The sequence below is a fragment of the Hirsutella rhossiliensis genome (genome assembly GCF_020360975.1).
Source record: "Hirsutella rhossiliensis strain HR02 chromosome Unknown scaffold00003, whole genome shotgun sequence".
NCBI lineage: Eukaryota > Fungi > Ascomycota > Sordariomycetes > Hypocreales > Ophiocordycipitaceae > Hirsutella > Hirsutella rhossiliensis.
The window spans coordinates 5,290,864-5,392,806 of NW_025408669.1; the positions used below are offsets into that span (position 1 = coordinate 5,290,864).

Consider the following 101,943-nt stretch of genomic DNA (forward strand, 5'->3'; position numbering starts at 1 on the left):
CTACTATAGTCGCTTAATAACTTATAAAATAAAGCAGTTACTTATTATAACTATAAGCTATTAATTATAAAGACCTAGAGGTATATACCTTAGGGCTATAATAATTACCTTAAGTCCTACTATATAGGTATTTTACTTATTATTAAAGCTAAGGGTAATAAAGTAGCTAGCTAGTACTTTATTTATGCTATTATAAGAAGTATCTTAAATAATACCTCTTAACTTAACCTTACCTTTTCTTTATAAGCTAGATATCGTAATAGTAATATCCTTTATTATAGAGTAAGTAAAGGTATATATATAGGTACTATCTATAGGATAATATTAATAAGCTATATAGAGCTCTCTTATATATAGCTAACCTATATATATATATATAGGATCCGGCCCTCTATATATAACTATATAGCTTAGGCTATAGCCTAAGCCTATAACCTATAATAGTTAAAGACTTTTATATAATACCCTTCCTTAAGCGTAGCGCGGCGCTACTTAATTAACGGCTTTTATACTATTAAGCCTATACTACTAGCTTTACCCTACCCTTTCCCGTTAATTATACTAGCCCTACTAGCCTTATTATCCCTACGCTTATTAGCTTAGGCGGCTAGAACTAAGCTTTATACTTATTAGCTAGCTAGCCGTTTAAATAAGAACGCGACCTATTATATACGCCCTTAAGTAATCGGTAGCTAGCTTAGACCTACGTAAGCCTTAGGTTGCCTATCCCCTTAGCCTTAGGCAGCCTCCTCTACTTAAGGGTATATAAGGCGGTATCCCCCCCTTCCTCCTTCCCTTCCTTCTCTTCTTTCTTTAATTATAGTAGTAGTAGTAATAAGTAAGTTCTGCTTTACCTAAGGCATTAGTTCGTTCTTAGCTATATAGGCCGCTCTATTAATATATATTTATAGTAATAGCTATAGTAATAATAATAGCCCTAATAATAATAACTTTAACTAATAAGTTCCTTACCTTATAGAGCGGAAGGCTATAATCTATAATACTAACTTCTATAATAGATATATCTACCTCCCTCTCCTTTACCTCCTTTTTCTTAAAGCGTATAGAGTCGTTTATCGACGCTATACTAAGCACGGCCGATAATAGCTCCGCTATTACCGCTACTCCTACCTATACCCTTACGACCGCGCCTACTACCGCCGCCTCTACTTTTACTACGCTAGCCGCCCTTACGTCGCCCTTTTAAGTAATAACGTTATCCCCGCCGCCGCCTATAACGCCCGGCCCCTCTACCCCTACCTCCGCTTTTACTACCCCCGTAAGTCCGCTACCTAGCGAGTATAATAGCTATTTTCCGCTAACTTCTTAAAGTATAAGCGCTAAGTATAGGCTAGAGCCGCCCGCGCCGCCCTTTATATATAGTATATATTATAAGAGCTCCCCTATACTAACTAAATTAGGCGCTATTATAGTAGTAGTTATTATTAATATACGCGTACTAGCTATACCTATAAGGCGGCGCCTCCTATCTTACTTACTATAGCGTTAGCTTAAAAGGCTAGCGCGTATAGGTAGGTATAAAGGGCTACTAAGAAGCGCCTTACCGCCGCCGCCGCCGCTTACTATAATCTCCGCGCCCTTAAGCGCTAGGGCCTCGTTCTTAAGTAAGTTCCTCTCCTTTAGCTTCTTTACTTCCGCTATTAACTCTCTTAGTACTAAGGATACTACCTCCGTCGCCTTATTAGCGGTCCCCTTAGCTATGCCCGCCGCCGCCCCTACCGCTACTACTAGCCGGGCCCCCCCCGCCCTTAGAGCCCTTAGAGCCGCCGCTACCGCCGAATAGCTTATAGGCCTAGAGGGCCGCCTAAGCGCCCTAAAGAGCGCCGCCGCCGCTAATAAGGTAGAGGAAGATAATAAGGAAGAGGATAATAATAACAATAAAAATAAAGAGTAGGTCTAAGTAGTCTAAGGGCTTTACTTTAAAATAAATACTATTTTTATCTCCGTTTATATTATTATACTTACTTAGTCGTAACTACTTACTTTACTTTACTTACTTTATAGTCTTAGCCTAGGCTACTATTAGTAGTTTATTAGTTTATTATTCTTATTTACTATCTTAAATAAGGCCTTAAACTTATTAAGGGCTATAGCTCCTATAAACTTATATATAGGTTCCTATATAAGGTTAAGATACCCGCGCTACTTAACGAGGACCTCTTAGTATTTCCCTTTATTAACCCTTTTTTAGCGCGCGGCCTATATCTCTTCGACCTTAAACTTATTCTCTCCCTTTACCTTAATTATAAGCGGTTAAGCGTCTACTACTTTTTATTTAAGTAGCGGGTTAAAGGAGGCTTTATAAAGGAGGTCTATATTAATCTTATTATAAACCCCTATTAAGAGACTATTAAGCTCTATAACTTATAGGCTAATAACCCTTTATACTATAAACTTTATATATAGCTAGTTAAGCTTTTTCTTTAGCTATATTAACCTATAGTTATAGAGGTCTAGCTATTCCTTATCTCTTACTATAAACCTATCTATTAAAGCCCTAGTTTTATTAGCGTGCCGCTCTTAATCTTATACTATAGCGGCTATTACGAATTAGTAATAATCTATAGTCTCTTATAGCTTTTATATAAACGTAGAGGCGCGGCCCTCTAGTAATAAATTACTATACTACTCCGCTACTATATCTATAATAAAAGGAACTAGTAAGGGTAGTTTAAAGCTATATATTATAAAGAAAGGGGTTATCTTAATAAAGGTATATAGCTTACTATTTAATATAAGTTAGGCTATAGGGAGCTACCGGTCTTAGTCTACTTAGTTATAGGCTATAATAGCCTATAAGTAAGCCTATACCTCTTAGTTAACCCTTTTAAGCCCTTTATTAATCTATAGGTAATATACTATACTAAGTAGCTATATAATCTAAAGTAGCTAGTATAAGTACTATTAAAAGCGGCTAGTTTAATTCGATCCTCTATCGCTTATAATAAAGGCTAGCTAGCTATATAAGCGGGCTTAATATTATAGGAAGCGCTCTATATATATAAGGAACGGTGTTCCTACTATAAATAAAGCAGCTATAATATACTCTCCCGATTATATAAGCTAATAAGTAGTATATTAATTATAGATAAAATCCTATCCTATAAAGTAATAATCGCTCGTTATTTTATATATTATTATATATTAAACGGGTTGCTAGTTATCGTATAATCGGGAATCGAAGGAATAGAGCTAGCTTAGAATGCTAGCTAAGACCTCTTAAGAATACCGGTATAACTAACCTCCTTTAAATACGAATATTAGTAGAACTAAGATACTTCTAGATTTACTCGAGGTATCACGGAATTCCTTAGTCTTAGGGCTATATAGCAGCTTAAATCTAGTCCCGAAAGGTTCTTCCGTTTAGCTATAAGTATCTATATAAGATAGTATGTCCGCTAGTAGATAGAGATAGAATTATTAACTTTAATACCTCTTCTATATACTAATATACTACTAATAAATTCCGTTGAAAATCCTACCTTATACTCCTTCTTCCCCTTTATTACGTAGTCTTACGCGATTCCTTAATTTCCTAAAACTCCGCTTTTGCTTATATACCTTAAGAGGTTATAAGCCCGGCTTACTCCTTTTAAGCCGGGAAATTAACTTATACCTTTAAAATTCCTTATCGAAATACCCGATTAAAATTCCTTTCGAAAATCCCCCTAACGACTTCTTTTACCTTCCTATGCTCTTAAACTCCTATCTAGACTTCTCGATCCCTATAAACGAAATAATACCGAATTTATATAAAATAAGTAGATAAAAAGAATCTAAATTCTCTAGACTTAAGGGAAATTTAAATTATACTTCTTAGACTATAAGGATAAGAGCTATCCTTACTAAGGAAAAGCTTATCGCTACCTTAAAGTAAGAAAATTATATAAAGACTATAGAAGCTTTATCTTAGATTTTTCTTTAAGTTAAAGATAGCCCTTTAATATAAATTAAGCATTTAATAAATACTAAAGCTACTTAGGATAAGCTTATAAAGCTATATAATCCGTTAAATTTCTCGTCGAATTATTTACTTATAAAGCAGCTCTTTAATCTTAGTCCCTTAGGCTTTAATTTAGAGAAATACCTTTATAAGGTAAAGGAAATCTATAAGGATTTAAAATCCTATAATATAGTAATTCTAGAAGTTATTCTTATAATATAGATTCTTAATTACCTTAATAAGGAATTTAGAAGCTATATTATAAATATTACGTAGAGCCTTAGGTATAATTCTATAGCGTTTACCCTTAAAACCCTAATAGCTAGTCTTTTAGACGAAGCTAGAAGAATAAAGGATATAAACGAATCTTTAGAGAAAGCCTTCTTAATATAAAGGAAGCCTTAGAAGTCCTATAGAGATTCTATAAATACTCCTTATTATAAGGAATATAAAAAACTAAGGCACTTTATAGTAAATTACTATAAATTATACCTAAATAAGGCTCCTACTTATTAGGTTTTAAATAAAGGAAAAAAAGATAATAAGACTTAAATTTCTAAGAAAAGAAAATCTTCTTCTTTTTCTTCTTTTCTTTTAGGAAAAATCCCTTTAATAGTATTTCTACTACTAATAAAAGAAAGAAGGCTTAAATTACTAAGCTAGAGTCCGATTTAAACGATAATAATAAGGTCTTAAATATAGCTTTATAAGTATATATAAACCTAGATATTAACCTTATAGACCTCTCTAGGGCTCCGACCCCTATATAAACGTCTAAGGATTTAAAGGTAATTTTAACCTCTATAAATACCCCTATAGTAAAAGCTAATAAAGACTCTCTTTTAGGACCTCTAGAAGCTGATTCTTAGAGTAAAGGAATTAGTCTTAAAGGTAAGAGAAGGAGGATTTCTAGTTATAAGAATAAAAGGATCTTTAATTTTATTTATAATACTAGAGCTACTAAGTATATAGTATCGAATAAGAATTTCCTTATTAACTATAAAGAAATTAAGTCTAAAGTTTACTAGGGAAAAGCTTCCTTTATATTAGTAAAAGGAAAGGGGGACTTAGTATTTAAGTTCTTATATAGTAAGAAAAGGTATATCCTTTAAGACTGCTTTTATATACTTAAATTAAGGGTAAATATACTATCTTAATCTTATTTTAATAATACCTATGCTTTAATAAGAGGAAATAAAGTCCTTTATTAAATAATAAGGCTAAGTTCCTTACTAAAGGATTTCTTAGAAATAAATTATATTATATTCTTATAGAACCTTTATTAGAAAGCTAATTAATCCTTATTATATCTTTAAAGGCAAGGGATATAGATTTTTATACTTAGTACTTATACTTAGGGTATATAAATAATAGGGCTATTTTAGAAATATTAAAAAGATATAATAAGGATATAAAAATGCCTTTAAAAGAGGAAAATAAAATAAGATAGTATAAAATATATATTAAAGCTAAAGCAACGAATAAGGTTAATAAATAACCTTTATATAAGTCTTATTCTTATTTAGAAAAAATAGTATTAGATATTTAAGGGCTAATTAAAGTGCTTACTTATAATAAATATTACTATTATATTTCTTTCCTAGACGTAGGAACCTAATATCTAGAAATATACCTTCTTCGAAAAAAGGGAGAAGCTCTAGATAGGTTCCTAGAATTTAAAAATAGGGTAGAAAATAACCCTAAAAGTATAAGGATTAGAGAAGTATTTTCTAATAATACTAAAGAATTTATATATAAAATAAAGCTCTATTATAAAAAAGAAGGAATTACCTTTAATTTTAGTCCTCCTTAGACGCCGGAATCTAATAGTAGAATAAAAAGAATAAATCGTACTATATTAGAAAAAGTACGAGCTCTTTTATTTACTACTAAGCTTCCTAAATACCTATAAGGAGAAGCTATTTTAATAGCTACCTATTTATATAATAGATTACCGTATTTTACGATAGGATTTAAAAGTCTTATAAAAAAGAGGGATAATATAATACTACCCTTTAAGACCTTAAATAAAATTAAGACCTTTAGAAGCCTTATATATTATAAGAATAAAGACCTTAAAGATAAGCTAGATAATAAAGCTTTTAAGGGAATAATAGTAGGCTATTTAGAAAATGTATATAAAATCTAGGATTTTTCTAAGAAAATAATTACTATTTCTAGAGATATTACTATACTAGAAAATAAATTTATAGAAAATCTAAAAAGCTCTAATAATAATAATACCTTTGATTTTAATTCTATTCTAAATAAAGATAAGCTAGAAAGCTATATCCCTATAGAGGAAGCTACTAAAGAACTTAGAGATAAAAGTCCCTCGCCCTCTATAAAAGAAGAGTCTTTAAATAACGATCCTATTCCTACTATTAGTAAAATAATAATAGAATTACCTAAGAAGCTAGAAGGGTTCGATTCTAACTATATCGAATACCCTAACGTTAATTTATTTCTAAACTATAATTATAAAGAGTTAATTCTAGTAAGTATAGAAAATTAAGATCTAAAAATTCTAAAGACCTATAAATAGGCAATTAATAGCCCTAAAGTAGTATTTTAGAAAGAAGCTATAATTAAGGAAATAATATAGCTAATTAAATATAAAACTTAGGAATTTTCCTACCTCCTAAGGATAGGAGCCTATAGGAGGCCGCTAGGTCTATACTATTAAGAAGGATAGTTAAAATAATATAATAAAATATAAATCCTGTTTCGTAATATAGGATTTAAGTAGATCTATAGCTTAGATTTCCTAGATACCTTCTTAACTATAGCTAGACCTAAATCTATTAGAATTCTACTTATTTTAGCTATTATCTATAAATTTAAAGCTTTATAAATAGATATTATAAATGCCTTTATATATACCGATATAGATAGCGAAGTATATATCGATCTTCTTATAAGCTACGAAGAATACGCTTTAAAAGAATATTATTTAAAATATAGATTAGCTTATAAAGCTAAAGGAATTAAATTAACTAAATTCCTAGACCTATATAAAACCGGTTAAATTAAAGCAAAGCTAAAGAAAGCATTATATAACCTAAAATAAAGTCCTAAGCTCTAGTATAATTATTTAAAAATTATACTAAATAATCTCGGATTTCTTCCTCTTTTAATAGATAAAGGAGTATTTATAAATAAGGACTATAGTATAGCCTTAGCAATTTATATCGACGACTTTCTTATAGTAGGGCCCTCTAAATCTATAATAGAAGAAAGATTATTTAAAGAATTATCTAAATTCCTAGATTTTACTATCTTAAGAGATATAAAAAAACTTCTTAGGTTTAAATATTATAATAAACCGAGAAAATAAAGAGCTATATATATCCTAAGAAAATAATACCTTAAATAAATTAAAAGAATTTAATAAAGAAGGTTTAGGAACTTTAAATTTACCCGCTATAGTAGGCTTTAAGCTTATAAAAGCAAAGGAATTATATTTTAAGGGAAATATATTGCAATTTTAAAAAGAAATAGGATCTCTATTATACTTAGCCTTATTTACTAAGCTAGATATCTTATATTCTATAATTTCCTATACTAAATTCGCGGCTAAGCCCGACTAAATATATTTTAAGGCTTTAAATATAATATAGAAATATTTAAATAAATTCCTAGCCTAAAGATTAAATATAATTATAATATCCCTTTTACCTATCTATATATAAAGGGTTTTACCGACTCTAGCTAAGCGTTAGATTTAACGGCCGGAAAATCCTTTTCCGGTTATTATTTTTATATATATAATAATAAAATAAGCTAGGCTTACTCTAAGTAGAAAGCTATTACCCTTTCTACCTACGAAGTAGAGTATATTAGCCTTAGGGAGGTAAATAAAGAAGCTATTTATTTAAATATACTTTTTAAATATATTACTAAGGATCTATCTATTAAGATTCCTAATACTATACCTCCTATTTTAATAGATAATACTACTGCTATTAAATTAGTAGAAAATCTAGAATTTTATAAAAGGTCTAAGTATATAAGATTAGCTTATTATTATACTAGAACTAGTATAAGAGAAGGGAAAATTAAGTTTTTTATATTAAATTAAAAGATAATATAGCTAATATTTTTATAAAGGAATTAAGACCTAGATTACTCTATAAATTTAAAGACGGTCTATCCTTAGTATAAGTTCCTAAGCAATTAAAAGGGGTTTTTAGATATTTCTTATACTTTTTATATCTTTCCCCTACTAGGTTTTTCCTTTTTAGGTTTCCTAGAGAAATATTTACTAGGTTTTTATCTATTAAGATTTTCCTAGTAATAATAGGTTTTACCTTATATAAGGATATCCTATAAATAATTATTATAACTATAGATTTCTCCTACTATAAGTTTTTCTATTAGTATATACCTAAGGATTTTTTTCCTTAAGAAAGAATAGGTTTTTATATATCCTATTAAAGTATAAAAATAGTTTTCCTAAATTAGGTTTTTACCCTATATATATACTATTATAAAAAAATTTAGTAAAGAGTATATAAATCTACTTTTTAAGGGAGGCTATAAGGAACGGTATTCCTACTATAAATAAAGCAGCTATAATATACTCTCCCGATTATATAAGCTAATAAGTAGTATATTAATTATAGATAAAATCCTATCCTATAGAGTAAGAATCGCTCGTTATTTTATATATTATTATATATTAAACGGTGTTATAACTATAGCTACTAGGCCGCTAACGGTCGACCGCGTTAAGCACGTAACACGGTCTAACGGATAAATAGTCGGCACGACCATCTAATAGATATAGGATCGAGGGGATCGCAGAGATCTAAGTAATCTAGGATTAATAGGATTACTACGCTCTATGCGATCTAACGTTAGGGATTATAGCTAGGCCTATAATCTAAGGATAGTCTCTATAGGTATATATAGCTACCTACTTTTACTCCTTTAAATAAATAGCTCGATAGCTTTTAATATAATTATTACGATCTCTATTACGATCTTATCTCTAATTCCGATTACTTAATTACCTAGTTACGGTCTATAGTTTACGACCTCCGACTTATTACTAACGTAATATACTTATTATTGCTTAGACCACGCCCTATTATATCTACTAATATAAACCCCTCGATAGGTTTATCCCTTAAGAATAACACCGGTCGTTATAAACGGGTTGCTAGTTATTGTATAATCGGGAATCGAAGGAATAGAGCTAGCTTAGAATACTAGCTAAAACCTCTTAAGAATACTAGCACGACTAACCTCCTTTAAATACGAATATTAGTAGAACTAAGATACTTCTAGATTTACTCGAGGTATCACGGAATTCCTTAGTCTTAGGGCTATATAGCAGCTTAAATCTAGTCCCGAAAGGTTTTTCCGTTTAGCTATAATTATCTATATAAGATAGTATATCTACTAGTAGATAGAGATAGAATTATTAACTTTAATACCTCTTCTATATACTAATATACTACTAATAAATTCCGTTAAAAATCCTACCTTATACTCCTTCTTCCCTTCTATTATATAGTCTTACGTAATTCCTTAATTTCCTAAAATTCCGCTTTTACTTATATACCTTAATACTTATAAAATAAAGGAATAAGCTTAATATAAGTACTTATCTTATACGCTTAATACCTACTTAATATATATATATTAGGTAGCAATAAAACTATAGGTAGGTATTATATAATAGCCTTAAGGTTATAGGCTATTATAAATACCCTTTTAGGTATCTTTTTAAAAGGAAAGGAGGAAAGAAAAGAGTATAAGCGTAGGTGCTAAGTAGTAAGCTATATAAGTAATTAAGAGACTATTTTATATACGCTAGTAGCGGCTATATATAACTATTTCTTTGCTTTTTAGGGTTAAAGGTACTATATATAGGTATTAGCTATAGCTAGACCCTACGTTTAATAGTATTATAGTTTAACGCTATTTATAACCTTATTTCTTTATATATTTAATCTTAAATCCTCCTTTAGTTATAATAATAAAACGCTCTTTATAACTACCGATTACTTAAGATAGAATAATATAGCTATATATTCTATACTAAAATTTTCGCCTCTACTACCTATAGCTAAAGTATTACCTAGCACCCGCTCTAGCCGCGCTATAGTTAATAGGGTTAGCTATAGCCTATACTAACTTTAACTAGCGTACTAGGGTCTATCTAAGCTATTATTACTTAGTACGATATTAAAAGAATAAGATTTATATCTTATTCGGCGTCGATAATATAGGTAGATCGCCTTATTATATAATTATATATCTTAATATCGACTATAAATCTAGGTTTATATTAAGTGCTAGCTAAAGTAGACCTCTAAAATATTTTAGAGGTAAGCGTTAAAAATAAGAGGATACTATTATATTAAAAGGATCCTACCTCTTAATCGTTAAATTATATTACTAGCCCTTATTCTTTACTCTTTATTTTATTATAATTATATACTTCTCGCTTACCTTATAACTATTATTATTACTTTACTTACCTTCTTACTTTTTCTACTTTTTCCTAGCTATAAGATAGTGCTTAAATAGCTGATTTCTTTACCTACCTTTATATATACTTTAGTTCCTAGCGCTACCGCTTACTTATATCTTTATCTCTTACCTCTATCTTTATCTTATTTATCTCTTAAATCTTTAGTCTTTATTCCTTAAGGCTCTTCGCGTAATCTATAAGGGGTTGCCTTACCTATACTTATAGGCTTATAGTAAGCGGTAACTAATATAGTAGGCGGTAGCCTATCGTAGTAGCTAGTAACTAATATAGTAAGCGGTAACTAATATAGTAGGCGGTAACTAATATAGTAGGCGGTAACTAATATAATAGGCGGTAACTTATTAAAGTAGGCGGTAACTATAGTAGGAGGCTTATATATAAGTTAACCCTTTATAGTTATATAAAGAGCCTTAAGAAATAAAGATAAAGGTTAAAATAAAAAACTAAAAGGTAAGTTATAGCGTTAGAAACTAAAGTATATAAGAATATAAGTAAAGAAAGGGGCTATTATTTAAAGAGATAGCTAGTTTCCTCTAAAGCTAGTCTCCTTTAATAGCTATTAAAAAAATAAGAACGTAGCTAAAGCGGTATAAAGCTATAGGTAATAAAAGAGGAAGGGAATATAAGGAAGGTATATAAGTAAGATTTCTAGAGAAAAGTAGCCGCTCTTTACCTTATTACCGATCTAGGCACTCGGCCTATAGCCTCGCGGTCGGCTTAGGCGGCTAAGCGGGAAGAGCGAGAAAGGAAGTAGATAGGATATAGCTACCTAGCTAGGGCGAGCGCTTTATCGACGGCCGGTTATAGATAGATAGATATACTAATAAGAGAAGGAGGTATTAGTAATTAACGAGGTTAGTATATATAAGGCGCGAACGCTATACGCGGCTAATAAGCGGCTCTACTAGCTATAGGGGTCGCCTTAAGACTTTAGTAGGGTCCTAGTAGCGATCCTCTACGGCGACTTCTATTAGTTCCGGCCGGTATAAGTACGGTCGATCGTGCTACTAAGCGTAGCTATACTATAGGGCGAAGATAGGGCGTTCGCGGCCGAGTAGCGGCGGTAGCACGATAAGGCGTACGCGCTATAGAGGAGGTTTACGATAATTATTATACTAGATAAGTAGATACGGGCCGCCGGCGACCTAGAGCTACGGCGGCTGCTCGGCGGATCCGCGGGAGGGGGCAGGACCTATTAGACCTAGACCTACTAAACTTAAGGTGCTATAGGGAGGGTAGGCGGATTTCGTAGGAGATAGGCCTAACGGTAGTAACGCCGCTAATAAGAACCGCTAGAAACTTTACTTAAAGGCGGCGCGCGACTTCCTCTCTAAGAATAAGTAAAAGGAGGGCGCGCCGATAAAAGAGAAGGCGGTACTAGTACTAAGCTATAACGATAATAGCGCGACCTTAATACCGGCCGTCCTTATCTTTATGCTTAGTATACTAGTTATTATAAACTAAAATATATATTAAGGGCTAAAGCTAGTAAATAGGGCTAGGTATATAGTAGTAGATATAAAGATAGTAAAGTTAGATTACTAGCTAGATAACTAAAGTTACTTACTTTCCTTATAAAGTATTATATTAAGTTAAAATATAAACTTATTACTTATTTTACTATATTTAATACTTATAATTTAGTTTAGTTTAAGCTATTATAAATAATATTAATACTTTTAGCCCCTCCTTTTAGTATAGAAAGAGAGCGGGTATAAAAGTAAGTTAATACTAGTACTTAAAATAAAGAAACTATATATAGAGCCTACTATAAGCGGCTTACTTTAAACGAGGCTAGTATTATTACGCTAAGGAACCTAATAATATCCTTATATAGCGATTAGGACTTTTATAACTATATTAAATAATTATTTTTATAAATTTATAGATTAAGCTTTAAGGTAAATAGTATTATATCTCTATACCTATTAGTATATAGAGACTTCTTATTTTAGGGTTATCTTTAAAGGGGAGTCGAGGTAGGTTATATATATACTATAAAAGAGTAGAGGAGGAACTAAAGGACCTTTAGTATCTAAAGTAATATAAATAGCGGCTAGACTTATATAGGTATTACCTCGGCGCCGCTTTAAATATAAAGTCCTTATTATATCTTATATAATACTATATAGTAGCCGATAATTAAGATAAAGGAGAGGCTAGTATTTTATAATTAAGTTAAAATAAAAAAAACTAAAAGGAGATACTGCGTTTTATCTTATAGCTAAAGGTACTTATATATAGCTATAAAAGGTATTATATAATAACTAGTTAGATAATAGTTATTATAATTATTTTACTTTTATATTACGTATATAAATCTAACTTAATAAGCGCTATACCGATATTATTTTATAATCTATAGCTTTAAAAAAGAATATAAAGGTTTATAGTATTATTAAGTAATAAATATTATTCGCTATACTTTAGCTTAGTATAATAATATACTTATAGGTATCTATAAGACCGCCTTAGAAACGTATTATTATTATTATTAAGATTATACTAGTAACCTATCTAGAGGTATCTAGAACTTCGACGTTAAATAAAAGGGAAAAACTAAAGTACTTAGAGGAAAACCCTCCCCTCTTTTATAGCTAGTCCGCCCTTATACTAGGTTACGGTTATAGTATATAGGAATCTTACGCTAGCTATCTTAGGTATCGTTATAGTTAGTCGGAATTATATTAGCCCCGCTATAAAATAACCTTAGAAAGTAACTCCTTTATATACGCGGGGTATATAGCGTTAATTAGTAGTATAAGCGTTTTTAGTTAACGGTTAATAGTTAATTATATAATTATCTCTAACCTTATCCTATAATAATATCTTCCTAGGCTCTACTTTATTTTTTCCGCCGTAAGGCTTAGCGGGCTATTTTTATTAATACCGGCCTTTAGCCGGGCTAGTAGTTAGGTTATCGCACCGGCTTCGCGCCGTACTTATTAAGTTACTAGTATCGGCCCTAGGTTTTTATTTTCCTGGTTAGGGGGCCCGGACCGGGGTTAGGGGGAGGTCCTAATAAATTTATCGCTAGGTCTAGGTAGGTAAGGTCCGGGCCGGCCTACTTATAGCGGGGCTAGACTACTAGTATATTTATAAGCGCTTTTAAAAGCGCTAATTAGCTAATTAATAAGTAGGTTAGCGTAGTCTACTAGTCCGACTAAAAATTAATTATGCCCTTAGCCGGATTTAAACCGACTCTAGCGTTATAGCTAGTAAGCTTCTTAGGTATATAACTACTATACTACGAGGGTCTTAGAAACGTATTATTAAAACGCTTATAGATCTCCGCTTATAAGAGGTTACCTTATTCCTTTCTTAGCTTAGTAAGTAGGTTATCTTCTTTATATATAAACCTAGCTCTTATATTAAAAGTCCGCCTTACTTAACCGCTAGTCGCTTTAGTAGTTATAGTATAGCGCGTATTACTTATAAGAATACTTCCTTAGCTATATAATATATAAAATAGCTATTTAAATTATAGCTAGAATATACCTATACTATCTACTATAACCTACTTAAATATAACGTTCTATATAAAATATTATAGCGGATATCTTAATATTTCTATCTTTAAATAAGTTATACGACGCTAGTAAACTAAGTATACTATATACTAATATATATTTAACCTTTTATATTAGTAGGAAACGGGATACGTTGCTACTATAGCGCTAGGGCTTTATAGTAGTAGAATTATACCTAACCTTCTAACGTTTACGCGAAGATTACTTAGTAAGGTCGTTAGCGTTATAGGCTACGCTATCCTCCTAGCCGCCCCTTTCGCCGCTATTCGCCGCGGTAGGATAATACTTTATATTAATATATACGCCGCTAAAATAGTTATTATAATTATCGGAAGTATCTATTTAATATTACTAGGCCTTATTACTAATCTTATAATAACCTTAGGCTAGGTTACTATTACTTTAATTCGCGCTCTTAAAGCAGTATAATCCCTAAGCCTTTAATAGTAAGTTAATTAAATACTAGGACTTAGTTTCCGTACTATAGTTCTTATAAGCGCTAGCTTTAAGGTCTTATCTTACTAAAATCCTTAGGGATTACTATTTTAAGGCGTAATCCTTATATATTTTAGAAACGTTACTAAGTTATATAAGAATACTACTTATAGGTAGATAGTCTAGTTAATTTAAAATACTCTTAGTAGGGCTCTATAACGCTTTATCTACTTAGGGTAAGCTATATATAAGCGGTATTAAGGCTAGTATAAGCGAAGGCGCTATAGGGCTACTTAGGACCGATATTAATATTAATAGTCTAGTACTTATCGTAGCCTTTCTACTAGCTTAATTAACTATTAATAAACCTAGCTAGTAGGATTCCTTAGCCTTACTAGCTCTATTAAATACTATACTAAGGCATTTTAGCCTATTCGTTAACCCCTTAACTTATAGGTAATAAGGTATATAAGAACTTACCTATACTATTAGGGCTACTAGTTTATACTTTAGCTATAGATATAATAATAGTATTAGCTAACGAAAGTATATTAAGAGACCGCGAGTTATCTATATCTTAACTATTATAACTATCGCCCTTACCCTTAACTTAGTTATCTATATTATTAGCCTTAGATTCTATATTAAATAGAATTATTATCGGCGTATTTAAATATTACTTATAGATAGTAGGTATATAGTTTAAGCCTACCTTTACCTTAAGGGATAAAGCTTATTATAAGGTTATAAAAGTAAATAGATACTACTACTACGTTAATAGCTATAGTAGCCTTAGCTATAGCTGCTTTATCTACTTACCGCCCCTTAGGAGAGGAACTTAAAAGGCTTAGCTATTAAGAGTAATAGTAAAAGTTATTATTAAAGTAAGCGAATCTTTCGTAGGAGTAAGTAACGCTATTTACCTATAAATAGTTAGAGAACTTTACTAAGAAGTATTATTAAGAGTATAAGTACTAGATGCCTTAAATATATAAGCGAGCCGTGCTTACTACTCTAGCTAACGCTCCCCTTACCTTAGCTTAAATATACTCCCTAAGCTTTAGGTGCTCTTAGGCTTTTATATTATTCCGTTAGTCCGTCCGTCTAAAATAATATATAGGGCTAGACCTATATAAGCTAGCCTCTTATTTCTCCTATTACTCTCTACTAATTATATAGCTATTAGACTATACTAGACGCGGCTAAAAGGATACTATAAAATCCTCCTTATAACCCTATTATAGACCTACTTACGCTATTAGCGGCCTATTATACTTAGTAGCTCTAAGTTAGCCTTAAGCTTTATACGTTAGTCCTTAATTAGTATTAGTACTCTTATTCTATTATTATATTATATAGCCTAGATTAAAGGATAAGGCTTAGCACTTAGTTATAGGCGTCCTTATAGCGCCCTTTCTTAGCTTATATTTAGCGTAGTAATATTAGCCGCGTTGCTTCTACGTAACCCTTTATTAACGACTAAAATTAATAAAAAGGAGCTTAGTTATACCTTATATAGTATATTAAAAAGAGTCTAGCTAAGGGAACGCCGGGCTATATCCCTTATATTAATAGACTATACGCTAGCCTTTCCTCCTTATATTATATTAGTCTATAGCGCGAAAGGGTAATTTAGGTCGTTAGGGATAGCGCCGGTCTAGCTATATTAATTAATAGACCTGCCCCTTATACTACGCGTTAGCGCTATTAGTAACTATATATTTTCGTAACTAACTAAGGGGCATATAGGCTTCCTTTACCTACTAAATAGGGGCTAGCTTTTAGAGGGGCAGCCGTAATAGCGAGAGATAAGATAGTCCGAGGTTAGGTTAAGGATAAAATATATAGCTAAACGGATAATAATACCTAGATATAATAGCTTTATTTAAGTTAAAGAAAGTATATTATATAACGATAAAGATATATATACTTAGTAGTAGTAGTAGCGGCGGCGGTATTTTTAAAAGAAAGGGGCGTAGACGCGTTTAGCGGTAGAGGGTAAAGCGAAGAGGTCTATATAGAGGTCGGCGGTAGACTAGCGGTATAGCCGAGATAAAGACAGCGTATATAAGGAAGGCGGGCGGAGGCGGAGGGTAGGGTATAGTAGTAAGTAATAGCCGAGTATATTATAGAAGGAGAGAGAAGTTAAGAGTATATATCGACGAGCGAGGGTAGGTATTAAGATATTTATATTCCTACTATATTAAGCGTTATAACTAAGATTATAGGGCATAGGCGGGGTTAGGGCGGCGGGGGCCCGATACCTAATTAGGGAGGGGCTATTTCCGGAGGTAGAAGTAGCGTATTAGAGATTACTTAATATAGCACCTCTTAAAACTATATAAGGTAGGCTAGAATTACTTTACTTTATATTTAACGGAGCGTTATAAGCTCTTAGCTTACTAACTTAGCTATATTAAGTTCGCTATAATTAATATAGAGCTTTATAAGGAGGTTAGCTAGTCTATTTATATTAATACGCGTAAATAGTAAGAGATACCTTTATAAGTATAAGGATAAGCTTATATAAAAATAGTTAAATTAAGTATAGATATCCCTTATTATAGCGCTATTAATATAAAGCTTTACTTTTATATAAAGTAGCTATAGCTTAAGCTCTATAAAGGAGCTATTAAACTTACTAAAGTATAATAGTACTATTCTTAGTTATATAAAGCCCTACTATTATAAGAGGCTCTTAATTACTTAAGCGAACTAAGTATTATATTTACTTTAATTTTATAACTATAAGAGTATAGATATATTATATATATATATACTAGTATAGGCGGTTTAACTAAACTAAGTAATTAAAAGTTAGCTTTAAAGGTAGCTAAAAAAAATAGCTATTTTATATATAGGGATATAAAGAGGATAAAATAAAAGGTATATTATACTATTATAGAGTAGGTAGAGGTAAGTGTCATGGAGTAGACCTAAGAGGGCACAGGCTGTGGTCGCGCCACTACCCCCCTCTGCCACGTACGGCGTGTTGCACGTACGCGATAAAAGGTAACGAATTGACTAAGCTGCCTAGCTTGTCAATTGACCACACTTATCAACTGTCTAGGCAACGCCTAGACTCTTACACATGGTTTCTTCCCGCGCTCTCTTCCGTCACTCCCTTAGTTGATAGGCCATTACCCCCAGGTGCCGCACCACCTGTTAGCCTAGGTTGAGATCCCCCGCTGCCTGCGCCATGCACACGCCTCTAGGCTGCGGCGCCCGTATGCATGCGCGCCTGTCTGGCCTCACGCACGGGGACTCGAACCTACGACCAGTAGGTAGCTTAGTCAACATGTCATGGAGTAGACCTAAGAGGGCATAGGCTGTGGTCGCGCCACTACCCCCCTCTGCCACGTACGGCGTGTTGCACGTACGCGATAAAAGGTAACGAATTGACTAAGCTGCCTAGCTTGTTAATTGACCACACTTATTAACTGTCTAGGCAACGCCTAGACTCTTATAGTAAGGGCTTAAGTATAGTTTATTAAAAGAAGGTTAATAATCTATAAGGGGGGAAAAAAAGAGAAGTATAGGCCTAGCCTATATAAGTATAAAGGCCGCTTATATATAGACTTAGCTTAGACCTTAGTTTAAGCCTATATAAGGTAAAAGCCCTTATAATAATTAAGGTAATATAATAATTACTCCCTTACTATAATTACTACCTTATAAGAATTAAATAACTTTGCTTTACTTATTTAACCCCTTACTTTTAATTTTACCTTAATATATTTTATATATACTTCTTATATCTCTCTTTATAAGAAAACTATCCTTTTAATTAATCTTAATTACTAGCTTAACTACTATATTATAAAGGTATTTTCTTCTTAATATATTATTATATTAACAGGGCTATTATAATTATATACTATAATACTATTATAAACTTTAAATATAACTAAAATAGTAAGTAGTTTTTATAACTATAAATAGCTTTGTTTTAAGTCTTACTTATACTAATAATACCTATATTATAATAATAGTATAATAAGTAAGTATTACTATCTTTATAATTCTTATAAAGAGAGATATAGGAAGTATATATAAAATATATAAAGGTAAAATTAAAAGTAAGGGGTCGGATAAGTAGGGCAGAGATATTTAAATCTTATAGGGGCAGTAATTATAGTAAGGGAGTAATTATTATATTGCCTTAATTATCCTTCTTTCCTCTATCTAACGCCCCTCTTTATACCCGTCTAGTATCTTAATTAATAAAGAAGATCCTACTTAAAGAAGCTACTAATATCCTCTTAACTACTAAGCTTTTTGCCGGTTTTTCCCCTCCTTTCTAGCCGTTGCCAGCATATCCATCTTATCTCTCGCTACCTCTATAGGAAGCTATCGCTACTTCTACTTCCCCTTATGCCCCTACCCTCCTTTCTATACCTCTTTTTAGCTCCTTCTTCCTTCTTCTATACCGGGTGTTTTTAGCTTCCTCTATCCCTCGTGCTAAGAGATATCTCCGAGAACTACGAAATTAAGCCACGCTTCGCGATAATAATAGTCTATAACGCCTAAAAGGGTATATTACGACCTAATAAGGGTCTTAGTAAAGGCTATAAACTAATATATAGCTATTAAAGGTTAAGCTTACGTCTATATATACTAATAAGCGCGCCCCTTATCCCTATTAGCGGAGACGATATTATCGCTATATCTAGAGGCACCGAATATAGTAGTTAACTTAAGGGATGCTAAGGAAGTTACTTAATAGATCTAGATAACCGTAAGCTACCGGATTAATAGGGAAACCTATTCCCCCCTATACTTCGTATATATATATATAGTTATACCTACGGACTCCCTCTTTTAGGCAGGATAGCGCAATCTACACCCTCTTTCTTTCTTTAATGCAGAGACCTAATAACTAGCAATATTCTCATCGTCGTCCCAAAGCTTCGCTCGAGCCAAAATTAAATATACATGGGCGCGCTCTCGAGGTAGAAATCATGTATGTACGTTGGACTCTTAAAAAGAAAGGCATCCATGTTTCCACGCGCGCTCATCTCCCCGTTCGCTAGATTATTGTCTACCAGGCTGTGCTACCTCGAAACCTAAAAACCAAGTCCAACCGCTCTGACTGGACCGCCTTGCCTTGCCTTGTACCCATTGCTTTCTGCAAGGCATTCCCAGTGATCTCCCAAACGCCGCCGTCCCGCTCGAAATTCTACCCCCTGTCCTCGCCCGTCTGGCAAAACAGGTCCCGGGCATACCTGTCGGCGCGGGCCAGCTTCGCGGAGTCCTCGAAGGAACACTGCCCGACCTGCTGACGGAAATCCATCGTCAACTGCACCGCACCCTCCTCGAGGGCGTCGTCTCTTATTTGCTGCCCATCCCAAGACAGCACGGGCAAGCTGCCGAGCAGTTGCTGCTCTCCCTCTCCCGGGAGCGTCTCCAGCATGTCCACCTGGGATCCGACATCAAACACCGCGCTGGCCTCGTCACGAACCATGTCCTTATCCTTTTCTCGCGTGCCAGCCTGCCCTTGATACTCCTCGGGTCTTTCAGGCAGGTCCGTGTGTGCGCCGGCAATGGCATCCGCAGTCTGCCGGCTGGGGTAGAGCGTCAAATAGCCCCGCAGGCGCGACAGCTGCAGCGCGTACTCCATCCAGGCTGAGTACTGCTTGCCCACCTCTTTCGAGGCCAGCATGGCGGGCGAGGCGGACATGGCATGCTGTCTGTCCAGCACCTGCGACACGTACCCGTGCAGCTCGACCCACTTGTCGCCCATTACCAGAACTGCATCGCTCGTCGGCGCCTGCCAAAGAAAAGCCGTCCCTGCGGCGGATTCGGCTTCACCAGCTCGCAACGGCGGGGGTGGCGTAAACGGCCGCGTGCTGCCCAAGATGGTGGTGGGGACCGAGAGGCTCATGGCCATCATGGTGGAGTGGCGACTCTCGCCAAATGCCGCTCGGGAATGCCGCTGAAAGAGGAGAGAGTACTTGACGTCTGCATCACGTTAGGAAGAGTGCGTCGTCGAGAGGACATGGGCAAGACGTACAATGGAAAAAATGGGGGCTGACCTCCATGTGCGGTGACAAGACCAGGACATGGGAGTGGAGAGGGTCCGACGGCCAAAACGACTCGAGGAAGCGAGCCGAGCTCTCCTCTTCCGTCAGCTTCTGCCGCGGGATGCGCCGGCGTAAGGAGAGCATTGAAGGCATCAGCTTTTCGCCCGGGTACGGCGGCGGCCAGTTGTAGCCGGCCAAGAACCTTTCCAGGGGCGCCTCGACGGTCGAGGGCAGCTCGACGACCAGGTGAGGGACCGAGTGGCCGCCAAGGTCGGCGCGTGCTATGGACCGCAGCAGCCTCTTGAGATTTCCAGTGCCGGTTCGGGGGCTGTGGACGACAATGTCGAAGCGAACCTTGTTCCATGCTGGGCCAGGGTCAGGACCATCCTTGCAAGCTGCATTGTGCGGGAGTTAACTTACCGGCCAGGGCCGACGCGTCCAGCTTGGTGATCCAGGCCAGGCGGGACTGGGGCCTTTCTGGCAGCTCAATGAGCGCTGACTGCGTCTTCTTGGCCTGGTCGCGCACAGCGCGGCGGAGATACATGTCCTCGGCGTCTGTGGCGTCAATGAGGATGGCTTGCGGGTGGGCGACGCGGTGGAAGACGGCTGTCGAGTGCGCGGGTTAGAGGTGCTGCGTTGTATGGGGATGGGATCGGAGCTCACCCATGGCTCGCTCGACGGCCAGCGTCATGCGCCGGTCGGTCGAGGCGGCGGCCTTGTTGGGTCGGGCATCTAGAGCGACGGTCAGCAACTGCAAGCTGCCCCGAGACTGTCTGCATACCGTGCATTGTCAGAGGACAGGTCGAGTCTATGCCGTTTATTTTCAGCAGTTCCTTCAGGGGAATGTCGTCCCTGCCCACAAGCACAAAGTGAACCTGGTTCTGGCGCGCCGAGGCCATCTGGCAAGCCATGGGCAGCAGGGTGGCTGCGCTCTGCAGGCTCGCGGCCGCAAACAAGACGTTGCGGTTGTTGGCCGAGCCGGGGCTCACAGCAATGACGGGTCGGAGGGATTCAGCCAGCTCGGGTTGCGTGATGGGCCCATTGTAGTCTCTGGCGCGGCTCGTGTCCGTCTTTGCGTAGGGATAAGGGGCGGAGAGAGCTTTGGGCGGCCTGCGGGACGGCGGGCGCGGGTCTTGCTGAGCGCCGTCGGGCCTCGGGTTGGACAGACCGGGGATGTAGCGGCCATAGCTGTCGTCGGAGGCGCGGTCGAGGCTCGTGGCATGGAACAGGAGGAGGACCAGGGCGGCGGTGGCGAGGAGGTAGGCGACGATGCGCAAGACCCAGGCCGGACGAGGGGGGCGGGCGGCGTTCCAGGGAGCGGATGCGCGCTTGGTGCCCAGTTTGTGGTCGTCGTCCTTTTTGGCCATTTCCTCGTCGTTCCGCCATAGCTGCGGCATGGGCCAGGCCTTGGAGGACATGGCGAGATGGAGGCAAGCAGCGAAGAGGGTGAGGCCTCGGGGCCGTTACATTTCGCCTCGACACCGTGGACGTGGAGAGCGGGCGATGTCTTGGGTGGCCGAGGGAGGTAGGTGGTGGCGTTGACGTGGACCGAGCTGGAGCAAGCATTTCCAGTGGAGGAGCTTGCTTCCAGCGCTCGCCGGGGCCCCCCTGGGGAAAAAGAAAGTCGGTACTAAGTTAGTTAGTCGCTGCTCCGTGCCTGGCCCGCAGGTGCCGCCGGTACGGAGTACGGATACTAATTAATACTACTTGCACGGTACGCCGCAGGTACAACAGCCGCCGGGGACCCTGAGAGGGCGACAGACAAGATGGTGGGGCACGAGCACGACGGCAGCCCAAAATTTCGTGTCGCCTTTTTCGCACCATCATGTCTAAACTTCACCCGGTATAAGTCATAAGTCGCTGCGTCTGCCACCGACTCCAGTCCACCAGGCCATAATAACCCAGGCCGCCAACATCTCTGCCAAGCTACTCGCCGAAAGAGTCTAAACAGAAAAAGAAAGAAGAAGAAAAGACGACGGGGAAAAGGCATGGGCAAGTCGAGGCGCAACCGAGGCGGCTCAGCCCACCGCCGAGATCCCATGGCCAAGCAAGTCAAGCCGCCCTCGGACCCGGAGCTCGCGGCCCTGCGCGAGGCCAAGATCCTGCCCATCGTCCACCAGCTGCGCGACGCAGACCCCAAGTCGCGCTCCGCCGCCGCCGCCGCCATCGCAAACATCGTCCAGGATCCGCGCTGCCGCAAGCTGCTGCTCCGCGAGCACCTCGTCCACACCATCCTCACCCAGACCCTGACCGATGCCGCCCTCGAGAGCCGCGCTGCCGGCTGGGGCGTTCTTCAGCTCCTGGCCCACGAGGAGGATGCCGATTTCGCCCTTCATCTCTTTAGGCAGGATGTCCTGACGCCCATGCAGTATGCCGCCAAAACTGTTCGTCCTCGCTCCCTCTCATCCAAAGGAAAAGCCGAGCTTGAAGCCAGTCCCAAAGCTGACCGATCACATCCCAGATGGTGGAAAAAATCCAATCCCAGCAACCGGCCTTCTCCACCCTGCCCAAGGCCGAGCAGGGCTTCGTCGCCAGCATCGCCGCCTCCCTCGTCTCCCTCCTGACCGCCCTCGCCGAGGCGGGCGACGACATCTTCGACGCCGTCGCCGCAAACCCTGTCCTCTCGCGCCTCCTCCTCGTCCTCGTGGCCCACACGCCGCAGGCCGACGCCGACGCCGTTGTTGACCTTCGCACCGACGCCCTCGCCTGCCTCATGATGCTCTGCGAGGACAACGCGCCCCTCGCCAGCAGCTTTGCCTCACCCGAGGGCAGCCTGTGCTTCCAGGCCATGATGGCCCTCAAGGACCACGTCACCGGCGACGGCATCCTCGCCTGCGCCACCTTGCACAACCTCTTCGCGTCGCTGGCCGCCTCCAAAGACGCCCCGGCGCTTCTCGACGCAGACGACTCGGTGCTGATCCCAACCCTTGCAAAGGCCCTTTCCGCAACCCCAACACAAGCCACGCTCGACGGCGCTGGCTGGTCCAGTCCCCTGGAGCAGCAACAACTCGCCCTGGAAACGCTCGCCTCCATCGGCACGAGTTTGACGGAGTCGTCGGTTGGCGACGCTGCTGCTTCACCGCAGAAGCAGCAGCACTTTGAAACCATCAGGGACGACGAAGACATGGGCGACGCCGACGTGCCCGGCTCAGATGATGAAGATGGCGAGAGCGGGCAAGAAAGGGAGGAGGATGGGGAGAACGACGACGACGAGATGGGCGAGGACGAGATGATGGCCGACATGGAAATGGTCACCGGCGCCGATGGCGACGGCGGCGCAGACGCAGACGACCTGCCCGTCCTCAGAGCCCTTCTCCAAACAGCCCTACCGCAACTCATCCGCCTCGCCAGCCACGACCCCGGCAACAACGACGACGTCAGCGCCCAGCTGCGAGGCCACGCGCTCTCGGCCCTCAACAACATAGCCTGGTCCGTCTCGCTCTTCGACTTCTCCGACGACCGCAACGCCGGCATCCAGCGCGCGTGGCGGCCCGTCGCCTGCTCCCTGTGGCAGCAGGTCGTCTCGCCCATCCTCGCCACCGACACGGCCGACGTCGGCCTCGCCGCCCAGGTCACAGGGCTCGCCTGGGCCGTGTCTCGCGGCCTGGCCGGGCGCGTATCCCTCGGGCCCGGCGAGCATCGCAAGTTCATCGCTCTCTACCAGGCGACCAAGGGCCTGGAGCCGCAACAAGGCGCCGCCGCCGCCGACGACGACGACCCCTTCCAAAGCCTGGGCGTCAAGTGCGTCGGCGTCCTCGGCCAACTGGCCCTCGACCCGGCGCCTCTCGACGTCAACCGCGAAATCGGCACCTTTCTCCTCACCCTCCTCGCCGCCCTGCCCGCCACCCCGCCCGCCCCCGCCGTCGAGGCCCTCAACCAACTCTTCGACGTCTACGCCGACGAGGCGCACGCCTGCGACGCCGCAGTCTTTTGGAAGGACGGCTTCCTCGCCCACCTCGAGGCCGCCCTGCCCAAGGTCCGCGCCATGGTCAAGGCCATTGACAAGAAGTCGGCCGCCGAGCTCAAGGCCAGGGCCGACGAGGCCATCGTCAACCTCGATCGCTTCCTTGCCTACAAGAGGAAGCATCAGCCGTGAGGGGGAGGGTAGTTCGTGGCCGGAAACTTGCATCTGCACTCATGACGCAGATGATCAGTGATCCCAAGTCGCCAAAATTGTCGTCTCTTCCTTCCAATCTTTCCCCATTCATAAAGAAAGGGGAATGGCAAACGGGGGAGTAAATTGGCTGACCACCGTAGGCACGGCTGGCGTGCAAAGGTTCGTGCCGGAAAGGAATTTCAATGTTTGCAAAAACAAAGGGAGGCCAAACAAAGCAGCTGTCCCATGAAGAAAAAGCAGGCCTGAGGGCTTGAGCTTGATTCGGCCAGCATAGAACCAATCTCTGCCCATCGGGGCGAATGAATGTACTTGGTGCAATGTGACGACCTCATCAGCACCTCTCAAACACGCGATAGAGTCCCTTCAGATCAGCCACTTCCAAAACCCCCCCTTCCATGAGCGACTTGGTCGCCACCAGCCGCGCCTTAAAGGCGGGGAACAGAACATGCTCGACCGCCCATCGCACATGCTGCCTCCTCGCCCTCACGTCCGCCGGCATCGCCTCCTGCCCCTCGCCCGCTTCAGACGCCGCGGGCAGCTGCTCGGGGACGTAGTAAGTCGCCAGCTCTCGGAGGAAGGTTCGGAAACACCCCTTTTCCTCTGTCCACGTCACGTTCGGGCCCAGGCGGAGCAGAAACCGGGGCAACTTGCCCATGGGCGGCGTGTAGCCCTTGACCATGAGGGGGATGGAGAGGAGCTCGCCAGCGGGGGAGATCTCGAGGGAAAAGTACTCCTGCAGCATCTCCCGTCGCTCGATGAGCTGGTCCGCCACCTTGTTTACAACGGCCTCGACGTCGAAGTCCTCGTCTGTCGCCCCCAGCATCGTCTTCTCCGCCTCGGCCGCCATTGTCAGCAGCTGCCTAAGCGCAAGCGGCGGACTGAAGCGGATGGCACCAAAGTTCCCAAAGTCTGTCAACCCCAGCTGGTAAAAGTACTCGAAGCAGGCGTGTCCGTAGTCGACCAGATACAGCTTGATTCCGCCTTGGATCGCCGCCAGCCGCCGGCGCTCATCTACAACGCCGACAAAGCTGTGTGACGCGAATATCTCCGTGAGCTCGTTGTGTATGTCGACGCGAACCTCGCTTCTCAGCTCCTTGACGCTCCTCAGACGGCAATGGACTGGCTCGCGGTCACTGGCCTCGTACTCGACGTTTTCTGGAACCGCCAGCGGCTCGTCATCGCGGCTGCTGGAACCCTCGCTGGCATCTGCAAGGGTAAACATGCTCGTGATCTTACGCACGGACGTGTCTGTCCTTACGAGCTCGTTGGAGTTCCTGCGCCGCTTTCCCGTGACCGCGAGCCGGGGCGCGGCGTCGTCCGACGTGGAGTCATCCACGGGCTTGGCGCCGGGGAGTAGTGTCTGGGTCTTGAACGTGCGGCTGGTATCGACAGCCGCCAGCTCTACTTGGATCTGCGTGCACACAGCTTGTATGATTTCATCCTCGTTGAGAAAGTGCACTTCCCTCTTGGTCGGGTGGACATTGACGTCGACGCGAGCCGGATCAATCTCGAGGTTGAGGTAGACAAACGGGTGGCCGCCCTTGGGCAGAAAGTTGACGTAAATCTGCTCGACGGCCTTTTTGATATGGGTCGACTCGACGGAGCGGTGGTTGATGAAGAGCAAAAGCGTCGTCTTCTTGATGTGATAGTTTGCGTTTGTGACGAGGCCGTGAGCTCTGAAGCCCCAGCGGTCCCCCCGCGTGGAGAATTCAATGAGCTCATTGGCGACGTTGCTGCCGTAGATCTGGCGGATCCTGTCAATAGCAGTGGCGTGCGCTTGCACAGACAGGCTGCTGCTCGAGTCGCCGGCCTTTTTGCAGGTGAAGCCGACGCGGGTGCAGTGGACGGCGTAGCGGCCGACGAGGTCGACGATTTTGTTGAACTCTTCGGCGTGCGAGCGAAAGGCCCTGCGGCGTGTCGGCACATTGAAGAACAGGTCCTCGACGGTGATTTGCGTGCCGGGCCGACCAGCGACTCCTTTGGGCTCCGCGGGCTGTCCCGGCTTGGGCGGGGCGAGCTTGCCGTCGAGGTAATGGGCGCGCCATGCCAGAGGCGAGTCCTTTGTCTTTGTGGTGACGGCCAGGTGGGCTATGTGGCTGATGCTGGCCAGGGCCTCTCCCCGGAAGCCATAGGTGCCGATGGAGGCGAGGTCCTCGAATGCCGCAATCTTGGACGTGGTGTGGCGCTCGCACAGGATGGCGAGATCGTCTTTCTTGAGCGCGGCTCCATGGTCAGCGGTATCGGGGGTGACGGAAGCTTGCAAACATGTTCTCTCACCTGTATGCCACTGCCGTTGTCGGTGATTTGCAGGAGCTTCAGGCCGCCGTCCTTGACCAGGATATCCAAGGCCGTCGACCCGGCGTCCACGGCGTTTTCAATGAGCTCCTTGAGGGCGTGAACCGGGGCCACGATGATTTCGCCGGCCGCAATTTTGTTGACCACGTCTGTATCCAAGGCCTGCGCAGGCGTTGAGGAGGGAGGGTGAGCTCTTGCGACCAAAAAGGGAGGATTTGGCTACCTTTATTCGACGCGGCGGCCGGGGCTCGTCAGGCTCGTCTTGCGCCTTTCTCTTGACGCCGCCGGGGCCGTCAATATCCATGTCTTCGGCCATTGCGCCTCCTTGGCTGACGTTCAACTCAACGGCAGATGATTGGTGCTTCCCAGGCAGAAGACGGGCGCCGCGGACATTGGCGCCAGGAGGACCTCTGTAAGCTGCAGATGGGTCTTGCGCTAGCTGAGGGCGGTCAGACGCCGACTGTCACGATAGCCTGAGGCAAAGAAGAGTCCAGGAGCTGGTCATCAGTCGTCGGGAGTTGTTTGCGTGGCATCGTGAGAAAGGTGGGGAGCAGGGCAACGTTCCTGCAAGTACCAAGCCCACCTACAGCTGCAAAAGAGGTACCATGCCGGTACGGAACACCACAGTCAGCGGATGGTGCGGAGAGATCACCCGCACTGTGGAGCACACGCGAAGTCGTCACGTTCTCACGTGATCTTTCCCATCGCTGCAGGTCCCCGTGCCTAGCCGCAAGCAACTTTTTTCCCTCGGGGACGCCGGGCTTCTGGCCCACTCGGCCCAGCGCCCGCCGAGAATACCACCTCCGTGCTCCGCCCATCGGAGGTCTTCCCCGATTGCCCGATCCCAGCCCGCGCCCCCCCCCCCGGTGTCTATGCAAGCCGGGGTGACGAGATGCCACCCCCCTCCTCCATTCACCGCAGACACACGCAAAAACACACGCACACCTTCAACATATTCATATATATATACTTCTAAGCAGACAGCAACAACTCTCGAGTTATACAAGCACTGGTCCGCCACCGACCATCCCGCTCCGCTCTCAGGCCAGCACCTTCAGGGCCCGCGGGCTGCTCATACGTACACATCGCAACGTCCTTGTATGAATTAGAGTTCCCCGGTTTAGGTTTTCGGAATCCGTCCACCTGGAATCCTCACCGCCCAGCTCGACCGCCCTATCGCCACTCAGTACCCGCTATACAAGGCCTGCTGCTTTGCTGCACATACATACATACATACATACATACATACATACATACATACATACATACGTACGTACATGCAGTACAGCATTGTACATACATACATGTTACCCGACGAACGGCAAGGGGGTTCAATGAACCATGCCTTCTTACAACCGCGAAAGTTGCCGGCCGCCGACATCCCATCCTCCAGCAAGCCCTTCCTACCATAACAAAGCCCTGCCTCCCCTCGCCCGCCGCTCATTGGGTTTGCACCCAGTCCATGTACATGCAGTACAACTTTCAATGCCCGAGGTCGGCCTCCGAGCTCTCTGCAAGGGCATTTCCCCAAGGTATCAGCGACGAAATAAGTAGAAAAAAGAGAGAAACAGGACAAGACACCTCCGCTATGCTTCAAAATCAAACAAGGAAGAAACCACAGGGCAAGACTCGACTTGGCGTTGCAAAGCTTCGGTGCAGATTTTGCAGCGTCACAGTGCGACTTGACTCGACTTCATTACAGCCTCCCCTTGCCGCCCCAGGAATCGGCATTTGGCAGCTTGGCGGGAACGACCAACTCCCCCGTGCTATTCCTCTTCCGCTGCTCCAGTGTTTCGTTGTTGCCCCTGTCGTTCAACACCACTTTGTGTCGTTTTGCGTATCCGGTCACGTCCGTCCTCATTACTGAAGCGTTAACCGGCCCCGACGGCGCCTATCCCGTAGTCCGCCGCCGTACTGCTCGGCCAAATTAGTGACTGTAGTCTTTCAACCTCGGACCATTTCGTCCACTCGAGAAAGCACGTCTACTTCGTCTCATGCTCTGAAAAGACACATAGAAACGCCCCAGCTTCGCCAACTGTACTCCGGCTCAGGACACGGAGAATTAGACAACATTATTACTCATCGCAAAGTAGTTGAATGGCATCATGTCCTTGACTTCGGAAGGGTCGGTCATGACGCTCCTCCCTCGCAGCCCATGATGCCAAGGAAGAGAGAGACGGCGCTTTTAATGCGGCTTCCCCCCGTCATCTTCAGGCTTATCGATTAAGCCTCCGATATCGACGCGCCCTGATCGTTCGTCTCGTTGCCATCCGTATCCTCCCATTACCGCCGGTGGGCGTTGCTCGGAATGTGCTCTGATGGGGGGAAGCTGAAATCTCTGCTGGCCCGGCCGACCGGAAAACGAAGGCAGTTGTCCGCCAGAGGCAGCAGGTCCATAGGGTGGCTGTTCCGTCGGCCCAGAGTAGCGGCTGGTGCCCGCCGAGGCACCGTAGGGGGAAACGGGAGAGGCGATGCCGGGGCTGACCGCGGGCGACGCTTGGCTCGCCAGGTTCTGCAGGCTCAGAGGCGATCGCAGATTCAGAGGGCTCTCGCTGACTCTGTGTCGGACGGGATCGAACGCCGGGCCGACACCCGCGCGGGGCCCGAGGCCTTCCGGTGGCCCTGGTGTCCCGTGATAGGGAACGGCGGCAGGAACTCGTGTCGGCGCGGACGACGGAAGCGGGTAACGAGGCGGTATGCTCAGCAACATGACGACGAAGAAGAACGATCCCTCCTTTCCCAGCCCTATGCGGAGAGGATAATGCCTCGCATATCCATCAGGCCCGACAAATGCCAGCTGCTCCTGAATATTCAAATGGAACCTCGTAATGTCCTCCTTGCCGAATCCCATCCCCTGAAAGGCCGGCCCGAGGCCCAGGATAGGCGGCAAGTAGTTTGGTTCTCTTCGTTTCTGCTCGCCCAAAAGCCGGTTCTGCATGCCAAAGATCTTTTCCGCCTCCGTGCCGGCCGCTACATCGCTCAGTTTCCTACTCGTCACGCTCACGGCGCTAATAGCATCCAGAAACGTCGGCGATGCCTTGGCAAAGTCCATTCCCATCGTCAGGTAAGCCACCGGCTCCGGGTAGCCAGCAGGCAGCGGTGGCGGGCTGTAGATGCTCCCATCAGGGGCTCTCTCGACATAGTGTCTCGGCGGGAGCGTCGCGCTCGTCGGCGTCTCGAGTTGCCGATAGGATTGTTGCCTCTGAATCATCTCGTCGGATCCTTGCGCCACGGGGCCTCCGGGGGCATATGTACTCAGCGGCCTTCGCAACGAGAGATCTGGATAGTGCGGGGCCCGTAGCGGATCGTATCGGGCGTCCCTGTCGTCTCGAAGTCGGGGTCTACCACGCTTCTTGTGTTGAACGTCAACGCAAGCGTCTTCCTTGCCGTTGCTGAGACATCTCGAGCACGGTCGTTGTGCTGTCGCCAGTTGGTCAGCACTGATCGGCAACATATCTTGGGTCGTACAAGCTGCCAACTTCAGTAGTCTTGACAGGCTCCACCCCGTGGCATCGGGCGAACAGAAACCAAATAGAAGACATACCATCGCATCTGGAGCATACACCCCCGTTAGCATCTGCATCGACCAGTCTGGACAGGGGGAGACCAGGAAAGTTGCCTACCGAAGATGGGCCCGCTTGCAAGGCACGCAGGCAGAGGCAACATGGCCTTTGGTTTTCCTCTGAGACTTGGGCGGAGAAAAGGACTGGTTTTCAGTTGCCGGCGTTCGGCTCGTCATCGGGTACGGCCCTTCGGAGTTGTGTCCAGACGTAGCGGTATGCGGCCGCTGGTAAGCCGGTTGCGAAGCTCCGCGAGGTTGATGGGGCGTATACAAGGGCGTCAGCGGCATCGCCTCCTCGGGGCCCGGAAAGCCGTGCGGTGCGCGCAGCGGCTCGTGCGGGTAGGATCTCGGGGGCGGCAGGTGTTGGGGCGGCGGCGGCGGGCCATGCTGCTGCTGCAGCTGTAGAGGCCTCTCTCGGTAGGCATTGTGCGTGACGGCGCTGCTGCTCGAGTAAAGAGTCGGTGCCTCGCCCCGTTGGGTTGCCTCTCGGGATAGTCTGGGCGGGACGTTCGACGGCCCTGACATGGGCGGAGAAGGATATGCCCGGATGCGAGCCGATGCCGCAGACTCTGCTATTTTGCTCTCCCAGCCCGGGTCTGACGCGCCGCTGGCCGGGTGCGCTATACCTGGGCGCTGGCCGAGAGGAAACGAACGAGTGTCGAGAGGGCGGCTTACAGACAGCATGGATAGGACTTTGCCTCGAGTTTGTTAAAGAGCCTGGGCTTCTTCCCCGGCCGGATCGTGGCCGTGCTGCCGCTTTCGTTCCCTTAGGAAAGGCGAGGCCCGTGCAAAGCCAGGACCGACAGAAAGACGAGGCGTCCAAGACTGTTAGCCGTCGTCCTAACGATCTTGTCGAGCTATCTATCGTCAATCACGCAAAAGAAAGCCGCTTTTTCCTTTGCACGAAACGACCAAGTCGGTCCGCAAATGGACGATGATGGGCAAACACGCGAGCAGACTCCCCGACAGAAAGAAGGGAAGAGAGAGATAAAGTCAGAGTGCACCGGTCTGACCGAGGATGACGATGTTGATGTTGGTTTTGATCTCCTTTGGTGATGATCGCGGGGCTCGAAAGGCATGCAGAGCCCGATGGCGGCGGATGATTCGAAGAAGGGGGGGGGGGGACGATCGAGCGGTAGAAGGCAATGGTTAAGAGACAGGAGCCAGCAAAGATGTAAGAGTCGGGGGCAGCTGGCGTGAAACAGAGCGCTGCACAGTGATACTACCACCGAGAGATCTTACAACTGTCGTGATACGTACGGCATGGGGACTTGTCGGTGTGGTTGCTTGAGATTGTTGGGATGGGATGGAAAGAGGCGGCTGGCCGAAACTGCTGAACCAGGGAGCCGCCACGGGGGCTGACGAGGAGAGTTGGATGGATCGAAGCGAAGGGCTTTTTCCCGTCCGAGACTGATTTAGAGAGGTAAACGAAGGGCCGAGGGAGTGGTAGAGAGAGCAACCAGCACAGGCAAGAGTCGAGGCGGCGGCTCGGGGGGGAGCTAGAGGCTGATCGGCGGCTCGAGCTCGGTTTTTGTGCAACTCGCTGGGCTGCTCGAGGTGCAAGCCGAGCAAGGGTCGTTGGGGGTTGGCGGCCGGGCTTCGGGGGGGTGTGGGAGGGATCCTGGTCCGAGTCTGTAGAGCGGATGCTAGCCAAGAGACGAGCGTTATGCCGTGGGGATGCAGTGCGGGTCCCCCATCTGACAATTCTCCGCGTGTCTCGAACGAGGCAAAGAGGTTTGCTCTTTTGGGGGGGGGAGATTTGGGGTCTGTACTGGGCAATAATAAGACACGCGAGGCGGGTATGGATTTTGGGGGGGAGGGGGGGGTGGATGCGAGGGGATGCGAGGGCGTGGGCACAGGGGTCCCCGTCAAAAAACGCAGGAAAAGAGGCACATCAGACAAGAGAGACCAGGGAGAGGAGGGGGGGGGTGTCTGGCCACGCACGGGAGCCGTCAGGGTGTCACTTCGGCAATCGGAGCCCATCTACAGTACATACATACACATAGCTGGCAAATCTGCAAGAAGGGACGGACGAGAGTCAGGACGAGGCACAAGAGACGAACAGGGGGGCGGGACGGGCGAGAGGGGTTCCCTTTGTTTTATCCGGCCCGTGTTTCAGGGATAATGAGTGAGAGAGAGAGAGGCCAGAAAAGACGAGACAGCCAGTAAGAGAGCTAGATGAGAAGAGATGCAGCAGACTTGGATGAAGCTGGAGAAAGACGCGACGAGAAACAAGGCAGAGAAAGGCAAGGCGAAGGAGAGAAGAAGTGAAGAGGCACACACAGAGAGAGAGACGGGGGGTGTTGAGCGGAAGACAAGGGCCAGCGATTCATGTCATGATAGCAGTCCCGTACATTCATAGACACTTGACCGTGGTATGGCTGTATGTAGATGTTCAAAAAGAGACGGCCTACAGGACGGTACTTGGATCGACTGGGGCCCGAAGCCGCAGTGATGAAGAAGCAGGAAGGGAACCCTGGTCCTAGAGAAAGAGAGAGGAATGATTCTTCTGGAAGCGGCCGTGATTGGAGGTGACGGGGGAGGGGGGGGCAGACACACCCGGGCTGTCGGGCTCCGGGGACCAGTATTGCTGTTGGTTCTGGACAAACGGAGCTCCAGTCGGCCGGGCGGCAGCGTGGGCGGGCGGGCACGCAATACATACGCACATCCATGGACATATAGGAGCACATGTACATGCGAGTGTGTACGAGCGAGAGAGCGTCGGCCGTACTCCGTCCAGGTACGGACACTGCAGGGCAGGGATGGCTCAGAAGGCGCTCGGGCTGGACATGGCATTGCCAGCAGGCTGGATGCGAAAAGGGGGGACGGCCCAAGGCTGAAAGCCAGGGCTATCCAGGGAATCTCCAGACTTGGGCAAGATGAAGCTCCACCGAGACGACGACGACAGGGCATTGCGTTTTGTCACGACCCCATCCACTCAATGCCGGATCCAAACAGCCATGCGCTCGCATAGGATTGATATCAGATGGGACCGACGCCATGTCTGTCCATGCGAGCATCCCCAGACGCCTCCATTTCCGTCCTTGGTGTGGGGGGGGAGGGGGATAATTAAGTGTAACAAGAAGTGACGAGGTAAGATTGGGAATGCGCACGCCAGAGACAAGCCGGAGAAGAAAAGAAAAAGGAGCTCGCAACGACTCGAGACGACGACAGACGCTGACGGAGGGCGGTGGTGCTGGAGCTGCCCGCGGCAAGGCAAGCAAAGTGTGGTGGGATGGGGCCGATGTCAGTCGACGCACCGGCACAACAGGAAACAGGATTGCATGCCGGCTTGCTGGAGCACGCTGGAAAGGAAACAGGGGACCAGGGGGCGTGTTCGATGACACATGGTGGGTGGAGTCGTCGTCTGGCAGGCTTCTTGATTCCTGCCTGCTTGGTCGTCATTAAACATGCTCAGCCGACGGCCATGCTGCCAGCTTGTTAGCACCAAGGCCCTGCCCTCGTCAGCGCATCATGCTTGGAATCGTGGGGTGCCAATGTCAGTCTAGGGGGCCGATGACTCGAGCATCAGTAGGAAGCGGAGTTTCCCGAGCCGCTGCAGTTTGAGGCTCGAGCCGGTACGACCCCCCATCTGACTGCCCAATCTATCCTTTACGTGTGTGTAGAGACCGAGGACGAGGGAAATGCCCGAGCTCGGCGAAAGACTTCATCTCGGAGACAGCCATTGCCTGTTTCATGCGCCGACGGGCTTGGCGGCCTCGACACTCGTCTCTTCCCACTTGGGGTTTCGGTTGGGCCCTGTTTTTGGGAGGCAATCACGGTGCGTGTGAAGAGCAGAGAAGAAGAAAAAAATGACGAGAAAATGGAGAAAGGCCCATCCCCGCATAATACGACGTCGAGTTAAAACGCCGCTTGAGCCCATGCGGGAGACACGGCAAAGGACTTCCAGCGACGTGGGCGCGGCCCGTTTGGGCAAAGGGGGGAGGCAAACACATGATGGTCGTGGAGCTTTACCGCAACTGGGGTCTGGACTGTCGTCCTCTTTGCGCGCCGCGCGCTGAGGGAGAGTGTGCGGGCGCTGGCGGTTCGCTGCCCTCTGATTAGCTGCCGTGGCCGTCGACAGCTCAGAATCAGCCGCGGCAGCGTCCGTATGACATGACAGATTGCGTCCAACCACGAGCGACGGGCGGCCTCGCTCGCAGCAGGGCGAGCCCAGTTTCCGGAGACGAGCTGGGACCGGAGAGCGGGAGGAGCGGACGGGGGAGGGAGGAGTGGACGGGGGATGGAGGGGGGGCTGAAGGGACGGAGACGGTCGCAAAAGGACAAGAGGTCAAGGCTGTGAAGGGCTGTCGGGGGGGGGAATATGAAGCCTCGCGTCCCCAGCACACCGACCGATAGTTCCTGCGCGGATGACGTGGAGCGGCGTGCACTGTCCCGCACGGTGTGAATGCGTACCAGTGCCTGCTCCTCTCACTCAAGATAACAGGGGAGACAAGTCGAGGTACTCGGGGCTGCGTGTGCGCCCCAACCCGCCGTCGAAGAGATACGGCTTCCATCCCAACTCTTCATCCCATCATCTCCCTCTCCATGCCGTCGCATGCCAACCAGACATCCAAGCACCGCGCTGCGCCCGACGGGAAGAGAGGGGGAAACGAAGGGGGCCCAGGGTTGGCGCCACCCCCGACGGCGGGTAGCCAAGATCCACAAGCATGTTAAAGATCCGGCGCATCACTCCGAGGAGCAGCCTTCTCATCAATATCTGCATCAGCACCCATCAAGCTTCTATTGCCCATCAGCCCCCTTTTTCCTGTCAGAGACCAGCCGTCGGCCATGCGGCCCGTTTCATCGGCGACTCATCAACGGCAGCGACCGACGGTTCAGCTCCATGGGCAGGCAGAGAAAATGCATCGTGCCCCGAAGCCAAGCTGACCTTTGACATTTACAGCACATATATGCAGTCGCAGCGGCCGACGCCATTTCCCCTGCCACTGGCCGTCGCATCGACAGGCGTGTCCCTGGGGAGACGGGCGTAGCCTCACATGGATGACTGCCCGCACACGAGACGTGCATCCAGCACGGCCAGGGCAAGACTGGACCGGACTCTCCCTCCCGTCTGCTTGGACGGGTGCATGGAGCTGCATGCGTCTGTCCATGTCTGTAACAGACGTCGTCTCTCGGATGCGGCTTCATTAGCTCCTAGGCCGGGAAACAGGGGGCGGGGGCGCCATCTCTCGCTACCAAGGCCGACAAAAACTCCGCGGGAGGAAATGGGTAGAGAAGCAAGATTTCGAGGGGAGACATGTGGCGGCATGCATGACTCCTGCCTGACGCGAACATCCTTCCATGCGCGTAGGCTGCGACGTCTCGGTATAATCCAAACGACATGCATGGGATGCAATGGCATACATACAGTACATACATTGACTCTCTCCACGTGTGCGAATGATACAACAAGATGGTCTGCATCATGTCATGGCGGCGAGGTCCGCTACAGATGAGTGGTGGTTGAGAAATCCCCCGCAGCAGGGGGGGGCAACCAGGAAGAGAGATGGTTCCTGGGCAGATCAAGACGATGCGACCCGACATGGTTGCTTCACGGGCCGGAGCCTTATGCCATGTCAAGGTTAATCGACTGCAGCAGCAGCAGCGCCGCGGCAACGTGTGATGCCCTATCTACTGTACTGTGACGCCCTCTTGCACGAGAGTCAGGCTCTTGCCTAGGCGTGCGGGAGAGCCGAGGGGCAATTTCGCGTGTGGGTGCTTCTGCGTCATCGTGTCTCGCGTCCCTTCAAGCTTGCCTTTGTTTCCCACGCTTTGCAGGGTACGGAGTAGCATGACACGGCCGAAACAGCAGCAGACTGACAGAGTGAGCCTTTCGGTTCACCAGCTGCAAGGGCCGAATGCAACGGGCAGCCGGCCATGACTAATTTACGAGCACCGGGAGCGTGCGTGCCTTCCACTCTGGGGCTCTGGGGAGTTTTGTTCAACCACGAATACTGTACATACATACTTGCTGTGGCCTCAGGCAGCATCCTCAGGCGGCATCCTCAGGCAGTATCCCCCAAACCCACTCCACTCGTGCGTGACACCTCGCAACCAGAGACGATCGAGTCGACCGACGGATCCATCGCCGCGCCCCGCCCGAGGACGAATGAATCGGCACGTCGTGTGGCTTTGCCGAGCTGAAATCCTCCGACCCGCACATGGCCGTGTTCCGCCGCGCTTCCGCTTCCGCTTCCTCGACAAAGCCGGTTTCGTGGAAATGAGCACAGCGCACCCTTCTTCGGCCACTCTCCCCTTTTGGAGGAGACGAAGCGAAGCAGTTGGCATGCACGTACCCCCATCGCTTAGCTCGCCGTCCGACTTGATGGCAAATCCGTCCTTTGGGGCCCGTCAAGGGCTTCGACATGACCGCACATAGAGCGTGCCGCGCCGATCCGGCAATCTACCCGGCCGGGGGGCTCGATGCTGTTGTTGAGCGAGCCTCGTCAGCTTGGATGACGCTGCTCATGATGGCGAGGCTTTTTGTAAGCTAATTCCAGGCGCCGCCTCGACAACAGAATGACCGGTACGGCGCTTGCTGTCTCTACAGTCTTGTGCCTGTCCTACAAGCGACACTCACCCACGAGAGCATAATCACCATGTCCATGCATACCCGCTTCTCCGGCTATTTCCAGCTGGCCCATCTGTGACGCGCATCCCGAACCATCCAGGCCGTGCTGTCTTGGAGAAGCTGGCCAAGTCTGCGGACACCGATGAGGACGGTATTACAGAGCTCACGCCATTCGAGCCGTTCAACGGTAATTCCCGACGGTTCTTGTACACTCCATGACCAACAAGGCATCCTTCCCATGGCCTGGCTCTTCGACATGGCATGCGACCTCCCGTCGGCAGATCGAGGCCAGACCGCAAGATGCCTCGACGATGCGGTACATCTCATTGGTCGACGACGGCTGCACGCATTTCATCGTCGAATGCCGTACATACCCAGAGTTTGTGCGTTCCCGGCCGCCCAATTGCCGTCAGGGCCTATCTAGAGGCAACTGCGACTGTCGGCAAGGAGGCATGATATCAGCAAGGCCATTGCCCCATTGATCTGGCCAGCTCCGCCAACGTTTGGCTGGGCGGGAACGTGCATACCACCGCAGCTGCAGGGTATTTCAAGTGAGAGGGCAGCCAAAGCTCGGCAATGGCTTCCATTGACCCGTCTCACCAAGAGGTCATCGAATCTCAAGTTACAGTCCATGACACTCCGTGTGCATCAATGTATATACTTGACGCATGCAACCTGTGTTGCCAACCTACCTGCTCAGTCGGAGACTTGCAACTTGGCCGAGGCACCACGGTACTCGTCTACTGTACGGTTAAAGCCCCTTTGATCACTGATCAAGGCCTGTATTTCTGCCGAGCGCATGGGTCGCGCATCATGTCAACTGCTGAGACGGCCCGCCCCTCACTCAGCTCGCAGTGCGCCGCCAAGGTTGCCGCCTCGCTCGTCGCAGCGTTGTCTGACGAGAAAAAATCAAACCAAGCTTGACTATACAGGGGCCTTGAATGACCCTCCCGCATGTGCCTGCGGCTACGAAGCATTCCTCTGCCCCGGGACGACAGTTCGCCGGGAACTCAAAGTCGTGGGTTCTCGTGCATCGGAACGCGATGCTAAGATGCCGGCACGTCGGTGTTTAGGCCCGGTCCACACACATTACGAGGGGCGAGACGGGCCGGTTTAAGACGAGGATGATGCCGCGCGCCTGGGCCAAAGCAAAAAGGTCGGCCATGGCCTGAACCATTGTGTCGAGTGGGAGGACTCGAGGGGAAACGGGGCACCTCGGGGCCCGTGCCGCCAACTTCAACCGGAAAGTCTGGCACACTGGCACCTGCGCATCCCCTTTCTGACGACCCGCTTCTGTCATGTCACCCGCATGGGAGCTGCGAGACAAGGCGTGAGCCCCGGCGCTGGGAACCGAGGCCCCTGTCCCGTGTCCCGGGGCCATGACGCTTGCTGGCGAGCGCAGCGTATCGACTCCAAAAGCCCAAGGAGGCCCGAGATCCCCCCCCCATCCTGCAATCTATCTGGGGTGCCAAGCGCTGGGAGCCTGTTTTGCTGGCTGGCGTCTGAGTGGCCAGTGGCGCAAAGGGCGACCTGCAAATCGACGGTCCGAGGCAAGCCCTATGTCGCCCAACCTGCAATTTGCCGCATTGGGTAGGTCGAACAGGCAATCCTGGGCAGGGGCAGATAGGCAGGTGAGAGTGGACACGGCGGGCGGGACAAGGGCAAAGGTTGAAGGGGCACAGGAACGGAGACGGATCAGTGCGGCATCCCACGCTCACTTCCGAGGACGGCAGAAAATTCATTGGTGAGGGAAATTTCCGGGAAAGCATGAGAGGGTAACACACGGGCAGGCAAGGCAAGTCGAGGACGATGACGATGACGACGTCGACGAGACGAGCGACGGCCAAGCATGGCCATGTCTCACTCAAGTGCATGTACATGGAGCATGTGCACTTTTGGATGGCGTCCAGGCTGTCTCGGCTGCTTGTAGGGGGAATTCCGGGCCAGCCGCTCACCGTGGGACGACGACGTGGTCCGTCCCGGGCGACGGTCCCTGTCGTCGAAATGCTCCGTCGAGTCGCGATGGATGCAACCATATATGGCTCGAGCGAACTGCTGGGAGGAGGACATGGTGGCCTGGTCCGCCAAGAACACGACTCGCTCGCATGCTTGCTCTTGCATCCGAACCATCTCCCCTAGCAGGACCAGAGAGTACCTCGACCCGGCCCTGTGTACTTGGCCCAAACGATGTAGTACCATGGCTGTGTACAGGTACGCAACGAGGCAGACGCCATGCAGGATAGACTCGCCGTCACATACATGATGCACGTTCTGTCGCATTCTGACAGACGAGTACAGTACATTCAACGACGGAGATTTTGGCTGCTTGTTCTTGTCCTTGACCCCTTGCTTTCTGCAAAGGTGTGTCACATTGCCGAGAGGTGGTCGAGGGCGGCGGGCCAGCCGCCCGATGATTTCTCGGGGCAACGCACCTTGTTGCGTGAGGCGATCTCGGCCACGGTGATCTGGATGCAAGAATGACCCCGGACAAGGCATGAGGAATCAAAGGGCCCTGCGGGAGCTGGCATGGCCCAGCAGCGAGGAAGCATGAATCGGAGGGATGACGCCAAGAGCATCGCCCCCATGCCGGGCAGTACGAGGTACGTATAATAGACCAGACAGCCTTATATGTACTCGAGGAAGTTCGGGACGAAATCCGGTGAGGCAGGGGATTGGGCCGAGAGTGAGAGGGCGTGGGAAAAGGGCTCACTATATGTCTCTGGGCATATACGTACATGCGCACATGTATGTATCCGCACACTTTTGTCTATGGTATAAGGTATGGCATACATAGTGATGGTTCGGACATTGACTGGAACCACGAGTCCGGATATGTGTGTGTCGTTATTTTCCGGGATGCTGTGACGGGCTTTATAGCATGGCATGGCACTGCTGATGTATTGTCGTCGTCGATGCATCCAGGCCGGATCTCTGCGTACAGTAGGTGCAGATCGGTCTTGTTCCCGTTGCATCGGGATCTCGTCTGCTTGTTTCCTTGCCGGACCTCGAGGGTTGAAAAACATGGAAAATCCTTTGCCTTGTTCGCTCCCTCTCTTCAGAGCCGACGGTCCCATGTCTTTGGGTCGTACCCGTAACTGCCATGCACCAGCGACTTCATCCAGTGGCGACGGTGTAAACATGGGACCTGGAGCCCCCGCGGGGATGCGCGCTTGTCACATTGCAAGGTTCCAAGGTGGTTGCTAGTGGCGAGGTGGTAGCTCGCAGCGTCGACGTCGAGAATCTAAGCCCTATCTATCTGCAACAAGACGCAACTCTGCCGTCTCTGATTTCTCTGGGAAGCAAAAGCGGCAATGGCGTGATCTGCGCCTAAGCCCTGCCGAGAGATGGTGGGATTGGGGAAGCCAAAAATAAGCAAGTGATTTTTTTATTTTATTTTATTCATATTATACTTGAAGGGGGGGGCGCTGGGTTGCCTTACTCGCTCCCCGTTCTTGCTCAGCTCAGGGGGGAGGGGGAGGGGGGGTTCAGAGGAAACGCGCCATCTAGCATTGACGCCGTCGTTATTGCCTACTGTCTGTACCTACGAACCTGGATGGCGTGGTATGCGGGAAGTATATTCGTACCTGTGCGAGTCCCTACCGTATGTCGAGCAGAGCATCTCGGCTGGAATAGCCCGAGGAGATGGATGGATGGATGGATTGATGGATGGATGCAGGCCTGCTTCCTAGATCTATAGACGTCTTCGAGATGCCTTAGGGGCCTCGAGATATAATAGCAGACGCGGAGCCTCGAGATATAATCATGGCGCGGGACCTCGAGCAGACGAGGGAGGACGTGCAGGTACCGGCACACGACGAGCGGAGCCGTGCCTTACGTAAGGCGGCTGTTCAGCATGTACGTACATACATACATATACATCCAGCACAGCCAGCCGGCAGTTCTCTCTATCCTGTACATACTGTACATACTAATATATATACTAATATACATACAGTTGTATCTCGTCAGCATCTCTCTTTTTCCTTGGGCGGGCGAGTGGATACGGATACTCCGAGGTACTCTCTCCTCCGCGTCATTACCGTCACCCCAAGGGCGTGCAGAGAAAGAACGAGAGAAAAAAAAAAGTCCGTCGGGCCTCCGCCCCACTCCGGCCGCCGACGCCCGGGATCCAATCCCGCTTTTGTGTTTTCTCGAAACCCCCCCCCCCTTCTCCCCTTCCCCGCCGAGCCTTTTCGCCGTCCGTTTCGCTCTCTGCCTCGCCCTCCTCTGCCGCTCGTCCTCTGGCCTCTTTGGATTTTCTAAAAAGGAAGGATGCTTCTCGCATGTCAGCGCGGCAAGGGAGTGACATCTGTGCGACTCGGGCGCGGACTGTAATGGACGGATACTCCCGTGGAGACTTTTTTTTTCCCAACGACGGACACTCTTCGGATGCCCCGTTTGGGGGCGTGTGTAATACCTCGTCGTCCGCTTCCGTCGTTGGTCGGTACTTTTCGCCGCTGTCGAACGAACGAACTGGCTTGGGTGACCCCCCACGTCTTTCGGACGCGGACAATGCAGTCAAAATCTGATAATCGGCTCACGCCGGCAGGCAGATAGGCGGCGCGGCGGCGACGACGACGACGACGATGACGCCGCCGCCGCCGCCCCGGTGTAATTTTCTTCAGGGCTATGACTCGCCGAGGCACAAACCCCCGACGGACATGTGCCGGCAGCCACCTATACCGTCCTATTCCTTGCGGCGGGAGCCCAGTTCGCTCCCTCGCTCCCCCTCCTCCATTCCTCGGCACCTCATGGCAAAGGTGGGAGAGCGATGCCGCCGGGCATCCCAAGAAATGCACCACCACCGCCGCCCATCCAGCATGCACATGTACATATTATATCCATGCCAAGCTGAACTTTGCCGGGCCCCTCCCCTCTTCCCAACGGGCTTGCAGTCCCCGGCCAACGCCACCGGGTCGCGTGGCTTGGGTTGGTGTCCGAGTCCGAAAGGAGCACGCACACAGACAGACAGACACGGACAGACACAGGCAGACACACACGTACACACACGTACACACACACACACACACACACACACACACACACACACACACACACACACACACGGCTCTGCACCGTCGGAACCAGAGCCCGACGAGACGAATTGTGATCCGTGGGGGGGAAGGGGTTTTTTTTTTATTATATAGAAAAAAAATATCGTCCGTCTGCATCTGCCGCCGGCTCGACCGACATACATACAGTACAGTAATTACAGTACGTACATACAGAACAAACAAACAAGCCGCTGCCAGCAAAAGAGAGGGAAAAAGAGGGCCCGACCGACTGGGTAACCCACTCACCCACCCCACCTTGGAGATGCAACAAACAACTGCCGACGTCTCCCTCGCTCGACTCTCTCTCCTCCCATCCATCCATCCATCCATCCATCCATCCATCCCCCTTCCTCCCCATCATGTCTCCTCGGGTGTAAACCCAACAACGCGTACGTACCATGCTTGCTTGCACACATTACGGTACCATCTTACCTACATACATACATGTCGCCTCCCGTCTCTCGAGACACAGATTGGAAACCCCCCTCCCTCCCTTCAACTCCTCCTCCTCCTCCCGCGTGGCACACAAGCCCTTCCCGTGCTCGCTAATCGCCCGAGTCAACCCGCCTCGCTTGCGTGCATGATCCCCCGACATCCTCGGGCCACAAACAAGACCAAGCACACAAGCTGACAACCACCAGCACCAGCACCAGCACCAGCACCAGCACCAGCACATGGCTGCCGCCGCCCGCCCACGCCCTTTAGACTCTCGACGCTTCCATGCGCAACCATCCCCTCCCGCCACGCGGTCCCAGGGTCAACGTAGATGGGCGCCCGTTTCGTCTGGTGTCGTATGCCGTGCAAGTCTCGCGCCATCCCCAGCCCCTGCCCCCATTTGCGTCGGGCGCAAAGGTCGCGTGCCCTGTAGAACGCCCGCCTCTCCTGTGTCCCGCCCGGGAGCACCACCACGTAATTGTCAGCTCATTGCCCCAGTCCTGTCGCCAGTCCTGTCGCCAGTCCTGTTTCCAGTCTCGCGCCCATGCGTCGGGCCCAGCCATGCATGTCTTGCCTCTTCCAGCCCTCGACTTGACGCCTCGGCGCTGTGGCGCAGCCGTTCGAGTTGGCAATGGCCCTCATCCGCCCTGTACCTTGGCCGGCATCGTCGTGCGAGCCATGCGAGGGGGCTGCTGGCGCTTCGAATCACAGTCGGCTCTCGATGCCAGCCAAGGGGCTGTCACCTGCCCAGTGCGAGTCGGGCCAGACCAACCGGATCGCTTCCCAGATATGGCTGTCGAGCATCATGCGTCAGTTACACCGTCTCAACCACGACTGGCGTCCATCTGTATCACGTCTGACGCGACACCACCACACCAGACTGAGCACGTGCTTACCTAACGTGAGCAATCTCAAGCCCTTCCTTGACTTCCTGTGGCAGGTCCCTGACATCCTTTCGGTTCTGTGCCGGCAAAAGGACCGTCTTGACGCCTGCCCGAAGGGCGCCAATCAGTTTCTCCTTGATACCTCCGACGGCAGTGACTCGCCCGCGGAGGGATATCTCGCCCTGTCTCACGCGTTAGGCCGCCCATAATTATGGAATGCATGAATAGGACTGAGCAAAGGTGAAGGAAAGAAAAAAACAAGGGGGAAGTTACCGTCATGGCCATTGTAGGCGGCACCGGCTTGCCCGAGAAGAGGGAAATCAAGGCGATTGCCTGACCGATGCCACTGCTTGGGCCATCCTTAGGGATGGCTCCCGATGGACAGTGGACGTGGATGCTCCGGTTCTTCATGATGTCCGTGGCCGGCTCAGGGGCCAGCCCCAGCTCAAACGCGTGCGCCTTGACCCACGACAAGGCCACCTCGACGCTCTCCTTGAGCACGTCGCCCAGCTTGCCGGTGAGCTGCACCCTGCCGCTCCCGGGCATGTCCGCAACCTCGATGAAGAGGATGCTGCCGTTGCCTCCGGAGCTGTACGCCACCAGGCCCGTCACGATGCCGGGCCGGCTCGTCTTCTCGGCAATTTCCTCCTCAAACTTCTCGATGCCCAGGATGTTCTCGACATCCTCCACCGTCAGCTTTGGCCGGTATTCGCCCAGGCGACCACCGTCCTTGGCCTCAGCGAATTCAACGGCCTTCGCTCGACAGACGGACCCAATCTCACGTTCCAGGTTGCGAACCCCCGACTCACGGGTGTACGACTCGATGATTTTCGACACGACGTCCTGGTTAAATGCAACGTGGTCCTCGGCTAAGCCGTTGACGCGAATCTGCTTTGGTATCAAATGTTGCATTGCAATATGGCGCTTCTCCAGCGTCGTGTAGCCGGGGAGATAGATCATCTCCATGCGATCCAGCAGCGGCGGCGGAATCGTGTCTAGGCTGTTGGCCGTGGCGATGAAGAGGATCTTGGAGAGGTCAATGGGCATCCCAACGTAGTGGTCTTGGAACGAGTGGTTTTGCTCCGGGTCCAAGACTTCGAGCATGGCAGCCGACGGGTCGCCGTGGACGCTGGCAATCCCAATCTTGTCTATCTCGTCCAGCAAGAAAACAGGGTTCGCCACGCCCACCTTGCGCAAGCCCTGCACCACCAGGCCAGGCATCGCGGCCACGTACGTTCTCCGATGACCGCGAATCTCGGCCTCGTCTCTGACGCCGCCGAGGGATATGCGATGAAACTTACGACCCAAGGCGGTGGCGACCGATTTGGCCAGGCTTGTCTTTCCTACGCCTGGAGGTCCGACGAGGAGCATGATGGGAGACTTGTCGACCATGCGCCGTGACTTGAGGATCTGCAGTTTGGCGCCGTCGGCATCTGGCTCAATTGGCGGATTCGCTACCGGGTCCAGATGGGGCGGGAGGCCATCATCAGCCTCGGGCACGGGGGCCTCCGCTTCCGCCTTTCGAATCTGCTCATCGACCTCGTCGTTGATGGACTGCTTGAGCCTCAGGACGGCCAGGTACTCGATGAGCCGTTTCTTGACCTTGTCCAGGCCGTAGTGATCATCATCCAGCTGCTTGCGCGCACGAGTCAGGGTTTCAGGACCAAGTCGGTCGTCGGTCACGGCAGCCCAAGGAATCTCGGACAGAGTCTCGAGCCAGTTTCGCGTGACCTGATACTCCTGGTTCATGGGCATCATCTTTTGTAGACGTCGCAGCTCTCGGTCGACGGCCTTGGCCACATCGGGCGGCAGCTTTGCGGCCTGGAGCCTTTTCTTGAGCTCGTCGAGCTCGCTTGCCTCTTGGTCGTCACCTTGGTCGTTGCCCGAGGGCATCTGCCCCGTGGGAGGGACGAAGCTCATGCCCGGCATCGGGATGATTGAGTTTTGCTTCTTGGACTGGTTTTCGTTGAGGCGGTCGAGAATCTGGACCGGCACCGAGGTGAAAGTGGTGATTTTGAAGTTGTTCTTGATGCCGCCTAGTTGGCGCTCCAGCAGCTCGACCACCTTTGTAATCCTGACCTTGACGTCGAGTGCGGCCAAGACTCCCAGTTTCTCCTCGTGCGATGTCTCCACCAAGTTTGCCATAAAATCGGCCAGTAGACCGGCCTCGTTGATTTCCCTTCTGACGATGAGCAGTTCGAGGCGCTTGGTGAGGGTCGGGGAGAGGACGGGGCTGCCTCGTGTCCGGGGCAGCAGAGACGAGATCCTCAGTATGGTGACGAGCTCTCGTGACCGCAGCTTGAGCAGGCCAAAGAGATCCTGCAGCTGCTTATCGGTAACGTCAACTACGGGGCAGGCCCAGTTAGCATTTGCATGTTTTGGGAGAAGCGGAAGGGTTGGCTCATGGCGACGTACTTGCATCGGCAAAGTAGGTGACGGTGGCTTCGAAGAAGGGTCGTTCACGCGTAATGCTGTCGACCCTGACGCGAGACGTGCCCTCGACCCGAAGAGCAAACTCGCCGGAGCCGCGTCCGTCGATGCCGACGACCTTTGCGGCCACGCCAAAGCCAAACAGGTCGTCCCTGCCGGCCACTGCCGGGTTGACATCAGCGACCTGGGAGCTGTCCGGCTCCTCGCCATTGTTGACGAGGAGCTGGCCGGTGGGGCCGACCAAGGGGGACGAGATGGGGACGCAGGCGATGGGGACGCCGTCGATGCGGCCGTCGGGGCCCTTTGCGGCAGCTCGTTCGTAAACGTGGGCAAGGAGGGCCGGGATGTCGGGGCGGCCGGAGCTGACGGTGATGCGCTGCACGAGGCCGGGGAGGAGGACAGCTCCTCTGGCGAGGGGGATGAGCGGGAGGGTCGCGGTCTGTGGCCTGCCCATGGCTGGAGCTATCGATGCCGAGACGGTCAAGGAAGGGGAGAGACGGAGTCGCAGATTGACGCCGGCGTTGACGAGCGGCGCAGAGGAGAAGACGGCATACGGTCCGAGCAATCGAGAAGGCGTGCAGCGCTCGACGGTTCGGCTGGGCTGGGATGGATGGCTCAGGCGATGAAACGCCGTCGGTGATGGGTGTCAGATGTCAGATGTGTTTGGTTGGATGGAGGGCGGACGGGGGGCCCTGGGCAGAGCTGGCTGTTGCTGCTGGCCTGCCGAGGCTAACAAGGACAATATCAGTGGGTCGGTCAGTTGTCATCGCCGCCTTGGTTGCGAGGCGAGGTACTGCAGTACACCTTCACCTGTCACTATGTTTGCCAATCGGAGTGCCGTTTGCCATGGCAGAAGGGTTGAAAGTCACAGACGGTATCGATGCCTCGCTTCCAGTTGCAATATCCAGACAGACGCTGGCCAGTTTTTCAAAGAACGAGAGACGGTCAAGAGCGAGAAGTGAGAGCGAGAAGTGAGAGCGAGAGACAAGCCGCGCGCCGTTTATCGGCGTACCAAGTATTAGGTACGTACCTGGTATCGCCCCGGTTCCCTCACTGTATCCAGGGAAGCTTGATGCTGACTCATCGTGGAAGACGGATATGCCCCTTACCTGCGGTACTGCTCAGGTTAAGTTAGCGCGCATACGGATATGCAGGTATGCACCGAGGTACGTACAGTACATACCTTAGCTCGGGATACCAATTAAAGTCCCAGGCGCGCGCAAACGCGTCTCTGCATCGTGCATCGTGCAAAACCGCGCTGCCCAACAACCCACAATGTGTTCGTGAACCCCCTTATCCCTCTGTGCGCTTGGCAAGACTGACCCTGTGTCCTGTCTCACTTCCCTTGATGCAGCAGCCTATGCCGGATACACAAAGACGTCCTTTGGCGCGCAGGGTGGCGACGACTCGGGCGGCTTCTTCGCCGGCGGTTCCCAGCAGGGCAGCCAGGGCGGTGGCGGAGGAAAGGTGCGTTGCCCCAGGCGATTGCTCTCTTCTCGTGCTGACTCCCCGTCTAGTCCTACCAAGACGAGTCGCTGCGGCCCGTCACGATAAAACAGGTCCTCGAGGCCGAAGAGGCCTTTTCCGGCGCAGACTTCAAAATCGACGGCTCCCCCGTCACGCAAATCACCTTTGTCGGCCAGGTCCGCAGCGTAAACCCCCAGTCGACAAACATCACCTTCAAAATAGACGATGGCACCGGCCAGATCGAGGTCAAGAAGTGGATCGACGCCGACAAGCACGACGAGGCCGACCCGGGCTTCGACGTCGACTCGCACGTCCGCGTCTGGGGCCGCCTCAAGTCCTTCTCCAACAAGCGCCACGTCGGCGCCCATGTCATCCGGCCCGTCACCGACTACAACGAAGTCAACTACCACCTGCTCGAGGCCACCTACGTCCACCTCTTTTTCACCCGTGGGGCCCCCGCCGGCGCCGCCAACGCTGACGGCATGTTCGTCGATGGCGGCGCCGCCCACGGCCACGACGCGGCCGCCCAGATGCCCAGCAAGCTGTCCGGCTGCTCCGCCGCCGCCAAAAAGATGTTCAACTTTATGAACGACACCCCCGGTGGCAACGAGGGCATCCACCTCAATGTCATCACCAGCTCCGTCGGCATGACGGTGCGCGATGCCCTGACGGCGGCCGACGAGCTGCTGGGGCAGGGCCTGATATACACGACTGTCGACGACGAGACTTGGGCCATTCTCGAGTACTGAGGGGTGCACGGTAGGGCTTGAGTCTGCAGCATTTTACGGCTAACACGGGGGGTGGGGGGGGCTGGCATGGACGGCGCGCAAGGATCTTCTGTACAATGCATGGTTATTTGGCCCGGAATCACGGTGGCAAGGTCACAATGTTTTGAGAGCAATATCGCCGAAGGGCCTGCTCATGAGTAAATGGAACGTTTTATTTCCTTATCCAGACGGCATGCCCAAGGAGGACCTCAGCAGGAGATACGTGTCTTGACGATATGCGCAACTCCAAGACACTGGTGCAGCAACAAGCTCTGACAAGCTTCGTGCAGAACAATCTGTTCCCGGCCAGCCTCCAACAAACGCCATCGCGGTTGCTGCGCCTTTACCTGAGTCTAGGGCCCCCGATATCGACCACGTCAGGCTTTGACGCCTTCGTTGGACGACTCGGTCACGACGGCCTGGAGCGGGCCGGGCTGCGGCTCGCGGACCATGCAGTACAGGATGACGGGCGCGGGCCCGCGCTTGAGCTCGATGCGCGTCTTGAGCTCGAAACCAAAGCCGGCGTAGAAGCCGTTGTTCTCGCTCGCCGACGACTCGAGGTACATGGGGCGATTCTCAGCATCGGCCTGCTCGCGACATCAGCCAATGGACCAACTCAGATAACGGAGAGGAAAAGGAGGGGAAGGAGGCATGCCTTGTCTGCCATGGCGCGGATGAGGGCAGAGGCGTACCCCTTGCCCCTGGCACTGGGCTTGGTCCCGATGTAGCCCAGGTAGTATGTGTCGTTGTTGCGGGCGCCCATGGTCTCTTGACGCGTTTTGTGCAGGGCAGGGGCAAGTTCGTCGAAGAAGCGCTTGCGAGCCTCGGCCGGGAGCTGGTACAAGAGGCGCCAGGTGCCGCTACGGAGCGTGGGCCACCAGCCATCCATGAATTTGCCGGGAGGTGTCCTGCTCCAACCGACAAAGGGGAGCATTTTGTGTGTTTAGCTTCCGGGATCCAGGGCCAGGCCAGGGTCGCCCCTACGCTCACGGGATTCGAGATATCCAGGGCGGTTGGGGAGAGGAGCATCGACTCACCACAGGGCTACGGCATCATGGTCCGGGCCAATGGTCGTGACGAGGCCCGCGAGCCTGTACGCCGCAAACGTGCACGTCATGATGCGCAGGTGAAGCTTCCACGTCTGCTCGGTCGAGGAGGAGGAGGAGTCGCCGGCCCGGGCGAGATAGACACTCAGCGGGTCCTCGGCAAAGGCGTAGGCCAGAGAGAAGCTTGCCTCGCGGCGCTCGTCCATACCGACTTCACGGACGGACGCGGACCAGGCCGCGGGAACCAGGGAGCGACGGTCATCGGCCTCCATCATGGCTGACGGTGATGATGGAAATGGGTCGTGGTGGGCTTGGGCTGGGGGCTACTATGCGGCATCCGTGAGCTGCTGTGCGGGCTGCAGTACCAGCTCGTGTCGCCGTGTTGAAGCAATCGAAGCGTTTGCGGGAGACAATCGGGCCCCATGCGTGCCAAAGACTCTCGTCTCTTGTCAATCTTTCACGTTGGGGGAGAGAGGGCGGAGAGGGCGTGTTGGTTCGGCGCCGAGGCAACTCATGGAGCAGCGGGGGCAACGAGCATCCGTTTCACGAACTAGGCCACGGAAGGTCTTTGGGGTAGGACGGCTCAGTAATCACGGGCGGGCGAGAGGGTTGCGGCTGAAGCCAAGAGCGGTGATGGGCCGCCGTAGCCAAAGGGCTGAGCTGAGGTGAGCTGAATCTGTGCCCCGGATGCCGCAGCGACACACACGCACACGCATGGATCCCTCCATACATGCACACACACCCTCCCTCGGCTCCAATGGATGTCGGCGTAGTGGCGATAAGGCTCGACGAGGCGATCCAGTCAGCACCCAGAGCCGCCCTCGATCTACGGGTGTTTCCTTCTGCCGTTCATGCACCCATCTACGGATTCATCTGCACTAGCAGTCACGGACCGCTTACACGGCGTCGTGGTGATGTCAATGGGTGGACAGGGGGGGTCAGGTGGTTTGTCTGCGCATTAGCATCTCCATCAAGTGTTGGAGGCAGCCGAGACCGGATCGGGCCGTTCTGGGCCTCTCTGCGTCCAATCCTCGGATGCCCCGCCTTGCTGCCCCCGGCCCGGCGCAGGAGCCGAAGGCGCTCCCGGAGGGCCGTGCAAGACACAGATTATCTTGGCCAGAGGGCAGCGCCTGTGCATCATGACCTCTCAACCTGGTACACCGCGGGCGTCGGCTATTCGGATGCAGTCCCGTGCTTGGCATGGTCACGCGACTGGCTGGCTCGCAACTGACTGGCTGGCTCGCAACTGAGACACGGCGGAGCTGTAAGGTTATGTACCGTACCAAGTAATTATCATTCAGATCGTCCACCTAGTTACGAGCCACGGCAGTCTGGCCCAGCAAGCCAAGCAGCCAAGGCATGGATGGGGCGTCATGACAAGCATGCGTGACATGGTACAGGCTCAACCTCTCGCTCCATGCCAGACCAGGTCAACCCTCTCCAACCCCACGCCCCCGTGCCCTGCGCCTCTCCGTCTTGAGCGGCATTGTTACATGCGCCGAATCTCCTGCTCGTCGGTGTAGCCTTTGAGGTCCGAGTCGAGGTTTTCCCACCACTCAAACAACAGGCTGTCGGCGAGAAGCTTGAACCAGGGCGTCAGGATCAGGGACGGGTCCTGGAGCATCTGCTTGACCTTGTCGGGGGTGACGTATTGCGTGTTCTGGACCTCGTTTTCGTTGATGTCGAGGTCGACCTTGGCCTTTATGAAGAGGACGTAGTCGACTGCGGTTCCCCAACGTCAGATGCGGACGGTGCAACAACGTCGTTCATCACTCACTCTCATGCTCCCCCCACTTCGCATCGCTGGCCGACTTGTAGTGGATGCGCGTCAGGAAGCGGAACTTTTCCAGCGGCACCTGCTCCTTCTTGATGCCCAGCTCGTGGTTGAGCTTGCGCTGGGCGGCGCGCTTGGCCCCCTCGACCGAGTCGGCCAGCTTGGAGCCCGTCTCGCCCGACACGGCCAGCGGGTGCGAGCAGCAGCTGTTTGTCCAGGCGTCGGGAAAGGTGATTTTGCTCGAGGCGCGCTGCTGGAGGAGCAGCTCGTTGTTCTCGTTGAAGAGGAAGACGGAAAAGGCGCGGTGGAGGAGCCCCTTGTCGATGTTGGTCATGAGGTGGCCTGCTCAGGGGGTCAGCGGGCGCTTGCACCGCAAACAGGTCGGGGGCGTGTCGGGCGCACATATTTTCTTGCTCGCCTTGCCGATGGGCATGTCGTTTTCGTCGAGCACGATGCACATCTCGTCCATCAGCCGGATCTGCTCCTCGTCGTGGCCCGACAGCGCGTCCGAGGTCGAGTCGATGTCGGGGAACAGACGAAGCATGGCGTCGGCCGTGATGGGCTGCGCCTCCGAGACGCCCGTCGCCGTCGTTGTCGTCGTCGTGGTAGTCGACATGATGGTGGGCAGAAGCCGCAAAGGCCAAGGTGGTTGTCGAATCTGTGCGGGGGAGGGTGTTGCTGCGATCTAGCACAGAGAGAGAGAGGGTGGTGGGGGCGACAGCAAACCATCTACATGTATGACTACTAGCAACGTCTCGTCTACGCGCCTCCATATCTGGACAGGGCGTACATGTCATCAAGTCAAGTTGGCAGCGGTCCATCAGGCCATGACCTCGGCTTCTCTTACGTCAGAATCCAATGAATGCCATGACCGAGGTCCTGTCGTGCGATTCCACGTCGCGGCCCCATGTAATTACTCCGTATTGGCAAGCTTTATAGGGGGAATTGGCCGTTGCCTGATTGGCCGCTTCTCCAAAGACTCTGGCCGCACATTATTGGCCGGCTTCAACAGACAAGATGGTGCCGCTGGCTGACTCAGCGGACGCGTCTGCGTACCTACCGATGCTACCGTAGGTAATTACTCCGTACTTCACTGCGAGCTCAGCCACTTCCCGTCAGCGCCACTCTTGCAAGGTACCTCCTGTCCGGGGCTGGGGAGCTTGGTGATGGCACTGCCTGCTGCCAACTAACATCACCGCCCTCGCTGCCCTCGTGCCTTTTGCGCGCGTCCCTCGACCGAGCCGAGCCCTTTCCCTCCTGCGATTCGTCAAGGAGACGCCCGCGAACCGAACCCAAGGCACTCGGTCCGCCCAGCTCCACCGCCCAGCGCCAGCGAGGTCGCCGCGGCCGACCCTCCCGCAGCCATGCCCCCCCCCAAGATCGAGTCCAAGGAGATCGAGACGTACTGGAACATCTTCGCCGATCGCACTGGCGGCTCCCAGTTCCTGACCGGCGAGCAGGCCGCGCCGGTGCTCAAGAACAGCGGCCTGCGCGACGACCAGCTGGAGCGCGTGTGGGACCTGGCCGACGTGGACAACGATGGCAACCTGGACTTTGAGGAGTTTTGCGTCGCCATGCGCCTCATCTTTGACGTCTTGAACGGAGTATGCCTCGACGCATGATATGCCTCTTCTGCCTGCGCCCCAAGCTTATTGGATAATCTGTCCAGGAATACGCCGACGTGCCCAAGACGCTGCCAGACTGGCTGGTCCCCGAGTCCAAGGCCCATCTGGTGCAGGCCACCCGGGCCATCACGGGCAAGCAGCCGCAGTTTGAGCACGTCGACGACGACTCGGACGACCAGGGCCTCAGAGACGGCTTCGATTGGTACATGGCGCCGCATGACAAGGCCAAGTACGAGCAAATCTATCAGGAGAACCGGGACATGCGGGGCGAGGTGTCATGTTGGTCTTCCCATCGTCGTCCCCCATGGAGGGGGGGTGCGCACACGCTGACCCGGCCCAGTCAATGCTCTCGGGGACTTGTACGAGTCGCTCGACGTCCCCGACACCGACCTTCGCTCGGCGTGGAACCTGGTCAACCCGTCGGCCGGATCTACAATCAACAAGGACGCTTGCCTGGCATTTCTTCACATCCTCAATAACAGACACGAGGGCGTCCGCATCCCGCGCACGGTACCCGCATCCCTACGGTCGAGCTTCGAGCGAAACCAGATAGACTATCAACTCGACAACCAACAAACGGGCGCGGGCTCGCGCTGGGCCGCCAAGGCCGACGACTCCACCCTCACAGGCCGCAAGACCAAGTTTGGCGATCAGTACCTCACGCGACTCGGCCGGAGCGGCTTCAAGGCGACGGGCACCGATTTCTCGACGGAGAAGACGGAGGACTGGGAGGAGGTGCGGCTGAAGCGCCAGCTGGCCGACCTGGAGGGCAAGATTCAAAAGGTGGAAGACATGGCCGAGCGGCGCAAAGGCGGCAAGCGGGACTCCAAGCCTGCCCTCGTCAAGAAGGAGCTCGACCAGCTGCTAGACTTTAAGCGCGGACAGCTGAGAGAGCTGGAGGAGGGCTCGGGCCGCAGCGCCGCCGGAGGGAGTCTGAAGAGCATATCCGACGACCTGCAGACGGTCCGCGAGCAGGTCGAGGGGCTGGAGAATCATCTGAAAACAAGAGGGCTGGTGCTGAGCGACCTGCAGAGGCAAATTGACGCCGAAAAGGCAGGGTGAAGGCAGACGGAGTGGCACGGGGTAGGGACCAGGTGAGAAGTTCAGTTCCAGCGGGTATCTCCATGGTGTGACTTTCTTGCCCACCAATACTCTTGGGCGCGATGTAGGAAGCAGGCAAATGTAGGCTGTATGTACAACCCAGATCAAGCTCGTCGATATGTACGATCGATTCTCCTTGCGCAGCCATTGTCCCCAACTCGCATCAGAACATGGTGCCGTCGGCGTACTTGGACGTCCTCTCCATGCCCAAGGTGCGGCCTTTGACGGCCCATACGAAGAAGGAGGGGATAGGGATGGGCCCGAGCCGACCGGCTCCGCGGCCGCGGCCTATGGAGCAGATGAAGACGTCGATAGGCGGGCCTTTGACGACGGCTTGGTTCTTGCCTTGCAGCACCAGGTCAATGTTCTTGGCAACTCCGGCCGCCTGGTGCAGGAGAAGCAGATGGTGGTCAGCCTGGGCGGAGATGGAGATGGAGAGTGGGCCGACGAACCTGGGCATCGGTGATGAGGAAGCCGGCGCGCGGCTTGGAGACGACGTCGCCCACGGCCCACATGTCGGGCGCGGCGCGGACACGCATGTAGTCGTCGACATGGACGTAGCCCCTGTCCGTCAGCAGGTCCTTGGGCAAGAAACCGGAGTTGGGGGTGAGGCCGGTGGTGGGGAGGTAGAGGTCGGTGAGCATCTCGGAGCCGTCGGACAGGGAGACCTTGGTCTTGCCGCCACCAGGGCCGGCGTCGTCGACAGCGCCCTTGGCATTGTTGCGGACGTCGACGCCGATGCGCCGCAGCTCGCGCTCGACGGCGCCGGCCGAGGGGTCGCCGCCGACGAGCTGGGCGCCGGCGTTGAGCAGGACGACCGTCTTGGCGGGGAAGGCGTCCTTGATCTCGGCGGCGACCTCGACGCCCGTGGGGCCGCCGCCGGCGACGACGACGTGCTCGGCAGCGCGGATGCGGGCGGCGGTGCCGTGCAGGCTGGCCAGGCAGTCCTCGTAGGAGCCGGCGGCCTTCCAGGGCATGTGGGCGTCGGCGGCGTCGGCGCCGGTGGCCACGACGAGGTAGTCGTACGCCACGGTCCTTTTCTGATCGGCTTGGCTACCGTCGCCGTCGCCGCCGCCGGCTGCTTCTGCTGCTGCCACCGAGATGCGGACCGTCTTGCTCGCCGAGTCGACGCCCGTGGCGGCGCCGAGGACGAACTCGACGCTGCCGGACGGGTACTGGCTCAGGCCGGGCTCGATGGGCTGCAGCAGGTCCGCGTCCTTGACGAGGCCGGGGATGACGGCGCGCACCGAGGCCAGATTCCAGTAGAAATGGCTGTTCTGGGCGAGGGCCGGCGTGTGTAAGTCGGGAGGAGCCGTCGCGGGGCATGATGAGACGATGCCGGGGGTGGAGGACCAAGTATTGCGGGGGGGGCGTTGCATCAGCTCACCTTGGAGACCAGGATGACTCGGAGGTCGTCCTCGCGGGGCCGCGTGTGCTTGAGCAGGCGATGGGCAACGGCCAGGCCGCCCAGCGAGCCGCCGAGGATAACGACCGTCTTGGCCATGCGGTGCTTTCTTTTCTGTCTTTTCTGCTCTCCCTTATGTGAAGCTCTTGAGCAGTTTCTGAACGGTGGCTCGACGTGCGCAGGTTTACTCAATGGGGACGGGCGGCTGAAGGGTCTCGGCCGCAGAGGATGAAAAGGGAGGTTTGTCAAACAAGGGAGACGAGGTCGATGACGATGGCCGAGACCCGCCAAGGTACCTCGCCAGCTGCGGCTTATCTCGCCGCTCACCGACATCGCGGATCGAGCTACGGATGCACCTCATGCTTCCATCTTCCCCTCCTTCTCTTCTTTGATTGCTGGTTTTTACCATCTTGGCCAAGCCATGCCGTAAACACGCCGTCACCTCGCACTGAATCGACCTCGGTCAGCACGCACGCCAGCGTCGCGCTCCCGGCAAGACTACCATTAAATACTCTGTTTGTACTTTCATGCTATACAGCAGGTGTATGCCAGCGCAACTATCGGCCCATGATGCGTTTCCAACAAGCTTCGTTCATCCTTTCTCCAGCTTGAAAGTCCGAGGGCTTCAACGGCAGCTTCCTTCTTACAGCGCCTTAGAGGCATCGTCTCCGCAAGCTCGTCAGAGTCGGTCCCAGGTACTCCATACCTCATCCGGTCCACACCGACGGCGCTAGGCGACGGTACTCGCTACCTCCGCGGGCAGATGAATCGATCATTCTAGCACGCCGTGCTGCCCCGCCATTGCCGAGAAATCGCATGACGTGAGGAGATACCTCGGGCTACAGTGCACTTGCCGCCGCAGCCAGCTGTACCTCCCGTCCCCTCGCCTTTTCCCCCTCCCCCGCTCTCTCAACGACAAAGCACAGACGGCACCACCAGTGACGACGGCAAGCTCCCTCTCAACAACTTCTCTTCATAGACCCTCTCCTCTGTCTCCTCCATCTGCTTCATCCCCTTCCCTTCATCCCTCTCTCCAAACCTTCCCCCTCCCACATTCGCCCGCCATGCCTCTGAGCCCAGAATTCGAAAAGGCCGTCGTCGACTCCAAGAAGCTCACCGGCAAGCCCAGCAACGACGAGCTGCTCGACCTCTACGGTACAGGCTCACTTCTCCCCTCTCTTTCCCACATCTCCCCCGCCGTGTCTCCTCCGTAGCTAACCTGTTCTTCCTCCGTCGCCAGCCCTTTACAAGATTGCCAATGGCGAGGACATTGCCAAGGCCCCCGCGCCCGGCATGTTCGACATGAAGGTAAGCACTATCCCATCCCCCCCTACGGAACCTCGGCCGTGACAGACTCGACGTCCTAACCGCCTTACAGGGCAAGGCCAAGAAGAACGCGTGGCAGAAGCTCCTCGACGAGGGTGTTACCCCAGACCAGGCCCAGGTCAAATATGTCGCCCTCGTCGAGGATCTGAAGACGAAGCACGGCTACGACGCGGACAAGGTGCCCGAGGCTGTCGGCAGCTCTTGAAGATGGATAGACGGCTAAGAAAGCATCATAAGCGGCCAGGGTGATTAGGGTGACGAGAAGAAGGAGAGCATGGCCATGTCTGTACATGGGAACTATGGCATGCCAAGAGGTTGCAACATCTGTATTGTTCACGTGTGTGCGGCTGCACCGCTGTACGTGGTAATGGTGGTTGTCTCGCGAAAACTGTCTGCTAGATCACCGGCTTTGTTACCATCCAAAGACACCGTATCGGCTACTTTTTGCCTTGTTTACGTGCACCATGGAGTTTCTCGAGTTTTCCGGTGTTTCCCAGGATTACATGCGAGTCCTATGCCTGGGTTAGCTAAAGGCCCATGGTCTGTCCATTCATGTCCAAACAAGCCTCATCTTTCCTACCCCAGATGACGCAGTACCCACTCCCCATTCGGCCGAGGCAACGTTCTCGACGCCTGGGCCGCGAGCTGTCCATCAACCTTAACGGTTTCTCCTCACCGCCTCCGGCCCTCGAGGCGCGGGAGCGGCCGAGAGCATTCCAGTCATCTTCCGCACGACTGTCCGAGATATCAACTGGATGAATACCATCCGGCAGGACCATACGAACAAAGAACTCGACCCGACGGCGCGAAACAATGGAAATATGTTGCAGGGCGATTCCGAGTTGCTATTATGTTGACCGTAGCCACTAGAGAAAATACGTACATGCGATGCCGGACTCGAGGACATTGGTCCAATATCCAACCCCGACATCACGTCGAATGTAAAAAGACAAATACAAGGTTGGGGATATGACGTGTAAGGGCGGATAATGTACTCGGTACGGCTCCGAAACATTGCGAATCCCGTCGCCTCCAGCAAGCACCAAACCTAACTGCCATGGCCGTCTCTTCGGCAACCGAAGCGGCCCGTCGCAAAGGGGGAATCAGCTTGAAAGGAAAAAAGCGGAGAAATCAAGGACAAAATTAAAGAGAAAAGGTAAGCTGCAGGCTCAACAGCAAGCAACTCGGAACAAGGCAACACCAAGCCCGTGTGCTCTGTCGTGAAAAACTCGTCGTAAACTCGTGGTGCGCTTGTGCTTGTTGGTCGTTGTGGACTTGACGCACTCAAGCGCCCCCATTCGTCATCGGAGCTTGTATATAGTCGCCCCAGGCCATATCGACTCACATGACGGCAACGACGCCGGCGAGCACGAGCAGCAGGGAGCTGACACCCGAGGTGGCGGCCCCGCTGACCGTGATATTGGAAGGAGGTGGCACCCGAGAGGGGACGTAGGCGGGCTGAGTGGGCCCGACGTTGGCGGCGGTGCTGTTGACAAGAACCCGGACGGCGCCGGTGGAGAAGTCGGCCGATTTCTGCGCCGCATACGTGGTCGAGTCGGCTTGAGAGGTAACAAGAGACGTTGTCGAGGTCGTGGTGGCGGGCGTGCTCGAGGCGGGGGGAGGAGAGGAAGAAGAGGACGTCGAAGGAGGAGCTGCTGTCGTCGAGGTAGAGGATGGCTTAGCCAGTTGCAGGCGGCCCTTGACGCCAAATTTGGCGGCACAATCCTCGAGGCCCATGCCATCGGGGCAGCACCAGTTGTTCTTGTCGGGGTCGTTGGTGCAGAAGAAGCCCTTTTGGCACGAGTCTGGTTACCAAAGAGAGTCAGCAACAAGGCGCGCCAGTGAGCAGGGCAGGACGTACTGCCAGAGCCGTCCATGCAGCAGGACTCGCCGGCGGCGGGTCTGAAGCAGTGCGTCTCGTTGGCCTTGTTGGAGGAGCACTGGTCGTAGTCGGCTCCGCAGACCTCGGCGCAGGTGTTGCCGGGAAGTGTGCAGACCTTGGGATTACACTGGTAGCCGATGGTGTCGCGGCGAGCGAGGCCCATACCGGGGGCCTCCGCCATGTAGAAGGATCCGAAAGAGGCGCTGGCGGCGCAGGCCAGGACGGCCATTGCGGCGATGGCGTGGAGATGCATCTCTTTGCTTGGTTGCGGGATCGGGTCGGTCGGTCGAGGATTAAACGTGCTCGAAGGCGTGTTGGAGAGTTGCGAGGTGCAGTGAATGCGAGGAGAGACGAGGGCAAAGGAGTGGAACGAGTATGTAGAATACTCTGAGCGAGAGGAGGCGACCAAGAGGCCAACAGGCGGCAACAGTTGTTGGAGGGAAAGGAGGAAAAACGAGAGCGGTGGTGTCGGTCTGGGCGGCAATGAAGGCGCGCCAAGTCCTTTTAATTTCCGGCTTGCGAGAGCATCCTGAGCTGGGACGATTCCCCACACCACCTTCCTTCTTGGAGTCTCACTTTCCCCTGCTCTCGACCAGTGTATCCCGGTACGTACTTATCTCATTGTACAGAGTACAGAGTACCCACGGGCCATTAAATTAGATGAGACTCACTAAGAACAGCCGCGGCAAGTCCCGCCCGGCGTGTTGGCTGGCTGGCGTCCTGCGAAATGTGCAATTCCTCGCGCGCCTTTGTTATCCACGCATGCCACGGCCCCCATCCAGGCACCCACCTGCACATTCTTGCGCACACTGAGGCTTTGCTGCTGCAGCTCTTTGTCTACAGCGATTAGTCGGGCCTGTAATGTGGAAGCGGCCTGGTTGGTCAGTTCGTCGATCAGCAGGGCGGGGACCCCACCTCGCAAAATGAGGGCACCCCGATCCTCCTACCAGGCGGCGGCCCCGAGTGACTAGACTAGCCCTAGGTAGTTGCGGTCAGCTCACATATAATAAGATAAAGATACCAGAAAGTCACTAAGCGTCTATCCGTATAGTCGGCTGAGTTACTACGGCTTACAGTACATGGGGCGGGGCAAGGTCGGCTTGTCCACGCACGGAGTATCTCGCCCAGGTGACGACATCCTACAGGCGGGTCCCCACGCGGCAAAACGCAGGTACACGCCCCTGTGCGCCCGCTAATCTTACTGCAGAGGGGACTTTGAGGCGGCAAGCCTCAGAGAGCATGCACAACCCACCTGATCTGATGTATCGAGTACCTGGGTGCTTGCAGTTCCTGTCCGCCCCCAACCGCAGCAGCTCAAGATGGTCCTCAATCGCATCCCCGTGATGCATGGCATGCCGCGATCGATTACATTTGCATCATGAAGAGGCATGCGCGCGTGAGAGGCATGAAATGGTAGCGCAATGCAGCGGCCAACGCGCTTTGTCCTATGCCGCGTCCTCTCTTGCACCAAAGCGAAGGGCCCGTCGTACCTGATACAGTAAGGTACCGTTCCTCGCACCTGGACGGGTACGCGCAGGTACCAGGGCATTCTGCGGCGAGAGCGTGAAACGACGCGGGCAAAGAGTACCGGCTCTGTTGTACCACCGCGCTCCATTTCGATCAGCGCTTCTTTTTTTTTCCTTTTTTTTCTTCTCACTTGCGTCGACCTCTGGGCTTCTTCATTGCGATCATCCTCCTATTCATGACCGTCCTATTCGTCTCGTCTTCTCCTCTTCCACTCTCTACCGTACTGCAACAGGCACTCTCTGCTCTCCCTCCTTTGCTTGGCCAAGCCGGGCGTCATTTCCCAACTGCATGCAACACCAACGACTCCCCCGCGAATCAAGCAGCACGATTAAAGGAGATGAAACGGGGCCCCCGGCAACCAGCCAGCCAACCGACGTCTCAACGGCCAGTCCCCCTCCATGTACGTCTCCGAACCAACCAGAGTGCTTAGCCAAAGAGCCAATCTTTCTCCGGGGCTCGCTTCGGGCGACAGATCAAGATGGTTTGGCCCATCTCGCCCAACAGAATGCAAAAGCCTACCAGCCAGGCACGCGCGACGCTCGTTATTCTCGGCGACAAGCCAGTCTCCGTTGTTATAGGCGCGCGCCTACAGTAGACCTGCGTCCACAGCCCTCGCTCGTCTCCGGCTGCTCTCGAACCAGGCAGCCCCTCACCCATCCATCGACCACCCCTCCCTATCCTATCGCCCCCTTGTCTCCTTCCTTCAGCCTCCAGGGAGGGTGCGCCTGTTTCGTCTCGCCATGCTTTCTTTTGCGAATTTCCCAGAGGCCGCAGTTGCCACGCGAATCCGTAGCGTCGCCAGCAATCGACGCCCGAAGGATGAGCAAGAGAGAGATTGCATGCTACCAAGTACCGTATGTTCAACATGAAATGATGACCCAAAAGGCATTGTTCCGTGGTGACGTTGCCTGGCGCGAACAATGCAACGAATGTCTCGGTCGGCAAGACAATGGCTTGATTGTGCTTGCTCGACAGCAATGACCTGCAAGACAAAACGCAATTCCCATGGCTTGCGAAAAGTATGCCGCAGCCAACGGTGCCACTGGCCATGAACGTTGCCTCGCTTGTTTATCTGGATACGAATATACCGTACGCTTCAAACAGCGTGGAAGCGTCTTTGGCGGCGACGTGCAACTCCAGCCTTTCATCGTATCCGCAACGAGGGATGTACTGCCAGTCTGTCGCATGCCCTTGATTTTCCAATGGCTCCCTGCGCCGGCTCTGGTTGACTTATTTTTGGATGACTGTCTCTTCCCTCCCTTGGTCATCACATGCTCCATCGTCTGCCCTCGCCTCAGGCCGCGCCAGCAAGCTCATCCCCGAGTGCAGCGGCCTGCGGTGATCAGGGTAGCCGACGGCCGAGGCCTTCCAGACACAAAGTCAGTCATCGTCAAACAAACCTGCCCCCTTGGATCCTATCCGCATGAGTGGAAAGGATTACGACCCTGTCTGTCGCTCGTCATCCAGTCTCCCCAGATGGCATGCTGCCATATCGAACCACCGACCCGGGAAATATACAGTCTGAAAAGACGCCCTCTCTCCCTGCCGAAGCAGCCGTTTGTACCAGCTGTTTGTCGCCTCAGGTAACGTACACCTACCTGCCCCGAGTTCTCGAATATTTGTACAAGTCGCCGTGCAGCTCTCCCGAGTCGTCACTCACTCGCCCTCGTCGCCGCCCATCTTGGCGATCCACTTGTTCATATGCGAGTACTTGTCCTCAAATGTTCTCTGCAGCTTCTCCCCGGCCGCCCACATGGGGTCTCCCTTTGCCCAGTAGGTGAAGCAGTTGTCGAAGATCTGGCGCATGTCGGCCACGAACTCATCCTCGTGGGTGTAGTCGCGCCGGTCCATCTTGGCCTTGATGGTGTTGAGGTCCATGGGCCGCTTGACCTTGTCCAGGTAGTCGGGCACGCCGTCTTCCACTGGATCGACGGGCTCCTTGAATGGCCCTACCAGCCGAGTCCAGAAGCCTGGGCGCAGCATATTAATTGGTGCTGACGCAGGGACAAGGACGGGCTGCGCGCTTACCTGGCCCCGAGAGCATCCTATTCAAGAGGTCCGCACAAAACTCCATCTTCTGGGCCGTGGTAAAGTTTCGGCTTTCCAGATAGGCGGCGCTGGATCGTCGCTTCTGCGGCTTGGGGAGCGGCGTGCGGCTCGGTTTGCGGCCAAGTGTCGGATCCTGGGACCCAACGGCCACGCCAGGGGTGCCGCTCGGCCGTCGGCTCTTCTTGATGTTGTTGAGGGCGTCATCATCGCTGGCGTCGTCAAGGTAGTGGACGTTCTTGCGCGGCGGCAGGGTCGATGCCGGCGCGATGGAAGGAGACTCGGCGGGCGGGTGGGCGACCGGGGACATGTCAAAGGAGCTCATAGTGACGACAAGCTCGCTCAAGACCTCTTGTGGCAGGGACTTTGCGAACTCGGCCCTGGCGTCGGACGATCGCATGTACTCGGCGGCCCACGACAACAGCAGCAGGCGGATGGAGGAGCCCTCGGGGGTGTCACGCCAGACCTGGATGAGGAGCGGGGTGGCGGGGATCCTCTCGGTGAGGCGGCGGCAGTCGGTCATGGCCTCGAGCGTCTTGTCGCAGAGGCCGCCGATGCCGAGCTTGTGGCCGAGATTCCAGAGGCTGACGAGAGACTCGTACGAGGGCACGCGGGCCTCGTCGACGAGCAGGACGCCCGTGTAGAGAAAGTTTTGGGCCAGGCCAAAGACGTCTGCGGTGAAGTCGGGCAGCCTGACCATGTTCTCGATGGTGTCGTCGGCGCCCTTTTCGGCGAAGTGGCTGCGGTAGTGGTCTGAGCGGTGGCACAGGAAATCCTTTTGGAGGCCAAAGGGCTGTTCGTCGGGCCCGACCAAGATGATGACGAAGATGGGATGGGGCTGCCTGTTGGACGTGTCAGCCTCGGAAAGCGGCTTGATGGGGATGGCGGGCGTATATCTCACAGCCACGAGAAGCTGGGCTTTTCAGCCACCGTCGTCGTCGGTGCCGCAGGCGTTGGTGCATCCGCGATACCGTTGGCGGGTGCGTGGGCAGCCATTGTGCTCATGTCTGCTGATCCGTCAGCCTTGGCCCTCCCGAAAGACCTGAGATTCCTCTCCCCTGCCCTTTCTCCCCTGGAGTCTTTATATGGAGAAGGGCGGCAGTGAACACAGCGGTATGGAAACAGCCGTGATGAGAGCATCGTTGGCCTGCTCCGGCAGACAAGTCGTACAGGGCACGACAGTGACGAGGAAAACGACAGTACGAGCCATGGTAAGACCACGCATGATGGGAGGCAACGGAGTGCAGCAGGAAGTCGGGCTTACTCGAACCATGTGTCTTGAAGCTCTTATCCCGCCCTCCCCCCTTCAGGCTCTTGCTCACTGCCTCGGCCCGCCTGATGGATGACGAGAAGCCGGAGTCGATGTTTGCCCCGCTGACTTGGAACAACAAGACAGGATTCACTGCGAGAAGCACAGGCGCGATGGCCCGGGTGCGCCAGAAGCAGAGAGCTGAGCTTCGTCGTTGCGGTTGGCAGACAGCAGGTGCTCGGTGAGTGAGAGGGTCAAGGCTCTGACTCCTGATTACGTGATGCGCGGCCGCAGACGCCCGAGCATCAACCTCGGAATATCTGGCCTCGGTTCATCGCCGCAACCAAGTTGGCGAGTGCTCTTGTGGTAAATCTTGAATACCCTCACCATGCCAGTAGGATGGATCATGATGTGGAAAACGCCTCGCCGAAAGCCGTCAGTCCAGGCACTTGAGCTATATATTGTGTACAGTACATATTATGCGAAGTATATACCTTACTATACCTGGGCAAGCCTTCGCCTCCTCTCTGAGCGAGCTACCCTAGAGGCACGTGTCTGCTCCGGCCGACGTCTGGCAATGCCCTCTTTACCGCCCGGAGCCTCGACGGAATCTACAGTGCGGTTTTCCATCGGCAGTAGATGAGAGGCACCGACTTGCTTGGCCCCCTTGACGACTCCTGACGATGGCTCGCGCTACAACATGGCAGGCACGGGGCCGTCCATCCCTGGACCCAGTAACGGAGCTGCTCTCTGCTATTTCCTCCTCCAATCAGATCAGCCATCACACGCTGCCTCGACGCACGCCGCCTCTCCTCCCTACCGGCCGTAACCGCATCGCCAACGGCTTACCAGAACTCGGCCGGAGCCCAGCCCGACCAAGAGAGGACGGTGGTACGTAAAGGGCCATGCAACGTCTGGCCCACTGCTGTGCGCCTTCTCCTGTTCACCTCGCCCCCTTTTACCTTGCCGTGCAACGTGTGCCCGACAAAAGGCTCAGGCCCCCCCTCCTCTGTGACCTGACGACAGCCGACCTGTTCCTGAGACAATGCGGCGGGGTTCAGCGACCCGGGGGTGCGCAGGAGTCGGCGGAGAGAAGAGGGTATAGGTGGGTACGCAAAGGACGTGGCGGCACAGACAGGCGTAATATATATATATATGTATATATATACATATATATATGCAAAGTACTGTATATACATAGCATATTACAAAACATGCATCCGGCCTCCGCGCGGACAGCGTCGAACCACCTACCCCACGGGGCAAGGCCGCAACCATGACGTGCCGAGGCCGGGTAGCGGGCGCTGCAACTGGCCTTCGTCGGCCGAGCCGGTAGGCGGTAAGGATCATGAGATGGCATGGTGACGGCGCATGCCGAGCAGGGGTACGGGCTGCATTCTATATACTGTAGGGATGGGCGTGTGTTTGTACGTCTCTCCATATGTACGTGTGGCCCGATGATGCCTCGCTCGGTCTAGGGGCATCAGCTGTTTTGGGGGGGCATTGCTTGGTCGAATGATTCCGACGAGGCGAAAAAGCAAAGTGTCCCGACGAGAAGAGTGGCCAGAACAAGAAGGACGACAACATGTTGGACTATTTGCGGATGATACATGAGGCAGTCGGTTGGGCTCGATGACGATGTCTCTTACCGACTTTGCTACTTCATATATCCACTCGGTACACAGACACACACACAGAGAGAGGGAGACGCTCAAACACATATCGCATGGACTCACACGCAAAGGCAGGCAATGAAGCATCCATCGCACGCGCACGCGGCTGGCGGACGCATTCCGGCCCCCCTTCGCGGGCCTACAAACGGTGCCTAGGCGAGGCACGGCAAAGGCGACCAAGAGAGACAGGAATGGCTCTGAAAGCGGCAGATGCATGCCGTAGCTTGCACATTGGCACCGATACAGGGAGAGGGCGGTGCAGCAAGCAGGCAGCGTTGACGTGCGTCCGACGCACATCACCGCTAAGCTTTCCGTTTGGTCTTGTTGTTTTCACGGCGACGTCGTCTTAGCTTTCTTGCTTTCCTTCTGCTGCCCGGCGTTGCCCTGCCGAGCGAGTCCTGGCTTGTCTTTGCTTTTCCTTCCCCCCTCCAGCCGCCCCGGGGGTGATGGAGTGAGCGGCTCCAAGAAGCCAAGCTCGTGATGACGATGACGATGACGACAATGCCCCAACGATGGGGGCTGACTTGCGTGACTCGCCAGACAGCCTTTTGCTCAGGAGGACAAGCAAGACATTGATGGAGAAGTAAGTTAGTCTCTTATTCCTTCGTGTCAGCGCTGGTGCTAGCCACGTCTCTTAGTACTGCGCATACAATCGAGCACGAGGTTGCCGAGAGTTCGTCCACGTTTTGTCAGTGCGAGGTTGTTTTCAAGCATGTATCATCAGCAAGGCAAAAGGCTAGCTCACTCGAGGCAGCAGCAGCAGCCCGAGGATCCGTCTCCCAGCAGACCTGGGGCTTTGTCATAGTCTCCACGAGTAATACTCAGCAAGTGTATACAGACCGGCACACACAAACTCGCAGGCTGCATGGCAACGGCCCGGGGCTGCTTCCCCCGTCAAACGCCGCGGGGATTGAGCAAGTTGGCCTCGAACCTTCTTTCTCTCCCTCCCCAACTTACGTACCCCCCGGGATCGGAGCCGGGCCGCGCGTCAGGATTGCGGGCTGGGGAATAAGGAACAGAAAGGAGGGGTTGGATGAAGGGGCCGGAAGGGGGCGGGTGGGGGCACATACATGACAAGAGGGAGGAAGGGGGGGATTCGCCAAGCTTCACGACATCTCCGCGGTTCAGTATCACAGCTTATTATACCCAAGGAGGAGGGAGACGGAGAGCAGCATGGGTGTGTACATTGGCATGGAATGGCGATGCAGAGAGGGCCAGAGATACGTAATACACAGAGTTCATCTTGCCCAACCGACGAATCCCGACTCCCGCCCGAGCCTCGGACTTTTACTACCAACACACCCCTGGCCGTCGGCATCTAGAAGCCTCAGTGATCGACCCGGCTTCTCTTCCTTCCTTTTCCATTCACGTGAAGAGGCGTCCGAGATGGCCGGTTCCCCCGTCCCGACCCCTTTACAAGCCCGAGCCCCCCAACTAGCCGAGAAACATGGTAAAAATGTGCCCTAAATGGGGGGACACGGGGCACCCGGGGCAGAAGGCGGGGGAGGGTTGGCTTTGGCAGTTGTCCTCACGACCGCAAGAGACAATCGAAATCTATCTTTGTCATGCCCATGAACGCACAGCGGAGGCACTTGTTTCCCATCCCCTACTAGCATAGACAACAAGCGGTCTCTCCCCTGGCTCCCAGCAACAGGGAAGCTAGGGGGCTGCACACACCCTCTCCTCATCCCTCCGCCGGAGCCCGGTGCTCAAGCCATGGGGGACCTTGCTTTTCCAAGAACACCACCACACGACAACGCACTGATAAAAATAAAGAGCTGGGAGGAAAGAAGGAAGTGAAGGGAGAAAGAATAACAACAGACACCGCGCCGGTGTGCCAAGTAAGCCAGCTACTGTAACCCCGTCACTCGCTCGCCATCTCGCTGCCCCGAGAGGGGTCTCCCGAGGCGATGCAGGGACATGCTCATCTGCACACGTCGGCAAAGCTTGGTGTCCTGCGGGATAGGGTAGGTCTTCAGGCTCGCTCCGCAAGGGGGACCACGCCTTGCACTCGAGCCGGTCCGCAACTCTCCGTGATGTTTTTGCGATAAATGTGAAAAGGGGGGCAGCGAGCGAGGAAACAAGGCGTCGGCTGGGGAGAGAAAGATAAGAGGCAACCGTGCCGAGGGATACGCACGTACGGAATACGGAGCTTGTGGTCGGGCAAAGACGCCCGGCATGCTTCGTGAGACCCGAGCCACCCGAACGGGACATGCATCACCCTGGTGCCCCTGATCTTCCCGCTCCCCGACCCGCCCTGGCTGCTCTGCAGCAAGGAGTACAGGTGTCCTGCGCATGAAGACTGGCAATCATGGCTTTGAAAAGAGCAAAACAAACTTCGTTACGGAGCAGAGAGCATCAAGAGCCGGCGATAGCCAGCTCCAGCCGCCGTCGGTGCTCACACGCGGACCCTCAAACGGTGCATCGCGATTGGTACTGAATACGCAACGCTTCGCAACCAGTCAAGAGCTTGTACTGTAAGGCTGGCTCCAGAGACTGGTCAAATAGGCGTGTCTCTACGAAAACGTGGAGCAGATCTGAGCATGAAGAGGAGGACCCGGCGAGGGAAGAAAAAAGATGGAGACAAAAACAACAGAAAAAAGCCCTCGTCCTCACAGCAAATGCTTGCATGTATCTTTTCCCCACAGGTACTTGAGGCCGCCAGACTGGAGCGTCAGAGGGAAAAGTGGCAGAAGAAAGGGGAGTGCGAGTCTCATCTGTGGAGCCTGCTAGACACCCACCCCCCCCTTTTCCAGGGCCAGACATGTCAATGATGCCATCAGAGAAAATTCAGGCCCCCTTCCAGAAGCATTGCCAGCCAAGCAGTCGACCGGGGGGCATGGTGAAGCTTCCCACTGGGGCCGGAATTGACCGGCCTGGAGCCAAGGCCGCTGGGATGATTCAAACCGACGTTCCGCCGAGCCCTCGTCCGAGAGTTGCTGGGGCACCCTGATCCTGAATCGTGAGCTTTCTGCTCACCGCCGGCGGCTCCAGAGTGTACTTTGCTACCTTGTGCGTATCCATCTGCACGCATTCACCCGCCAAAGGTTAACCAGGCGTTGCCAGTCTCTCCGCCTGCGCCTCGGCCATTTGAAGCTTCGTCCATTGTTGCCGGGCGTGTGGTTTGCACTTTTGCCACTGCCTTCGCCATCGGCCGACTGTAGAGTACATGGGCCATTGAAGTTTTTTTCTTCTTCTCTTCGCTGAGCCTGGGCCCTTGGCTGGCGACGGGGCCATTGTTTGACCCCGATTTGGCGGAGGCTCGGTGGGCCGCCGTCTCCATTTTTTGCCCGCCACGCATCATCTCGGCGCTTCACCGGCGCCTAGGCTGTGTCCTGGTCGGGGCCCTCGTCCGGGTCCTCGTCATTACCCTCGTCGCTTCGGCCTACTTCTTGGCCAAGCAAAATGTCCTCGCTGCCTTGCCACTGGGGGGGTGGGGCAGGCAGGGCCGCCTCGTCCTCGTCCGCCCACCCATAGTCCTCGTCATCGGCCTCGTCCTCGCTGTCTGGAACCTCCAGCTCTGTCTGCCCCAGCTTTCTCTTCCGCAGTACCAGATCCGCGGGTCCGGCCGCAAGACTGCCGGCGGCATCATAATCGATCTCCGCCGCACCACTCTTCCACCCCGCCGAGTCAGCAATAGTCGACTATATGGGGCGGGGGGATCCCACATACGGGTTCAACGTTAAATGCAGCTATGCGTTCCACGACGTCATTGGCCGCCTTGCCGTCAAGCTTTTGCAGGCCTGCCATAAAGACGCTGCCCAATTGCTTGCCCTGCCAGGCCCAGTCTCTGAACAGCACCAGCCGGGTTGCGACGCCTTGCTCCCACACCAAGGCGTTGACAGCGGCAACGAGCGTGGCGCCTTGTTCAGACTGCATCCTCGTGGCACACTGCGACAGAATCATGACGGCGCAGTTTCGCGTCGCAGCCAGTTTCTGTAACGCGTTGATGACAAACTGCAAGCCCTGTACTCGTTTGGCAGACGCAGTCAGGCCTGAGGGGGTAGGCGTGAGCAGAGGACTCGGTCAGAGGCAGGGACAAGGGTTGAGGATACCTTTGCCAGCCTTGGGAGCCGTTTTCCCATCTTGGGACTTGGGAAAGGCAGAATTGAGCAGCGAAGATACGGAGCTGACGACTACCAGAGACACTCCGGGCCCTATCGATTTCGGGGTTGGCCGTGAAATCAGGGCCATGAGATGAGGCAAGGTCAAGCAAGAAAAGTGCGTAAACTTGCGCCAATCGATGGCGGAGCCAGGATGCGAGAGGTGCTGGTCCCTAGACCTTTTTGCAGACTCGACGACGCTGATAAGGCGTTGCTTGTCCACCCTTTGGAAGCAGTCTGGCGAGGTATCGCTTAGCACAGGAAGCCTGACGGGGCAAACGGAAACAGACCTACCCAGACGACGTCATGGCCCTGGCATATGGCATGGGCGGTCGTCTGAATCCTGCAAAACCGCGCGTCAGACGTGCGCCTGAGTGCCGGTGAGGAGCGGGTGAGGCATACGCCAAGGCGGTTTTGCCTGTACCAGGCGGCCCCCAGAGCTCGGTGACCTGGCCGCGTTTGACGCCGCCGCGATGGCTGGAGCCGGCGGAGACGATGCTGGCCGATGCACCGAGAGCCTTGTCGAGCGTCTCTAGCCCGGTCGACAGGGCGAGGGCGGGCTCATGCTTGAGTTCGTCCAAGGCTTGCGAGGCAGCAATTGTCGGCAGGCGATCTGCCGCGGTCAGCGGTTTCCTACGAGAGAGAAGACTGGTACTCACGGGTATCCGGGATATCAAAGCTCGATATGTCTTGGCCATGGATGGAGTGGTAGTCCATGGTCGAGCTGCACTGCTGTCGCATAGCCAGCAGCCGTGGACGCCGCGACAACCACGCGGAATCACGTGAGGTCTCGTCTGTATCGATGCCGGGCGAAAGAGCCCTGCTTACCTAAGTTTCTTTGCGGAACACACCGCCCGCCCGTGCACCAATCGTGCTGCCCGACAGTGCCCCGTACTGGTGCTAGCGTGGCCCTGGATTACAGGCCCCTCAGGCAACGGACACGCCGTGCCTTACAATGTCGCCCTGATGGATGGACCATGATGGACATTGGAACCCCGTCAATCCAAATCCTCGTGGACCGTCAAGGGAAGCGGCCTCCTCCCTGGCAGTCATGACCACACCGAGGTATTTACTCTATTGTATGTATGTATTTGCGGATACGGAGAACCATGGCGGAGCCAGCGTCGCGGAGACCCGAGGCCGGAGACGGGCCTTTGCTGCGTCTCCTCGAGGGTCCTTTGTCGCGTGTCGTCAGGGACGGGGACTCCCGCGAGCTTGCAGGACTCGTTTACGCAGGCAATGGTCGCCAAGGGGTCACTCCCGTTGTCCGACATGTGCCCAGCAAAACAACAACAACAAACGACGATCAAAGCCGACGCATTTGCCCATGTCCGCCGGGGGCAATTCATTCCAGCGGGCGCCACTCCTCTCGTCCCTGGTCCCGCGTCTCAAACAGCCGAACAATCGATGCGATGCATGTCCTCGTACATTCCATGCACGCACGGATGCGCGTCGAGAAGCCGGGCGCGAGACGGACGGCCATAACAAAGGCCTTTTTGTTCAGCGGCCTGGCCGAGGCGGACGGACGTCTCACGACCAACGAGGAAGAAGCTTGTCTGTCTCGGTCTCAGTCCTCTCCTGCCCTGTCACACACCACTCCTGGGACTCCCGGGAACAGGTCTTGGCATCGTGGCAAGCCGCAGCGGCACGTGGCGGGCGGGCGGCCTCTGCTCGGTCGGCCCGGGGTTGGGGGCCGACCAAGCGGGACTTACGGAGTTAGCCCCGAGCTGTACAGAGGTACCGAGGGCAGAGACTCGACAATCGGGCATCCCATGGCCGTCGCACGAGACGAGTGCACCTAAGATTAAACGGTGCTATTATTGCTGCTATTCTGAGGCGGGTACAGCATATAGGCACCGAGCATCCGTCCATACAAGGCGTGGCACATCCAGCAAAGCCTTTATTCTTCGTCCTGGCCTGCAGCATCATGGTGGTGCAAGGCCGTTGATGGCAAAGCCATGGCCCCGGGACCATCTTTGCCAGTCACGCGTGGTCAGTACAGTACGGCAAGGCCACGTTTACTCTGTGTCTGGTGTAGATGCCGATGCATTCCAGTCCGAAGCCATACAGTACACGTCGTTGCTCCTCAGCCTCACGATGCAACGCACAGCTACCTTGGAAGCAGGGCCAAGCACATACAGCCTGGCGGGCTTAGCCGGGCAAATCAGTCTACTTCAGTCTCATTGTTAATTTGAATTTTCCATGTGCAGCAGCTCGACGTCCGAACGCCATTGTCTCCTCCTTCCGGGGGGTCTCGACCCGGCTGAGCGCCTCTCCCATGACTGATCAGACAGCGGCAGTGCTATGTCCAGCCTGAGATCCGGCGTCATGTCGCGGCTTGCCACGATCACGCCAGCATCGAGGTCACATCTCGAGTTCCTGTACGTACACTACATACATGTACATGGGGCGCACAAAGCCGTAGCATCTGCCGGGACGGAGCCATCGGGAGAAGAGCACAGTCGCCAAAGCCGTTGACGCCTAGACCCCAATGGCTCTCGCTCGTTGGAATTGACGCTGAAGCTGGTTTCGACGCCGGGCCAAAATGCCGAGCAAGATCCCGGAATCACTGCCACGGGAATAACCTCAAACCTGCTCCGACGGAGCACGTCCACACGCCGGAGGTATGTACGTATCATGATTCCAATGAAGCTCAGATCGGGCAAAGTCATGTTGCATGTAGTCATAGCCAGGCGGAAGAAGCCCCCCGAGCGAACAGCAACACGAAGACGACGGAAAGAAGTAAAAAAGAGGCGCTTGCGAGCCTGTCGGCTGCTGCTCCCTCGATGACGACTGACAAGCTGGCGGGGAGGACCGGCTCAGGCCTGCATGGGCCGCCTGCTTGGGCCGCCTGCTTGGCCTTTGATGGTGACGAGCAGCTCGAGGGGCGGCGATCTGGCAGCAAGGCCATCGCCAGCGAGGCTTGGCGAGGCTTGACGGAAACGAAGCCGAGGCGGCCGTCTGGCGCCGTCTGCTACCCATGGGGGCCCCCTTTTCTCCCCACACTCGCTCACACGCACGCACACACACTTTTCTCTCCCTCCCGGAAGAAGCATGGCATGTTGCAAGGGTGAATCTCCCCCCCCACCCTTTCCCCCCCTTGTCCCGGAGATCCTCCCTCAGATGGGTGAGACAACACGGCCCATGGACACACGCGGATGTGCCCCGGGGCGAACCAAGAACCTTTGGCTCTCTGGAGACTGGAAGCCAAAGTCCGGGGAAGGGGGCTTCTCCGCCAATTGCCACGAGCCAGCGTCGACCCATCATCAACGCACGCCCGCACGGAGGAAGCAAAGCAAAAACGGCAGGTCGGGGCACTTGGTATGTATGTACGTATTTAGTCTTGGGCATGATGCCTTTTCATTGGAGTAGCGGGTTGCCCCGGAACTTTGGTGCTGGGTACGGAGTATGTACGGAGTATACGCGCAAAGCGTTCATCGACGGCCGCCCTTTGCTACGCTCCCGCACGTACGAGTGTCAATGCATGCCCACTGGCCAGGGAGTCACCCGACGTGCTGAGAAAAGAGAAAGGAGGCAGAAGAGGGGGAGGGGAGAGGCGTCTGTACATACTGTACGTTGTGATGGGACTGATGCCGCGGCGCCATCCACCAGTACCCAAGCCAAGCAAGCATCTGGAAGCAAGCATCCTGGCGGGACGCCGTGTCTCGCGGATGCCACTGCCAGGTTGAAAAAGAAAGCAAAGGAAAAGCGCCAGGGGTCAAAGACAGGGAGAGCGGAGACGGGCCGTGAGCTGACAGGGCTCTTCCTTACCGAGACACGGTGAGGCTCCCTCACCCTTGCTGCCACAGCACCAAGTCCGGCAGCGTCGAATGGCGAGCCGGTGCAGCGGCGGCGACATGTTGGTGCGACTTTTCTTTTTGTTCTGCATCCCGTGTGCCCTGGCTAGATGTTTCGAGATTATGCTGCTGGTCAATGTCTGTGCCAATTGTTCGCCCCCTCGCCGCGGCTTTGTCAATCGACTTGTTTCGCTTTACGTATTCGTAGTTTGATTCCCGCAGGCAGACACGTGTAAGCAGGGCCTGCCTGGGGCCTGGACTGGGCCTGAGCCGGCGCATGGATGGATGGATGTACGTATGTACAGTACATACACAGGTATCTACCCGTCTCCATCTGCCGCCTTGCACTGTAGGTAGGCAAGGCATGCGCATTCCATTTTGCCATTGATGGGATGCTGAGCCGGTGCCGTCGAATGCCCACAAGCGGCCTAGAGCGAAGACGGCGGCGGGTGCGCCGGCAAACGAAAAACCGGCCGAGGCCCGGACACATACATGGCCGGGTCCGGGACTTGTCGGTCTCTTCTTCTCTTTGGGCCTGTGGCAGACGACAGACGACGCACAAACACAAACACACACACACGCACACATCTGTGCGCACCCAAGCCACGATGGACTGCACTTTCCCACCTATTGTATTGCGTGTTGCAAACTGTCATGACTCGTGTTTGGCGCCCTCTGGATAGGCGATGCGATTGGGACGAACCGGGAAAGGGAACCTCGCCCTCCCTCTTTCCAGCCCCCTTTCTCCTTGTACCCGTTCTCCTTGTACCCGTTCTCCTTGTACCCGTTCTCCCGACGAGCGACACGGAAGGCGAGTGCAAAGTACCGGTACAAAAGCAGGGCGGAAACGGAGAGAGTAGCAAACTGGCAAGTATCTCGGACATGTCAAACACGGCGGAACCAAGAGCAGCAAATTTGCACCACGAGCCAACTCGCGCCGGGGAAGCCTTTCCCTGTGCCGAGCGAGCACGCACGCACGCACAGGGGGGGGGGAGGGGCTTCCAGGCAGCGACCTGCGTGCTCAAGAGACACCTGACGCCGGTGGATGGACAGACGGGTGGTTTACTGGCCGGTATCTGGGGAATTCCACCCCATTTGCTGGCGCTCCCCCCACAGACGGCGCAGCATGGCAGCATGGCAGCATGGATCCCTCGGACCGGGAGAGCCGCGGTGCGGAGGAGCTGCTGCAAACGTGCGGCGTCGGCGACTGGCAGCGTTTACCGGGCCCAGTAGGTGGCGACGGTACGGATGCCTAGGCCGACGCAGCTAAGCCACGATGAAATGTACTGTACATACTCCGTACTCCGTACTCCATACATAATGACAGTAACGCTTGCTTTGCTGTTGCGTGGAGCCCCGAGGAGCAAACACATGGAATAAGGGGCTAATTACTCCGTACGCTGCATTTGTTTTTCCTTCTTTCGAGCGCTCGTCTCTCATTTCTGTCTCCGTACTGTAACTCAACGTACAGACTAACACGCCTTGACAAAAAGCATGCTGCGAGCCTGGCCCCGATAGCCGCCGTGTTTCCTTTTCCCTTTGTTTTTCTGCTCGCTACGCGTCGGCTGTTACAGGCCCCGGACGTGCGCGCGCGGCTTTTGCCAGCCTGTCCACGAACGAGTAAGGGCGACTAAGGGCGAGCAAGGGCGCCATCACACTATGTACTGTCCCGGCCGCCGACCGCAGCCCGTCGGTTTACCCACCGGTGACGCCTCCCTGTTGTTTCGTCACAAGCAATTCTTGACCGCCTTTATCCGCTCCCCCGCCCTTTGTTGTCGTTGGAGACGGGCGAATGGGTGGTGGTGGGCGGTGTTCTAGAAGAGCAAGCCCCTTTCCCCGAGGAATGCTATGGAACGGCAGCGCTCCACTGCCGGGGGTTGTTGACAGGGGAAAACGAGACCGCCAGGGAGAGCCATGAAAAAAGACGAAATAATAAGAGGAACAGCAGAGAGGAACAGCAGAGAGGAACAGCAGAGAGGAACAGCAGAGAAAAATAGAAGCTCCGAGGCCAACGTCACCTGAAATGCCCTTGGCTCGACCCCCACATCTTTTCTTGCCCATGCAAGCAAGGCAGCAAGGCCGTGTCCCGTGCAGGCACAGTCAACAAGCACTCGACATCAATGGATTGCCGAGGCAGGTGCTCGAGAACCAGGAGATCATCAACCAGCGGCCGTCTGCACGGCCTTGGCCAAGCCCGTCGCGTATTTATGCGCACCAAAAAGATGCCTAGGTGCCCCCCCCCCAAGCCACGGACCCCGGCAGGGAGACCAAGGGCACCAAAGTACCTGTGCCGGCGCAGTACCTGCCTGGAGGCGTGCGCCTTCTGTCCACACCCCTCCCCTAGCCAGGCAGGTCGGCTGCGACCCGGAGCGGGGCTCTCTCTCTCCAGGCTCTGCGTGTGTCGCTCCCGCCCAGCCCAGCGCGCCCGCATGCCGCCTTGTCCCCGCCCGCCCCCCCTCACCCCCAGGCTTCCTCCAGGCTCTTCTCCTCCACCCTCCCCGCCTGCTGGACGTGCCCTGCGCTGCGGCACCACCCCCTCCGCCGCCCCCCCCCCCCCAAGTGGCCTGAGGCTGCTTGCTCGAGGTACCTGCTTCGCTCACCGTCCCCATCCGCGCTACCCTACTAGTCCTGCTCTCCCCACACCGTACCTGAAAGTACCTCTTGTGCCCGACCACCCCGGCCAAGCCCGCCCTTTTTAAAACCCATCCGTTTCCCCCCCCCTCCAGAGGCCCCTCCTTAGAGAGGAGCGAAGAGAGGAAAAAAATTCCCGTCCTTTTCACAACCAAAACACACCTCCTGCATCACGGCCTCTGCTGCCATCCGCCACTCTCTCCGACCCTGCTGCCCTTGGCTCTCCAGTGGTGCAAGATAGCATACGCTGCCCGAGACGTCAGCCAGCCTCAGACCGCAGACCGAAAGCAACTAGTCCCCCGCCGCCTCCGATCACATGCAACGAGCACACTCGGCGGTGGATTTTTCCAACCTGCTGAACCCGACCGCCCTGGGCGACGACAGGTCCCTCCACGGCGCCGAAATGGCCAGCGCTACCGTCACCGTCATCAAGCCCAACGGGCCTCTGCCCGGCGCCCAGGCCGCCGCAGAGCAGTCGACGGAGCTCCCTCGCCCCTACAAGTGCCCGCTGTGCGACAAGGCCTTCCATCGCCTCGAGCACCAGACGCGCCACATTCGCACGCACACGGGCGAGAAGCCCCATGCCTGCCAGTTCCCCGGCTGCAGCAAGAAGTTCTCGCGCTCCGACGAGCTCACCCGCCACTCGCGCATCCACAACAACCCCAACTCGAGGCGCGGCAACAAGGCCCAGCACCACCACCACCACCATCACCACCAGCAGCTGCACCACCACCAGGGCCTGCCTCTGCACATGCACCCCGAGGCCCTGATGGCTCCTCCGCCCGCCCCCAAGGCCATCCGCTCGGCTCCCACCTCGGCCCTGGGCTCGCCCAACGTGTCCCCGCCGCACTCGTACGCCTCCTTCGCCCATCACCCGCCCCCGACGGTGCACCCCTACGGCCGCGCCGGCGACATCTCCATGCTGGCCAAGGCCGCCTCCCAGGCCGAGCGGGAAACGCTCGCCGCTCCCCCGCACCACCACGGCCCCTCCCGGCACCACCCCTACCTCGCCCACGGCGTCCACCTCGCCACCCGCAGCCACCCGCCAGGCTTGTCGTCGTATCACATGTCGCGCTCCCACTCCAACGAGGACCCCAACGACGACCACTACAACGGCTCGCTCCGGCACGCAAAGCGCTCGAGGCCCAACTCGCCCAACTCGACTGCCCCCTCGTCGCCCACCTTTTCCCACGACTCGCTGTCGCCGACGCCAGACCACACGCCCATTGCCACGCCGGCGCACTCGCCGCGCCTCCGCCCCTTTTCCGGCTACGAGCTGCCCAGTCTGCGCAACCTCTCCCTGCACCCCAACACGACGCCCGCCCTGGCTCCCCTTGAACCGCACCCCGAGACCCCGCAGTTCCCGCCCACGCTGGGAGGCAACCCCCCCCGCAGCACGGGCATGTCCCTGACGGACATCCTCAGCCGCCCCGACGGCAGCCAGCGCAAGCTGCCCGTGCCCCAAGTCCCCAAGGTGGCGGTTCACGACCTGCTCTCGGACCACGCCTTCAGCAACAGCGGGCGGAGCTCTGCCACAGGCAGCCTTGCCGGAGGAGATCTCACGGACCGCGTTTAGGAAGCGACTGGGCTCGACGCATCCGACGACATGACGACATTGGGTTATAGAGGTATAGAAAGAATTGGCGTTTTATGGATGATTGCGGACCGGGTCGCGTCCCCCCTGGTCCACATCCAGGGCGCGGGTTGACCCGGGCGGGTACTGCGAAAGGCGTACGAGACACACAAAAATAGACATCACCACTTATTCCCGACGACTTGCGGTTATTTTCATTTTATTTCCTGACGAGTGAGGGGTACGGGGGAAACGTGATCCTGTGGGATTTCCTTCCCATGGGCTTTTGGGGGCCGTCTCACCTCGAGAGGCCCGTAGAGCAAGACGAAAAAGTAGTTAGAGACGAAGCTGAAAATACAAAAAGGGAGAGACGAGGGGGGGATGATCTGATAGATGCTCTGCCACGGTTACCTCGCGTGCTTGCTGCGTGAGTGCTGCGTGAAATGTGACTAGGAATGAGCAACTCGCAAGCCTGGACAGAAGAAGGGTATGACGCGGGCCTCGGCAGTGTCCGGCGGGAAAGCTTGGCATGGAGGCGTTGGGATGCCGTGTAACGTGTGCCTGCGAACCGTTTTGTGTGGGGTGTGAGTGCTCGTAGGGCTCGGCAGCGCGGAAGACGAGGAGGATGAGACGTCGACTCTGAGACGAGACGAGAGACGAGGCTTTTGCCCCCCCCCCCCCTCCGTCCTCCTGGTTCCGTGCATATATACATGCGTACAGGCCTGGGTAGGTAGGTAGGCAGGCAGAGAAAGGGTGGCGTAGACGACGGTGTTTGCGGAAGTGGCCCGGCTGCAGACGCGAGCGTGGCACAGACTAGGATCGACTCCATCCGCCGGACATGGGGGACGCGGCCAAGCGGAGCGTCGAGGCCCTCGTTTTTGACTCAGCCTCGAATGGTCTATACGAGGCTGTATATGCACACGACCATGCGGGAGGTGCAAACGCCAGCCCTGTGGCGGGCCAGTTCCCCGGGGTAGGGCGTGGGCCATGCTTGACACCTGGGACGCAGCAGCTGGCGGCCGTGACGAAGCCAGCCGGGGGGGAGGGAGTTCTGACGCGGGGCCTTCGCTGATGGGACTGGCGCCGTTGGTTACGCGCTTGCGTGGTGCAGGGACGGCGAGGTTAGAGCCGCGCGCGCACAGCTGGGCCAGAGTGCAGGTAATTATTAGAAGACCCCCCCCCTTCGAGCGAGCAGCAGCCGGCATGGCCGGGACGAGCGAGCCCAGGGGAAAGGAAGCGCCGGGGGGGGTGGTTGCGGCGCCCCGTGGGCAAAGGGGTTCTCGTGAAGCTGGGGCTGGCACTTTGGCCTCTCCGGTCCTCTGTCCCATTGACGCACACACATGTTTGCCCAAGTGGTTCAGTAAGTCGGAAAATCCAAGTGATGATGACACGGGGCAGGGAAGGACACCCCGGCGGACGGAGACGGCCGCCACAAAACCCCCCCGAGCGGCGGTTGTCCAACGTTGTGTCAAACCTTTTCCATGCTCTCTGGGTGCGTCTCGCGGGGCTTGGAATGCTTCTGTGGGGGTGTGCGTGTGTGGGTGGATGCAGATGGGGGTTTAAGCGCGCATTCCGGGGGGCCGACGCGCGCGCACCGGTGGTCGAAGCTTGCTGACTGCTACTCCGGAGTACAGTAGGTTGTCGATTGCAGCGTCGGAGCGAAGCATGCGAGAGGAGGTTGCGCTCGAATCCATGGCCCCGGCACCCATCGGAGAGCGAGATGCCGGTGAGCAAAGGAGAAAAGGCAGCGAGAGGGAGGCCTGGGAATCCTACGCTGAGGATTTACAACAAGTGCCATCATCATCATCGTCTTTGCTTGCACCGCACCGTCAGCATGCGTCACCACACCCCGTCTCAACGCCAAACAACCGCGTCCAGACCTGCTGCTCACCGCCGGGCCAGCGTGGGCGAATGACGAGCCTCGCCGGTGCTGCATGGCGCCGAGATGATATTACCTGCCCAACCGCAGCAGCAGCAGCAGCCAGCGAGCGGCCCGTCGACAGCCACAGCCACAAACTTTTCCCCAATGCCCAATGCCCAATGCCCGTCCTTTTGGCATTTCCCCCTTTGCCTTCTTTGCCTTTCACGGCGGGTGAGTCTATCGCTTGCATGCACACCGAGCCACGGTGCTACTTCGTATCCAACACGCACCCCCCCCCGCAAGGGAGAATGTGCTCCGACTACTCAAAATGAAGGGGAAAATGCCCCGTATGTAGAGTACAATACGGTAATCCTCTTGGCCCGGACTGTTGCTGCAAGGCATGACTCATTCGGAAGCCATGAGTGAAGGCCTAATGGCGGAGAAGAAGCCCAAAGCAAGCCAAGGGGACAGGGAGGAGGAGGGGACAGGGAGGAAAAGGTTTTTCTCTTCGCACTGACTGTCTGCCTGCAGCCGCGTCGCAGTCGAGAGGGGGGCGCGCGGGGAAGCTTATTTGGATGGGCTTCATGGGATGGGCCGACGGCCAAGTATGAATGAGCCCATGCCATGCGCCATTGGCCGTTGCGCCTGGGCAATGAAAAACTTTTCGCCTCTGCTTGCTCCTTGCCGGCGAGTCGAATACCGAGAGGCGGCACGCTCTCATGCATTGTCATCATCAACCGCCCTTTGTCCTCTCGGTATGGCGCGCGCCATGTCTCGCTGGCCGTGGAGAGGACTGGAGGGGGAACAAGGCATTCTGGCTTCCCCATTCTGCGGGGGTGGGGATTTGAGGAGAGCGCACCGATCCTCATGGACCATATTTGTCTCCCTTGATCAGAGACTTGGAGCCATGCACACTGCAACTCTGGGACACCATGGCCAGCTTATTCCATCGAGTGTGCGTGACGCTGTCTCTGGTCACAACCACCGCATAATATGTGCGGCCTTCGTCTCTCTCGACGACGCAGACGGGCCGAAAGCCTTGTGTTCCGCTCGGATGTTTGGAAGGCGGCCGCGAGCTGCTTGTCGCGCCTCTCGTAGGTTGTACATGTCTCTCTCGTCTTCGAGGGGAATGACGGGAGCTGCCGGTTGCGGAGCCCGCCCGTGTCTGTCTGCTTGGCGTCGTTGTCGGTCCCTGGCGCCATTCGTTGGCGTCGTCGGTCCGAGGCATCCCCAAGACCATCATCATCCAAGCAGCAGCGTTCCGTCGCTCAGAGGCCGCCACAAGCCGGCCCGAGCTCTTGTTACCTTGCTCCGCCATTGGAAATCTGATAAGGTTGGCATCCTTTGCCCACCCATGATCCTGGAGGAATCGCCGGGGACGGAACAAGACGTCAGTCGCATAGCATAGGTAGCATAGCATAGCACGGTGGCAGCGGCAGAGGAGGATTCTAATGCGCGTCGCCCGTTGGTGGAGTCGGTGCATGAGAGGCGGGAGCCTGTTGTCCACACCCCACCCTGACGTGTCGAGGGAGGCGAGAGAAGAGAAGACAGTGTTTGAGGCTGCACCGAGGACGAGCATGGACGTTTTTTAGGCTGCCCATTTGCCCCTACCCAGCAGGCCGTGCTTGCAGTTGCCGAACCTGGCGGCGGCCCACTGCCGTGGTTGGTTGGCTTTGAGTAGGCGGTGAAGAATCTATTTAGTTTGGTACCGAGTCGGTCGTCGACACGTGACTCTGTCTGAGCCATCACGACGACCTCGCTGCACATATCGAGCCATGTTTACGGAAATGCAGCATGCGCCTTGAGACACGCGACGCCTGCAGAGCGTCGGACACGAAACGCTTAGAACCGTGGAGGTGATTTCGCCAGGCCCCGTACCGGGAGCTTGCGAGAACCTCCGGAGAGTGCTGCTTTGTACTGAATCCTTGGCGATACCCGACCAGGCGTACAGTATGTACAGCACGGCCTTTAACCTTTGTCTGCGCGGAGTCTGTTGGAGGAAATCTCGTCTTCACACACGCCCCCGTCTCTATATGTATGAGATGTTGACAGACAAAGGGAAAGGCCAGCACTCGACGACACGTCCGCCGGTAGCATTTGCAGACTCCTCGGAGATCCGTATGGATGCCCTAGCCCGTCCATCATTATACCTCATCCATGCATATATGAGCTCGACATTGACCAGATTCGGTAGGTCCAGCGTTTGGGATGCGACTCGACCACTATTAGCCGCACCCGATCATGCCCGTCGGGTCGAGGGCAAATGCTACCGACTCCAGCCCGGATCGACGTCGGTAGCCGGTCATGCGACGACCGAGCATCGTCCCGTCCCGGCGGCCCCCTGTTGCTCGCCCCTCTGGCTACGATCGGCTGCCCAGATCCAAGTTCCCGTCGTCCTATCGGCGGTGCCGCCGTATATTGGCACCCAAGACTCACGCATACATCCGGCCCCTCGCGCTGTGTCACTCATACTTTGGGCGTGCATACGCCCCCATCCCGGGGCATGCGAGACGACCGTGCTGCGGAATCCCACCTCCCCAAGGCGTCCATGGCTCTTTGTGCGAAACTGCCTCGTCCTCACCTTGATGTCCAAGCGGCCCGCTGCAACGACCTGCTGCATGTGGCAGCCGGCGGGTCTCGTCGCTTCAGACGGCCAATGCAAGGATGGCGTAAACCGACGGCAACAGGCTCGCGTCTTGCGCGCCCTTGGACTTGCACGCATATACACAAGGCACCGTTGCATTCTGCTTTTGCAACCCTCCGCAGACAGTCAGCCCGAGCCAAGTCGACTGCGGACGGTGAAGCCGGCTGAGCAAGATTGGCCATTGCCTCTTGGATCGCACATGCTGTATCTTGTCATGGTGCAGACGAGCTTGCTGGGGGAGCTGCCATCCTCTGGCTGCCCCGTCTCCTAGGAAGCCTGAAGTATAGAACCCTTGGCTGGGAGAGAGGACACGTAGTACGAAGCGCTGCAAGTACGCCCAGTTCGTACCCTCCACCTGTTTGCCTCCTGCCCTCACCGAGCTAGTGCTTCCGTGGTGCAGCAGGAGTCGGTTACAGGCGACATGACCCCGAGCACTGCCCGGTTTCGGTGTCGGTACGGCGGAACGCTTCAAAAGTCCTTGCTCGTGCTTAAGTACCTTGAGCTCTGTAAAGCAAAGGAGGAAAGTATTGAAGTAATTTCTACAGCTCTATTCCCCGCTCATACCATCTTTCCCCCTTCCATCGGTACCCAGAGATCAGATGCGCTGTTATACCAAGTTCGGTAGCGATATCAGCGCAGTTTCCCCCCCTCCCGTACTGGTCTCGGCGAACCTTGACGATAGACTCATCTTGAATAAGAGCCTGTTTCGATGGCCGGCCAGACCGAGAGGCATTTTGGGGCCACTCGTCTCGTACCGTCAACGGCAGCTCGTTTGGCTCAAAGCCTCGCTCAACTGGTCGCGCATAAATGCTAATAACCGTACGAATTGAAAGGCGAGTGAAAGAAGCAATCTCCGTTGACGACTTGCCGCTGCAAGGCGCCTTTAATGTAACAGTTAGCGCCCCGGTCGCGATATCTGTCTTCATTTCGCAAGAGGGGTCGGATGGACATGCGGAGAGTGAGGAATGCATAAGAGGATGCTGCAATATACATTCATGTGCGGGGTTCTTCTATTTCCTCTTGCCTTAGACGGGGCATCGTTTGAATCGGTCTTCCGTATCGCAAGCCCCCCTTGGCGCGCGTCTGCCAGATGTCGCTTTAAACTGATGATTTGGACCTCGCCTCGCCGCGATGATGGAGGGTTGCTGTTCGATGATGCGCCGTGTCAGGTGATATCAAACATCCCTCGCCGTCTCACCATGGCCCTCGATCCGACATGGTCCCTCGGTCTCATCCTACGTCGGTGACGGAGCTGAACCTTTTAGTCTCGACACTACTGCCGAGACGAGACGTGTCCTCAGGTCCCTCTCGGCAAGTGGCCGTCAAAGAGTAGCCAGGTTGCCGCCATCCGTGGTTTGAGCTCGTTGAGCGGCCATTCTCGACGACTGCTTGCCCTCCGGTGGTACCGATCATCTTGCCCCAAGGTGAGCATGTATAACTCGCCGCTACCATTGCCATCCCCCTGCTGCCACCTTTGCACCCACTGCGGCTGTCGGGCTGGCTACTTCTGCCGCGCCCTTTCTTCGATTCAAGCTCAAAGGAGAATACGTACGGACAAGCGGCTCGCTGTCTCGAGGATTTACAAGCACATGCGCGAAGGGTGAAACCGCTGCTTCGGGCATAGTGACCAAGCCCAGGCGCAGTCGTGATTCAATCTGCGCCATCTTCGTCTTTCTTCAGACCCCACGCGGCAACAGGACTCCTCCGAATCCAGCAGTGTCGGTCCTTCACCAAAGTGCATCTGCATACAGCGGGGGCACCTTGGTGTGCGTAGCAGCGTCATGCATGCGGCGTAATACTTGCCTCCCACGCCGACTGAACTTGTCAGCAGGGGACGCTGGAAGGCAGGGGCGGCTTGGCCTATGGTCCGCCATGAGGACTCGAGAGGGTGGGCATCGGGTAGGCGCTTTGGCGGAGAAAGGTAGCATGATCGCCAGGGCCCGTCGCTGTGATTGAGCAGGATCGGTTGGCCTTGCCCTCGGGAGTCAGATCATCCCGTTCTGGGCTGGCCTGTTAAGCTACGGCGCTGTTGTGTGTGTCATGGCCAGAGCGGTCGACGATCTCTGCGGACGCTTTCTGCGCTCACCGAGTGGTAGCTGCAGCTCACATCTTCGGACTAGAGCTGCCGTTACTGCTAGCTCTCAGCTGACAAAGAGGAAACCGAAGGATATGAATGGCATGAAGGGAACTTTGTAAGAAACACGGAACCATGAAGCTACTGATGATGATGGTGGTGCCAACCAGAGCCAAGCCCATGTTCCCACACCCCCAACGGCCTCGCACATCGGGCTCCAGGCCGGAATCACATAACTCAGTAGGAGCCCGTGCCGCTCGCATGACGGCGCGTCCCGCCGAGGGCGGCAGTAGTAAAAGTAGCACGGCATGGGCACGAGCTGCTTCAGCGGGAAAGGCCTTTGCCCTCCCCCCCTCGTTTCCCCTTGCATCGCGCCTCCATCTTCACATGCCGGAGCTCAAGGTTCCCACGGTCCGGGGCCAAGGAGAAAGGGGGGCGGGGGGCTCGGGTTGGGGCGGTATAAGGCGGCAGAGGGCCCGGTCGGTCGGCTACCGGCCGCGCGGCTCGAGACGGCAGGGGGTATGGTCTGCTGTGGTCAAGTCTTTTCCCCCCTCCCCGTCTTTGGACCTCGAAGATGCTCCTGACGGGGTGAGGGTAGGAGGGCGTGCGGGGGAACGGCAGACAGGCCTCCCTCCATCTGCACACCATTTTGAGCATGTCCGATGCCAATAGACGGTTGTCAGTAGGCGGAAAAGCGTCTCAGTGAAGAGCAGCCCGCTGTCCTGACAAACCCGAGCAGGACGGCAGAGTCAGAGGATAAGCGACCCTTGGCTACGGACCTCGTTATTCGACTTCGTAGAGACCCGCCTCGATTCGGAATCACCCCGGGGGGCAAGTGGTGTCAAAACTTGATCGAGCTCCATCGCACATGGCTCATGCTGAAGGAACCATCATGCCATCAGCTTCGCCTCCGGTAGAGTCCAAGGCACCCTTGGCCTTGAGAAAGGTATGGCGTGCAATGGTTAACATGTTGAACATCTAGAGGTTAGAGTCGTTGCAATTTGATTCGTCCTTGAAGTCATCTCAAAGGGACCTCTCGATTTTTAATTGTTTCGCCGCCGGAAAAAAGAACGACATCAGGTGATGGCATGAGGGGAGAATGCTGCTGGCTGGTATCATTCCTCAAAGACATCCTAAACTATAGAGACAGGAAGCTGAGGGCATCGTAAATCTGCAGAGGGCGGGCACTCATGGCCAGATATGGCTCAAACTGCACCAGACCACCTACAAACCGCAGCGTTACCCGAGCCTGTAACTCGACTCCTAAAAGACAGCCGGGATAATCTGCATGTCTGCGGGTGCCGCTGGGTACACGTACATCGAGAACAATACGCCGAGGCTCCCGCGCCTGAAGCCATACTGAGCGCTCGTCACAGCGAGATTGCGAAGGTATGACAAAGAAGCCCCCCCGAGCCGCGCTGCGGTGTGAGCGATGTGGCCCACCGACTTCAGCTCCATTTGACACCAAAGAAGCTTAGTTGCTTCTTTCCCGTGCTGGGCTTTGATTCTGCATTCTCCAGATAGATGCGCTCGTGGCCCTTGACGTCCAGGAACAGGTATTTGTACTCGTAGTCGCTTTCGCCGCGTCGCTTCACCATGTGTAGCTGCGCGACACCGTTTTGCAGCGGACCGTCGACCTAAGCATCGTCAGCGCCCGCTGCTGCAGCTTGTTGCGTGGCATACCACTTACGTGAAAGTGCATCACCATGTGCGCATTCCCTTGAGGGTCGGTCCTCTCGGAGGATCTGCCCGCTGTGTTTAGCAGACGGTCCGGGTACGGAGGACAAGCCCGAGGACGTACGCAATAGGGCGGGCTCGCCGCCACTTGTTGAAGTTTTCGTCGCCGTGGGCCATGACGTGCTTGGGGTCGCCGAGAAGCTCAATGCATCTCGAATCCTTCTTGATCTTGTTGACGGCGCGGTTGAACTGGGCTGTCTTGCTGTCGGGGGAAAAGACGTCGGTCCAGAGAAAATAGCCGACTCCGCCCTAGCCCGGAGCGTCAGCGCGCGAGCAAAGGAGCAGCTGCCTGTGGCCATACCGTGAGCACGAGGCCGACCATAACCAGGCCAAAGTTGAAGCTTTGCTGCGTCGCGCGAGCCGTCTTCTCCGTCGCCGAAAGCTCATTCCAAGGCACGAACCCAGTGTCGTTGAACGGGGTGACGCTCCGGCGCTTTGGCGTGGACGCCGCCGTCGCTCCGTTGCTGGACGCGTAAGATCTCGTCGAGACGAGCCACAAAGGCGTGGACGGGGAGGGAGTTGTCAGGGCGCCGGGTCGGATCGCCCGAAGCGAGGATGACGGTTTCATCGTGGCGGCTCTTCCTTGTCCATGATACCAGGGACTGGCGAGGACGGTGAGGCAAGGCTTGAGTGGCAGCCAATGCTGTCTTTGGGGAGCTTGAAGCTGCGATGCTGCTGCTCGTTGGAATAAAATGGGCAGTTTAGGCGGGGCACGAGGCATGACCTATCTTGGACTAGCGTCACCTGTGCTTGGTACGCACCTATTCGTACCTTGTACTCCACAGTAGGTTCGTGTAAGTGGCTTCAACTAAACCATCAGGTCAACATTTTCCACACGTTAACAATATGGCTATTATCTTTTTTATTTTTTTATGAGGTAGCCGAAGAGATGAATCAAGACGAGTGACAGAAGTGGAAGAAACAGTTTCTCGACGCAAGCGACGAGAAATTGCAGCGTTCGTCGCGAGCCGTCGGCCAGTCCAGTCAGAGTCGAACCGCGAGGGCCGTTAATGAGCCTGGGCACCATGGAGGACAGAGGGGGGCTACCTGGGAGTCGGCGGATACAGTTGCTCACTGATGATGTTTTCCTTGAAGTGGCTGCTTCTCCTTTTCTCACGTTGCAAAGTAGTACGAGTGTTGAAGATAGAAGCATTGGGGTCTTCGACGGCCTTTTAAGGGGGGCCGACCCAGTCGGGACTAGCGCCCCTCGATATGCCACTTTACCAAATAGTAGCCAAGGCACACTCTCCCCTCATGATTTGACGCCCGACTGAACCAGAGCCAACTCGACGACCCTCTGCACCGGGCTTCCTTGCGAACCGACACCCCTTTAGCCCCTGATACAGCCATTGCCAAAGACCTCTCGATCGTCTCGCCTCCGCCCCCCCCGATCCGTAACCCGACGTCTGTCACCAGCCAAGATGAGCGGCCTCGCGACCAAACAACAGTCGCTCAAGATCTTTGAGAAGCTCAAGTCCAAACCGGCCAACAAGGTACGCGACACGGCGCGCGTAATCAACACCGAGAGCCCCATCTGACGCGTGGCGCGCCCCTAGATATGCTTTGACTGCGGCCAGAAGAACCCGACGTGGACGTCGGTGCCGTTTGGCATCTACCTCTGCCTCGACTGCTCCTCCAACCACCGCAACCTCGGCGTCCACATTTCCTTTGTGAGGTCCACCAACCTCGATCGTACGTATATCCGGGCCCCTCACATCTCTCCACCATCGCGGCTGACGGCGCGAACCAGAGTGGCAATGGGACCAGCTGCGCATGATGAAGGTTGGCGGCAACGAGTCGGCGACCAAGTTCTTCCAACAAAACGGCGGCACCGCGGCATTGAACAGCAAAGACTCCAAGACAAAGTATCAGTCCAACGCGGCCACCAAGTACAAGGATGAGCTGAAGCGTCGCGCGGCTCGCGACGCCAGGGAGTAAGGAGTCTCAAAATCCGTCACCGCTCGCCAGTCGCGCTCTAACCATGCCACCAGGTTCCCCGGCGAAGTCGTCGTTACCGAGGCGGGCGAAGGCGACGTGGCCTCACCGTCCGCTGGAGACGCCGACGACGACTTCTTCTCCTCCTGGGACAAGCCCGCGATCAAGCGCCCCACCCCCCCCATCTCGCGCACGGCCACTCCTCCCGTCGTAGGTCGAACGCCCTCGCCTTTCCTCAACGCCGGCAATGGCAACGGAAAGGACATTGCTCGATCGTCGTCTCCGCTCTCAAAGACCGAAGGCACCGCAGATGCCAAGCCGGCCGCGAGCCGCATCACCACCTCGGCCGCTCTGCGCAAGACGGCGACGACTGGAGGACCCCGGAAGGCCAACGTCCTCGGTGCCAAGAAGACGACGAAGCTCGGTGCCAAAAAGGTGACAGGCGATGCCATCGACTTTGACGAGGCGGAGAAGAAGGCCAAGGAAGAGGCGGAGCGCATTGCCAAGCTGGGCTACGACCCGGAAGCCGAGGAGGAGCAGAGCGCAAAGACGGCGGCATCCGCAACGGGCGCTGCTGCCATCATGTCCCCGACCCCCGTGATCCCGTCCGCGGGAAGCTCCAGCTCTCATACGCGACAAAAGTCCAACGCCGAGGTCGAGAGACTGGGCATGGGCATGGGACGCCTCGGTTTCGGACAGATTGGAGGTGGCAAGGCCTCGCAGGCTCAGCCGGCCAAGAAGAACTCGGGCGGCTTCGGCTCCGTCGGGCCCGTCAAGGCCAAGGTCGAAGGTATGGTGCTGTCGAACGCGATGCCTCCGCCACGCTCTGTCTGCTAACCCGGTCCACGCAAGATGACTCGGAAAACTACGCGCGCTCCAAATTTGGCGCGCAAAAGGGCATCTCTTCCGACGAGTACTTTGGCAAGGGCACGTTTGACCCCAACGCCCAGGCCGAGGCCAAGACTCGGTTGCAAGGATTCGAGAGTGCCACGGCCATTTCCTCCAACGCCTACTTTGGACGGCCAGAGGAAGAAGCCGAGGAGGACTATGGCGATCTTGAGTCTGCGGCCAAGGATTTTGTTCGCAAGTTTGGCATCACGGCCAGCGACGATCTCGAGAACCTGAGCAATGTGCTGGGCGAGGGCGCCACCCGGCTCCAGGGTGCCATACGCGCGTACCTCGGCAGCTAAGAGGCTGCGATCCGCCACGCGAACAGATCTTCTGCCCGCCTAGACAGCAGCAAAGCTCCCCCACGCCCTTTATCTTGTCAACTCGAGAGGGCTCTACTCGGCTGAATGGGCATGGAAGCAGAATGGTGGATGGAAATTGGTGCGTGAGCTTGCAGGGGTAATGACGTGTCGTGTAAGCTGCAAGGAGAAAAAAGAACATGATGACGATAGAAGAAACAACAGCAGAGGGCTGCAAGAGTGAAACTTGATTTGCAGCGAGGGGCCAGAGGGTGATGGCGAAGGCACTCTCGTAATGTCCCAGTTGGTTAGCATGGAATAGACGTGATTTATCTCAAAACTCGATGCGCCGCTGCATTTGCACTCCCTAGATTGCGTCTTGGCGCAAAACACGGCATGTTCGACTGCAAGGTCTCGGTAAATGGACGTCATGAAGGCATGGCCACAATGCTACATATGTACTGTACATAGTCAGGAAAGATGCGAGGCAACAATAATCAACACACAGCAAGCGCCTCCGTCTACAGCTTTGCAATCATCTTGTGTCCCGTCTTCATCCACTTGACGGCGTCGTCGACAAGCTCGTCGACGACGGCCTTTGCCGACTTTTGCTCGTTGACAACGGCGGCGCACTTGCCCATCAGGAAGGGGCGGAACTGCTCGAGCGGGTCGTCGTAGTCTTCGTCGTCGTCGGCCTCGGCGGCGGCGTTGTTGCTCTCGACGCCCTTGTGCTCGGCGCCCTCGGCGCCATCCATGTACTTGTCGAGGTCGGCCTCGTAGGGGATGGTGCCCTTTGCGGCGAGCTCCTTCATCTCCTGCTGGCGGTTGGTCTCCCAGTCGTTGATGTAGGGGTTGTTGCGGACGCGCATGGGGCGGCCGGTGAAGATGATTGTGCGCACGTTGTCGTCGTGGCCGGCGGTGCGGACGGCGTCCTTGTGGGCCTTGGGAGCGCCGGCCTCGTCGGTGAGGATGAAGCGGGTGCCGACCCAGACGGCGCCGGCGCCCATCATGAGGGAGGCGGCGAGCAGCTGGCCGTTGTGGATGCCGCCGGCGGCGATTACCTGGACGGGCCCGCCGGTGATGGGCGACTTGGCCTTGTTGCAAATCTCGACGACGGCGGGGATGAGGACCGTGGTGGGGATGTCGCCCGTGTGGCCGCCGCCCTCGCCGCCCTGGGCGCAGATGATGTCGACGCCGAGCTCGAGGCACTTTTTGACGTGCTTGACGTGGCCAACCATGTTCATGTAGACGATGCCGGCGGCATGGAGCCTGTCGACGACGGCCTTGGTGGGCACGCCGACGGCCGAGACGAAGAGCTTGGCGCCGGACTCGATGATGATGTCGACGAGCTCATCGAGCTTGCCCTTGGTATAGTCGTAACTGGGGTGGTAAAAGTCTGGTCAGTATCCGGTAGCAAGGAAACCATATGGGAAACCGACTTTGTCTTGCGCGCGCTGCCGCCGACCTGGGGGATCAGCAGGTCGACGCCAAAGGGGGCGTTCTTGTCGTCGAGGTACTCCTTGAGCTCGGCGATCTGCTCGCGCAGCATGTCGGGGGTGTAGCCGACGCCGCCGATGACGCCGAGCCCGCCGGCGTTGGTGACGGCCGCGGCCAGCTTGGGCCCGGCGGCGACGTTCATCCCGGCCAGCAGGATGGGGTGCTTGATCTTGAAGAGATCGGTGATGGGCGTGCGGATCTGCTCTATTGGTGGGAGACGAGGTCCGCGGTCAGTTTTGCTTTCGGCTTCACGCCGGCAGAGGCAGTGGCAAGGGACTTACGCGGAGAAGTCATGTTGCCGAGATGTACGGGAGAAGCGGAAGAGAAGTTGAGGCGAGAAACGCGAGGTCAAGTGGTGCGCGCGCGATAAAGGCTGACGAAGCGTCCAAGAGAGATGTGGCGATGATGGTGGTGACGGAGGATAGGGGACCCAAGGGCTGGTAGATGGTCGTCTCACATGAACGAGCGGGCGACGGACCGTGAGCGTCCAAGTTGCGGCAATGCGCAACATGTGCCGAGGCTCGGAGAGTCGGGCGGGGCGCCTTAAGTGGCTTAGCGCCGGCGGCGGCGCCTCGTGGGCAAAAGGAGCCGAGGCGCCGCGGGGACGCGGGGAAACAGATTCTCCGCCGGCACTCGCTCGGCTCCTCGGGGCACGTGCCTCTTACATGATCAGATTTCAAGCAAGCACAAAAGCGTACTGCACAAAGGTCAGGCGGAACCGACGGCTCAGGTGACTGAAGGCCCGGTTTGCGTCGGAGCCGAAGCTCGGAACGAGGAGAGATGGAGCATTCGATGTTACTGTAGCGTATGGCCGGCCAAATGATGGGGGATCCATCTGTAATGGCAAGCAGGCGCCTCCATCTACACAGTAAGCAGTAAGCAATATCAGAGACACATATAGAGTCACGTATATACAGGCAGTGTTGTTATGCACGACTCAAGGCCCGGTCAAGCTCGTACTACTGTATAGTGGGCGTGGCCGAGGTGGGCAACGGACGTCTCTCGAGAAGGGCACTTACCCCGTGTCGTTGCCATGCAAGCGAACCCCGCGGAGGGTCCAGACGCTGCGTTCTCGTCTTATCAGATGAATGAGTGAGGAAAGCTCCAGTCGCGGCCAGTCCGGCTGCAACGTCTACCATGAGCGAGAAAACCCTAAAACTGAGTGACGGAAAAGGTAGACATGAGAGAGGGGAATCTGTTTACTTGGAGCGGGTAATAAGGGGACGAGGCTTTGCCACCCCCTGAAAGACGGGGCAATATTGTATGTATAGGCAGGCCCCAGGCCACTGGGCGTTCTTCCCCCCGTTCGGCCACCGGCCAACTTTTGACTTTTTGGACAGCCCGGGGGTTCACGGTTCGGGTGGAACTCGCTCTGCGGAAGGTACATAATGGGGGCCGTATATACGCATGGGCGTGTACGCTTTGTTGAGATGAAGAAGAGAACAGGTCGAAATTCGGAGTTGGCTTCGGGCTGTTGTTCTTTGTTGTAGTCGTTTCTCCATTCTATAATATCGTCGGTTATAACTACCGTTCCATACTTTACACGTTCCACTGACTACGAGCCGTGGACATATTTCGGGCCAGACCCGAAACGAGTCCGGAGTGCTCCGTAATGTATAACCCTATATCGGGCTGGCGCCGGTCTCCTGCCGGGGTAACGGAGTTGCCGCTGCTCCGCTCCGGCGCAGGAACGTGGATACTTTGCACCTGGCTGGTAAAATGGGCAGACTCCAGGTACCGGGCGAGTACGTGCCGGCCCGTCAAAAAATTAGCGCACCAACTTTAGCCGGCGCCGGGACCCGCACAGCCCAACGTCGACTCTCTGCTCAAACCACGCGCGCTCGCTAAACCGACGTGTCTACCACGACGACACGCGGCCCGCACCGCCTGCCATGCGCCCGTCCGTCCCGTGCAGCTTCTTGTTGCCTCGGGGCCTCGGCGCCGCGTGTCGCCGGCGACTCTTCGGCACGCGCCCGGCGGCCTCGTCGACGCCCCGTCGAGTCCCGGCCCGGCCAGCCTCGCGCTCCGTGTATGGGTTTCGCGATGCAGTCCCCTGCCGGCCTCGCTCCGCTTGTGCCTGCCGTGGCTCCGGCCGCAGCAAGACGGCCTACATCGCGCTGGGCGGCAACCTCGGCGATCGCGTCGCTGAAATCGAAAGGGCGTGTCGCGAGATGCATCGGCGTGGGATCCGCATCAAGCGCACCAGCAGCCTGTGGGAGACGGAACCCATGTACGTTGTCGACCAGGACCGCTTCATCAATGGCGCTTGCGAGGTCAGTCTCTGCGCTTCGCCATGACACGGCAGCCCTTCCGGGCCGGGCATGCTCCGCTCACCTCGTTCCTCACTCTGTTCTCTCCTTACCCCCCTCCTGCAGGTCGAGACGGAGTTGGAGCCTTTGGCCCTGCTAGACGAGCTTCAAGCAATCGAGAGGGACATGGGGCGGCGCAAGCTCATCGACAAGGGCCCCCGCAACATCGATCTCGACATCCTGCTCTACGGCAACGACAAGATCGAGCACGAGCGGCTCACGGTGCCGCATGCCGGTATTGCCGAGCGCGAGTTTGTCCTGCGGCCTCTAGCGCAGTCGGTGACCCCTCTGGCCCGACCTTTCGAGACTGTTGCCCTCGTGGCGCCTAATGCTCTCTTGGCAGGCTGATCCCGTCCAAGCCGTTTGACGCGTGCAAGCCATGGAAGGTGGTGCAGGACTACCTAAATGAGCTTCCGCCGGGCGAGCCGCTCTCATCCGTCACCCCGCTGGCGCCCTCGTGTCCTCCCCTTACGCCCCTGGTGCCGAACCGCAAGACCCATGTCATGGCCATCCTGAACCTGACGCCAGACTCCTTTTCAGACGGGGGACGCCACACCCTCGGCAACCTGTCGAGCACCGTCGTCGACATGGTCCGCGGCGGGGCCACCATTATCGATGTTGGAGGCCAATCGACGGCGCCGGGCCGGGCTCAGGTCACGGCTGAGGAGGAGGCGGCTCGCGTCGTCCCCGCCATTGAACTCATCCGATCTCTTCCCCAAGCGCGCGGCACGGCGATCAGCGTGGACACGTATCGCGCCTCAGTCGCTGAAAAGGCGATTGCCAGCGGCGCCGACATCATCAACGATGTCTCGGCCGGCACCCTCGACCCAGACATGCTCCCCACCGTTGCCCGGCTGGGCAGCACCATCTGCCTGATGCACATGCGAGGCACGCCACAGACCATGATGGACCTGACGGCGTACCCGCGCGGCCTGGTGCCGACCATGGCGTCGGAGCTTCTTGCGCGCGTCGCAGCGGCCGAACAGGCGGGCATACGACGGTGGCGGATCATTCTCGACCCCGGCATCGGCTTTGCCAAGACGGGCGCGCAGAACCTGGAGCTGCTGAGGGGCCTGGACGACCTCAGACGCTGGCCAGGGCTCGAGGGCTTGCCGTGGCTTGTGGGCGCCAGCCGGAAGGCCTTTGTTGGCAAGGTGACGGGGGCGGTGCAGCCATCTGAGCGGATCTGGGGCACGGCCGCGACCGTGGCGGCTGCGGTGCAGGGGGGCGCCGACGTGGTGCGGGTGCATGACGCCAGAGAGATGGCCATGGTGGCGGCCATGTCGGATGCCATCTGGAGATCTCCATAGCGCGTCATCTGAGAGCCCTACGCTGACCTTTTTTTCATTATTCCACTGGTCACGACGCCGAAGGAGGGAGGGCGAGGAGGAGTAGGAGGAGGACTGGCATCAGCCGCCGCCGCTGCCGCCCGAAAGCCCTCCTCCTCCGCTTGCTTCTGCCGCTGCTCGCGCAACCGAAGACAGACTGGAGGACAAAGATGGATAGAGGAGGGGGCGTGGGGATATGGGAAAGGGGAAGAGAGGGGGGGGGGGATCCCCCGAGCGAGGGGAATGCCCAAACAAGTCGACGCAAGTCGAGCGCAAGTATAGAGACCTAGGACGAGCGAGACCGGTCCCGGGCGACAGAGTGGTTGGAGGAGGACGCCGCTGCCAAGGGATGGCCTCTCGGGGCCAGGCCTGTCACATCTCCGATTTCCTTGGGCCTCCTCTTGGTCGTTGGGAGATGCTCGGGATTCCATCATCATCAGTCATCCAGAACGGGAGCTTCTACATACAGTACATACATGCAGCACATTATGTATAGATGTAGGTACATGCGTGCTCACACACGCTCACACACGCTCACACACGCGCCTACAGTATGTACAGTACGCATGTCTACTTATACGCACACATCCATGCATCTATCCATACAGCATGGGGTGGGTGGCGGGTGTGCGCCCCGTTGAGTAGCTCGGCCGTCTTGCCGGCCCAACGAGGACGCGTTGCCTTTGCATCATCGGGCTTGGAAAGTTTGCTGAACCACGACGACACCACCACCACTCACCCAGACACCCACCCATCCATCCATCTCGGCGGGCTCCTGCTGCTTGCCTGCCGCCTGGCTCGAAGGCATCGTTGTTCTACTAGGACACACCATCCACCCATACTTGTATGGCAGTATAGACGTGCCCAGGGCCAGACAGGACTGCCATGCCGCCCGGCTGCGCACCTTGGCCGCATCTAGATGCACGGTCGATCAGCAGCGTAAGACCGCATGAGGCTCCCCCCTCCCCTGGCCTGGCCTGAGGCCTGGCCGGAGCGCGGGGGCGGAGTGTTTGGCTCGACGAGGTTGGCAAGCTCCTTTTACCAGCCATCCAGCCGGCCAACATCACGAAGCAATCTCGAAGTTGTGGATATAGGCATGTATATATATGTACGAAACATGTACCAAACTGTGTATGTATGTAGGATACGGAATGACAGCTACTTGCGCTCACGCACACTTACATCCATGCGTGCATACGGAAGAAGGCCAGCTGCATTCATACATTCATACAAGTACACTCACGCATATGGTCTTCATTGACGGGCGATAACAATGTGCGGAATCGTCAGGCGGTCTTGAGTTTCGAGCGTCCAGAAAGACTTTGCACGCATACGTGCCTCATCTTGTGGCGTCGCTACAGGTCAGGATAAGGGGGAGTCAGGGGGGAGGGGTGTGCAAGCCCTGATCCAAATGTCACATGTATTGTCGTGATGATAACGGGAATTCCGCCAGTCGTCCATCATCACATTTTCGTCACGTTCTGATTGATTCTTTTCATCCGTTGCCGTGTAGACGGGCTATCCACCTCGATGGTCGGCTCCAACAGCACGTCTACCCATGTCAAACACTGTAACATGTCAATACAGAGTACCGGTAGTGTGAAGTCGTATGTTTGTCCATGCGTCTGCGGTATGCGGTATTTAGCCATTACGCGCATATATGCCAGAGCCTGGAAAGCACACGAGCTGCTTCATGCCGCTCGAGTAAGGTGTGGGCATCCACGTTGCTGCTAGCACGCAGATACAGGTGGATACAGTACAGCTGTCAGCCTTGAACCGACGAGATGCAGCAGTACTGCAGGTGGCTCGGAGGGGATGAGGGACAGAGGCGGAACAGGGGCCATGAAAGGGCGGCCCCAGCACCCATCCTGGCTCCCATTTCAGTAAGCAAGCTACATGCCGGCTTGATTATGGTACGTATGTACACACAGCTCGGCTCAAGAGGACAAGAGGTCACTCTACCGAACGTATACAGGGCGTGTACGCGTAGGTACCGGGAAGACGATGCACTGGGGCAAGCCCTATCCGTGTATTGATGCTTTCTGGACGCAGCCCCAATCACATCAGCAACCCGGGCCGTAGCTGAAAACCGCATTCTCTTGCCTGGGATAATACTCACCCGCCGGGCTGGTTGATACACTGTGTTCCTTCTTTCCCTCGCCCGCTGCAGCTCCGTTCTCCTCGCAGAGCGTTCCCGTGACGGCATTGATCTTCTGGCTGGATCCAGCTGAGCTGCACCGCCTTTGCCGCCAAGTGGCAGGCAAAGGGCCGAAGAGTCGAGGGCTTTGGCCTGACCAAAAGCCCTTCTAGAGGGCGACACGTGGTGAACGAAGCCGCGGAGATGGGGATTTTGTTTTTGCACATTTGACAGATGTCTGCAGCGGCAGACTCCACGGTCCCCCCCCTTTCTTCCCTCCCCCCTGCTTCCTCCCCTGGGCCTCGTTGGTTTCTCTTCCTGTTTCTTTCGGGCTTCTTCTTGTTCTTCCATCTTGGCTGCTCTCGTCACATCTCGTATGAGGTACGTACTGCGTGCAGCCCCTGTCCGCGATACACCCACTCCCCTTTTCCTCTTTCTTTCAACCGGGTCCCGGTCTCGCATTCTACTGCTTCATTCACTTGGTAGACCTCTGACGCGTATCTCGCCAAGTGGAAACTGTGACTGGGGAATACATTGCTCGGCCGCGGAGGCCGGGGGAGCGGGTTAAGAAAAAGGAGCAAAGACCGGGTCCACGCACGATAACTCGTTTCCGGGCGCATCACAAGAGTGGAGTAGGGTTGAGCCCGGAGTATGCATATGGGTACATCCCTACATATAGGGGGCCTGTTAGGCGCCGACGGAGGACGAGGGCATGGACTGTGACAAGGCCGGAGAAGGCATAATCGATCGATATAGTGCCCCCTTTGGGGTATCTCCATTGGGCGTCTCACGCACATTCCCATGTATGATGTCGATGCTACGTGACCAACCATTTCCATTTCATCCATCCACGCTTTCTTTCGGGCATTGAGAGAGGGGGGACAACAAGACACGGAGAATTTTTGCCGACGAGTTGAAGGACGAAGCAACTTAGAAGAGAGGAGGCTCTGTTCTCTCTCCTCCTGATCGTCCTCCTGTACGTTTCTCACGTCCCACAAAGGCCTTTTGCCCCCTCCGCCTCAGAGAGCCCCCCCCACGAGCTCTTTATCATGCGGTGAGACTCGAGATGAAGAGCGGCAGTGGTGGTAGGGCTGAAACGGCCGGCCGGTTTGTCGGGCAGGGACGGTTGGCCAAGATAGAGGAGGGCTCTGGAGGGTCCGCGAAGAAAAGAAAAAGGAAAAGAAACAAGAAACAAGAAAAGAGGTAAAGGCCCCGGGGTCAGTGACCTGCCGCCTGGGCGGGCTGGTCAAGGAATCTGCCACGGCTCGCCGTTGACGATGGTGATATGAGACGGCTCGTGTGGGACAGAGATCTCGCGCCAGCTGCCGTGCCGCTACGAGGCATAGACATGTATGTCCATGCAGCGGATGACATTCATTTGCGGCCCGTAGCCGGAGAATCAGGGTGTAAAGTACATGTGCGGTGGCGTCTCAGTAGAGAGGGAGTAAAAGGACGCCACCCGCTCACGGTATGCATGTACTTGCACTCAAGTGTACCGAGTTGGGCTCTTGCAGAACTTACACGGATGAACAAACGGAGAGGCGCTTCCGGAGCAAACAGCCACCGCGCAGCGCAGACGGCGGACGCGTGCTCATTCAAAGGGGGGGGGAGGGCGGCAAGGTTTCGAGAGCCAACGGCCTCTGCCCATCGTCACGGCTCCGAGGAGTGCCCGCAGTGAGGGCACAGTAAATGTCATATCGAGAGCGTGAGATGTTTGCTCCAACATCGATACCGATCTGTACCGGCATGCTATGGTTGTGTTGGAGGTCCAGCCCATGTATGCGCCTTTTCCCGGCCACCCCATTTCGAGCTCCGTCACCCACACGCAACGCCGTCCACGTACAATACATACGCGTCCGCTTGAACGGTACTTGTGAATACTTTTCACAGCTAAATCATACACGCTGTTCGGATTCCCCACGCCTCGGTGGCGTCCCCTCGTCGCCCCCCTTGTACAGTGTGTACTGCATGGTAACGGAAAGGGGGGGGGGGTGTTTAGCATGTACACGAGCGTCTTCCAGCTGGCTGGAGGACGCGAAAGACAGAGGCGTGAGAGACATGGATGGATCATGATGACGACGATGATTGCGAGGAGCAAACGGAAGGCTGGTCGAGATAGACAAGCGGAAGGGGGGTAGGGTCTGTTTCTCTCCTCCCGCTCTGGTTCCGACCTCGACCGTTTCTTTTTGCTTTTAATCATTTATTTTAGGCCCTTCCATGTCGTTCAAAAAATAGAAAATGTCAGACGCCACCCTTTTACTTAACATGGTAGTAATAATCATGAGGGGGCGCTGAGGGGGGGCAGCCAAGCAGCCCAAGCCCGGCCCGCTTCATGCTGTTTCGCAACGCCCTCCATACACACATTGTCCAACTTTCCGGTTTCCTTTTGGACCCCTGCTCTCCATAGAACCAGTCACGGCCCGCCGCCCCCATCATGGGCGGGCGGACGGACATTGGCTCGCTGTCCCGCCCTTTCCCTCTCCGGCTTTCTGGCTCGCCGCCTCTGGCTCGCCCCGTCCATGTCCCTGTCCTTGGCCCTCATCCTAGTTTGTCGCCTCCCCTTCGACACGCCTCCCTTCTTCCCATCCACTTACATGGACTTCTCGGATCGCTTCTTCCATCGACGACAGTGCAGACCAGTTCAGCCAGGCTGTCCGGTCTCCCCCCCCTCCTCTCCTCCCCCCGCTGTAGCCTCCGATCCAATAACTCGGCCTCGTCTCGCTCTCCGCAGCGTCGGCGGCCATGTAATCAAGTACCGTGGGATGCCTGCCGAGTACCTGCAGACCCCCTCGAGATACATGGGCGCTCGGTACGAGTACTTGGCTCCCGGCATATCAGATCAGGCAGAAGGGGGGGGCACGAAAAGAGGGCTACGTGTGGAGAGAGCCACCGCTGACGAAGAAGAGCGTCACTTGCTTGCTGCCCCTTTCCCTTGTGTCCCCCCCCCTCTTGGGCATCTTGCTCGATGTTTATTCTTGGCTACTATAGTTCGGGCCCTCGTGTTGCTGCTTGATGATGCTTTCCCACGGAGCATCTACGTATGTGCTGAACTACAACAAACACAACGCACATATCTCTCCCTCTCGGGTCTTCTAGCCTTTTCTCCCAATATCTTTGGAGCTGGAGTAGGAGTCATCTGCCGGAGCCTGCCATCTATTCACATCCCTATATACATATCATATGTTATGTTTGATCTTTTTCGGAACCTTCTCTGGCCCTTGGCCTCCTTTGTTTGTCCTTGACATGGGAATCGATCTGTCACTTTGCATGCTCATCCTTCATCGGATTATATTGCCTCCATTCCTCCTCATTCCCGGCCTTTCCCCCTGTGTACTTCTCTTTGCGTTGCTCGACACTTTAGGGTTTCTCGGGATGTGACTCGCGCCCCTCCACTCCACAGACCCGACCGTTGCCCTCCCCCCTCTCCACGACCTTCCTATTTATTCTCTCTCTCTCCCAACCAACCCTTTACAACTTCGTTTTCGTTGGCTCGTTGACGACGCAGACCGGAGCCGGTCGGCCGCGGAAGCGGATGGGAGTGGAAATGGGGCTTCGTCGGCCGACGGGAAGAGAGGAGCTTGGCGAGAACGGGAAAAAAAAGGCACCCCAAACGCGAGCGAGAACCCATGTAAAAGTTGGTGACATGCTCGTACTACACACACATGAGAAATGTGGTACGCTACGGGTACTGCTGCGGTTGTACGTGACTCGCCGGTCTCACCCGGCCACCTTGATGCCAATTCATTCGCTCATCGCTCCCCATGTCGGATACGGCAAATTTTTTAAAATTTTCGTAGGTTTTGTGTCCTTTCCTCTGGCTATTAATCGCGCTTCGAAGATGCCGTCTATGGCGAGGGTCAATCGTTTGAATCAATCAAACAACAGTCGTGAGGGACGAAGCAAGGACCGAATAGGGGGCGGGTGCCTCCACGTCGGAAAGTCCAGGGCTTTTCCGATCGATTGACCCATGACGCTTCTCTCGTGTAGCCTCGGATATACATACATGCCCTGTGCAACGTATGGGGTGTTGGATCTTTACGGCAACTCTTCGTCACATCTCTTCCGTCCGTGACTGGTCTCTTCCTCTCGGTGCTGGAACCCATTCGACGTCAAAACCGTTAGGTGGGGATATCGCTAAGCTTCATGTCGGCGTATCCGGGCGCATGTCTCCTGTAGAGGATTCTGTCTTCCGTTTCCGCCTTTGTTCCGTCAACTACTCTCCCCTTCCCGCTGTCGCTCTATCTGTGCGTGCAGTATCCATTGCATAAGTTCAAATCTTGCGTCCATTCTCTTCGTCTTCCTCGCTGTGTCCGTATCGTACCCATGTCCTCTGTAAATCAAATAAGACCTTTGCATTCCACCAGTCATGAGACGCTGAGTCCGCCACGAGGCTTTTTTTCTTCCCTCACCTCTCGCATGGCTGCTCATTCACAGCTTCGGCACCCCTCCCTTCTTCCCAGGTGGCGTCTATGGCGCTCTCTGGGTGCTTCTGTTGGGTCACGGGGGGATCAGCAAGAGAGAAGAAGAACAAGGCTTCCGCATCAGCCTCATACCAGTTCCAATGTTGTTGCTTTGGGCTGGGGACTCTCCCCTCTCTCACACAGCCGGCCTGGAGACCCACAATGCCTGGTCCATCTCTTCTCCCTTGCAGGAGCCAAGAAAATCAAAAACTCTCGGCCGCGGACAGCGACGCCTAAAGTGGCCCCTCACAGTCGCCTTTCACCCCTCTTGTTCCTCTTCGTCTTGTCTCTCATCCCCTGGCTCGTGCCTGTCACTGCCGTGTGCCAAAGTAGGCTCCACGCGCCCACGATCACACATGTCGGGAACGCCATGGTTCTACGGGCTACAGTACAGATGCAGTAAAGAGCATATGTAAGTCTTTCGATGCAGAGCGTGCAATATAGGCAATCGGCATTCACTCACGTACTGAAAAAGTGTAATGAGTGTATCCACTGTATTCGTAGAGTCGCTATTGCTCAAGTATGTTGGGCTGCCAAGGGATCAGCCGGGCCGAAGGCGGGCAACTGGTGAGGAAAGGGGAGAAAAGAGAATAGCGAACTGCAAGAGTAGCCTTCAAGTAGACTGTACTGTACAGGGGCCAACACAAAACTCGACAGCGTTTCACTTCAAAGGAAGGCAGAGGAGAAGACCCAACTGCATATGTATGTACAATACCAGGGCTCGGCCATTGCGCCCGTCTCCACCGCAGCCTCGATAATCTGCAAGGGCAAGCAAGCATCCGCGGGAAAAGAAAAAAGGACAGAAAAGGGTTGGACTCGGTCACTCGGTCTCCAATACTACCACACTGCTTATTTGCGCTGTCGACAACTCCGATTGGGCCACATGGCGGGGAGGCATCCACAGCTCTCAAGAATCTGTCACTTACAGGTCGCTTTGCTGGGTCTGTTTCCCTCTCGCTTGTTCTTGCTCGTGCAAAACCTGGCAGCAGTCTCTCGTCGACCGAGAAGAGCTAGCCTACAGCTGCAGAAGCGGGTCATATCGTCGAAAGAGCTGCAACAAGTCAGTGTTGTTGTCCAAGCCCCAGCTTTCAAGTCCATCAAGGTTCCCGAGATCGACTCCTGACTTTGAAGGGGATGAATGATTTGATCACTTGCGTAGAGGGCCTTGATATCATTCAGCGTACTGTAACGCTGACTGACGGGCGTCATCCCAATTGCTCCTGATAAGCAACCCCAGCTACGCCCAGACAGGCTCTCTCTCTATTCCTGGCATGGGCAATGGGGAGCAAGAGTACACCCAAGAAAGGACCCGCAGTATGGACACACACGCACACCTTCCCTGTCCGGCTCGTCCCTTTTTTACCGAGCATGTATCAAGTTTGACGAGCATTAGACGATAGATGTACACACAGTACTGTACAAAACGACATGTCGGTTGACCAACTTGGCTGTGCCCAAGAAGCTCTTCCTGGACTGAAGACGAAGTCGAGGAAAAGCTTGTGGCTCTGAAAAGGAATGGGGTCGAAGAAGAAAAACTCGTTATGCATTGCGGGCGAGTCAAGCCGAATAGACAACATCTATGTCGCCCAGATCCAGGACATGCCAAACAAAGAATAGGCGCTGGCCACTGGGTATAGCGCTGCCAAGTACACACGTAGACATGCCAGTAGACTTGTGCTGTTTTCTGTTCCTGGGCGTATTCAGCAGACAGACATGCCATGATGCTCCCGCCCCTTGGTAGTGTGGTTAGCCTCTCGCTTCCCGCTCATCTCTCTGTTGTTGAAAGAGGGGATGAAAGCGGTTCAATGTTCAGCCCTCTGCTGCCATCCCTATTCCTGTCTCTACCTCCTCCACGCACTTCCCCTAAATATATTTTTCCTCCAACGCCCGGGACGGGAGCGTCCACGGCGCTGTCCCGATTTCCGAACATGCACCAGCCAAGGAGAATTCTTGCGTCGCCCCTTGTCTCCTTTA

The 101,943-nt window shown here is 54.3% G+C and overlaps 19 protein-coding genes across 19 annotated transcripts; 7 read left to right on the forward strand and 12 right to left on the reverse strand.

Annotated features, from left to right (window-relative positions):
• Positions 1–19,613: 19,613 nt before the first annotated feature.
• On the reverse strand, positions 19,614–21,875 carry HRG_03780 (glycosyltransferase 2; the record flags this gene model as incomplete). Its single annotated transcript, XM_044862251.1, has 7 exons — positions 19,614–19,853; positions 19,896–20,395; positions 20,448–20,822; positions 20,878–21,063; positions 21,121–21,189; positions 21,239–21,567; positions 21,622–21,875. 7 exons carry the CDS (start codon positions 21,873–21,875, stop codon positions 19,614–19,616), a joined length of 1,953 nt encoding a protein of 650 aa, XP_044723277.1.
• Positions 21,876–22,496: 621 nt separating this feature from the next.
• HRG_03781 (uncharacterized protein) lies at positions 22,497–24,553 on the forward strand (the record flags this gene model as incomplete). Its single annotated transcript, XM_044862252.1, has 2 exons — positions 22,497–22,841; positions 22,919–24,553. 2 exons carry the CDS (start codon positions 22,497–22,499, stop codon positions 24,551–24,553), a joined length of 1,980 nt encoding a protein of 659 aa, XP_044723278.1.
• A 352-nt stretch (positions 24,554–24,905) lies between these two features.
• HRG_03782 (histidine kinase-, DNA gyrase b-, and HSP90-like ATPase domain-containing protein) lies at positions 24,906–27,185 on the reverse strand (the record flags this gene model as incomplete). The annotated part of the gene is made up of 3 exons (XM_044862253.1): positions 24,906–26,786; positions 26,852–27,031; positions 27,093–27,185. The coding sequence occupies 3 exons, from the start codon at positions 27,183–27,185 to the stop codon at positions 24,906–24,908; spliced, it is 2,154 nt and encodes a 717-aa protein (XP_044723279.1).
• Positions 27,186–29,054: 1,869 nt separating this feature from the next.
• On the reverse strand, positions 29,055–30,956 carry HRG_03783 (uncharacterized protein; the record flags this gene model as incomplete). Its single annotated transcript, XM_044862254.1, has 3 exons — positions 29,055–30,015; positions 30,070–30,309; positions 30,493–30,956. The coding sequence occupies 3 exons, from the start codon at positions 30,954–30,956 to the stop codon at positions 29,055–29,057; spliced, it is 1,665 nt and encodes a 554-aa protein (XP_044723280.1).
• A 12,243-nt stretch (positions 30,957–43,199) lies between these two features.
• HRG_03784 (ATPase family associated with various cellular activities (AAA) domain-containing protein) lies at positions 43,200–46,262 on the reverse strand (the record flags this gene model as incomplete). Its single annotated transcript, XM_044862255.1, has 5 exons — positions 43,200–43,287; positions 43,391–43,560; positions 43,652–44,788; positions 44,951–45,723; positions 45,794–46,262. The coding sequence occupies 5 exons, from the start codon at positions 46,260–46,262 to the stop codon at positions 43,200–43,202; spliced, it is 2,637 nt and encodes an 878-aa protein (XP_044723281.1).
• An 821-nt stretch (positions 46,263–47,083) lies between these two features.
• HRG_03785 (OB-fold nucleic acid binding domain-containing protein) lies at positions 47,084–48,024 on the forward strand (the record flags this gene model as incomplete). Its single annotated transcript, XM_044862256.1, has 3 exons — positions 47,084–47,087; positions 47,163–47,275; positions 47,326–48,024. The coding sequence occupies 3 exons, from the start codon at positions 47,084–47,086 to the stop codon at positions 48,022–48,024; spliced, it is 816 nt and encodes a 271-aa protein (XP_044723282.1).
• Positions 48,025–48,419: 395 nt separating this feature from the next.
• Positions 48,420–49,363, reverse strand: HRG_03786 (acetyltransferase (GNAT) domain-containing protein; the record flags this gene model as incomplete). The annotated part of the gene is made up of 3 exons (XM_044862257.1): positions 48,420–48,629; positions 48,698–48,950; positions 49,080–49,363. 3 exons carry the CDS (start codon positions 49,361–49,363, stop codon positions 48,420–48,422), a joined length of 747 nt encoding a protein of 248 aa, XP_044723283.1.
• A 1,214-nt stretch (positions 49,364–50,577) lies between these two features.
• HRG_03787 (NUDIX domain-containing protein) lies at positions 50,578–51,478 on the reverse strand (the record flags this gene model as incomplete). Its single annotated transcript, XM_044862258.1, has 3 exons — positions 50,578–50,810; positions 50,866–51,204; positions 51,265–51,478. The coding sequence occupies 3 exons, from the start codon at positions 51,476–51,478 to the stop codon at positions 50,578–50,580; spliced, it is 786 nt and encodes a 261-aa protein (XP_044723284.1).
• A 748-nt stretch (positions 51,479–52,226) lies between these two features.
• HRG_03788 (actin cytoskeleton-regulatory complex protein END3 domain-containing protein) lies at positions 52,227–53,549 on the forward strand (the record flags this gene model as incomplete). Its single annotated transcript, XM_044862259.1, has 3 exons — positions 52,227–52,466; positions 52,532–52,766; positions 52,828–53,549. 3 exons carry the CDS (start codon positions 52,227–52,229, stop codon positions 53,547–53,549), a joined length of 1,197 nt encoding a protein of 398 aa, XP_044723285.1.
• Positions 53,550–53,751: 202 nt separating this feature from the next.
• Positions 53,752–55,092, reverse strand: HRG_03789 (pyridine nucleotide-disulfide oxidoreductase domain-containing protein; the record flags this gene model as incomplete). Its single annotated transcript, XM_044862260.1, has 4 exons — positions 53,752–53,876; positions 53,934–53,973; positions 54,041–54,865; positions 54,976–55,092. 4 exons carry the CDS (start codon positions 55,090–55,092, stop codon positions 53,752–53,754), a joined length of 1,107 nt encoding a protein of 368 aa, XP_044723286.1.
• A 965-nt stretch (positions 55,093–56,057) lies between these two features.
• On the forward strand, positions 56,058–56,524 carry HRG_03790 (acyl coA binding protein; the record flags this gene model as incomplete). Its single annotated transcript, XM_044862261.1, has 3 exons — positions 56,058–56,148; positions 56,234–56,301; positions 56,372–56,524. The coding sequence occupies 3 exons, from the start codon at positions 56,058–56,060 to the stop codon at positions 56,522–56,524; spliced, it is 312 nt and encodes a 103-aa protein (XP_044723287.1).
• Positions 56,525–57,660: 1,136 nt separating this feature from the next.
• HRG_03791 (uncharacterized protein) lies at positions 57,661–58,430 on the reverse strand (the record flags this gene model as incomplete). The annotated part of the gene is made up of 2 exons (XM_044862262.1): positions 57,661–58,124; positions 58,181–58,430. 2 exons carry the CDS (start codon positions 58,428–58,430, stop codon positions 57,661–57,663), a joined length of 714 nt encoding a protein of 237 aa, XP_044723288.1.
• Positions 58,431–61,384: 2,954 nt separating this feature from the next.
• On the reverse strand, positions 61,385–62,779 carry HRG_03792 (bromodomain-containing protein; the record flags this gene model as incomplete). The annotated part of the gene is made up of 3 exons (XM_044862263.1): positions 61,385–61,698; positions 61,757–62,616; positions 62,676–62,779. 3 exons carry the CDS (start codon positions 62,777–62,779, stop codon positions 61,385–61,387), a joined length of 1,278 nt encoding a protein of 425 aa, XP_044723289.1.
• Positions 62,780–68,019: 5,240 nt separating this feature from the next.
• HRG_03793 (rad51 domain-containing protein) lies at positions 68,020–69,516 on the reverse strand (the record flags this gene model as incomplete). The annotated part of the gene is made up of 6 exons (XM_044862264.1): positions 68,020–68,310; positions 68,369–68,691; positions 68,752–69,036; positions 69,090–69,142; positions 69,202–69,412; positions 69,459–69,516. The coding sequence occupies 6 exons, from the start codon at positions 69,514–69,516 to the stop codon at positions 68,020–68,022; spliced, it is 1,221 nt and encodes a 406-aa protein (XP_044723290.1).
• Positions 69,517–75,543: 6,027 nt separating this feature from the next.
• HRG_03794 (DNA-binding protein creA) lies at positions 75,544–76,803 on the forward strand (the record flags this gene model as incomplete). Its single annotated transcript, XM_044862265.1, has 1 exon — positions 75,544–76,803. One exon carries the CDS (start codon positions 75,544–75,546, stop codon positions 76,801–76,803), a length of 1,260 nt encoding a protein of 419 aa, XP_044723291.1.
• Positions 76,804–84,827: 8,024 nt separating this feature from the next.
• HRG_03795 (TIM21 domain-containing protein) lies at positions 84,828–85,684 on the reverse strand (the record flags this gene model as incomplete). The annotated part of the gene is made up of 4 exons (XM_044862266.1): positions 84,828–85,016; positions 85,070–85,124; positions 85,181–85,365; positions 85,418–85,684. 4 exons carry the CDS (start codon positions 85,682–85,684, stop codon positions 84,828–84,830), a joined length of 696 nt encoding a protein of 231 aa, XP_044723292.1.
• An 853-nt stretch (positions 85,685–86,537) lies between these two features.
• On the forward strand, positions 86,538–88,241 carry HRG_03796 (putative GTPase activating protein for arf domain-containing protein; the record flags this gene model as incomplete). The annotated part of the gene is made up of 6 exons (XM_044862267.1): positions 86,538–86,609; positions 86,673–86,808; positions 86,867–87,050; positions 87,108–87,261; positions 87,346–87,841; positions 87,904–88,241. The coding sequence occupies 6 exons, from the start codon at positions 86,538–86,540 to the stop codon at positions 88,239–88,241; spliced, it is 1,380 nt and encodes a 459-aa protein (XP_044723293.1).
• Positions 88,242–88,759: 518 nt separating this feature from the next.
• Positions 88,760–90,029, reverse strand: HRG_03797 (nitronate monooxygenase domain-containing protein; the record flags this gene model as incomplete). Its single annotated transcript, XM_044862268.1, has 3 exons — positions 88,760–89,618; positions 89,678–89,939; positions 90,017–90,029. 3 exons carry the CDS (start codon positions 90,027–90,029, stop codon positions 88,760–88,762), a joined length of 1,134 nt encoding a protein of 377 aa, XP_044723294.1.
• Positions 90,030–91,347: 1,318 nt separating this feature from the next.
• HRG_03798 (pterin binding enzyme domain-containing protein) lies at positions 91,348–93,354 on the forward strand (the record flags this gene model as incomplete). The annotated part of the gene is made up of 5 exons (XM_044862269.1): positions 91,348–91,389; positions 91,651–91,764; positions 91,838–92,008; positions 92,111–92,319; positions 92,388–93,354. 5 exons carry the CDS (start codon positions 91,348–91,350, stop codon positions 93,352–93,354), a joined length of 1,503 nt encoding a protein of 500 aa, XP_044723295.1.
• Positions 93,355–101,943: the final 8,589 nt, after the last annotated feature.